This window comes from Amphibalanus amphitrite, unplaced genomic scaffold (genome assembly GCF_019059575.1).
Source record: "Amphibalanus amphitrite isolate SeventyFive unplaced genomic scaffold, NRLGWU_Aamphi_draft 001160F_arrow, whole genome shotgun sequence".
In the NCBI taxonomy this organism is placed as follows: Eukaryota; Metazoa; Arthropoda; class Thecostraca; order Balanomorpha; family Balanidae; genus Amphibalanus; species Amphibalanus amphitrite.
Genome location: NW_024882654.1, coordinates 7,092 through 149,804, shown reverse-complemented (window position 1 = coordinate 149,804; position 142,713 = coordinate 7,092). Strand labels below are relative to the sequence as shown.

The 142,713-nt window shown below is 48.5% G+C and overlaps 10 protein-coding genes across 12 annotated transcripts; 5 read left to right on the top strand and 5 right to left on the bottom strand.

Moving 5' to 3' along the window:
* Positions 1-12,310: 12,310 nt before the first annotated feature.
* On the bottom strand, positions 12,311-14,600 carry LOC122370688 (matrix metalloproteinase-17-like). Its single transcript, XM_043346511.1, has one exon. It carries the CDS (start codon positions 14,356-14,358, stop codon positions 13,282-13,284), a length of 1,077 nt encoding a protein of 358 aa, XP_043202446.1. The 5' UTR covers positions 14,359-14,600; the 3' UTR covers positions 12,311-13,281.
* Positions 14,601-14,712: 112 nt separating this feature from the next.
* LOC122370695 (uncharacterized protein K02A2.6-like) lies at positions 14,713-22,044 on the bottom strand. The gene is made up of 3 exons (XM_043346527.1): positions 21,574-22,044; positions 18,087-21,387; positions 14,713-14,741 (listed from the first exon to the last, which is right to left on the bottom strand). The coding sequence occupies exons 1-3, from the start codon at positions 22,042-22,044 to the stop codon at positions 14,713-14,715; spliced, it is 3,801 nt and encodes a 1,266-aa protein (XP_043202462.1).
* A 9,244-nt stretch (positions 22,045-31,288) lies between these two features.
* Positions 31,289-59,200, top strand: LOC122370687 (DBH-like monooxygenase protein 1 homolog). Its single transcript, XM_043346510.1, has 16 exons — positions 31,289-31,673; positions 34,023-34,180; positions 38,069-38,162; positions 52,293-52,442; positions 52,835-53,083; positions 53,493-53,626; positions 54,215-54,387; positions 54,538-54,704; positions 55,821-55,938; positions 56,228-56,352; positions 56,815-56,966; positions 57,149-57,221; positions 57,397-57,511; positions 57,669-57,820; positions 58,146-58,551; positions 58,765-59,200. The coding sequence occupies exons 1-15, from the start codon at positions 31,668-31,670 to the stop codon at positions 58,305-58,307; spliced, it is 2,028 nt and encodes a 675-aa protein (XP_043202445.1). The 5' UTR covers positions 31,289-31,667; the 3' UTR covers positions 58,308-58,551; positions 58,765-59,200.
* A 712-nt stretch (positions 59,201-59,912) lies between these two features.
* LOC122370686 (sepiapterin reductase-like) lies at positions 59,913-62,743 on the bottom strand. 2 transcript variants are annotated; one of them, XM_043346509.1, is made up of 3 exons: positions 62,714-62,743; positions 61,745-61,936; positions 59,913-61,506 (listed from the first exon to the last, which is right to left on the bottom strand). In XM_043346509.1, the coding sequence occupies exon 3, from the start codon at positions 61,234-61,236 to the stop codon at positions 60,445-60,447; it is 792 nt and encodes a 263-aa protein (XP_043202444.1). In that variant the 5' UTR covers positions 61,237-61,506; positions 61,745-61,936; positions 62,714-62,743; the 3' UTR covers positions 59,913-60,444. The 2 variants fall into 2 exon arrangements, with proteins under 2 accessions (XP_043202444.1, XP_043202443.1); XM_043346508.1 differs by having other exon boundaries at positions 62,665-62,728.
* A 445-nt stretch (positions 62,744-63,188) lies between these two features.
* Positions 63,189-77,829, top strand: LOC122370684. 2 transcript variants are annotated; one of them, XM_043346507.1, is made up of 11 exons: positions 63,189-63,413; positions 65,931-66,033; positions 69,149-69,244; positions 69,656-69,741; positions 73,145-73,225; positions 73,447-73,536; positions 73,750-73,848; positions 74,152-74,290; positions 74,599-74,907; positions 75,407-75,488; positions 75,812-77,829. In XM_043346507.1, the coding sequence occupies exons 2-11, from the start codon at positions 65,946-65,948 to the stop codon at positions 77,523-77,525; spliced, it is 2,784 nt and encodes a 927-aa protein (XP_043202442.1). In that variant the 5' UTR covers positions 63,189-63,413; positions 65,931-65,945; the 3' UTR covers positions 77,526-77,829. The 2 variants fall into 2 exon arrangements, with proteins under 2 accessions (XP_043202442.1, XP_043202440.1); XM_043346505.1 differs by having other exon boundaries at positions 63,204-63,413; positions 69,653-69,741.
* A 7,744-nt stretch (positions 77,830-85,573) lies between these two features.
* On the bottom strand, positions 85,574-86,440 carry LOC122370694 (carbonic anhydrase 2-like). The gene has a single exon (XM_043346526.1). It carries the CDS (start codon positions 86,438-86,440, stop codon positions 85,574-85,576), a length of 867 nt encoding a protein of 288 aa, XP_043202461.1.
* A 3,660-nt stretch (positions 86,441-90,100) lies between these two features.
* Positions 90,101-90,748, top strand: LOC122370693 (ubiquitin carboxyl-terminal hydrolase 8-like). The gene has a single exon (XM_043346525.1). The coding sequence runs from the start codon at positions 90,101-90,103 to the stop codon at positions 90,746-90,748; it is 648 nt and encodes a 215-aa protein (XP_043202460.1).
* A 6,925-nt stretch (positions 90,749-97,673) lies between these two features.
* On the top strand, positions 97,674-98,546 carry LOC122370691 (carbonic anhydrase-like). The gene has a single exon (XM_043346524.1). It carries the CDS (start codon positions 97,674-97,676, stop codon positions 98,544-98,546), a length of 873 nt encoding a protein of 290 aa, XP_043202459.1.
* Positions 98,547-128,541: 29,995 nt separating this feature from the next.
* Positions 128,542-130,006, bottom strand: LOC122370699 (carbonic anhydrase 2-like). Its single transcript, XM_043346536.1, has one exon. The coding sequence runs from the start codon at positions 129,882-129,884 to the stop codon at positions 129,015-129,017; it is 870 nt and encodes a 289-aa protein (XP_043202471.1). The 5' UTR covers positions 129,885-130,006; the 3' UTR covers positions 128,542-129,014.
* Positions 130,007-140,214: 10,208 nt separating this feature from the next.
* LOC122370682 (carbonic anhydrase 2-like) lies at positions 140,215-141,994 on the top strand. The gene has a single exon (XM_043346503.1). It carries the CDS (start codon positions 140,384-140,386, stop codon positions 141,254-141,256), a length of 873 nt encoding a protein of 290 aa, XP_043202438.1. The 5' UTR covers positions 140,215-140,383; the 3' UTR covers positions 141,257-141,994.
* The last annotated feature ends 719 nt before the right edge of the window (positions 141,995-142,713 follow it).

The following is a 142,713-nucleotide window of genomic DNA, read 5'->3' as shown; positions in this document are numbered from 1 at the left end:
TAAAGGACGGGGCGCGTCAAAAGTGCCCCAAGGCTTCGTCTGATCGCCAAAATAATGGTCGCAATCGATTCCTCGGGTCAATATCTAACCTCAGTCGAAGGTTCCAGACCTGTGGCTCCTATCCCTCATCCCTTAATCGTCCCTTAAAGGACGGGGCGCGTCAAAAGTGCCCCAAGGCTTCGTCTGATCGCCAAAATAATGGTCGCAATCGATTCCTTGGGTCAATATCTAACCTCAGTCTAAGGTTCAAGACCTGTGGCTCCTATCCCTCATCCCTTAATCGTCCCTTAAAGGACGGGGCGCGTCAAAAGTGCCCCAAGGCTTCGTCTGATCGCCAAAATAATGGTCGCAATCGATTCCTCGGGTCAATATCTAACCTCAGTCGAAGGTTCCAGACCTGTGGCTCCTATCCCTCATCCCTTAATCGTCCCTTAAAGGACGGGGCGCGTCAAAAGTGCCCCAAGGCTTCGTCTGATCGCCAAAATAATGGTCGCAATCGATTCCTCGGGTCAATATCTAACCTCAGTCGAAGGTTCCAGACCTGTGGCTCCTATCCCTCATCCCTTAATCGTCCCTTAAAGGATGGGGCGCGTCAAAAATGCCCAAAGGCTTCGTCTGATCGCCAAAATAATGGTCGCAATCGATTCCTCGGGTCAATATCTAACCTCAGTCGAAGGTTCCAGACCTGTGGCTCCTATCCCTCATCCCTTAATCGTCCCTTAAAGGACGGGGCGCGTCAAAAGTGCCCCAAGGCTTCGTCTGATCGCCAAAATAATGGTCGCAATCGATTCCTTGGGTCAATATCTAACCTCAGTCTAAGGTTCAAGACCTGTGGCTCCTATCCCTCATCCCTTAATCGTCCCTTAAAGGACGGGGCGCGTCAAAAGTGCCCCAAGGCTTCGTCTGATCGCCAAAATAATGGTCGCAATCGATTCCTCGGGTCAATATCTAACCTCAGTCGAAGGTTCCAGACCTGTGGCTCCTATCCCTCATCCCTTAATCGTCCCTTAAAGGACGGGGCGCGTCAAAAGTGCCCCAAGGCTTCGTCTGATCGCCAAAATAATGGTCGCAATCGATTCCTCGGGTCAATATCTAACCTCAGTCGAAGGTTCCAGACCTGTGGCTCCTATCCCTCATCCCTTAATCGTCCCTTAAAGGACGGGGCGCGTCAAAAGTGCCCCAAGGCTTCGTCTGATCGCCAAAATAATGGTCGCAATCGATTCCTTGGGTCAATATCTAACCTCAGTCTAAGGTTCAAGACCTGTGGCTCCTATCCCTCATCCCTTAATCGTCCCTTAAAGGACGGGGCGCGTCAAAAGTGCCCCAAGGCTTCGTCTGATCGCCAAAATAATGGTCGCAATCGATTCCTCGGGTCAATATCTAACCTCAGTCGAAGGTTCCAGACCTGTGGCTCCTATCCCTCATCCCTTAATCGTCCCTTAAAGGACGGGGCGCGTCAAAAGTGCCCCAAGGCTTCGTCTGATCGCCAAAATAATGGTCGCAATCGATTCCTCGGGTCAATATCTAACCTCAGTCGAAGGTTCCAGACCTGTGGCTCCTATCCCTCATCCCTTAATCGTCCCTTAAAGGACGGGGCGCGTCAAAAGTGCCCCAAGGCTTCGTCTGATCGCCAAAATAATGGTCGCAATCGATTCCTCGGGTCAATATCTAACCTCAGTCGAAGGTTCCAGACCTGTGGCTCCTATCCCTCATCCCTTAATCGTCCCTTAAAGGACGGGGCGCGTCAAAAATGCCCAAAGGCTTCGTCTGATCGCCAAAATAATGGTCGCAATCGATTCCTCGGGTCAATATCTAACCTCAGTCGAAGGTTCCAGACCTGTGGCTCCTATCCCTCATCCCTTAATCGTCCCTTAAAGGACGGGGCGCGTCAAAAGTGCCCCAAGGCTTCGTCTGATCGCCAAAATAATGGTCGCAATCGATTCCTTGGGTCAATATCTAACCTCAGTCTAAGGTTCAAGACCTGTGGCTCCTATCCCTCATCCCTTAATCGTCCCTTAAAGGACGGGGCGCGTCAAAAGTGCCCCAAGGCTTCGTCTGATCGCCAAAATAATGGTCGCAATCGATTCCTTGGGTCAATATCTAACCTCAGTCGAAGGTTCCAGACCTGTGGCTCCTATCCCTCATCCCTTAATCGTCCCTTAAAGGACGGGGCGCGTCAAAAATGCCCAAAGGCTTCGTCTGATCGCCAAAATAATGGTCGCAATCGATTCCTCGGGTCAATATCTAACCTCAGTCGAAGGTTTCAGACCTGTGGCTCCTATCCCTCATCCCTTAATCGTCCCTTAAAGGACGGGGCGCGTCAAAAGTGCCCCAAGGCTTCGTCTGATCGCCAAAATAATGGTCGCAATCGATTCCTCGGGTCAATATCTAAACTCAGTCGAAGGTTCCAGACCTGTGGCTCCTATCCCTCATCCCTTAATCGTCCCTTAAAGGACGGGGCGCGTCAAAAGTGCCCCAAGGCTTCGTCTGATCGCCAAAATAATGGTCGCAATCGATTCCTCGGGTCAATATCTAACCTCAGTCGAAGGTTCCAGACCTGTGGCTCCTATCCCTCATCCCTTAATCGTCCCTTAAAGGACGGGGCGCGTCAAAAGTGCCCCAAGGCTTCGTCTGATCGCCAAAATAATGGTCGCAATCGATTCCTCGGGTCAATATCTAACCTCAGTCGAAGGTTCCAGACCTGTGGCTCCTATCCCTCATCCCTTAATCGTCCCTTAAAGGACGGGGCGCGTCAAAAGTGCCCCAAGAATTCGTCTGATCGCCAAAATAATGGTCGCAATCGATTCCTTGGGTCAATATCTAACCTCAGTCAAAGGTTCAAGACCTGTGGCTCCTATCCCTGATCCCTTAATCGTCCCTTAAAGGACGGGGCGCGTCAAAAGTGCCCCAAGGCTTCGTCTGATCGCCAAAATAATGGTCGCAATCGATTCCTCGGGTCAATATCTAACCTCAGTCGAAGATTCCAGACCTGTGGCTCCTATCCCTCATCCCTTAATCGTCCCTTAAAGGACGGGGCGCGTCAAAAGTGCCCCAAGGCTTCGTCTGATCGCCAAAATAATGGTCGCAATCGATTCCTCGGGTCAATATCTAACCTCAGTCGAAGGTTCCAGACCTGTGGCTCCTATCCCTCATCCCTTAATCGTCCCTTAAAGGACGGGGCGCGTCAAAAATGCCCAAAGGCTTCGTCTGATCGCCAAAATAATGGTCGCAATCGATTCCTCGGGTCAATATCTAACCTCAGTCGAAGGTTCCAGACCTGTGGCTCCTATCCCTCATCCCTTAATCGTCCCTTAAAGGACGGGGCGCGTCAAAAGTGCCCCAAGGCTTCGTCTGATCGCCAAAATAATGGTCGCAATCGATTCCTTGGGTCAATATCTAACCTCAGTCTAAGGTTCAAGACCTGTGGCTCCTATCCCTCATCCCTTAATCGTCCCTTAAAGGACGGGGCGCGTCAAAAGTGCCCCAAGGCTTCGTCTGATCGCCAAAATAATGGTCGCAATCGATTCCTTGGGTCAATATCTAACCTCAGTCGAAGGTTCCAGACCTGTGGCTCCTATCCCTCATCCCTTAATCGTCCCTTAAAGGACGGGGCGCGTCAAAAATGCCCAAAGGCTTCGTCTGATCGCCAAAATAATGGTCGCAATCGATTCCTCGGGTCAATATCTAACCTCAGTCGAAGGTTTCAGACCTGTGGCTCCTATCCCTCATCCCTTAATCGTCCCTTAAAGGACGGGGCGCGTCAAAAGTGCCCCAAGGCTTCGTCTGATCGCCAAAATAATGGTCGCAATCGATTCCTCGGGTCAATATCTAAACTCAGTCGAAGGTTCCAGACCTGTGGCTCCTATCCCTCATCCCTTAATCGTCCCTTAAAGGACGGGGCGCGTCAAAAGTGCCCCAAGGCTTCGTCTGATCGCCAAAATAATGGTCGCAATCGATTCCTCGGGTCAATATCTAACCTCAGTCGAAGGTTCCAGACCTGTGGCTCCTATCCCTCATCCCTTAATCGTCCCTTAAAGGACGGGGCGCGTCAAAAGTGCCCCAAGGCTTCGTCTGATCGCCAAAATAATGGTCGCAATCGATTCCTCGGGTCAATATCTAACCTCAGTCGAAGGTTCCAGACCTGTGGCTCCTATCCCTCATCCCTTAATCGTCCCTTAAAGGACGGGGCGCGTCAAAAGTGCCCCAAGAATTCGTCTGATCGCCAAAATAATGGTCGCAATCGATTCCTTGGGTCAATATCTAACCTCAGTCAAAGGTTCAAGACCTGTGGCTCCTATCCCTGATCCCTTAATCGTCCCTTAAAGGACGGGGCGCGTCAAAAGTGCCCCAAGGCTTCGTCTGATCGCCAAAATAATGGTCGCAATCGATTCCTCGGGTCAATATCTAACCTCAGTCGAAGATTCCAGACCTGTGGCTCCTATCCCTCATCCCTTAATCGTCCCTTAAAGGACGGGGCGCGTCAAAAGTGCCCCAAGGCTTCGTCTGATCGCCAAAATAATGGTCGCAATCGATTCCTCGGGTCAATATCTAACCTCAGTCGAAGGTTCCAGACCTGTGGCTCCTATCCCTCATCCCTTAATCGTCCCTTAAAGGACGGGGCGCGTCAAAAATGCCCAAAGGCTTCGTCTGATCGCCAAAATAATGGTCGCAATCGATTCCTCGGGTCAATATCTAACCTCAGTCGAAGGTTCCAGACCTGTGGCTCCTATCCCTCATCCCTTAATCGTCCCTTAAAGGACGGGGCGCGTCAAAAGTGCCCCAAGGCTTCGTCTGATCGCCAAAATAATGGTCGCAATCGATTCCTTGGGTCAATATCTAACCTCAGTCTAAGGTTCCAGACCTGTGGCTCCTATCCCTCATCCCTTAATCGTCCCTTAAAGGACGGGGCGCGTCAAAAGTGCCCCAAGGCTTCGTCTGATCGCCAAAATAATGGTCGCAATCGATTGCTCGGGTCAATATCTAACCTCAGTCGAAGGTTCCAGACCTGTGGCTCCTATCTCTCATCCCTTAATCGTCCCTTAAAGGACGGGGCGCGTCAAAAGTGCCCCAAGGCTTCGTCTGATCGCCAAAATAATGGTCGCAATCGATTCCTTGGGTCAATATCTAACCTCAGTCTAAGGTTCAAGACCTGTGGCTCCTATCCCTCATCCCTTAATCGTCCCTTAAAGGACGGGGCGCGTCAAAAGTGCCCCAAGGCTTCGTCTGATCGCCAAAATAATGGTCGCAATCGATTCCTCGGGTCAATATCTAACCTCAGTCGAAGGTTCCAGACCTGTGGCTCCTATCCCTCATCCCTTAATCGTCCCTTAAAGGACGGGGCGCGTCAAAAGTGCCCTAAGGCTTCGTCTGATCGCCAAAATAATGGTCGCAATCGATTCCTTGGGTCAATATCTAACCTCAGTCTAAGGTTCAAGACCTGTGGCTCCTATCCCTCATCCCTTAATCGTCCCTTAAAGGACGGGGCGCGTCAAAAGTGCCCCAAGGCTTCGTCTGATCGCCAAAATAATGGTCGCAATCGATTCCTCGGGTCAATATCTAACCTCAGTCGAAGGTTCCAGACCTGTGGCTCCTATCCCTCATCCCTTAATCGTCCCTTAAAGGATGGGGCGCGTCAAAAATGCCCAAAGGCTTCGTCTGATCGCCAAAATAATGGTCGCAATCGATTCCTCGGGTCAATATCTAACCTCAGTCGAAGGTTCCAGACCTGTGGCTCCTATCCCTCATCCCTTAATCGTCCCTTAAAGGACGGGGCGCGTCAAAAGTGCCCCAAGGCTTCGTCTGATCGCCAAAATAATGGTCGCAATCGATTCCTTGGGTCAATATCTAACCTCAGTCTAAGGTTCAAGACCTGTGGCTCCTATCCCTCATCCCTTAATCGTCCCTTAAAGGACGGGGCGCGTCAAAAGTGCCCCAAGGCTTCGTCTGATCGCCAAAATAATGGTCGCAATCGATTCCTCGGGTCAATATCTAACCTCAGTCGAAGGTTCCAGACCTGTGGCTCCTATCCCTCATCCCTTAATCGTCCCTTAAAGGACGGGGCGCGTCAAAAGTGCCCCAAGGCTTCGTCTGATCGCCAAAATAATGGTCGCAATCGATTCCTCGGGTCAATATCTAACCTCAGTCGAAGGTTCCAGACCTGTGGCTCCTATCCCTCATCCCTTAATCGTCCCTTAAAGGACGGGGCGCGTCAAAAGTGCCCCAAGGCTTCGTCTGATCGCCAAAATAATGGTCGCAATCGATTCCTTGGGTCAATATCTAACCTCAGTCTAAGGTTCAAGACCTGTGGCTCCTATCCCTCATCCCTTAATCGTCCCTTAAAGGACGGGGCGCGTCAAAAGTGCCCCAAGGCTTCGTCTGATCGCCAAAATAATGGTCGCAATCGATTCCTCGGGTCAATATCTAACCTCAGTCGAAGGTTCCAGACCTGTGGCTCCTATCCCTCATCCCTTAATCGTCCCTTAAAGGACGGGGCGCGTCAAAAGTGCCCCAAGGCTTCGTCTGATCGCCAAAATAATGGTCGCAATCGATTCCTCGGGTCAATATCTAACCTCAGTCGAAGGTTCCAGACCTGTGGCTCCTATCCCTCATCCCTTAATCGTCCCTTAAAGGACGGGGCGCGTCAAAAGTGCCCCAAGGCTTCGTCTGATCGCCAAAATAATGGTCGCAATCGATTCCTCGGGTCAATATCTAACCTCAGTCGAAGGTTCCAGACCTGTGGCTCCTATCCCTCATCCCTTAATCGTCCCTTAAAGGACGGGGCGCGTCAAAAGTGCCCCAAGGCTTCGTCTGATCGCCAAAATAATGGTCGCAATCGATTTCTCGGGTCATTATCTAGCCTCAGTCGAAGGTTTCAGACCTGTGGCTCCTATCCCTCATCCCTTAATCGTCCCTTAAAGGACGGGGCGCGTCAAAAGTGCCCCAAGGCTTCGTCTGATCGCCAAAATAATGGTCGCAATCGATTCCTCGGGTCAATATCTAACCTCAGTCGAAGGTTCCAGACCTGTGGCTCCTATCCCTCATCCCTTAATCGTCCCTTAAAGGACGGGGCGCGTCAAAAGTGCCCCAAGGCTTCGTCTGATCGCCAAAATAATGGTCGCAATCGATTCCTCGGGTCAATATCTAACCTCAGTCGAAGGTTCCAGACCTGTGGCTCCTATCCCTCATCCCTTAATCGTCCCTTAAAGGACGGGGCGCGTCAAAAGTGCCCCAAGGCTTCGTCTGATCGCCAAAATAATGGTCGCAATCGATTCCTCGGGTCAATATCTAACCTCAGTCGAAGGTTCCAGACCTGTGGCTCCTATCCCTCGTCCCTTAATCGTCCCTTAAAGGACGGGGCGCGTCAAAAGTGCCCCAAGGCACTTTTGAGGGATAGGAGCCACAGGTCTGGAACCTTCGACTGAGGTTAGATATTGACCCGAGGAATCGATTGCGACCATTATATTGGCGATCAGACGAAGCCTTGGGGCACTTTTGACGCGCCCCGTCCTTTAACCCGCGCCCCGTAGGGCTACCGGCGGACCCTACCACCCGTAGGGGGGGGGGGGCCGTTTCGGCCCCCCCTAAGATCTCGGAAAGTTACCGGCCGATTTTCAAAATTCAAACGGCGTTCGATAGCCCCACCCGGGAACTACCTTGTGACCAAATTTCATTGACCTAGGTCAAACCGATGACGTCACAGGTCAGGTCAAAGGTCAGATTTTCACCGTTCACAGGCAATTCAAGAAATGTGCTGTGAAAGCGAGTAAATTGGTAATTTATTGAAAACCATCGATGGTACATTGTTCGTCAAACACATACTTTGCTATCTGAGGTCACTGATACCAGGTCAGGTCACAGCGAGGTCAGGTCACCGGGGGTCACAATATGAATGTGTCGTGTGATACATGTTTTATGGTCCATTTTACATGACAAATGCGATTATGTGGGTTAGGCAGCCTTTGGGGCCAGCCTAGGTCACGTTTTTGTGAAGGTCAGGTCAAGGTCAGGTCAAATTAGGTCAAATTTCAAAGTTGATATTTTTGCATAAAATGGGTATCGATTCGATGCAGCTCGTCACGGGGAGTCTAAAGGTCGTCTTCGTTTTGCTCTACGAGTTCTAGAATTGCCAAAAATTGAGTTTGAAAATTTGACGTCATCATTTTTGAACAGTTTTTTCGCTATAACTTGGCCAAAAAACGAGGTATCGATCTGAAATTTAGTATGTAGATAGAAGACGGTAGGCACTATCACATATATTCCGGTTTTTTCGAAACTCAAAAAACTTTGTGGATTTTTTGGCGAATATATCCAAAAAAATGCTTTTTTGATTTTTGGGGGTCAAAACTCAAAAATTTCAAAAATTCGAGATAGCAGTTTTGTAGCCCTGTCAATTCTACACCTTTTATGTCTTGATCATTTTTCTGTATCTTCAAAGCTGTAGTCCTGACAGGTCTTCTCGCGAAGGTCTTTTTTCGGTCGAAAATGACAGAACATGACGTCACTCTGACGTCATTTGTGGCCAACCTATCATAGCCTCTGGAAAAAATTTTAGTCACAATGTGTAAAATTGATGCCCGGAAGGGTCCTGAAAGTTTGGTGGCGATATCTCCAGCCGTTTAGGAGATATCGACCGAAAAGGACAGGGAGGGGCCGTTTCGGCCCCCCCCTACGGGGCGCGGGTTAAGGGACGATTAAGGGATGAGGGATAGGAGCCACAAGTCTGGAACCTTCGACTGAGGTTAGATATTGACCCGAGGAATCGATTGCGAATATTATTTTGGCGATCAGACGAAGCCTTGGGGCACTTTTGACGCGCCCCGTCCTTTAAGGGACGATTAAGGGATGAGGGATAGGAGCCACAGGTCTGGAACCTTCGACTGAGGTTAGATATTGACCCGAGGAATCGATTGCGACCATTATTTTGGCGATCAGACGAAGCCTTGGGGCACTTTTGACGCGCCCCGTCCTTTAAGGGACGATTAAGGGATGAGGGATAGGAGCCACAGGTCTGGAACCTTCGACTGAGGTTAGATATTGACCCGAGGAATCGATTGCGACCATTATTTTGGCGATCAGACGAAGCCTTGGGGCACTTTTGACGCGCCCCGTCCTTTAAGGGACGATTAAGGGATGAGGGATAGGAGCCACAGGTCTGGAACCTTCGACTGAGGTTAGATATTGACCCGAGGAATCGATTGCGACCCTTATTTTGGCGATCAGACGAAGCCTTGGGGCACTTTTGACGCGCCCCGTCCTTTAAGGGACGATTAAGGGATGAGGGATAGGAGCCACAAGTCTGGAACCTTCGACTGAGGTTAGATATTGACCCGAGGAATCGATTGCGACCCTTATTTTGGCGATCAGACTAAGCCTTGGGGCACTTTTGACGCGCCCCGTCCTTTAAGGGACGATTAAGGGATGAGGGATAGGAGCCACAGGTCTGGAACCTTCGACTGAGGTTAGATATTGACCCGAGAAATCTATTGCGACCATTATTTTGGCGATCAGACGAAGCCTTGGGGCACTTTTGACGCGCCCCGTCCTTTAAGGGACGATTAAGGGATGAGGGATAGGAGCCACAGGTCTGGAACCTTCGACTGAGGTTAGATATTGACCCGAGGAATCGATTGCGACCCTTATTTTGGCGATCAGACGAAGCCTTGGGGCACTTTTGACGCGCCCCGTCCTTTAAGGGACGATTAAGGGATGAGGAATAGGAGCCACAGGTCTGGAACCTTCGACTGAGGTTAGATATTGACCCGAGGAATCGATTGCGACCATTATTTTGGCGATCAGACGAAGCCTTGGGGCACTTTTGACGCGCCCCGTCCTTTAAGGGACGATTAAGGGATGAGGGATAGGAGCCACAGGTCTGGAACCTTCGACTGAGGTTAGATATTGACCCGCGGAATCGATTGCGACCCTTATTTTGGCGATCAGACGAAGCCTTGGGGCACTTTTGACGCGCCCCGTCCTTTAAGGGACGATTAAGGGATGAGGGATAGGAGCCACAGGTCTGGAACCTTCGACTGAGGTTAGATATTGACCCGAGGAATCGATTGCGACCATTATTTTGGCGATCAGACGAAGCCTTTGGGCATTTTTGACGCGCCCCGTCCTTTAAGGGACGATTAAGGGATGAGGGATAGGAGCCACAGGTCTGGAACCTTCGACTGAGGTTAGATATTGACCCGAGGAATCGATTGCGACCATTATTTTGGCGATCAGACGAAGCCTTGGGGCACTTTTGACGCGCCCCGTCCTTTAAGGGACGATTAAGGGATGAGGGATAGGAGCCACAGGTCTGGAACCTTCGACTGAGGTTAGATATTGACCCGAGGAATCGATTGCGACCATTATTTTGGCGATCAGACGAAGCCTTGGGGCACTTTTGACGCGCCCCGTCCTTTAAGGGACGATTAAGGGATGAGGGATAGGAGCCACAGGTCTGGAACCTTCGACTGAGGTTAGATATTGACCCGAGGAATCGATTGCGACCATTATTTTGGCGATCAGACGAAGCCTTGGGGCACTTTTGACGCGCCCCGTCCTTTAAGGGACGATTAAGGGATGAGGGATAGGAGCCACAGGTCTTGAACCTTAGACTGAGGTTAGATATTGACCCAAGGAATCGATTGCGACCATTATTTTGGCGATCAGACGAAGCCTTGGGGCACTTTTGACGCGCCCCGTCCTTTAAGGGACGATTAAGGGATGAGGGATAGGAGCCACAGGTCTGGAACCTTCGACTGAGGTTAGATATTGACCCGAGGAATCGATTGCGACCATTATTTTGGCGATCAGACGAAGCCTTGGGGCACTTTTGACGCGCCCCGTCCTTTAAGGGACGATTAAGGGATGAGGGATAGGAGCCACAGGTCTGGAACCTTCGACTGAGGTTAGATATTGACCCGAAGAATCGATTGCGACCCTTATTTTGGCGATCAGACGAAGCCTTGGGGCACTTTTGACGCGCCCCGTCCTTTAAGGGACGATTAAGGGATGAGGGATAGGAGCCACAAGTCTGGAACCTTCGACTGAGGTTAGATATTGACCCGAGGAATCGATTGCGACCCTTATTTTGGCGATCAGACTAAGCCTTGGGGCACTTTTGACGCGACCCGTCTTTAAGGGACGATTAAGGGATGAGGGATAGGAGCCACAGGTCTGGAACCTTCGACTGAGGTTAGATATTGACCCGAGGAATCGATTGCGACCATTATTTTGGCGATCAGACGAAGCCTTGGGGCACTTTTGACGCGCCCCGTCCTTTAAGGGACGATTAAGGGATGAGGGATAGGAGCCACAGGTCTGGAACCTTCGACTGAGGTTAGATATTGACCCGAGGAATCGATTGCGACCCTTATTTTGGCGATCAGACGAAGCCTTGGGGCACTTTTGACGCGCCCCGTCCTTTAAGGGACGATTAAGGGATGAGGGATAGGAGCCACAGGTCTGGAACCTTCGACTGAGGTTAGATATTGACCCGAGGAATCGATTGCGACCATTATTTTGGCGATCAGACGAAGCCTTGGGGCACTTTTGACGCGCCCCGTCCTTTAAGGGACGATTAAGGGATGAGGGATAGGAGCCACAGGTCTGGAACCTTCGACTGAGGTTAGATATTGACCCGAGGAATCGATTGCGACAATTATTTTGGCGATCAGACCAAGCCTTGGGGCACTTTTGACGCGCCCCGTCCTTTAAGGGACGATTAAGGGATGAGGGATAGGAGCCACAGGTCTGGAACCTTCGACTGAGGTTAGATATTGACCCGAGGAATCGATTGCGACCCTTATTTTGGCGATCAGACGAAGCCTTGGGGCACTTTTGACGCGCCCCGTCCTTTAAGGGACGATTAAGGGATGAGGGATAGGAGCCACAGGTCTGGAACCTTCGACTGAGGTTAGATATTGACCCGAGGAATCGATTGCGACCATTATTTTGGCGATCAGACGAGGCCTTGGGGCACTTTTGACGCGCCCCGTCCTTTAAGGGACGATTAAGGGATGAAGGAAGGGAGCTAGGGCAAAATAAACGTCATATACGTGTTCCCCGTCCCCCAATTGACCTGATGGCAGTTTTTGAAGCGATTCTGAATCCGACGCTGTATTCGTTGCTGTTGCTGACGCTAACTTCACGGACATCCTCTTAGCCTGCTTAAAATAAGCCGGTGGGTGGTGCTTATTTTTTTTACCATGGTACTTAAGTGCATTTAGCTGCTTGGTGATGCTAAACTTTTTTTTACAGTGTATACTATGCTGTGCCCCTTCTGTTTTGTAAATCTAGCATTTCTCTAGCAAAGACAGGCTGACTGGCTGCTACAGCACCTTATATATTAACTCCAGAATATTAAATTGGCATTCTAAATCCTATCGAATTTCCTCGAATCCAACAATTATTGCACGTTTATACTGATTATTTAGTGACATATTTGTGTTAGGTATGAAGTTATCGGTGGAGCTAACAAATAACTATGTGCATTTAGTGCCTAGGTAGGTATATGCATTTAGTTATTCGTTGGCTCCACCGATAACCTCATTGCACGTTTACTTAGAACAATATTGTTATGCAATCTCGCCCTAACCCTGCTCACCATTGCTATCCAGCAGGGTTGTGCTCGACTCAAAAACATTTGCCGACTCGACTCATCATTCAACTTCAGAAAGCCCTGACTCAACTCTGACTCAAACAAGGAGCTGATTTTTTCCCTTGACTCGACTCATGACTCAAGCGGCTCAATGAAAATATGAGTTGACTCAAACTTGACTCAAATTTTTTTTTTGTTGAGTCAAGTGTGTTGACTCACAATTGACTCAGATAAAAAAGTTGTTGAGCGGGGGGGGGGGGGGGGTGAAAAAAATCCGGCAGCAGGGCCAGGCCTAAGTTGTTAAGCGGGGGAGAATGAAAAGCTTATATAGATTGTTTCTAGAAAGATGAGTCAGCTGACTCATGTTCCTAAATGTTTTTGACTCAACTCAATGTCAAAAGTTATTTTACTGACTCAACTCTGACTCAACTCAACACCTTAATATTTTTGTCTGAATCAACTCTGACTCAACTCAACAACTCAACATTTTATCCGACTCGACTCAAACCTGACTCATCTGAGTCAGAGTTGAGTCAAATCTCTGACTCGACTCATGAGCCAAGCACAACCCTGCTATCCAGAATGTCAGGGAGTTGGCGCCGGGACGTGGATTCGGTGTGTTGGTGTCGGAACGCGGATTCGGGTTTCGGGGTTCGGCGGACTTGGTTCTCAATACACACGCGATTCAACAATTATTCAACGCGCGCCGTTGTCAGTGGACATCCCATCCACTTAACGGCTGATGACGACGGCACTGGACTTCGCACGCGCATCAGACGGTCGTCGAAGCGCCAGAAGTCACGTCCCTTGAAGAAGTACAGGAGACCACCGTATTGGAAGGCGGCATCGAGTTTGTACGGCACCCCGTGCCACACACTTATGTCCCTCGGATAGTCCAGCTCCACCTGGCCGACGGCCTCGTCGAAACGCCAGTACATGTCGTTGCGGAAGAGGTACGTCTTGCCGTTGTGTCCCCAGACCATGGCGGCGTCGAGGCCGTCGAGGCTTTCGGGAAGTCCGAGTGCAGTCAGTGGCTGCGGGTAGCCGACCTCTGGCGTGTTACTGTTGTACACCCAGAACTGCCGACCGATGAAGATGACGATCTTGTGGTCATGTGGTCGCTGGTAGATGGCGTCGATCTTGGTGAGATTCTCTGGCAGACCGTACCAGAACTTGGAGATCTTGACTGGCACTGGTTTGTGCGTGCCGTTGGTGCGCCAGAAGTACTGGCCTGAAAAGATGAACGTCTCGCCTCGGATAACACTTATTGCATCGTAGTGCGTGTCGCACGCGTCAGGAGGTGCGGCTGGCTTGTGGCGGCGCCGGTAGCTCTTGTCGCGACCGCGCGGCTGCACGTCGGGCAGGCCACAGCGTGGCTTTGCGAACTGTCTTCGCGTCAGCTCGTCTACCACACCAGTCGCGGGGATGTGGGCGTTGCGCTGGAATTGTCGGATGGCGTCCGTCAGCTGAGACTCGTTGCCAGTCTGACGATATGACTCAGGCAGGTAGCCGTAGTGTATCAGCTTGTTGATCGCGTCGTCGTCGATGAAAGGCGCACGCTTCGAGCGAGACAGCACTGATGGCCGCACGGTGACCTTTAGTGAGACGTCGCGAGGCAGTCGTACATCGGCCTTCGCTGCAGGCGGAGCACCGGTCGATGGAGTCGCCAAAAGTGCATAAGTGGTGAGCACTGCTAGCGCCAGAGTTCTTGCACTGTTGCGCGCGCTGGCGGCCAGCCGTCGTGGCTCTGCATGACCCTGAGTGGCCATGTTGGATCGTCACCGCTCTACGAGGCGACGCGGCGGCGGCAGACTGCGTCGACACCCGATGTCACACCGTGTTATGCGCGCTGCGGCACACGCACTTCACGCGTCGGCGCCGGTTCACGTGTGCGCACGACCTGCGGTTGCGATGGTAGCTGGCGGTTGACTGCGTCGTTAGCCGCAGGTGGCGACCATGTAGCTCTGCACGGGTGGGTGTCTCACCCCAGCCACCGCGGCACTGGACTGCCGCCCGCCGCCACCGCCACGGTTTGGACGTATCTTGGTTCGGACGGGAAAGCCCCGTTGGGGCAGTGGCGGCGTGAGCACCATAGAAATGGGAGGGTCGGCTGGCGGCGGCGCTCAGTCGGGCGCCGGGGCGTTGGCCAGCGCTGTCGGTGTCGACGGCCGTTAGTGGCGTGCTGGCGCCGTCGGGCCGCGCGCCCTCTACTTCCACAATCTCCTACTCAGCTGGTGTCTCGGTTGACTACCAGACATGTGGCTTGGTAGACTCGATAGATGTAACTCTCTTCAGTCTTGAACTTCCCAAGACTTTCTCTGAACTTTCATGCTACGAATACGATGCCTTTATAGAATGAGCAAGGGGTGTCTCTCTTGTTGCCATTTCCTAAAATTTTGCGCGCGTATTTATTCAGACATCAAAAGCTGTCGTAACGTTTGTTTTCATTGCGATTATGACCACAAATACATGTCTCTTCACCAAAGGAACCCAGCATAGCAGCGCCGGTGCTTATCACTATAGGTAGACACCCCGTCGCTTTACTGAGAAGTGCTTAGCGCCCGATCGGCTCCCTCTCGCTGTCCACCCGCTAGGCGCCACCACAGATGCCACTGCCGACTGCCGCGTCGTCTGCTCGTTTATTTGCAGTTGAAGGACACTTACACCCGGATGACCCGTGGCCCTGATTGCAGCGCCCGTGGCGTCGTTGTTCATGACGAGGTAGTGATCCAGCGTCCATTCTCTGATCGCACTGTTCGCCGCGGCGCGCCCGTGCAGGCCTGTGACCGCCACGGGGTGATCCGTACTGCCAACTCGCGTGGGACACATGGGTGCCCGCCAGTCTCCGTGGGACGCACGCGTGGGACGCCCTCACGGGGGCGGAAGTGTGGGATGCCCTGCACGCCCCCTTACGCACCAGCACAAAGTTGGACGGTGTACTACTCACTAGTCACTACTCAGTACGCACGCGGTGCTGCGGCAACAGCAGCGCGCGTGGCGGCCATCCCAATTTTGATATACCTACCTGTGATCAGTCACCAGGACACCCGGAACGGAACGGTGCGCAGCATAATGTAGGTACTTGTAAATGGACGTCATATTTGTAAGTTTAACGATTCAAGTCGGTACTAGAGTTATTCAGGATACATGAGAAGGAGATTCGTTGTTCTGTCATCGTAACCTCATGTATGGCCAGTAAGAGGGGGGAGGGGGTCGAACGGACCCACCCCCCGGTTTTTGGCGAATAACTCGTGCAAAAAGTGGCTGATCGCGACGCAACTTTCAGTACCCTCGAGTTGATCAATTTTACACCTGCCCTAAAAACTTCATGACCCTGAACCAAATGACCTTTGACCTGTGACCTATTTCCCGAGACCATGTTTTGCCGGAATCGCGATTCGGGGTATGTCGGCTCGGCATTAGCCGCGCGTTTGCAGTCTTTTCGTGGTTTCAAGCGTTCAAACATGTGATATGATGTTGGTCCATGCCTAAGGGTAGGTGTCAAGGTCACCTGATTGTCATGCCAGGTCATTAACCTTTGATGGCCTCGGTTCACTTTTTCGAGTTTTAGAGGAGACCCAGGAGGTCTATGGGCCGGTTTTGTGAAATGATAATTTTCTTCCAATGGGCAGTGGCTGGATCTGGTTTTTCACTCTGTGTACGTGATATCGCCTTTCGCCTGTAAAGTGTGCCTGATATTAGGCTCCTGGGATCAACTATTTTGTCTCGAGATAACTTTTAATAAATCATGCACTTTTTCGATCCATCAAAATAAACCGGGAGGTATGGGCCATGGCCCAGGAGGTATGGGCCATGGCCCAGGAGGTATGGGCCGGTGTCATGTTTCATATTCTTTTCTCGACATTTAGAACAATGCTCGTAGCTGGGATCTACATTGAGCTCTCTTAGATCCCAGGTACCGCATAAGCGACCAAAAACTTACTTTATGGAAGCCACTTGAGCACATATTTATTATGGTTAACTCAATCATGTTCCATGAAATAAGAAAAACAATATTTTTCTGTTAAAATGCAATCTGTAGTTAAATTTTCGACCATGCGCGACAAAAACAAAACTCATTGAAGAGAACATTCAACGAAAGCACCAATCTATTGATTTTGGATCACTGGAGGTCAGTGGCGGCGGATTCGATTTTGGCGTGGGGGGGGGGGCAAGATCCCAGTCGAGATGATTTCATAGGTGGATCCAGAAAGGCGTTTTCGACGCTCTAGGGGACATACCCCCCCCCCAAAAAAGTGTCCAAAATCCAAAAACTCCTCGCATTTCGATTCCTTACGGACCTACTGCTGAACAGTATAAAAAAAAAAATCCTGATAAAAATGTTATTATTAGGAAACATAAGGTACGTTTTGTCTATTTCGGGCGATGCAGGGGCCAGGGGGAGGGGGAGTAAATATTTGTTTTAAATGCCCGCTCCCTGGATCCGCCAGTGGACGATGTAACGCATTTCGTATTGCTGTATTAGAAAAAAGCTCCAATGGGAAAAATTGTGCCATAACTCGATCGCATATCAGATGTTGAAGAACGGTGCCAAACCTTTTGAAGTAGGCGAGCGCTACTCTTCAATGAGGTAACTCGTTACCATTTCCTCTGTTCATTTTACGTTGGATTTCCGTTTAACTTCCTTTAAAAAGTATTTCTGAGACAGATATCAACTGAAACTAGCTCACAGCGGGAGGAGACCGCTCAAACATTCAGAGACAGTCGGTCGCATCTAAACCTATTGGGACAGCGATCCGCCAGAAACCCTCCCTGTTGTGTCGTGAGCCGACTGGCGAGACTATGCGGTTCTAAGCAGGTTTATTCTTGGCTGCGCGATCCACGATCACACGTTTACACGGATCCTACCCGGACCGTGCCGGGGGCGGCGCGCGACTGCTGCACGGCCGCACCGTGCCCACTAGCGCAACGAGCTCAGCGCCACCTAGTCTACTGTACAAAGTTCAGAGGGCAAAGGGCTACGTCACCACACACTACCCCCCTCAACAGGAATGACAGTCGTGGCGAAGCAGACAACACAAAAACTGGCCGAAATAAGACTAAACATCCGTCTAAAACTATTTCAAAGCAAAACCAGACGCTTCAAACACGACTTTGTGTCGCCGTCACATTTCGGCTATGAGGCGACGTGGCTGCTTCCGCTGCCTGACGGAAACACGCTGAGCGATGTCCCCAGTTGCTGATCCAGCTCCTGTTCCTGTCGCCGATGAGGTCGCACCGCCACCTCTGCTGACCTGCGCCTCCTCGGCACCAGCGTCGTCGCCTGCAGCTACCTGCGCTTCCTCGGAGCTGCCACCGGTAGCGGTAGCAGGTGCTGTCACAGCATCATTGCCCGTCGCCTCTGGTCCGTCTGTGGCCGGTGACCTGACCGTCGTTTCCGACACGCCGGTCACACCTGACCCGACGATGACCCCCGGTCTGATGGTCACCGGTGGTTCGCCGATCCCTGTGGGGGCCACCGGAACCTGTCTAGTACGGTTCGGTGCTGCCACCGTCGGCTGCCGGCTGATTTCCTCCGCGCCATCGGACGCTGCAGCAGCCTGTTGGGTGCCCGCCAGACGCAGCTGGTCGGCGTGCCGCGACCAGATCGCGCTCCCCACGTCCACTTCGAACGACAGCGGGCCCGTCCGGGCGGTGATGACGCCCCGCCGCCACTTGGACGGTCCACCGTAGGCCCGTGTCCAGACGTGGTCTCCGATCGAGAACTGCCTGTTGTGACCTGGCCTACCGGCCTGCCACTGGCGAAGTTTTTCCTCGCGCTGCCGCACGTCCACATCCGGCTTTAGGAGGTCCAGGTTGGTTCGCACGTTCCGTCCCAGCATCATTTCCGCTGGAGACCTCCCCGTGGTCGCGTGTGGCGCCACCCGGTATGCCAGCAAGAACCGCTGTAGGCGCTGAGAAAGCGTTCCTCCGTCCTTGAGTGCAGCTTTCAAGCCATTCTTTACGGTTTGCACTGCGCGCTCCGCCGCCCCGTTGCTACTTGGATGCCACGGCGCTGTCCTGATGTGCCGAATCCCATTCGAGTTCAGGAACTGGGAGAACGCAGTGGCGGTCAGCTGGGGTCCATTGTCGCTGACCACCTGGACCGGCAATCCAAACCTGGCGAACATTTCGCGCAGAACACGCACAGTGCTTTCCGTGCTGGTCTCACGCATCGGCACTGCCTCCACCCAGCGCGAGTAGCTGTCATACACTATCAGAAAGAAAGAGCCCTGGAAAGGTCCAGCGAAGTCGATGTGAACCCTGAACCAGCAGCTGTCCGTCGGTTCCCAAGGGTGAAGTTCAGCACGCGGTGGTGCCCCGCGCTTTTCCATGCAAGCCGCGCAGTCACGCGCCAGGGCCTCCAGCTCGGCGTCCATGCCCGGCCACCATACGTATCGGCGCGCCACACCTTTCATTTTGGCGCTGCCCAGGTGACCTTGGTGCAGCTCTGCCAGCACCTGTTGCCGAAGGCAGTGGGGAACCACCGTCCTGCCACCCCAGAGCAGACATCCCAGGTCCGTGGAGAGCTCATCCCGCCTCTGACGGAACGGGGCCAGCTCCTGCTCCACCTGTCCGGGCCACCCACTGTGCACGTACGTCAGGACGCGCGACAGTACCCGATCGCGGCGTGTCGCCGCCGCGAGTTGTTTGGCCGTCAGAACTGGAGCTACACCGTCCATGAACAGCAGATACGAGCCGCCGCTGGTGTCGTCCTCAGCGTCCGCTGGCTCGACCTCTCCGCCTGGCACTGCCATACGAGACAGACTGTCCGCCAGGTGCATGTCTTCTGATGGACGTAGCGGGCGCCCCGGCACCGCCATGCGGGACAGGCTGTCAGCCAGATGCATGTTCTCCGAGGGTCTCAGCTCGACGTCGTACGTGAAGGCTGCGAGCTGCAGTGCGTACCTCTGTAGTCTCGCCGCAGCGAGGGTCGGCAGCTCGCGTTCGGGACAGAGGATACGCGACAGCGCTCTGTTATCCGTGACGAGAGTCCATCGTCGGCCATAGAGGAACTGCCCGAACCGTTTGACGGCGAATGACACTGCCAGAGCCTCCTTTTCCACCATCGGGTACTTCCTCTCGGTGCCGGTGAGTGTGCGGGAGGCGTACATTATTGGGCGCTCCAGTCCTTCGCCGTCGGGCTGTGTCAGTACTGCTCCCACTCCGACCTCGCTGCTGTCCGTTACCGGCTTGAGCGGCGCCTCCGGCTCGTACCGCTTGAGTACCGTGTCTCCTGCCAGGAGCTGTCTGACCTGAGTCAGCGCGTGTCGACATTCGCTGCTCCATTCCCACGGCACCCCTTTCTGCAGCAGGCGGTAGAGCGGCGCCAGCAGCGTCGACAGGTTGGGTAGCAGCCGCTGATAGTAGGTGATACTACCCAGGATGCTGCGCAGCGCCTTGACGTCCTTGGGGTCCGGCATGTCCAGCACGGCTTGGACCTTGTCCTTCACCGGCCGCAGTCCGTTCGCCGATATACACCAGCCGAGATACTGCACTTCATCGAGTCCCAGGCGGCACTTTTCTCGCTTCAGTTTGACCCCGTGCTGCTCCAGGCGAGCCAGCACCCGGTCGAGCCGCTGCGCCAGCTCCACCCGGTCAGCGCCTACGATGAGCAAATCGTCCTGGTACGCCACGCAGCCGTCAATTCCATCCAGGATATGATCAATCGCTGATTGGAAAATTGAGCTGCACGCCGAGATCCCGAACGGCAGAGCGAGCATTCGGTACCTTCCTCGGTGTGTGACCACAGTCGTCATGTCACGCGACTCCTCTCCGAGCTCCAGCTGTAGGAACGCGTCCTTAAGATCGAGTTTACAGAACTGCTGTCCTCTGACGTTCGCGAAGATGTCCTCCGGCGTTGGCGTCGGGTGCGTGGCCATCTGCAGTTGCGGATTTACCGTCAGGCGGTAGTCTCCGCACAAACGTATGCCTCCATCAGCCCGCGGGACTGTCACCAGCGGAGTGCCCCATCCCAGGGCGTCGTTCGGTCCGATTTTCTCCGCTATACCGGCTTCCACCCACCGGTCCAGCTCCCGCTCCACGGCTGGTTTGAGCGCGTAGGGAGGCAGACGTACCGGCCTCGACACAGGCTGCGCGTCGGGTTTGAGGACCAGGTGCGCCTTGGTCCCTTTGATCCGCCCCGGGCGGCCATCGAACACCGGCGCGTGCCGATCACAGACCGCTTGCAGATCTGCGGCCACGCCGCCCGGTCCGACGGTCAGTACTGCAGCCTCGCCACTCGCGCTGATGTTCAGGGCCGACATCCAGTCGCGGCCCAGCAGCCGTCTCTCGCCGGGCAGGTCGACCACCACCAGTCGCAAACGGTGATCACGCCCCCGGAACCTCACCGACACCTGACCTTCACCGATCAGAGGGATGACGTGACCGGTGAATGAGGTGAGGTGCAGTGGGCTGGGCCTCAGCTGCAGACCGGGGATGAGCGTGTCACGCCCCACCGCCGTTACGGGGCTGCCGCTGTCCACCAGCATGTTGATTTTTACCCCGTTGACCGGCACGGTGACTGTAACTGCCTGCGTCAGGTTCACCGAGTTGATGCTCCCGAAGCCGAAGTCGATGCCCCACATGTCTGTATCGTCCTTCTGAGGGCACTGGTGCCGCAGGTGTCCGACCTTGTTACACTTGAAGCACCGCCGCGTCTCTGGACGCCTGCCGTCGGCGCCGCCTCCGTCAGCCGTTCCGCCGTCGCGCTCCCGGCCGCGCGGCCGCCGCGGCTGCTGCTGCTGGGCAGGGCGCCCCCTGCCTGTTGCCGGCCGATGCTGCTGCTGCTGCTGGTCCTGTCGCGCAGGACAGTCGCGGCGCAGGTGACCCAGCGTTCCGCAGTGATAACAGCGGACCGCTCGCCGTCCGCGCGGCGCCGCCGCCCGGCCACTGTCCGGCCGCCCGCCGGCCACCGCGTCCACGGAGTGCGGCTCTGGCGGATAGGGCGGCTGGTCGCCCACGGCGGCTGGCCTCTCCGTTACGCGCGTGGCAGCCAGCTGGGCGCCGAGCTGCTGGAGGTCGCGGTGGGCACGGCCCGCCTGCCGGACCTCCTCCAGTGTGAGTTTGTCCCCCTTAGAGGCCGCCAACTGGACAAGCTTCTCTTGGAGACCCGCTCGGCAGCCCAGCACGCACTGATCCCTCAGTTCTGTGTCCGTTTCCGTGGCGGGGTAGCTGCACAGCGCGATTTGGGCACGGAGGCGCCCCAGAAAGTGCTCTAGGTCCTCCGATGCCTCCATCCGCATCTGGTGGAACGCGGAACGCTCTGCCACGGTGTTCCTTACTGGGGACAGGTACGCTGTCAGCTTCTTTTTCAGTTTGTCGTAGTCGTCGGCCTCCGCCGTCGCGTCGGTCTCCTCCGGCAGGGTGTCCACGATGTCGGCGACGTCTGGCCCGATCAGATGCAGGAGGACGGCACTCTTGCGGTTTGAATCCTGAATGCCGACGGCGGCCATGTACCTGTCCACCTCCCTCAGCCACCTCCCAAAATCCCCGCCCGGGGAATAGCGCGCTACAGGCGGGAAGGCCATCCCTTGGGCCTCCATGACAATTGCCTGCACACCACACTCACAGCAGCCACAGGTCGGTCACGCGCACAGGCTATCACCTCACTGGCGCCGACCGCCACACCACCGCTCACTCGTACGGACTGCCCGGCCGCTCGCTGGCCACACGGCAGCCAGTCACGCGGAAGAAGTTACTTGCTGCATCCAGGGGCAGTGAAGTCAATCTACCAACACCCTCGCGTGGGTGGGGATCGACGACACCTGACCGGCCCCAATGTGGTGTCTTGCCGCATCCAAAGAGGGCGTTCCACCCTCCGCACACCGGTCACGGCCCGCCGGCCGCTCCGTTAACAGCACGAGCCGCAGCACTCCCACGCACTTCCGCACCACTCCGCCGGCGTCCGGCGACTGGCGGCCCCGCGCCCCGCCGCCGTCGGCTGCCCCCTTGCGGCAGCCCGCCGAAACTCGCGTGACGTCACACTCACCGCCGCGCCGCCGCACGCGTGGCGGGATGCAAAGATGGCCGCCGCGCCGTCCCGCCGCGCGAGCGAAAATATCCAACAAAATCACGCCGGCGCCCTATGGCCACACTGGTGCGAGCAATTCGGTACACGCAGGACACGAAACTGTTCGGAACTTCAACTTGCCAATACCGCCACGCCACTCCGCTCCAGGCCAAATCAGGCCTCCCACGCACCGGATCGCGATCCCCAGCGTGTCTCGGAGTGCGTCCGCTGCTCGCCAGTCCGAAATCTCAGTCCTTGTCGCCAAGTGTTGTGTCGTGAGCCGACTGGCGAGACTATGCGGTTCTAAGCAGGTTTATTCTTGGCTGCGCGATCCACGATCACACGTTTACACGGATCCTACCCGGACCGTGCCGGGGGCGGCGCGCGACTGCTGCACGGCCGCACCGTGCCCACTAGCGCAACGAGCTCAGCGCCACCTAGTCTACTGTACAAAGTTCAGAGGGCAAAGGGCTACGTCACCACACTCCCCAAGGCAGTAGTTCGCCAACGAAGCTCACCGAGACGAGCTGTCTCGATGGGTTTATACAGTAAGCCTACAGCAAGGCTTAACTAAGGCCCAAACGCTCGTCAATGAGCTGGGAACAGAGGGCTGAGGTGAGGGAGCGCGGCGGCGGGCTGGGGTGAAGGAACGGTGGACTGGAACGAGAATCCAGAAGCTCTGGGTGGGGCGTTTCTTTATTAGGGCTTTAGGGTGCGCTGGCTGCGGTAAGGTCCAAATTATCACACCAAATTTTGCCATGACATCTACCGGTTCAGGCACTCGAGAATCAGCGGCCAGTGATATCTGCAAAGACGAAGCATTTCCAACCCAGCTTCAGCCTGGTGTCAGGGCGCCTCAGGTGGCTTTAATTACAGTTGCACATATCAAACGACCTCAGTGCAGCAAGTCTGTGGCCGAAACCATTCGGAACAGACTTCAACGAAAAGTGAGACAAGATTAGTGCTATCGTTAAGTGCCATTATAGACTTGGGCCCCGTTGGCTTGACCCACTGGAAGGTGGTAGTTATCGGACGCTGCGGGGCATACTCATTTTTTTTTTCCAAAATGCCTTAGATTTTGCTTTCGTGTTCATGGGCGGGGGAACGGGGAGGGCACCGGGGCACCGTGCACGCTCCTTTTGATTTTGGCATTTTAACGTTAGCCCTATGGGCGTTGCATGGAAAGAATGGGACCAAAAGTCGGCAGTGCCCCCCCCCCCCCCTCCTTAATTGAAGGTGTTCCGCCGCTACTGTTCGTGTTTGATGCTCTTTATTCTATAGCCAGCCTTACGACAGAGGGGGGCCCACTAATGATTAGCGCCCTAGCCCTCAAAAGTTTCCAACATTAATTTTTACTTTTTTATGGTGAAAACTGAAATAAAGCGGATATTGAACTGTGAACATCCAGTTTTTACACTGGCCCCACACAAGCCTCCGAATGCCCAAAGCAGATCTCTGATGACTGGCCGGGCGTCATACCATACCGTGCATTGGTCAATGTGATCAATGTGTACGACCTCGGCGTTTACCATTTTATGCGCTGGAAACTTTTGCGCTCGAAAAAAAATCAGGGGAGTGGCTTATTATCAGCGCTCATCAGTCCTAACTACCCGCAAGCGAATGGCTAGCCCTTCCGTCTCCGCTCGCTTGCGATTTGGCATTTATGTAGGTACAAAATAGCGGCAAACGACCACTGAAGGTATGAGTTGCGTCTCTCGCACTTAAAATATATATAAATCGAATCTGAAAAGACAAAAAATGATATAAAGCGGAAATGGTTAGCATTTACACATATTCAAAAGGCACCTGTAGGAGCGCAAAGCTGCAATATGGTTATGAAAATTACCACATGCAATAGAAAATATGCAAAAGGTTATGAAAATTTTCCTCATGTTTAGGGCACAAATTATGGAGGGGTAAGAATATACGTTTGCCCCTCCTCCAAAAGTTTCTTAGGGGACGGTGCCTCCTCTGCCACCCCGTATCCGTCGCCCCTGTAAGCGGTCACTGAAGGCCTGGGCTGCCGCTGCGTCACGTTGACGCTTATAATGCCTCCAAAACTAGGTTGAAGAGAGGAAAACTTCAGTTGAACGCGAACGTGTGCCATTTAACCCTATTAGTGGCAGGGGGGGGGGGTGTTTTTATCCACCCCTCAGGTTTTTCGGGAATATCTCCGAAACCGCTGAAGATACGATGCTGAAATTTTCTGACTTTTCCTAAAACTAAATTGGGCACATTCCCTGAAAATTTCAAGTTCATAACTTTACCAGGGGCGGCTCCAGAGCACTGGGAATTGGGGGGTCCTATTCGTGAAGCGAGTCATTTGGGCGAAGATCACGATGCTGCACCAGTTTTACGAACAGTGAATGAAAGGTATCATGTGATAACATATACAAAGTTATTGTGCATCCTCTTTTGACACGTTTTTGCTATAATAGGCGGATCCAGGCGTCCAAAAAGGGGGGTTATTTTTTACCTCCCAACATAGGTGCCCTGACACCGCCTATGCATGACCAATACAATTTTAGTCGTTCTCTCATAATAAAATTGTAACATAACAAGACCATTGCCAAGAAACAGTACCAACAAAAACCTTATTAACTATACTTTTTGTGTACCCCCAATCTCAATGATCTGTATCCGCCTATGATTTTTGAAAATGCATATTTTTAGGATCCATGTGAATTCCTGGTTCATTCTCTATCGATCGGCAAAAGTTGCGTTAAGATTGGCTCAGAAACCTGGCCGTGATAAACAGTCTAAAATGTATCTGCAATTTGCCCGTTTTTACCCCCCTCTACCCCCCTATTGACATTTTTCAATTTTATTTTTTTTTAGAAATGTAGATCTCGTTGAGCGAAATCGAATGCCGTTTGAATTTTGAAAATCGGCCCGTTAGATCTCGAGATATCAAGGGGGGTCGTAAACAGCCCCCCTGCCACTAATAGGGGGTAGCCAGGAGCCTGCCACTAATAGGGTTAACCCGCGCGGGGCTGGGGGGGGGGGTAAATTTTACCCTCCCTCGCGAATTTTTGCAATATCTCAAACTTTCAGTACCTTTTCTTACATCAATTTGACACGTTCCCTGAAAATTTGAGCGAAATCTGTCGTAAAATTTTTGCGAAATTGACGTTTTAGTGACGTCATGTTCGCCATTTTCGCCTCAAAAACGGCAAAAGTTCAAACGCCGCTAGCATCTTCATTTTTAAAGGAATCAAGACGTAACAAAAAAGGATATACGTAATTCTACTTTGTCTATCAAATGGCCATCTCGGTTTTTTGAAAATTTTGGATTTTGGCCCAAATTTTAAAAAACTGACTTTTTTGTGAAAATATTTATAAAATCCAAAATTTTGAGTGCATTGAAAAAAACCGGAATATATGTCAGAGAAGTGGTCTATATGCACCTACATACCAAGTTTTAGAAGAATCGGTTCAAAAATGTGGGAGTTATTCAAAATTGTATGACGTCACAACACACAAAATTTTTGAAAAATGACTTTTTTGGAAGTTCTAGACCTCGTACGGAAACAAAAATGGCACCATTCGATTCGCCGTGAAAAACTGCATCAGATAGTCACCTTTTTAGGCCTTAACAACGAACTTCAAAAGTTGACCTCACTTGACCTGACCTTGACCTGACCTCGACCTGAAATTCATCCAGAGGTGGTCCATATCACTTATTGAGTGTGCCTATGGAATTCTATGAGTAAAATGACCCATAAAACATGTGTCGCACATGCCCTTTTCAATATTTTGTTTTTGGTGACCTGACCTGACCTGACCTGACCTTGACTTTGACCTCTGAATGATATTGTATGCAACGAATATTGTCTTGGTAGCCTAAGAACACGTTTTGGGCGATCAGTCTCAGTCCATGACTCCATTCTTCGGCAACTACGGTGCAAGGCCGATACTGTAGGAACTTGCAATTTGTACCCTTGACCTGACCTTGACCTTGACCTCAAACTTAAGATTAAAACCCGGCACCGCCTGGGCTATTTCCGCACCCACATCAGCCTGGGGGGTCGGATCCGACCCCCCCCCCCCTGTTATCTCGAGAACCAGTGGTCGTATCGAGCCCCGCGAGGCGGCGTTTTCAAATTGTCTATCCAGTCTTAATTTGCATGCTTTAACCTTTAACCCGCGCGGGGCTGGGGGGGGGGGTAACCTCGCGAATTTTTGCAATATCTTAAAAACGGCGGCGCGCAGCGCCGCCAAACTTTCAGTACCTTTTTTTACATCAATTTGACACGTTCCCTGAAAATTTGAGTGAAATCCGTCGGAATTTTTTTGAGAAATTGACGTTTTAGTGACGTCATGTTCGCCATTTTCGCCTCAAAAACGGCAAATTTTCAAACGCCGCTAACATCTTCATTTTTAAAGTAATCAAGACGTATCAAAAAAGGTTATATGTAATTCTACTTTGTCTATCAAATGACTATCTCGGTTTCGGAAAATTTTGGATTTTGGCCCAATTTTTTTCTTCAAAAACTGACTTCTTTGGGAAAATAATTATAAAATCCAAAATTTTGTGTGTATCGAAAAAAAACGGAATATATGTCAGAGAAGTGGTCTATGTGCACCTACATACCAATTTTTAGAAGAATCGGTTCAAAAATGTGGGAGTTATTAAAGATTTGATGACGTCACGACACACACAAAATTTCGAAAAATGATTTTATTGGAAGTTCTAGACCTCGTACGGTAACAAAAATAGCACCATTCGATTCGCCGTGAGAAACTGCATCAGATAGACACCTTTTTAGGCCTTAACAACCAACTTCAAAATTTGACCTCACTTGACCTGACCTTGACCTGACCTCGACCTGAAATTCGTCCAGAGGTGGTCCATATCACTTATTGAGTGTGCCTATTGAATTCTATGAGTAAAATGACCCATAAAACATGTGTCGCACATGCCCTTTTCTATATTTTGTTTTTGGTGACCTGACCTGACCTGACCTGACCTTGACCTTGACCTCTGAATGATATTGTATGCAACGAATATTGTCTTGGTAGCCTAAGAACACGTTTTGGGCAATCAGTCTCAGTCCATGACTCCATTCTTCGGCAACTACGATGCAAGGCCGATACTGTAGAAACTTGCAATTTGTACCCTTGACCTGACCTTGACCTTGACCTCAAACTTTAAATTAAGTACATGTTTTTAGTTGTTCGTGATATGAGATCTTTCGATTGGCGTTTGAATTTTCCAAATCGGACCATTAGTTCGGGAGATAACAGGGGGGGGGGGTAAAATTTACCCCCCCCCCCAGCCCCGCGCGTTCGGCTGGAGACCCCAGCCCCGCGCGGGTTAAGCGATGGTCTGACATAATAAAACGAGCCTGGCAGTGGCGGCGGAAGCGGGGGGGCAGCGGGGGCACGGCGCCCCCCCCCATCTTCCAGGGTGGGGGGGCAAACATATCTTTTTGCCCCCCCCCCAAAATTGTTATCGACGAAGTACCACAATACTTCCATACTACCTACGTCAGGAACATATGCCAGTTTGGCTGAGTACCTTTTTATTAAGTTGATATAGCGAGTAACTTGGATTGATAATAGCCGTTTTCACGACGGGCTATCCGGCGAGCTAGTCCGTGACGGACTATTTCCACCAAACGCCCTCCACACATAATGCTCAGAAATCAAGCAGAGCTATCTACGAGCTACCGGTAACCGAAGTCTGGAAGAGTAGGACGGAACGCGAGTGGCCCGGCAGGCGGCACGGACGTCACGAAAGTGCGTCTGAGCGTGCCACAGGCCTTTCCCCGCGACTCTGCCAGACGCCAGCCGGCATAGGCGCGTGAGCCGGGGGGCAGCATGGGGGCAGCCTGCCCCCACAACTCTGGGGCCGTGGGGTTCTCTGCCCCCGCAAAGTTTCAAAGGGCCAGGAACCGTCGGGGCAGCTTGTCCTCCCCATATTAGCGGCCGAGGGCCTCAAAGAAAAGCTGAATGGAAGACAATACCTATTTAAGTAAAAAAATCCCCCTCTGTACGGGGACCCGCAGTTGCTATTGTACACGAACCCCAACTCTAGCCGTCTGTCCTGTCCAGTAACAACCGATAACATTGATATCGACTGCCGGTCCCTGCACAAGAGCAGCTGAGGTTTTCTGTGCGTGCCCTCTGACAGCTTATCGTTGTTCCCTGTGAGGGTGCTGGGACAATTTACTCAGGGTCGCTGTACAGTAGCAACTGCGGGTCCCCGTACCTGACTTGACAGCTCATGTGTGGAAGCTTTAAACGTTTATTCCAGGTTACCAAAAAGGTAGTTTCTTGACTCAGATGAGACTAATTATCTCACTTATTTGCAAATGTTTTATTTTTTATTTTTGTTGTAAAGGCCAAGAGGTGAAAAATAAGTGGCCTAAAACCGGTGAGAAAACTAGATTTGGGGGTACCCTAGGTTCCGGGAAGGATCAGGTGTGCCCCCCCATCCCAAAATACCTTCCGCCGCCACTGGAGCCTGGTTCATATTGATCACGAATTTACTTTATGTAACACATTTTACTCGAAGGGGGCAAAAACGCTTTATCACCGCTCATTGCCAAAGAGGACAAAGGAATATTTTGGAAATCACGTGGGCTGCATAACGAAATGACTGCTACCAGTTTAGTGGTCAAATGTGTAAAAATATGCAACACTTCTTCAAAACTGCGATGGCCCATACCCCCCTGGTCTCCCCTTTATGTTCTAGGCTAGTTTTTAAAGCTCGGAATTCGAATTTTGCAACCAAATTTGACCAGTTAGGTACAACAGAGTTTTGGTGCCTTCGATCAAAACTATACCGTGATGATATTCGAGATCAGCACCTCGAAAAAAACCCATAGCAGCCACACTTGACGACGTTTTAACTCGCGACCTGGTGGGGGGGGGGCTATTTTTTGCCCCCCCCCCCCCTCCAGACTTTTCTATATATCTCCAGAACCGCTGCGCCGATCGTCACCAAACTTTCAGTACCCTCCCGAACATCAATTTTACATATTGTGACCAAAAATTTTTCCAAAAGCTATGATAGGTTGGCCGGAAATGACGTCAGAGTGACGTCATGTTCTGCCGTTTTCGACCCAAAAAAGGGTTTCGCGGGAAGAGCTGTCAGGCCTATAGCTTTGCAAATACAGAAAAATGATAAAGACATAAAAGCTGTAGATTGGACAGGGCTGCAAAACTGTTATCTCGGATTTTTGAAATTTTTGGATTTTGACCCCTCAAAATTAAAAAATAAATTTTTTGGATATAAATAATCGAAAAATCCAAAAAGTTTTTTGAATTTCGCAAAAACCGGAATATTTGTGAAAGTCCTTACCGCCTTCCATCCACATACCAATTTGAGATTCATACCTCTTTTTTGGCGAAGTTATAGCGAAAAAACTGTTCAAAATTGATGACGTCAAATTTTCAAACTCAATTTTTAGCAATTCTAGACCCCGTAGCGCAAAACAAAGACCACCATTAGACTCCCCGTGACGAGCTGCATCGAATCAATACCCATTTTATGCAAAACTATCAACTTTAAAATTTGACCTTTTTTGGCCTGACCTTGACCTGACCTTGACCTGAACTTCACCAGAAAGTGACCTAACCCGTACCTGATAGTCTTATAACCAACACCATTGAGTTGGAAATGAAAAGTTGGCCATAAAACATGTATCACACAACCTTAGTAAAGTTGGGCTCATGTGACCTGACCTGTGACTTGGTGACCTGACCTGTGACCTGACCTGGTATTGCCAGTGACCTCTAATAGCAACATATCTACTAGGCAACTGACGCCCTACCGCTGATTCTCGACAAAATGCGTTTTCCTCGGTGTTATAGCGCATTCCCTAGAAGACCCGTGAACGGTGAAGCATTTCATCTTTGACCTGACCTATGACGTCATCGGTGACCCCGAGGTCAATGAAATTTGGTTTCCTTCGACAAATTTGACAGGCCTTTCGAACGCCGTTTGAATTTTGCGGATCCGTCCAGTAGTTTCGGAGATACGAGGGGGGCAAAAAATAGCCCCCCCCACCAGGTCGCGTTATAAACAGACCCCACCAGGGCGCGGGTTAACAGGTCCCGATTTTCCCGACTTGTAGGTCATTGACCTGAACTGGAAGGTCAACCAATGACCTAGGAGTTTGAACCTTAAATTTGGTTATTATTGACTTCCTCTCGTCACGGGCAACTCGCTCGTTTTTTTCCGCGAAGCTCTAGCTTGATCAGGGGCCAGTCGGCAAGGGAGATACAACGGACCCCCCCCCCCCCCCCTATACGTTCGCGGCTGGCAAAACACTAATACGGGCGAGGGTTATTAATAAATATGACACTTGTTTAGTAGAACGAGAGCCGAACGTTCCTTCCGTGGCGGGTCAAGCGGGCCGAGAGTGCCGGATCTGCGGGTCGAAAAGGGTCATTTCACACTTTTGTGTGGCTGACTCTGGTCCATTTTGAGACTGAGCTGTGATTGCGTCTTATGTCGGCTGTGGGAGACACATATTCATGTTTGAGATTTTTTCGCTACATACTATTTTTTTGGTGTTCAGCTTTCACTGGGATGCGAAAAAGACATGCCTATGACTTCAAGAATGCCCGCGATGCAGCCCATTGAATAAAATATAATAGCGTTTTCACAAAAACACAATTTTTGAAAAACGCCATCGATCGATTTTGATAAAATTACACTTTTGGAATCAGCTCACAGTCATCTTCGAATGGTACAGTTCGTTTCTTTTGAGCATGAAATGACCTTCCGACGGTCCGTCCCGTCTCGCCTGGCGCGGATGGAGCTGGTCGAACGTCGCGGAGCCTCTCGGGTGTCCTCCGCTCGGTATCAGTGTGGCCCATCACGCGCTGGCTGCGCCGCCCGCTGCGGCTGTCGCCTGGAGCCGAGACGCGCCGGGCGGCGGACAGCCGCGGCGCCATTCAGCTCGCTCCAGTCACTCCAGTCAGTCACTCCAGTCACTCCCTCGGCCCGGCCGGGAGAGGAAGCCCGCCACCGCCAGCGGCTCCCCGACTGACGAGCACGCGACGACCTCCCTCGAGTGCCGACACCGTTAGGGGCGCGACCGACGCTCAGCGATGAAGGTTAGTAATTGGTTACTTTGCACAGGATTATGCAGGTGATGAAGGTGTCGACTGAAGGTGGACTTTAATTTGAGTAATGACAGAGATGTCTTAGCTGGGCGACCACCGAAGTGCGTTTCGTTGATAAAGTAACGCAGGGGAGTCGAGTACGTAGCACGTTAGAGGTTCTCTGGGAGTGGGCACGGTCATAGGAGTGGGCATGTAGGAAGTAGTCAGTCTAGTTAGCATGGAGGCGCGATGGGCGAGGTAAAAGTGAGATGCTGTTAGGGATCGAATGACCACGCGAGGTCGATGCACCAGGAGAAGATATCCCGTCACTCTGTCTCGATGTTTGTTTCGTAATGCATACTTAGCTATTGCGCAACTATTTAGCTGCTGTGCGAGAAGAGCTAGCTGCCAACGGGGACAGTCATACTCGTACAGTGACTATAGAAAATTCAGACGGCTGCCTCTGCAGGTAGCGACCGATGCAGGATGAAAACCCATTGACACTGTATGTAGGTAATCCTGAGACGCCTAAGATATCGCTTATCTCCACATCTTTAAAAGATAGAGAAATCCCAATTTTTCAGAAGATACGGTTTCCTGTCTTTTTTTTACCGTTTAACTTCCTCAGACTAGTGCCTTCCGAGATAATTTTCGTACCTCGAATACGTTTTTTTAAGGTAGGCATTTCTGATTCACCCACGTCGGTGAGGTAGAGAAAATCCGTTTTCACGACGGCCATCTGGTACACATTTGGTGCACATCTGGTGCAGATTAGGTGCAGATTTGGTCAAATTAGGTTCAGTGTGTCTCTTAGTAGCTATCAGCTAGGGTTGCACTAATTGCTTACAGTAGCGGCGGAACGCCTTCAGTTAGGGGGGGGGGGGGGCACTGCCGACTTTTGGTCCCATTTTTTCCATGCAACACCAACAGGGCTTATGTTAACCCGCGCACCGACGGGGGTCTGCGCCAACTTAGTACCGACGGGGGGGGGGGGGGGGGCGGATGACCGCCCCCCCCTGAGATCTCGAGAACGAAGCAAGATAGCGACAAGCGGTAAACGGCATCGGATACGCACGGACAAGGTCTACAATTTTTACTAAGGTCATTTTCAGGTCAGGTCAAAGATGACGTCACAGGGGTCGAAAAAGTCAAAATGGCGGCGCTAGATATGGAGAGGGTTTTTCTTGAATAACTTTCGAAGTAGTCAAGATAGGAACAAACTAAGGGCATCATCGTGATCCTCTCGTCAATCCGCATCGAATGATATATATGTTGACCTCGAAAGGTCAAGGTCAAAGGTTGACCTCAGGTCACGTGACCTCGAGGTCATCATGTATATCATTCGATGCGTCTTGACGAGCTGAACACAATGAGACCATCCGCACGGCTGTATCTTGTTCCTGTAAGGAGTTATTGGCAAAAAACCTTTGGTGACCTTTGATGACGTCACATGACCTTACAGCTGCCCAACAGCAAAACAGACCTCAAGGTAGTGAAGGTTGGTCGTATGTGAAGTCATGTATGGTATATGGGGCCATTCCGACCCGTTTTAGTGGTAAAAACAGGGAGTTGATTTTTCCCCCATTGACTTATAATGGGGAGGTCGCGAAATTGACCTGACCTTAGGTCACCGACATCAAAATTCCGAGATATACAAATTGTAGCTACTAATGACCTAATAACATCCTGCGACTTTCAAAGGCCTCCGACATCTACTGTAGCTCTGGCACGGTGACAAAGTTGCAAAAAAGTGACTTGAGGTTGGGTCATTCAAAGTGACCTGGTGACCTGACCTTAAAAGTTAGGAGGTTCAAACTTGCACACCATGTGTAAAATTGATGAGAGAATAGTCATACCAAATTTCGCGGCGCTACGCGCCGCGGTTTTCCCGCTATCCGCGAAAAACCTCAGGGGGGGGGGGCGGATATCCGCCCCCCCCGTCGGTGCGCGGGTTAAAATGCCAAAATCGAAGGGGACACGGTGCCCCGGTGCTCTCCCCGTTCCGCCGCCTATGATTGCTTATATGCCTGCTTTGTCATATTATCAGAGAGTATCATCGATTAAAACACTGAAATAAATTCATAAAATAAAGCTATTTGCTGTAACAGAGATTAGGTGCAGATTTGGTCAAATTAGGTGCACTCGCCGGATAACCCGTCGTGAAAACGGCTACGGGCTAATATCGAATAACTACAAGGCAAATGCTGTTGAATGACATTGTGAGACACGATATTATCTTATTACGAGATAGCTATTTTTGTTTCATGATGGCTGTGACTGCATAGTGCATACCTACCCTGTCTGCTCCGGGTATAACTCCGGCTCCGTTTACCGAGCTCCGCCGTTTCCCCGTGCCTGCAGTCTGTTCCGGCCCTCTGCTGGGTCCTGCTGGCTGGCCTGTGTTCAGCGAACGCGGTTCAACTCCATCACTCCATCATCCTCGACCCCGATGTCGTCGTTCACTGGACACCGGACAACGACACCAATACTATCACCATTCAGTTGGAGGCCCGAACCAGGTGAGAATGAACACCACCACCATTCGACTGGAGGGCGCCCGAACCAGGTGAGAGAGAGAGAGAGAGAGAGAGAGAGAGAGAGAGAGAGAGAGAGAGAGAGAGAGAGAGAGAGAGAGAGAGAGAAAGAGAGAGAGAGAGAGAGAGAGAGAGAGAGAGAGAGAGAGAGAGAGAGAGAGAGAGAGAGAGAGAGGAGGGAGGGAGAGGAGCATGGCAGCAACACCATCACCGTTCACCGGTACTCATGTAATAAAGAGTAGAGTAGAGACCCCGATCACAGGCGGAGCCATGCATGACAAGAGCATAACATCATGTGTCTAACATCCTCGTGAATCGATGTTCGATATGCATACGCATTACCTGCATTCAGTGGGGCGCCGCGTCAGGGACGCGATTATAAAACCAACACCAGTGTCGGACTACCATATGGAGGTAGCTTCGAACCCGATGATACCTCGATCGCAGATCTCCGTTGGCCTCGCTAGGGCCACCTCTCGTGCGTCGGAAATGAAGCCACCGCGTCATGCCGTGGTGACGCTCAGGGTCTCGCAGTCGATTCGTCGTACCGTAGCATGCTGAGTCACTAATCGTGACGTCGTGTTTGACAAAACAGTCCCGTCATGCTGACGCTCGCCGCGCTACCTGAAAGTCAATCCATTATGCACCGTGACGCTGGGTCAGGTGAGCTCCCGTAGCTAGATGGATTTATCGACACTTATCCTATGCCTGTCACAGGCGTCCAGGGGCGGTCGCAGACTTGGAGTTTGGGGGGGGCCAACTTGGCAAAGGGGCCCCTGCGCTGACCCGGGGGGCCCAGTGCTAGCTTAAAGGGGCCCACGGGCGTAGTGCACGGGTGCAGAAATCCAGGCCATGGCCGGTGAAGCGGGGGGGGGGGGTAGGGAGCGGCACTCGAGCGGAGGCTCGTTGCGAGCTTTGAGGATGTTCCATGTCGAAAAGGTACCGATAAGTGCATTTTAAAGCATTGATAATGCCAATAACTCACGCAAATGTGAATGGACTACCGAAAAAGTAAAGACGGCTAACTTTGCCATTTTCTGAGATCATCGTGCTAAAACTTTTGACAGTGGGTCATCGGTATCTGTTCACTGTTCAATCACACGTGTTCCGTTTCATTTTTGTTTCTTAGGTACTTGAGCACAAATGTAAGTTTTGAAGACCATTACAGTAGCAAATGCTTCGAAAGATGGATAGTGGGCAAAATATCCTAAATTTGTCGTGCTGCATGGAAAGTAGTGTTGCTGAGAAAAGGGGGTTTGTTCCAGATTGTTGTGGATGCAGAATACATTGTCTGCACCCTATGCAGAATTATTGTTGGTGCAACTGCGCCCACTGCACCCATGGTTCCTACACTTACTTCGGCCCATCGATAGCGCTTCAGCGATACCTATCGCCTAGAGGCTGCAATGGGGCCCTTATAGTACGGTGTCAGACCCCCAGAGGCCGGCGTTGGATCCAAGGGTCAGCGAAGGGCCTCAAAGGCCCCAGGTAGGGCCCCAGAGGCTGATGTGGGCCTTCAGAGGCAAGTGCGTGACGTCCAAAGGTAAGGCTTGAGCCCCCAGAGAACATAATAGGGCCATCAGTGGCCGGTGTAGAGACCTCATAGGCCAGTTTTGGGCCCCCTCAGAGGCTAGTGTGGGGCCTCAGGTGTCGGTATGAGGCACTTAAAGACCGTTACGGGTCCTCAGAAACCGGCATCAATCCTTCAGAAGCCAGTACGGGGCCCTCAGAGGCACATAAGGGTCAGTTTGGGTCCCAGAGACAGAAATGGGACCATCAGAGGCCGGTGTGGGACCTTTAGAGGCTGGTTTGGGCTCTTAGGGGCCAGTTAGGCCCTTAGAGACCAGTACAGGGCCTCCAAAGGGCAGTTTGAGACCATCAGAGACCGAATTGGGCACTCAGAGGCTAATCTAATGTGGGTCTTTACAGGCCAGCATGGAGCCCTCAGAGGTTAGCGTGGGCCATAAAAGACCGACATGGGCCGGCGTTGGACCCCAGAGGCCAGTAGAGGGCCCTCGAAGGCCAAGATGGGCCCTCAGAGGCCGATGCGGGCCCTTAGAGGCCGGCATCAGGTCTTCAGAAGCTCGTGCGGGGCCCTCAGAGGCTAAGGTGGGTCCTTACAGGACAGTACGGGCCCTCAGAAGTCAGTGTGGGGCCCTAAAAGATCGGCATGGGCCGGCGTTGGACTCCAGAGGCCAACAGAAGGCCCTCAAAGGCCAATATGGGCCCTCAGAAGCCGATGCTGACCCTTAGAGGCCGGCATCGGGTCTTCAGATTCCAGTGCGGGGGGCCCTCAGAGGCTAATGTGGGCCTTTACAGGCCAGCATGGGGCCCTCAAAGGTCAGAATGGGACCCTAAAAGACTGGCATTGGCCGGCGTTGGACCCCAGAGGCCAGCAGAGGGCCCTCAAAGGCCAAGATGGGCCCTCAGAGTCCGATGCGAACCCTTAGAGGCCGGCATCGGGTCTTCAGAATCCAGTGCGGGGCCCATAGAGGCTAATGTGTGTCCTTACAGGCCAGCATGGGGGCCTCAGGTCAATGTGGGGCCCTAAAAGACCGGTATGGGCCGGCGTTGGACCCCAGAGGCCAGCGGAGGGCCCTCAAAGGCCAAGATGGGCCCTCAGACGCCGATGCGGGCCCTGACCGGCCGGCATTGGGTCTTCAGAATCCAGTGCGGGGGGGCCCTTAGAGGCTAATGTGGGTACTTACAGACCAGCATGGGGCCCTTAGAGGTCAGTGTGGGGCCCTAAAAGGCCGGCATGGGCCGGCGTTGGACCCCAGAGACCAGCGGAGGGCCCTCAACGGCCAAGATGGGCCCCAGAGGCCTATGCGGGCTCTCAGAGGCCGACATCGGGTCTTCAGAATCCAGTGCGGGGCCCTCAGAGACACTTAAAGGTTAGTCTTGGGCCTCGAGAGACAGAAATGAGACCACCAGAGGCCGGTTGGGCCCCTGAGGCCGGTTTAGGGGCCCTCAAAGGCAAGTGGAGGGCCCTCAGAGGTCAATGTGGGTCCTCAGCGGTCAATGTGGACGCTTGACCGCCACTGAAGGGCCCTCAGAGGTCAGTGTAGGACCCTCAAAGACTGGTATGGGAGCTGTTCATGGCTGGCGTGGGTTTCTCGAGCCTCGTGACAATCGAATACGGGCCAGGGCCCCTTACGGCCATGGGGGCCCATCGGTTGTTTGGGGGGGCCAAATGATATGATGGCCCCCCCTGATTTGCCTTTGGGGGGGGGCCATGGCCCTGATGGCCCCCCCCTGCGACCGCCACTGCAGGCGTCATGTTTTAACGTTCTTCTCTTCTTGGAGATGGTCGTGCTCGATCTTTATGCTAATTCCAGACCAGCTTCTTTGATGTCCTAGGCTTAAAAGATCTCGCTAGATAGAATCCGTCGTTCAAATTTCAAATATACATAGGTATACATATGGTATACATAATTCAGTTGAGGTTAAATTTCCCGCGCAATTCGTGTGATATAAAATGATGCAAAAGCATAATCTTTTTGAGAATTTTGATCGTTAAATAAACCGTCCTGTCGGAATTAAAGTTGCTTGTTTTTTACACAATAGATCCTCGATCGATGTCTGATTCGTCTTTGCTTAACATTTAAGGCCAAGCAAAGTTTATCCGGATTGATTGGGCCGTTTAATGTATCCACCCACTTCGTACCTGAAAAGTCACTTTCGCTACATATAAAGTTAAACGTTATGCTATTCCATAAATTAAAAGCGAAGCCGTCCTCGCATTCTTTTTCAACAAAAACTGATAAAACAAGTCCAGAAACTGAATCATTTTCCTCAAATCAAAACCACTAGAAATAACCAGAGGGCAACCAAGCTGTTTATAGATCTGATACCGCATCCGTGTGTCGACAGGGGCTGGGCGGCCGTCGGCTTCTCACCGGCCGGTGGTATGACCGGAGCGGACATCGTCCTGGCCTGGGTGGCCGACGGACGCGCCCATCTGCAGGTGAGCAGCTTAGTGAGCTCAGTAAGCGGCTCAGTGAGCTCAGTGAGTACATATATTGAGCGAGCACCGCCGGACTTCGGTGATCGGCTCACTAGCTAATGTGAGTAGCTATATTGTTGTACTCGTAATTGTGAGTTGCGATGAACGCTTCATTGGATAAATATCCGACCGCGCCAATAGGTATTGTGATCGTCATATGTATTTTCTACTTTTAGCCACTGGCTTATAAGCCATCATTGGTGTAGTTATTTATGATAAATTGCTAAATATATTTCAAAGAATGTCATTTGATATTTAGTAACCGCGTGAGTCCTAGAATCGAAACAGTAAGATAATCAGAACCACCTATGTGTAGTATAGCTAAATATTCATAACTGGCGTGCTTTTCTAGCATTCAAGCATGGGGATTGGACAAGATTATCCTGTACGCCGTATAAAATTGAATATTGTCAGTGACGTTGTCAATAAAATATTTGTTTAGGTACATAGGGTATGTAGGTAGGGGAAGCCGGGGGAAGCCCGGGCGCGGGGGAAGCCCGGCCACCCCGTTTCCGGCTAAATTATTCACAATAAAATGCTCAACTGTTTGTCCTTACAGCGTGGCAGCTAAGGTGACGCCAGCAAAAAAGTTAAGGCTGACAAAAATTGCATATTGTTAAAGTTATAGCGCAAAAATGATATTTTGAGGGTTTTTAGCTGAAAAGTGAGATATGTTGCACTGTTAATGTTATACCATACAGTACTAATATTTATACGAATGTTATGTAAGGACCGTTTAAGTGTTTGTAGTGAGGGGTGACAAGGCAGGCTGGCTTAAGTATGACATTTTTTCGCAGGGGCGTAGGCAGGGGGCGGGGCCACTGGGCCATGCCCCCCCCCCCCCCCCTTGGGCGCCGAAGGCGCCCTTTGCGATTGGAGGGCGCCGAAGGCGCCCTCCAATCGCAAATGCAATTGTGATATAATCGAATCGAAAAACAATCGCGACTGGAGGGCGCCCTCCAATCGCGAATGTGTTTACAGGGAAAATACGGATGGAGGGCGCCCTCGGAGGACGCCCATTCCAAATACGCCCTCCAAATACGGTTGGAGGGCTCCCTCGGGCGCCCTCCAACCACATTTGTAGGCTGTAGCTCTCTAAGCGTAACGGTGGTCGCCTATGTAAGCCGCTGTCCTGTAAATAAGCGCCCTCTCACCCGAAGGCGCCCTCCTGTAGGTCGCCACCCTGCTACACATTGCCGCCCTTCTGCTGATCGGCGTCCTCATAATTATTGGCGCTCTCCTACCTATTGAGCCCTCATGTGAAATTTTGAAGGCCGCCTTTCTCCCTTTTGGCACCCTCTTGTTCAGTGCCGCCCTCCTACCTATTGGTTCCCTAGTCCTTCCTGTTGAATGTTAATCGGGGCCCTTCTCCTATTGGCGCCCTCGTGTAGATCGCCGCCCTCCTAACCACTGGCACCCTCCTGTTGATCACCGCCCTCCTATCCACTGGCACCTTCCTGTTGACCAGCGCCCTCCGCACAGACGCCCTCCTGTTCGTGTCATCCTCTTGAGCAAAGGCGCCCTCCTCACCATTGCCACCCCCATTTTAATCGTCACCCTTCCGCTCATTGGCGACTTCCAGTTGATGACCGCCCTCCCACCTATTGGCGACCTCTTGTTGATCGCCACCCTCCTATTGGTGCTCTCCTGTTCCTCGCCACCCTCTTACCTGGTGGCGCCCTCCTGTTGATTGTTGATCGGCGCCCTCCTACCTATTGGTGCCCTCCTGTTGATCGCTGCCCTTCTATCCATTGGCGCCCTCCTGCTGCTCGCCAACTTCCTACCTATCGGTGCCCTACTGTCGAAACTCGGGATGTTGATCGGGGCTCTTCTACCTATTAGTGCCCTCCTGTGGATCGCAGCCCTTCTACCTATTGGCAACATCCGTTGATCGCTGCCCTCCTATCATTTATTTACTCCTTTGGCATGTTTTTCAACTTAGTCGTTCTATTGCACATAGTTGATGTCTTGCCTGTGAAAACTGCCACAAATGAACGTGCATTCAGCACAATGAATGAAGTATCTATACCTACCAAAACTATCTACGCTCTACGATGCATAAAACACGTCTTTGGTCTTAACGGATTGATCCTACTTTACGTGCATCATGGCATCTATATGGATTACGATTAAGTATTGTCAACAGGTTCGGGCGCAACAGCAGGCATCTGAAGTTTCGGTGATTGAAACTGGTTATGTGGGTACTTTGTATGCATCTGTGAGAAGGCTATGAAGGCTGGTCTGAGGTAATTTGGATGATGTTTACGCATCTCGCGCTCCGGTATCAATCCGATACGGTGATCTGGTGCGTAGATATGCCACCGCCAATAAACTTTTATACATCGACACCCATGAGCCAAGCTTTCTGTACAGTTTGTGTGGCAGCGGCCCGACCAAACCTTAGGTATTTTTTACACCTTCAAATTTGGTAAAAGAGCGAGAGGAGCTTTGAACAGTGATCGTATAAAAGGCGTGCCTAAAAAGCGGAGGAAAAGGTTGTTTTCAAAAATTTCGCGCGCCTTCGGCGCAGCATTTCAAGAACACTTGACCTTTTGTGACCTGGAGTATAAAGAATACACACGATGCAAAATCAATGCAGCACGACCTATACGAGGTTACGCAAAAAAAAAAAAAAACTGGTGGCATGGTAAAAAACGCCTCCCAACCCCCCAACCCCCACTGAGCGATTTTTTATCTCGCGACCGTATGGCGCCCTCCTTGGGTGAGGTGGCGCCCTCCAAACCCTTGGCCCCCCCCTTCGCGATTTTCTAAATACGCCGCTGTTTTTTCGAATATCGCTGTTCTAAAATAAAAATTAGCACATTGGGGTAGCCCCGGGCGAGTGGCCAAGCTTACCCCCAACCGAGAGCGATGCCACTAAACCACTGTTTTCCATGAGATAATAGGTACTGAGCAGGTTTGGTTTACACCTAGATCAAAGCTAAATTTCGAAAATAAACATGCTATCATAGACAAAGCCAGTCATGTCACTTAAGGTCAACTAGGGTCAAACTACGTTTTTGCAGATAACGCGACAGACAATGAAGCTAGAGCTTCAAAAATGGTGTCGTTGTGTTCTTCTTCATCAGCCGTGTCGAATGATATGCAATATGATGCATTAAGGTAAAAAGACAAATAAATTTTAAGGAATTTTGAAATACACATTTTTTTGTCAATTTTGCATCACGATTTTCATCGACCTGTACTGTTTATGTAGTAGACGCTAGCTTAAATACCAGTAGTGACATAAACTCTAAGATGTCCAGAGCTAATCAGTACCTTAATATTTCACTTTCCATTAATATTTGGAAAACACATAATGGTTTCATCAACTCGTTGTAAAGCGCTGGGGGGGGGGGGGGTGGCCGGCGTTACCCCTATGCCGGGCTTACCCCAGAAAAATCAACACTTTTTTAAAACTCGATTTTCTCAACCTTATACTTATTCCACGAAACCGAATTTTTGGGAAAACACGGCCAATGAACTTAGCTAGCTAGCAGGATATCAACATTTTATACAGCACTTATGGTATGTAATAAAAATGAAAAAGAGCTTACTATGCCGGGCTTCCCCCCGGCTTCCCCTACACAGTCCTCTGCACACTGCGTGGTAGGTAAGGTATTCCTTTTTCGACAAAGCCGAGAATAACTCGAATACTATGCTATCTGGCACTCGGAAATTGTAACAGCAAGACGCGCGAGACTCCACACCTTATATTGGGGTTATCATGGTATACATTTTTCATCCAGTTTGGCAACAAAACACAAAAATTTATATTTGCCCCCCAAAAAACTTTTGCATTTCGCTGCCACACAAGGCGTATACTTTATTCAGTGATAGACCCAATCGAAGGAGTGGAGCATGGCGCATCTATGTGCAATGAGTTCCGACCGACTGATAACATGTCCTAGAGTTATTATCGGTTTTGTCGAAAAAGGAATACCTTCCACGTGCAGTGCGCAGAGGGCTGTACATTAACACAATTATGAATTATTCATTGTAAGCTCAATTTTGACGCTGGTTTGGGCAGCTGCTGCATACATTACATTGGGTTCAATTAGAATACGATTGGACTTTTCGATGTAGGTATAAATATGGCTTCCATGATGTTTACTGCCGAGATTTAGCAGCGACAAAGCGAATGCCGTATTGATATGATAACATGCAAGGGCTGCAAGACGCAGTAAACATTAGCCACAGACACTGGGTCAATTCTAGTTTGATGCAAACGTATTTATAGCGTCCTTGCAAGTGCGATACGCGAAATGAATTCTTTCGTAATTACCCGCATAATACATACCTACATTTGTTGCATTAGAAGCACAATGCATTTTTGTATCACAACTAAGGGTTATTTCGTGCATTATTTTGCAAGGCGGAACGATGTTCACTGTAGACGTCGGTACTAGCAGAATATCTCCCCTTGCTCGTCATCGTGCTCGCACCCGATCGACGGTCTCTCACGGCCGCGATGATTCAGAGGTCATGCCAAGGTCACTGAGCTGTCCTTTTGAACCTCAGTGGTGTGAACACACGGGGACGAGGGAAGCGTGGCCCGGACCGGCGACCTTTAATCTCCCCGGCATTCGCCCTTTATCCGACGTAAAATAGCTGACCGAAGCTCATGAATTTCAATAGAAGCCTTGTGCGTGCCATTCTTCCGGATTCTTTTCATCCCCGGGTCCGTCCAAGTCCCCCGAGCCCACGAGCCAAGTCTGATGACGATCACAAGCTTAGTGAAGGACCGCGCCCTTGGTGATGGGCTTTTACCGATCTCACGGGAGAATGAACGCCCATGGATTATCTACAGGTCTATCTAAAAATCGAAATGGTTGATTTAACTCCAGGCCTGTCCTTTCTATTAGTTTAGGGATATCTTGGCTCCTCACGTTTACCAACATGTGGCCCGATTCCTTTTGCCTTTCGTGCCACGTTCATGCTTGTACATACAATGTACATGGTACATTGGTCATTGTACGTACACGGTGACATTTTGCTTACAAATCGTACGTTTCTTCTGTGCGCCAGCATCTGACATTCGCTATTCTGACACCCGTCAGTCGTTTCCGAGTCGGGCTGATAAGTAACTCCGATACTGTAAAAACCTGTGGAAAAAGCCGTGGAAGACGTCCAGCATGATATCTCGTGTCTGGTTTCCGCTCTGTTTTTTTTTTTGTCCAAGGCGGAAACAGTGAATTCTGCCGAGTCATAGCAGCAGTGTTGGCTGTTTAATCTGTGTTTATGAGAGTGCAGCCGATATGTTTTGGTTTCACATATACTTTCAACGCCTGGACCAGAACCCGCGCCTGGCAGCGCATTAATGACTGACCACAGATAACAGTAGTACTGGATTGGAAACAGAATATTGGCAGTTGCAGTAAGAGGCCGAATGTTTTTATGCGACGGCGCCAAAATGGGATTCTCGCGTGCTGCTGGGTGTATAATTTGTGTGTTGTGTATTGCAAGAAATCGTTATTTTTGTGTTTAGTCGTTTACATTTAAAATCGAAGCTACCAATGCTACTTTCATTTGCTTAAAAATTAAAGCATTTCACTTTTAATTTGATTATTTAGAGGGCACAATGCGTGGTGTTTTCTTTTGAAAACAAAGTGTGGTGCAAAGCCTTACATACGTATAGGTACATACATCAACAATGGAGGAGGGGAATGAGCGGTAAAAAAAAAAACTGCCGTTCTGGCTACAACCCAACGAACCAAGAGGAACAAAAGATTAAAACAGGAGATGTCTCACATGCCACCTATTCGCTTTTCTCACCGAAACATCTCTACGCGCTCAGTGGGTTGGCGCCATGGGTCACCGTGACCGGGCTGAGTGAAATCAGGACCATTCCGCTGCATGTGTGAGTTGCATTTCAGAAAGGAAGATTTCGAAGATGATCGGTCATTTCGCACCGGCATGCAGGGACAGCGCCGTCGGCTCAAGAGCGGCGCAGTCCTGTCAGTATTGACCAGCGTGGATTACGCAATGCCCCCTGTGCACGAGCGGCACGCGAAACTAGCCATGGCATCCGCACGCCACTCACACCAGAAGCAGGTTATGAAGGACCAGACTGATGCGTTCTTCACGAATGACAATGTCAGCTATCAGGTGGCAACTACAACTGGTCGAGTGTCCGACAGTTCCTGGAGAATGAGGCGGTACTCCGAAGTTGAACTAAGGACTTCAGATGGTGGTCACTGGTCACGTTTCAGCCCCGCCGACGCCTCCGCCCGAATGGCACCATCAGCATCACAGCAGGAGTGACAGCAGGATGGTGCTCTTGTCATCCAGGAGCCAGTGGCCGCAGTGGCGAAATCCACTGAAATGGAGGACCTGGATGACAGCGCCAAGGCCTCCCTGGGACACAGCTCTGGCGCCTTGGCACGCTCGGCCACCAGGCGTAACAAGTACGGTGCCTCCGCCAGCGTGCTGATCTATCATGGGGCTACGCCGCTGGAGGTACGACTGGAGAAAGACGAGGAAGACATCGACCTCACCGTGAGGATCTGCCATATTTGGAGGCAACTGCCGAAGACGGAAGCTAACAGGAACCAGCTGCTGGTCTGCGATCAACCAAGAAGTGACGAAGATAGTCGTAAACCGGGATGTCGAACTGACCGGAAATCGTTTGCAATGATAGCCACGACGTCCTTAGGAGCCTCCTTCCAGAGATGTATGCGACGGTTTTCAATCTATTTGCTGGGAAGTGTGGAAACATGGTAACTGATAAGTGAGGCAGACACTCAAGACAGTGCTGTCCATCGAAAGTCAGGAAGCAGACACCCCAGCGGCAATCGGGTTGCACCCCAGGTGCAACCCGATCGAGGAGCGACAAGAGGCCAAAGCTCAGCAGGGTCAAGAAGATGTAAGGCGGGGAAGTAAGGTCGCTGATGAAATTGGGAGGGCAGGCGAAGCGAAGTGACACTTGAAGGGGTGTTTTGTGACGTTAGTTTGAATTGTGACGTTTGGATGGTTCGTTGTGACAGGACTGGTGTCGATTAGCATGTAAATAAAGAGATCAAACTCCCATGTACAAGTACTTTTTGCGGATGAGAGTGGGAAATCATTATAATCAAATCAGTGGCATACGTTCCCTCACCACGGTGAGGAAAGTGTAACCAGCAACGTTTAGTAAAATAAGTTGCCATTATGCAAAAATGCAGCAATAAACACGAGCACGGCTAGATTGCTTCTTTATAAGTTTCATTCACATAAACCAATTTTTTTTTTGCCTGTGTGAGAAGATATCGAAGTCTGGGCACGAAATATTCGGTTCTGTTTTCGGCCTCTTACTGCAGCCACCGGAATCCTGTTTCCAATCCAGTACTACTGTTATCTGTGGACTGACCTAACCACATTTCACCACATATTGTGGATAATGAGCCTGTAACCCCCTGACAGTTCTGGGCGTCTAATTTTCTCACTCATTGGTAGAGGATCGAGCTATCCCAGGTCAGTAGCGAGAAGTGATAGTGGCGTTACGGCCGCGTTCGACAGCTTAAAATTGTTGGGAACGACGAAAATGCTTCAGCCTATTTATTGGTTCAGTTCCATATACACTATACAGCTTTTGGGGTCAATAAAGGTAAGAATTCCAAATAACAATGTTTCGAGTTTCGACATCGCTTTTATGCACTTTCAGCTACGCGGGCGGGCGCGGCGAAATACCGTACCTACATTGTACCAGGGATATAATAAAATCGTTTCCACTGTAGTTTATAAATTTACTAAAACGCTTCGAAATTTACGATAAGAAGAGCAACTTAATAGTCCAGCAATCTGCAAATTTCGTTGCCTGCTGAGATCGGGCGGTGTTACCCAACGGTCGGTGTTACCCCGAAAAATGTAGACATTTACTAAATGTGGAATAATGCAATTATGAGCGACACTACAAGAAAACAATTGGTTGATATGTATGTAAAATTGATACGACAATCCAATAAAACTGAGAGATTGATCATTTGGCCAAAAACTACGTGACTAGACCCTAAAAGGTTAAGGGGGTCGGTGTTCTCCCGTCTTCCCCTATACGGGATACCTATCCGGCGAGGCCCTTTCGCGCGCCAGCGACTTTAACCTTCGCCCTGGTGGGGGGGGGGCCATTTTGGCCCCCCCCTGTGGTTTTTCAGCGATAACTCAGAAACCACTTGAGTTAGCGCCCTGAAACTTTGTATAGCTGTTTATTCAACATTTTTACATCATGTCCTTTTTTGGGGGGTTCTGGTCAGGTCAGGTCAGGTCACAAGGTCACCAAAACTGACACCACCTCTAAAAAAGTTCAAAGCTCTCTCAAAGGCACAGCTTTTATCCGATCGATGTAAAATTTACAGTACTTGAAGATGTCACCCAGCTCTACAAAATGGCTATCTCGGATTTTTTATAAATGTGACCTAAGGTCAGGTCAGGTCATCGCTGCTCCCCATTATAAGTCAATGGGAGAATCGAAAAGTAGTTGTTTTTCAGCTAAATCGGGCGTGATTGTTCCTATATTTCGTTATTGAAGTGTCTTGGGTCAGCAAATCACAGCCCATGTGAAACCATTTGCTTGTGACCTCGCTGAGGTCACGCTAGGTCATCTCCCTGGTCACCAGAGGTCACCAGCGGTTTTTCTGCACTTACTTGTTATTGAATAGAGATAGAGACTCCGTTCGACGTTTATCGTGTTTGTCTCGTCAATGCGGATCGAATGATATGCAGCATGACCTATTTCGGTAAGGTCATGACCTTGACCTGAGGTCAAATTTTCAAAATGACCTTTCGAGGTCAAACTATATATCATTCGACGCGTCTCGACGAGCCAAGCACGATGGTGCATGAATCGTTTCTCTATTTTCTCGTGAATGCATGCTATAGTTAAAAACATTTTCAACGAAATTTGCCAAGTTGACCTTGCATGACCTCTGTAGGCCAAACCGTTGAGCTGAGGTCAAATCTGACGAACCTTGGCGAAAGAGCTTGAAAAGAGCTATCGATTGCTTTTTTCCGCGGCTCTCTAGCTCTTCTAGTTTCCGAGCTACAGCGGAATATGTCCGGCAACACCGAAAACACTGAAATTTGACCTATGATGACCTCTAGCGACCTCAATATTGACCTTAGCGAAAAAATGACCGAAATACTTTCGAACGTACTTGTCATGGGCTTTCGTTTGCTTTTTTCCGCGTCTTCCTAGCCCTCTTCGTTTTCGAGTTAGACGGGGGGGGTCATTTTGGCCCCCCCCCACCAGGGCGAAGGTGGCTCAGACCCACACCAGGGCGCGGGTTAACACAGCAGAAGTAACGAACAACCTAGTGTATCAAGGCACTGCTGTCTAGGGTTTCTGTAGACCTCGTGCGGCCAGCCGCAATTCCGGTCAACTTCGCCTATAAGGTCAGCTGCTGCTTCCAAGAAACCCTAGCAATATAAGTAGTAGGTAGGGGAGAGTGGGGCACATTCGTGCAAAAAATGGATAAATCCATATATCTGTTCTTTGGTTAGTGCAACGGCAAAATTGTTGATTGTAGTATGGAAAGGAACTATTGCACATATTTTTCCTCTTTAAAACTTATCCTCTAAAGTTACCGCTTCTATTAGAAAAAATGACTTTTAATAACTCTTAACGTTTGCACGAAACTGCCCCAGGTATGGGGCACATTCGTGCATGGGGTGGGGCACTTCCGTGCACCCTGCAAAATTCAGGCGCGGATCCAGGGGGGGCGACGGGGGCGGCCGCCCCCCCCCCGCCATCCGAAAAAGGCGCCCATATCCCGCGGCAGAGAGGGCGCCCCGAGCAGAAGAGCGGCGACACAGCAAAGGTTCAGCAGAAATAGGGTGCCTCCAGCAGAAGTTGGGCTCACCAAGCAGGAGAGTGACGCCCATGATTGCCTATTCCCAGCAGATGAGAGTCGCCCCAGCAGCAGATGGGCGCCCCCAGCAGAAGAGGGCGTCTCGTTACAAGAATATAAAATACCTTCTGTTCAAGAGGGGCACCCCTGGCAGCGGAAGGGCGCCCTTAGCAGGAGACGTGTCCCCCTGAAGAGGAGCGACGCCCCAGCAAAAGGAGAGAGGCGCCCCCATTCCGAGATAGGGGCGCCCTGACAGCAGCTGGGCGCCCCAGCAAAAAAGGAGCCCCATAATAAGAAAATGGGTGCCACTGGCAGAAGAGGGGCGCCCCAGCAGAAGAGAGAGGGGTCTCCAGCAGGAGACGGGCGCCCCAAGCAGAAGAGAGGCGCCACAGCAAAAGGTAATCAGAAATAGGGAGCCTCCAGCAGAGGTTGGGCCCGCCAAACAGGATATGGGCGCCCCATTGACAATATCCGGCAGAAGACAGACGCCCCAGCAGCAGATGGGCGCCCTCGGTAGAAGAGGGGCGCCCCATTACAAAAAGAAAAGGAGTATATTCTACCAAGAGGGGCGCCCCTGACGACAGCGGAAGGGCAACCCCAGCAGAGGGGCGGTGCCCCAGTAAAAGGAGAGGTGTGTCCCGTTCCGAGCAGCAGAGGGTCGCCTCGCCCCAGAAAAAAAAACTGGAGCCCCATAAGAAGAAAAGGGGTGCCTCTGGCAGAAGAGAGACGTTCCCCGCAGTGGAAGGGCGCCCCCACAAGAGTGGCGTCTCCAGCAAAAGAGAAGTGCCCCTGCAAGAGAGGGCCACCCCACCAAAAGTTGGGCAGAAGTGGGGCGCCTCCAGCAGAATTTGAGGTCGCCCAGCAGGAGAGGGCCGCCCTATTCACAGTAGAAAAAAGACTCCTCAGCAGCAAAGGGGCGCCCTAACAGAAAAGGTGCACTCAGCACTCGTAGTAGAAGTGTGACTCATCAGGAAGAAGAGGGGCACTTCTAGCAGAAGATGGGCGTCCCAGATAAGTGGACCGCCTACAGCAAATTGGTCGTTCTTAGAAGGAAGAAATGAGGCGACTTAAGCAAACTGGGTCTCTCCATAATGGATTAGGCGATCCAAGCAGAGGTTGGGCGCCCCCGGGAAGTGAGGCATACCAGCATAAGTTAGACGCTTCCAGAAAAAGGAGGGGGCATCACCGGGAGAAGAAGGACTGCACCAGTAAATGGGGGCCACCTTTTTGCTAATATCTTTTGCTAGGGTAGCGGTGCCCATCTACGACTTTTAACCCGTGCCGTGCTGGTGGTCTGAGTTTTCCTTGTCCTGCTGGGGAGGGAGGGGGGGCAAACTCCCTCGTCTAACTCGGCTCCTGGGCCGCGTAGTGACACGCGATAAGCGGCATTCGAAAGATCGTCAAAAAACAGGACGAAAACAAAATGGTCATTTTTTAGGTCAGGTCGAATGTCAGGTTACCAGAGGTCATCAAAGGTAAAATGTTGCCTGTTTCAACATTTTTCCGTTTTCGAAGCAGCGGCACATAACTCGGAAACCAATAGAGCTATAGCGCCGCAGAAAAGCGCATTCGATAGCCCTTTTAAAGGTGTTTCTGCAAGCTGCGCTCAGATTTGACCTCAGGTCAACGGTTTAGCCTTCAGAGGGCAAAAGACTCTAAAAATAGCCTTTTTACGAACAATGTTTTCCTGCAATAGCTTTTGACTCAAGAGAGTCTCGACATTACGTTTGTCAGCATTGCGTTTCTGTCGTCGAGACACGTCGAACAAACTAAAGGTTGACTTTATGAAAGGTAATTTTGAGAATTTGACCTCAGGTTAAGGTCATGATTGACCGGGAAAGGTCATGCTGCATAGCAGTCGATGCGTATCGTCGAGCTGAACACAGCTGAGGTGTTTTTATCGCTCTAGCTTGAATCTATCAAAAGTTATTTAAAAAAAAAAACTGCTGCGGACCTTTCATGACATGGGATGACCTCTAGGACATAATGAGTGGTCACACTAGGTGCAATGTTCTTATTCAGTGTGTTAATTGTATATGTATCCCAATGCTTGATATTGTCTAGAATGGCGCTTGTCCAAAAGAGATGCCTTTCAGTTTTCTCCCAAAGACTTAATTATACCTACCTACCTAATGGAGACGTCGCACAACTGACCTGACCTTAGGTCACAGATATCGAAATTCCGAGATATACATTTCATGAATAGTGTTGCTTTCATCAATCGCTGAAAGGTTCAAAGCAATCGTTCAGTCGGTATAGCAATGGTAAGCATTTGAACTTTTTCTTAGGCTAGGTCACTTGGCATAACCTGGTGACCTGACCTTCCATCACCCGCGTCAGACATTTTTACAACATGTGCAAAAAAGATGCATGATAAGGTATGCTGAAAATGGCGGCGCTGCGCGCAGCCGTTTTTCAGATATATGCGAAAAACCTGAGGGGGAGCGTGATAACGCCCCCTAGCACGGCGCGGGCTTTTAGCTCCCGATTTTGACGGTTTGGCGCCCCCTTTGTATTGAGCGCCCCCGGATTGCCAGGTCGCCCCTATTTCGAATTGCCGCCCCCCCCCCCCTCCCGAAAATTCCTGGATCCGCCCCTGGCAAAATTAAATGAATTACCGGGCATTGCCAGAAATTTACCAAAAGAAATGGGCAGGGGATCATTTTACTTGATTCCTTTCCACAGGAATGCATTGCACAACGTATGTAGAAAGAATTGGCTGACCAACAAGAATGTGCCAACCGCCGGCCATCGACCCGCCTCCGTGACCTCTCCAAGGGTCACGTGAATTACTTGTCACGACGTCGCAAGCAGCCGAGACTGAGTCAGGCGAGCGTCGCTACTACAGATAAAGTCATAAATCGCAAAAACGAAAAAAATATGCAGGAATGTGCCCCTAGGCAGTGCGTGCAAGAACCTGCCCCACAACACTATTTGTAATATAATTCAAAATTTCTTATTGAAAAAATGACAGTTTTTCAACAAACAAGTTTGCAGCAGTTCCGTGAATAGAGTGAGCTTCTTCGGACCCAATTTTGAAAAGTTAAACCACATTTCCGAGTCAGGATCACGAAAATGGATGATATGAGAAAAGTTTGGAAAGCCCACGAATATGACAAATTTGCGTTTTTATCAAGCATGACATCAGGCACAGTGTTGTCTCCTACAGTGAACGAAGGGCGGCAATGATAGACATATTTTCATATTTACCTTTAGCTCGTGCAGTCACTCGTGTTCCCATAAATTGCTGAAAACGAATGTGCCCCATGCACGAATGTGCCCCACTCTCCCCTACATACTGTACTACCGTCCTATCTTCTACATATTTGCTGGGGTCTCCTTATCGGTCAAATTTGACCCGAGGTCAGGGCAGTGAGTTGGATGAATGATCATGCCGCATTTTAATCGACCTTCTCGACAGAAAAGAGGATAATTAAGAAACGTTAGCGTTTATATCGTATACAAATAAAAATATTAGCTGGAGACATCACATGACCTTCTGATGATGTCATTTGACCTTAAGCGTAGGGACTCGGGAGGTCACAGGGAGTAGGGTCAAGGGTGCATGACTCTCACGATTACCGCAGACCAGAAGGAGGATAATGAGCCCTTCTAATATTGGGCGCACTTGGACTGTTCGACGGAAAACTTAAATTCAATAAATAAAACTGTAAATTGTAATGTTGTTTAGTCCTCTATAGCGAGGACCATATTGAATATAATTAAATAAAGGAAGTTGACCTTTTCCTCGATATTAAAAATGCAAAAACCAAATAGTAGGTATATTTTGAAAAAAAACGGTGAGCTTTCGATCACTGACCTTTATCAGTTCAACGTGATAACAATGTTCAATGGCGATCCCCTTTGAACATTGCTATCACGTTGGTTTGATAAAGGCCAGTGGCCGAAAGCCCACCGTTTTTTTCAAAACATGCTATTCGGTTTGTACATTTTTAAAGTCGAGGGAAAGGCCAACTTCATTTATCTATTATTACCTAATTATAAAACTATAGGCTCGTTACATTGCTCACAGATAAGCAGGCCACAGGATACAATAATTGCAACTGACAGTCAAAAATACGCAATTAATTATCAACTAATAACCGATGAAGTCTGGCGAAATCCTAGGTGAACGTATTAGCGACCTGGTGTTTATAGTCCGAGTGTAACTCGAGCGTAGTAACTACTGATACAGTGTGGCCAGACGCGCCAGATGCACCCCCACCCGGCGTGCCAGTCAGCTGACCTCCATGACACGTCTGTCACACAGGACATGCACGCCGTGTCAAACAGCGCTCCGATCCTTGACAAGAGCAATAACGTGAAGCTTCTGGACGGCTACGAGAACTCGACGCACACGGTGGTGACGTTCCAGCGGCCCCTGCGCTCGTGCGATAAGGAACACGACCTTGACCTGGGGGTGAGTGGCGGGTGGTGACTTTACGGCAGCTCGGCACCCACCGGATGTGACTGGATATTTGTAATATATCCTTCGCGACGTCTCGGATCATATCAAAACTCGCGTAGGGAACTGAGATGAACGGTGAGGCGTGAGCTGTGAAGTAGGTGATGCGTTGTAATGACTAAAAGATGTCTTGTTCAACGCCCAGCAAATTCGAATTGGTCACAATAAACATAAATGACCTGATAACAAAGTAAAACGCATGTTTTTGTCCTTATTCATTTTTAAAGTTAATGTAGAAAATAGTACGGTAAAAAGACGTGAAACGTTTCTTTTCAGTCTGCGTGCACCTTTCTGTTTCTCAGCTTGTGACTCACGGCCGGTAATCTCCCGACTCCCGCTGTTTTCAGGTGGACACAACTCGTTTAATCTGGGCGCTGCACCCGTCCGACCCGGGCGCTGGCGGGCCGACCTACCACGGCTCGCGGCGCGGTGTGCGCAGCGTCAGTCTGGACGGCTCTGGCACCTTCGAGTTTCCCACCGACTCGGAGTCGTTTGTGATCCGCAACACGGACACAGAGGTGCTCGAGGAGAGCACGCACTACCACTGCGAGATCCACAAGATGCCCGACCTCGGCGGAAAGGTCCACTACACGGGGGTGAGTCGTGGAGGTGTAGAACTTGGCACGACGGGTCCTGCACGCTCCGAGGGCAGCACCTGTCTATAGAGACCCTTTGGGGTGGCACATCACAGCGATTCCCTGCTTTAGGTACTAATACCACTGCAGGTACGATTATATAACGAACCCTTCACTACCTCAACGTCTCTGTCTTTGAATCTGTTTAACAGCGTACAAGTGGAAAATAGTCTCCTGCACATTCCTCACTCGCATAAATGCAGTGACACACCGGGGCCCATTGTGTGCGAGTGTCACATCTCAGACAATGCGTACCGTGCGGAGCATACCAAGCAGGGACGACTTGGCCGGTCTCCGGCCCTGTGGCATCAGACCCGGACCCGGCCGCTGGCACCCGCAGGCCTGCTGACCAGATCCCCTGCGTTTACAGTACCGTGTTCGTCTGGACCCGGCCACCGCCAGATATGTGCACCACATTGTGATGTACTCCTGCGCACTGCCGCCCAGCGCTCATGGCGTCTTCGAGAACTACGTCCGGAGCCACCCCGGCTCAAAGTGCTACAGGTTCGTACGGAGTCGCCTCGAGTCGATGCTCAGCGAGAACACATCTATGAATAAAACAACACGTTGTTAGAATAAGCGCTTTTAATTACCTTCTAACGGAAATCAGAAGGAATAGTAACCTTTTGCTCATAACTAAGGTAGTCTAAAAAAATCCAAAATATATTTTCGGTGCTGGACCTTCTTTAGTGGAGTCATTAGGGAATCATGATTCGACTGAAGAAGGTCCAGCACCGAAAATATATTTTGGATTTGTTTTTAGCTTACTTTAATTATGATGGTTACTATTCCATCTGATTTCCATTATAATTATAATCATGCTAAAAAAACGTTTCACATCATTCAATCTTTAATTACATTCGCGCATGTATTCAGTCGATAGTCGATATTTGTTTCACAAACGACGGGAGACTTCGTTCTTTGACTCCGTGACCGTTTCTACATATTCGAATTCGACCATACATGGTAGGCCTGGCGCCAGCCGAACTCCCCTGCCTGCACCACCTCGCCATTTTACCTTGACCGTGTCCCTAAGTAAGAGCATGCCTGGTCCCACCACCTCACCGTTTTACCCCGACCACGTCCTTGCAGTAAGAACATGCCGCCCAGCTGGACACTGTGCCAGTCGGTGTTTATTGTGTGGGCGGTCGGTGCCGAGGGCGACATGCTTCCCGACGACGTCGGCATGCCACTGGGAACCGAGTTTGGCGGATCGACCTACTTCATGCTGGAGACGCACTACGACAACCCGCAGGTGCACAAAGGTCGGTCTAGAACGTAAAAAGAGGGTACTTTTCACGGGTTTTGTGTAGAGTTTAGGGGACTTAGATATGATGATGCATACGAGTTCAATATAATTGTGGGTATGTAACTGTAAAGTCTTACACGTTTACACGGCTGAGCCTTTATCGCAGGTGTGAGGGACAGCAGCGGCCTGGAGGTGTTCTACACGCGCGCGCTGCGTCCAGTGGAGGCCGCCGTCGTGACCGCCGGCCACATGGTCTCCTCTACTCAGATCATCCCTCCGGGAATCTCAGACTTCGTCAGCGGCAGTGTGTGCCCGCAGGACTGCACGGAAAAGGTGAGCACGCGTCAAATCAATGAGCAGTGAGCACTCTGTAGTCTTTTATGACGTCTTCTACGTTTCTGTAGAACAGCTTATGGACGACAATAAACAGTCGGCCAGGACAGTTGCCTGAGACCCAGACGCCCCTTGAACTCGATAGTCTACGATCAACAATGTGCCCACCGAGATATCCCAGACCCACTGTGTGTCACTGCGCAGTTACAGTTTTGTTCCGATCTACCCACAGAGTAGTCCAAGAGGTCAGATCGAGACATGCTGTATTAAACTGATGCTCCTATCCATAGTCCTGCCCTAGGAGGGCGTTCCAGATCCACTCTTTGACACTGTGATCCTATCCAGTCCACAGTACCTACCGGAAGAGGGAGTCCTCTCCAGATCCACTATCTGACACTTTGATCGCATCCACAGTACCTGCCCGAGGATGGATTCCTCTCCAGATTCACTCTCTGACACTGTGATCCTATCCACAGTCCTGCCCGAGGATGGATTCCACTCCAGATCCACTCTCTGACACTATGATCCCATCCACAGTACCTACCGGAAGAGGAAGTCCTCTCCAGATCCACTCTCTGACACTGTGATGCCCCTATCCACAGTACCTGCCCGAGGAGGGATTCCACTCCAGATCCACTCTCTGACACTGTGATGCCCCTATCCACAGTACCTGCCGGAGGATGGATTCCTCTCCAGGTCCACTCTCTGACACTGTGATGCCCCTATCCACAGTACCTGCCCGAGGAGGGATTCCACTCCAGATCCACTCTCTGACACTGTGATGCCCCTATCCACAGTACCTACCGGAAGAGGAAGTCCTCTCCAGATCCACTCTCGGACACTTTGATCGCATCCACAGTACCTGCCCGAGGAGGGAGTCCTCTCCAGATCCACTCTCTGACACTGTGATGCCCCTATCCACAGTACCTGCCCGAGGAGGGATTCCACTCCAGATCCACTCTCTGACACTGTGATGCCCCTATCCACAGTACCTACCGGAAGAGGAAGTCCTCTCCAGATCCACTCTCGGACACTTTGATCGCATCCACAGTACCTGCCCGAGGAGGGAGTCCTCTCCAGATCCACTCTCTGACACTGTGATGCCCCTATCCACAGTACCTGCCCGAGGAGGGAGTGCAGATTCACTCAGTGATGCTGCACGGCCACCTGGCTGCCAGGGCGATCCGCGTGCGACACGTCCGCAAAGGAAGGGAGCTGCCGCCGCTCATCGTCGGTGAGCTCCACGACGGGCGCCGCGCAGGATTGCCAGGCAGATCAGATTTGTTCCAACACTCGACTTAACCCCTTCTGACGCTTGTTAGAGTTGCTTAGCCCCTAGCAGGCATGTAGAAGTGTGGAATGTGATTCCAATACCACAATATGTGAAACTGAAAAGTTTTCGTAGAAAGCAAACCCCATTTCAAAATCAGGATCGCCAGCTATGATCCACAGTCCACATCTAACGCAAGTCTCGCAGCTGCTGGTGCCGAGCCTCACTCACTGCATGTATACCATCTTTTCAGACCGGTTCTACGACTTCAACTACCAGCAGAGTCGCCGCGTGGACCAGTCGGTGCGAGTCCTCCCCGGCGACGCGCTGCTGGTCGAGTGCGACTACGAGACCAAGGACCGTGACAAAGTCACCATGGTCAGTGCGTGCTCAGTGCTCACGGAGCGTGCTCAGTGCTCACGGAGAACATTGCACTAGCGTTGAGCAAAGCTGAATGGTGCGATCGATTCTAGTAGATTCTAGTAGATTCTAGTAGAGTGGTGGCAATCTTTCGATTCACTAATGCTCGAGTCGTGAAGTTTCTTCGGACGACCGTCAGCATTTATACCTGGTTGACCCAAATCATCTGATAACTTGCACAACTTTTGTGTGGACCCGTCTGTGTGGATATCCGGGATACCGTCCAGTTCACTGAATCAGTCGTCGATGGCACTCGACCAGCTTCTGTCCCAACTCATCCCACCAGATGTCGCGCCAGTATCTGTCTCCGTAAGCATAAGAATGGAGATACCGCGCTAATATCTGCCGCTCTAACCTCTGTTTCCTGCGGATGGGGAATGGAATGTCGCTCTAACATCAATGATCTGTGTGTGCCAACAGGGCGGGTTCAGCACGAAGAACGAGATGTGCCTGGCGTTCATCACCTACTTCCCACGCACCCCACTGGCCAACTGCGGCAGCAAACCACACGTCGGCGACTTCCTGCAGGCGATGGAGGTGCCCCTTGTCCAGCTCGGCAACTACACTCTGCCGTGAGTCAGCACCCACCGAATGGACCCCGTGGGCCGTGCCCGTGTGCGTGTGTGTCTGTGTGAAGTGTGCGCAATACACATGCCACCTGCTGAAAGCAGTTGAGCTCCTAGATCTCATCGCTGCGTCTACAATGTCCACTGTGTGCAGAGCTTTCCACCAAACCGTCATTTCTTTTCCGCAGCCCCATCACCGGTGCCGAATATTGGACCGATGCAGGCTTCAAACTGCAGGCGCACATCATTGAAGCAGTTCTGGTAAGAACTATGAGCATCAATGGTAAATGTGTGGATTTCGTGTACTCATCCCATCGATTGCGTCGTCAGTCAGCTCTAAGTTTTCAGAACGCATCCTGTGGAATCTTCCTCATTGCCAAAAAGTAATTATCCAGCCAGAGCACAATCATATAGTTTCGACCACCTTGCGTTTCAGAACGGCTCCATCACCGAAGAAGGCGACAGGGAAAATAACAAAAGGCGTGGTGGTGGTCGTGACGACTGGTTCAACAAGGCCGAACTCAGCGCCCTCAGGGTGTACAAGGACCAAGGTGAGACGGCCCTCACGCTCTGTCTGAGGTGAGACAGGCGCCTCATGGATTGTTCAGGGATGTTGTCATATGATAGGGATGTCCTTTTCGTCAAGGCCGAACTAGCAGTGTTTATCGTTTATCCGACCGTGTCAATCATCCGACGATTCTACCGCAGACACTGCTACGGTCACGCTCTACGAGTACCTGACGCAGCTGGACTGGAGCCAAGAGTCCATCCAACATCTGCAGAGGTTGTCCAACGGCGGCCGCGTCTACCACCGGTGTGCCACCGACGCGCGCCACCAGACCAAGAACTACAAGGATATCGTGAGTACTGAGTGCCGGGCGATGGCATTTAGAGCACCGAGGGGCGGTGGTTGATAAGCAGTGACGCACCGGCGATCGATCATCGGTCTGGAAAATATCATGTGCAATTGTGTGGAATGTAATGGACCTTTACTGCTCTCAGCATCTGGAGAAGTTCAGGGTCCTTATTGCTTAAAATTAGAAAAAGGATTGACGCAAAGCGTATTTCTTTTTTAGCTTTATCGTTATCACCGTCTGGCGTCTGTCCTGTGTATATCCCCTTTACTACATGAGCTCTACATGAGCTACATGAGCTAACCAAACTGTTTCCCGCATCTGATTTCAGTTCTCCGGACCTCACGCATATCCCGAGTTCGAGCCGTGGACCGATAGCGGAAACACTGAGTGCCTCCAGTCCGGGTACTCTGGTGCCGTTCGCGGAAGTCTGGATGGTGCCATGGCCGTGCTCTTGGCGTCTGTTATTGGACTGTTGCTGCGGGCAGTCTGACCTCCGACCCGAGAGGTCTGACACACAGGGATGATGCGGCAGACGGGAGAGTCCGACCAGCCCTGGCAAGCGATACAATCATTGACTGTGGCCTTCATTGCGTGGCCTTTATTCGCATTTTGATCTGACCTTGTCGATACACACATAGACGTATTGTAATTTCGTTAGGTATGTCGGTATTTGGAATAACTTAACGGAGGAGGCATCATCATATTTACTCGTAACACCCAGCATAGCATTGATGGTACACTCGGGGGCAGATTGATGTTCCACCACTCCCTTCCCATCGGGCTCCCATGGCTCAGCACTGGCTGCTGCCAGTGGCAGCACTGGCAGCACTGGTACTGGCAGGCAGTGCTGAGCAGTGCTGAGGGCAGGCAACACTGACAGCAGCCAGTGCTGAGCCACGGGATCGCCCGATGGGTAGGGAGTGGTGGAACATCAATCTGCCCCGAGTGTACATGTCTGAGGGGTGTTGTATGATACATTCCTGTCTTGATGCACATTGCACATTGACACTGTACAGTGTATGGTGTAAGGTGTGCAGACTGCAGAAATGCCTGATTATTTTACTAAGAGCTGCCTTGAAGGTCGCGCCATTTACAAATATATTTACGTTACACTTATGCAATAAATGAAACACCCATGCAGTAATACGGACCTAATCGAATCGATTCTCGCTCAGCCCTTTCTTTTGCATTCCGTCTGTTTGCGATCTGTCCAACTGTTTCCTGAGCGTAAGAAGAGAATGAACTTTTCAACTGTGCTAGATGTAAGCGATGAGCGATGTACTTAACTACTTAATACTTCTACGTTGTACGGTAGATCTATCTAGGTAGGCACGTTCATGTGCCTTCGCCATTTCTGAATAAAGTGTAACGAACATGGAGAAACATCTTGTTACTTGCTGAACCATCAGCCTCAGAAAACACCCACCCAATTTACAGTGCGATGCGTAGGTATTCGGCAACGACCCCCCCCCCCTCTCTCTCTCTCTCTCTCTCTCTCTCCTCTCTCTCCCTCAAACCCTCTGTCCTAAGCCAATGAGCGTCGATGGCAAAATGCAGTTTGGGCGGTCTAAGACCCCAAGATCATTATCACTATCCTGATCCTGACAAGTCCTGATTCTGAGCTTAAGCGTATATCAATCGTATACTGGCTACGTTTCCATGGCACGATTTTGAAAAATGGATTTGCTCCATCATAGCATTTAGGCATAATGTAAAAATGTAAATATAGGAATAGGGATTAGGTGCTAGCTAAAACCATATATACGCTCATTTTTTGCATAAGGTAAATAGTTTCCGAGAAAAACGAACGTGAAATTTCGCTAAATCGATTTAGACGTGTCATGGAAACGTAGTGATTGATATCCGGCGGGAAAGGAACATGATCACTATACGGCCCCGTATTGCGACAAGAGGCAAATGACCTTAATCTTTTAGGCTGTCACAAAACAAGTGAATGCACGAAGAAGTTCACGATTTTCCGTAACGAGCTCTTCACTATGACCTGGCTGTCCGCATGCAATATTTTTTAAAAGAAGCGTGCAGAGTTGAAAAAAACTTATTCAGTATACCCTGCGTAACCCTTCAAACGATTTCGAACAATTGTTGACTTTATTGTCTTTGCCAAGCTACAATACGATACTGCGATACAATTCATAGATAATATATATAAAATATAGTAACTAAACCGCGTTGACTTGCAAATGCACCTCCCTACACCTTTCACGCATGATTATAACAAAAAGGTATAGAGATAGACAGAATCAGCTACGTTTCGTATCATTTGGGAACTCATTTCCGGAAATAAATGTTTGGCGATAATGCGAGGTGCTAAGTACCATTAAACATAACGTGACGTTACCTTTGCGAGATCGCACATTCGGTACCAGGCGACAAAGTGGTCCCAAACACCGGTGCATGAAAAAAAGATGGCACAACGTATATAAAAAACCACAACCACTAGCACTGCCCAAGGCTGGTCCCATCCCGTCAACCAATACTGTGCGGCTCTAAGATCAACTGCTTGAGATAGACCAGATTTCACGTCCTACGAGACTATATCCCGACTTGAACCCAAATCATACACCCTACTATCAACCATGGTAGGCCAGCCCTACCTGATCGTTGTCTCATTCGTCCTTGTCGAAGTAGTCGACATGGCTTCCCGATTCGAATTTGTCGCTCTCTAGCGCATTGATCAGTCGCTCTACAGTTGTGGCGCACGTGAGAAACCCGCCGTCGACCCCCTCGCGGAACATCTTCTGGATGTCGGGGTCAGCCGTCGTGTCGGCCACTGTGCGCGCCATATCAGTCACCAGCGGACCGGGCGCGTAGTTGAGCACGCGCAGCTCCGGGTGTTCGGCCGCCAGCACGCGGAAGAACATGTCTCGAGCCGCCTTCCCGGCACAGTACAGACTCATCGACTTGAACGGCTGCAGCGCGCACAGAGATGAGATGTTGATGACGGTGACGTGCGCCGCGCGCTGACCCACCTGTCGCAGGAACACGCCGTTGAGCGCCACCACCGCCGCCACGTTCAGTCGGAAGTACGAGTCGGCACTGGCCACGCTGTCGTGTTGCAGCGCCGTGCGAGACACGTCTCCCACGCTGCCCGAGTTGTGAATGATCATGGCCGCTTCTACCGACGGGTTGCTTTCCAGGCCGGCGCCGACGATGCGCTCCAGGTCATGGTCGTCGGCCACGGCCAGGTCGCAGGCCAGCGGCACGACCCGCACGTCGGGCGGCGCCGTGAGCGCGATCATCTCGGCGGTGCGCATCAGGTCGGCCTCGTTACGGGCGGTGAGCACCACCACGGAGCCGGAGGCGAGCCGGGCGGTCAGTTTGACGGCCAGCTCGCGGCCGAGGCCGCGGCTGGCGCCGGTCACCAGCAGCAGGGTGCGGCGCTGCAGGGTGGGTGCCATCGCGCCGCTACTGGTCGGCGGCCTGACGCTGCAGCTGGTCCTCTTTCAGTAGCTGCAGCAGTTCGTCGCTGCTGAGTGGCACGGTGTGCGGCAGAAGGCGGCGCTGCAGGTAGCCGGCGCTCACCGGCTCAGACGGCACGGGGTCCTCGGCGCTTCTCTCCGCCGGATCGGAGCTCAGCAGCCGCGCCAGCTGGTCCTCGCGACCGCTACGGAGCGCAGACACCAGCTGCTGTGAAGACGGGGCCTGCTGCAGACGACCAAGCCTCCCGTCTGCCGGAAAAAGTCAATAATTAGTGGTTTGTGTGGACACTGATGCCAATATTGATTAAGAGGTGATATAATGAGTAGGAACGTCAAAGGAATAGGAATTAGGAACAGTGTGGTCAATGACTTAGCTGACAGTGATCACAATCAGGGTAGGTAATCTGAAACAGCTTGGACAAAGGAGCAGATTATAAAACAGAGAAATTGAGCCAAAATAATATGATACATCCTCCTGTATACTCACATAGCTTATTAAGATATGCATCTGTATCTGCAAGCTTCTTGTGAGGATCTGCTGCTTCCTCTCCAGCATTATCCAGTGCTTTAAACTCCACAAAACTGTCATCAAATTTGTTTTCAGACACTGATTTTGTTCCTTCCACTGATTCAGGGCATTCTATCTGCGGTTGCCATGGATCCATCTTGCAGTAACTTCCTGCATTTTAAAAGTTAACAATAGAGGCATATTTCGTCTGGATTTACAGTCAAAAGAGTGTGCATTTTCTATAAAAACCTGACTTTTGAGTTGAAAATGACTCTTTACTTTAAAACCAGTTAAGCCAAAGAATAAAAAAGTGATAGTATTAACAGTGATAAATGAAATAAAATTATTAAAGTAACATTCAGATGTAGCCTGTAGGTAATATATAAACATGAAAGAAAGGGCAAAAATACAATTAAGTAGGGAAGGAATGCGAAATTTCCACACACTGAGTCACAACAGATGCTGCACCAAAATTTCGGCACAATCCGCCTATCACGGCAACGGTAGCCATGTCATGACAGCAGCAACATTTTGTTTTCCAGCTGGCAGTGAAAGGCAATTTTTATATCCCAAATACAGATTTCTTGACTATGGCAGTAATTCTAGAATTTAAGCAGTGCAGTCTGTTTCAGCCTTTCAAGTTTCAGCAATCAGCCCACCCCAACCCATTGCGATTTGTCACTTAACATTGTGGCAAAAAGTCTCTGTCTGGTACCTAACTGAGACCACCCTTCCGGAATATGGAAGCGGAATATCAGTTGGGCAAACAAGGCTGTTCTGGAATACAAATGGAGGCATCAAAAAATTGATTCTTCATGACCATATTTGGGCATAAATGTAGACCATTTCCTAACCACCAAGCATCTAAAAATAAGCCAGTGTTTCAAGAAGGAACATGCCTAATGTTGAACAGAAATGTTCTGAATAAAATAACTCTAAATGACACACCTACACCTTCTCCTCTTCTCACCCTTTACAAAACTTCTGCGCTGTTTCTGCCTCAAATGTCCTTTTCAAGGTCCTTGAAATTAATATCGGCTATTTTGATGCAAATATATCAAAATAATCTGATGCCACCATTTATTGTCATATCCAAATGAAGCTAATCAAGTTCAGTTGTCTAATAGCATGTTTTAGATATGAAGTAACTTTTTTGAATATTATTAGTTGTTATAATAGAGTGCATAGACAAGTATAGAGTGAATGTTTCATTTTCTTTGATCAAAGAACTGCGGCGACAATATTTTAATGAATTAAAATGTGATATGGTTCATGAAATGTAATCATTAAAAAAACAAATAGAAATTGAAAGTATACCTCTAATTTTTCATGGTTAACTACCATCATACTAGTCTTTGTTCAGAAACTGAAACTGCGTGTCATCATTTCATGGCGGCGTTGTAGTGCTGAAAAGCGTTATTTGTAAAATGGCGCAATTGATTACAGTTGTGGCGCGCACCGATTCTGAATGATAGATTTGAACTTCAATTTTCATTTGAAATTCAATTTTCTATAGATGGCCTTGGATTTGAAAAAGTAAAATTGTGACTAGTGCGAAGAGTTAGTGGGTGTTTGGTGTATGCCTGTCTTTTTTAGGTTTTCATAATTCTACTGCATTTAACTTATCTGAATGGTTGATGCACAAAAGGTAGGTTATTGGGTAGGTACATTAAGAGTATTTCTGAAGTTAAAGGCCTGAATCAGAATGGCCAAGGGACAAGGGTGAGCTTTCATATTTTTATTTTTACCAGTCCTGCAATGTGCATCTCAATCCATTATTTTATAACTCCTGCTCGAACCCTGCTGATAATAGAGCCTGGCTCATTTTGCGCTACTGTATATCAACCAGTCTGCAAAACGTGGCAGCCAGCTCGACGAGGTGTTTGGGGCAGCCGGAATCCTGCCCCAAATGGGGCAGTTAGCCTCCCGGGCAGTCGAATTTCTGCCCCAAATGGGGCATCTAATTGGGGCAGGTTAGATTATGCCCTAAATGTACTGTATATAGCATAAAAACTTCATATCAATACATCACCCGCGCAAATTTAAGTCGGTCGCGGTAATGAGACTCGAACAATTTTTAAACGAAAGGATCTGATCATTGGTCAAGGTTATATTATATAGAGAGGCTAGTGTTCCGGTTAAAATGTGGTGATGACGCAGTTGGGGTGCAAAACTGCCTCATGTTGCCATGGCAACGTCGAATCAATCGGCAGCGAGGGGCGCATTTCGTTTTTGCAACCGAAGAGAGGCGCTTCTCGGACAATACCCCAATGCATCATTGAAAAACTGATATTACACCTCGTCTCGGCGATGATCAGCTAATTGGTGGCTTAGTTTTAAGTGTGCAGAGTACGCTCGTCTCTTAATCTGTAGGTCGCGGGTTCGCAGCCGGTCAGTTAAGCGTTTTAGCACGCGTTCGTTTCTAAGTGGAAATGTGGATATCATTTGGCCGGACGGGGACGGCAATCATCGTGAGGGCTATACAGCACATTTACGAGTGTTCGATTAGGTCAGGTTTGGTCTGGTTCGGTTTGGTTTGATTTGGTTTGGTGAGGCTAGAAAGGAGTATCTCCGGGTAGCGCCTTTCCTTGGTTGCTAATACGAAACACGGCGCGTAAAACATTCATAGCCCCGATGAAGGGAAAACTCGAATATGGTAACAGTTACAAATGACAATTTCTGCGCTTCAGCGACGTTTGTGGCGCAGCTCACTTTTTCTCGCGCGTTTCAACAATACTCTGCTTCTTTATTATTTTCCACCGGTAGCGTGCACCCCGCCCCGGTCCGCCCCGACTGCAAACGGTCTGCCCCGGAATTGCCGAACTCTGCCCCGATTTCTCAAAAGCTGCCCCGATATCTGCCCCCGCCCCACTGTGTCTGCCCCGACGAGATCTCGTCGAACCCTGCCACGTTTTGCAGACTGGTAATATCAATAGACGTCATGCCATATCAATATCTTGACAACAAGATACAGATGAAATCGAGAATGAAAGTAGTGTATGTATAATGTAATGTTACGCTGGTTTTAGTGGCATCATGTTTCTGTCGAGACGCGGCAAATGAACTATAAGTTGACCTGAAAGGGTAGACTTAAAATGACTTAGGGTCAAGGTCATAGAAAAGGTCATGTTTTACCTATATAATTCATTTTGTATCATTTATCTGAACACATTCATAAGTTGACCTGAAAGGGTAGACTTAAAATGACTTAGGGTCAAGGTCATAGAAAAGGTCATGTTTTACCTATATAATTCATTTTGTATCATTTATCTGAACACATTCATAGTGTTTTCAGTGCTCTAGCTAGCATGTGTCTATCTAAAGGTATTGTAAAAAATTGTTAGAGAGGGTTTATGACCTGAGATGACCTCAAGGGCATAAAAGGGGTCACAGCACAGGTGCAATTTTCCAATTCACTGTGTCATGTCCACCTGTGTCTTGATGTTTGAGGGTGCTTGCTTATGTCCAAAAGGAAAACATTTCAATTTTCTCTCATTGACATAGGCATAATGGAGACTGGAGCAGGGGTGGAGAAATACGCCGAGTTGGGGTTGCACGGACGCAGCAAATCCACCGCCGCCCTGGCAGTGACCTTGACCTCCGCCGTCTGGTGCGGCTCCAAAGCCAAGCCGGCACAGCCGGCGTGGAATTGGGAAGACTCGTGCTACCCCAACTCGGCACATTTGTCCACCCCTGGACTGGAGAGGTCACAAAATTGACCTGACCTTAGATTACCGATATCAAAATTCTAAGGTATACAATTTGTTGGTACTGATTCCCTCATACAATCACCAAATGCCTGAGTTTCAAACTTCTGGGATGTAAGCTGCAAGAATGACTGAATCATTAAGCTTTCTTGGAGGCACGGTAACTTAACTTGACCTATTGACTTGGCCAATGTGGCCATATGTGACCTGGGCTCAAAAATTTGATGTATGTCACATGATATGATGCAAAATTCATGAATCATATAACCTATACGAAGTTTTGCAATGCTGCGCACTGCGGTTTTCTTTACAAGCATAAAAATTGGCAGGTGTGGCCAAAAAATGTCCCACCCCCCACCCGGGCAAACGGAACATTTATTGTGCATTTTTGGTTGACATGCATGTCTCATGGATACTGTTTGTTATTTGTCTGTAATTTGACGGAGCGTTTCTTACAGCGAACGTGAAGCGAGATGAGTGGCGTCATGGACTCTACGCCGGCCGAGGACGACGGCAACGTCCGGAAGTCGTCTCGTCTACAAGCCAAGCCGAGACAGAATGGTCAGTGACTCCCGCGTTACCGGCCATAAATGCGAAAATGGCGTCGATGATAGGCGTTTGGTTGAAAAGGCGCAAACACAATGCATATAACGTCATGTATTCACGGACAAAAGCATCCAGTGGCCGGGCGGGGACACAAGCGCCGCCCGTGCGGCCATGGGTGGAACTATGCATTTATCGGTGGATTTACCGGGCGCCCTTGAAAGGTAGTGTGCCAGCTTTCCTGGACCATATAGAGTTGATGCCCCGGATAAGGAGAACCGGATTTTTAGAACTTATCCATACCTTCAAAACTCATGGAAACGTCTTAAATTCTTCAAATTTTGAGTACCCCAGTGCGAAATTCGCCCCGACGGGTTGTCGGTCGTACCCCAACCACATTTCACACCACTATGAACAATAAATGCACACACTAAAATCGCTATTACCGATAGGCTCATTAGGGTTGTTCAAAAAAACCGAATTTTGGAAAAGTATACGGGCTCATGGCTCATGTGGTGCGGTATTCTTTTCTGAGTCCAATGAAGCCCTTTTTTCTGAAAAGTATTAACTGTTAGGGGCTCCTCAAACGGCTTAAAGAGGACCATGTTACGCCCGCCGACCGGCCGGTATCAATAAGGGCGAGAATTCGACGCCGCGCACAGGCGGCAGCGCCTTATCGGCACCGCGCGGCACGACACCTGCCGGGCGGCCGGCCGGGCGGTGGGAAGTTATCAGTGGGTGGTCTTTATCACGCGATCGGGGTGAGCTATCCCATGTTTTCGGGGCGGAAAACTTCAGTGCAGCATCGATGCGTCTGCCACGGTGGTTTGTGTCGATGGTACAGAAAATAACTCAAGCAGAGCTCAGAAAAGACTGAATGATTCTGGGTAGTTGCCTCGAAACAATCCGTTTCAATAATACAGCTGCCTTCTTAACGTACTGTATCACTTGTTAATTCTTCAAAAAGCAAGCTCTGAGCAATAACAGACTTCTTTGCATTGCTGTTGACAATTCAAGCTGCTTTTGGACGGTGGCTCGCAGCCCCAATATGCTGCCGCGTAACTCTATTCCAACGACGAAACGGCAACTTAGCGAGAATTGAAAATCTAACGAAGTAGGTACAACAGGAGCTGGCAAGGCTCCTGCATTGGTCTATCCGTCATGAGTGACACACCGGGGTAATGTGTCACGTCAGGGCAGAGCTGTGTTCTATGCCGGGTCTGGATTCGGGTCTCGATCGGCATCGGTGGGCACGGCCGCCCTGGCCGGACTACCGGCGTCGCTTATACTCGAAGGATTGGATAAACGGCGCTTGATTTATATGAGTAGGTACTCCGGCTAATATCTCTATTCATGTCTCACTTCGTCACACTGTCAGGGTGGCCACCCTGTCATTCCCAGACATGTTATGTTTTCTTTCGACCTGCTAATCTAAGTTAAACCCTGGCGTCGATTCTGTTGCCCCAGCATCTGATATAAACGTATCTGAATAATGACATTGGTGACGCCTGTGCTCGTCAAAGCCACCTCCAAACTTGGGCCGATGACTGTCGGGTCTCCTCTAAATTATGTCCTTGTGCATACTGCATTGTCAGCCCCTGCTGTACGCATATCGTGAATTTTCGATTCTCGCGAAGTTGCCGTTTCGCCGTTGGAATAAAGTTGCGCGGCAGCATATTGGGGGTGCGAGCTACCGTCCAAAACTAGCGTAAATTGTCAACAGCAATGCAAAGAGGTGTGTTATTGCTCAGAGTTTGCTTTTTGAAGAATTAACAAGTGATACGGTACGTTAAGAAGGCAGCTGTATTCTTAAAAAGGATTGCTTCGAGGCAACTACCCAGAATCACTCACTCTTTTCTAGCTCTGTTTGACTTATTTGCTGTACCATCGACACAGACCACCCGGTGGCAGACGCACCGATGCTGCACTGAAACTTTCCGCCCCGAAAACATGGGATAGCGCACCCCGATCGCGTGATAAAGACCACGCACTTAAAACTTCCCACCGCCCGGCCGGCCGCCCGGCAGATGTCGTGCCGCGCGGTGCCGATAAGGCGCTGCCGCCGGCGGGCGGCGTCGAATTCTCGCCCTTATTGACACCGGCCGGTCGGCGGGCGTAACATGGTCCTCTTTAAGCCGTTTGAGGAGCCCCTAACAGTTAATACTTTTCAGAAAAAAGGGCATGAATGGACTCAGAAAAGAATACCGCACCACATGAGCCATGAGCCCGTATACTTTTCCAAAATTCGGTTTTTTTGAACAACCCTAAGGCTCATCCAATCAAGTTTCGATAAACCCGTACATCATCATCTCCTGCGGTTTCGAACATGCCTGTTAGGTGGCTTCTGCTCATACTTTGTGGTGCGGTGGTGGTGCGTCGGGCCGCGCGCTCTGACTGCGGCAAAAAAAGCGTCAGCTGATCATTGTAATTTCTGCCACTTTCGTGTGGTGAGATGGGTTCATAAGTTAAGAGACGGCTGTTTCATATCAACTATTTTTCATAAAATCATATTTCAAACCATCAATTAATGTTCGACAGCCAAATTAAAGAAACAATACCAATACAGGCTTACAGTTTAAGTTCGACATTGTGTTGTCTACGATTAAACAGCTGATAACTCATTCCCGTACGTCGTAACTCTATAATGACATTTGCTTATTGTCACATGTGCGCCGCATTCGCGATTGCTGCCGACGCCTGTTTGCAGGTCAGCCCACTACAGTTGTTATACATACCGGAAAACCGATTAACTTTTAGGCGAAAAAAGCACTATTTCGGGCCCATTTTTGAATATTTTTGCGATATTAGGTAAAAACAGAAGCTTCTTATCCTAGGAAAAATAAAATGGGAAATCATTGGAAGGTGGGAAATCATCTAAACACCACCATCACTTATCATAGGAAGAACGATGCCAAAAGGAAAGGTAGTAGCGAAGCAGCCGACCAGTATTGCTGTCACACGCCATTGCATGACGTTCCCTTGTAATATCTAGTATAGTTCGATCCAACTATCAAGATTACTTTTTGACTGTCACCTAGGCTAGTTTTTTTCAATAGCAAAAGCAAAGTTTGACATTTTACGTCTCTAAGCGTCACTCTTGGTTATTTGATATCATTGGGTATGCCGTTTTCAGTGGCGAAGCTGCTCTCGGAGCCGATACCCAAGCCAAAGGTCACACCGGATGACAGACGGCGGCTGCTCAAACTGCAGGCTAAAGCGGCAAAGTCGGGTAAGTGCGACGTTATCAAGCATCCTCTTAGTGTTGTATGCAAAGCATAGGAAGTAAACATTCATGCGGCTCGCGACTCTACCCTCTATTTGCTAGTAAAGGTACTGTCAAATGCTAGTATTTCCTGTCAAATTAACCAAACGAATATTGCTTTTTTAGATGATGGCATATACTCTAGTCTAGTATTTTCCCAGGAGGGCATATGCTGCCGTATAATTGTCAGTCGGCTGAATTTTCTCACATGATTTTTTTCAGAGCTCACGTTAAATCCGTTCACGACTCAGTTTAGGTATGCTTGCTCCATGTTTATCCTGCCTCACTAGCAGCTCGGCAGATTGCTCGTCTATTTTCGGTATCTGCTGTTGACCGTCATTGACGAGTATACGTCCGCGTCTGCCCCTGTCTCAGCAGATAAGGGTGCCGGCGGCGGCCCTCCATGGACCCGTCCCACGGCTACTCTCCTGGTGGGGTCAGAGGACAAGCAGAGAGAGATCAAGGTAGGTTGCAGGGTGCGCCGGGTATTGCTCGCCCCATGGTCTGTTTGGAAACATCCCTGTTATCACATCGCTTGTTGGGCCTTTCATCTTATCGCATCGATTGTTGGGCCTTTTAGTAGGAAGACTGACTAGGAAAGGGATCGTGGCTGAATAATGATATTTCTATATCTATACATATATACATCTATAAGTATATTATAGTTACAGCAACTGAGTCAGCGCATTGCTGATGTTGGACCCAGACATGTGCTTGGATCCGGAAAAATGGATCTGAGATCCGATCCCATGGATCCCGATCCGAGATCCATTCAGATCATAGATCCAACCCCTCAATTTTGTCGAGAGATCTACTGGGATCATAGATCTGACCCTTCAATTTTGTCGCTAGATCCACTCGGATCATAGATCCGGCTCCCCAGTTTTGTCGTGAGATCCATTGGGATCATAGCTCATAGGTGCTCAAAATGTTAACAACTTTCTTTCATAAGAAGTTATGAATACCAAAGTATGGTTAGAAACAATCTTATATGTACAAAGGCCTTATTAGTAAAGGCATCCAGTTACATTATACAGAATACAAATTAAAGGAGGCTCATGACGGTCACAACTTGAGAGAATTGAGTGACATGAAGATTGTTACCAACAGAAAAGTTTGCATTAACAATTAACATAGAGGTAAGTCAAAGTAATGACTAATGAACAATACATTTCTAGGTACCTACCACATCACAATTCATGTTAGAATCTACATAATGATATTGATAAGACAATCTTGCATTAGACAACCATGGCTTTCCAGTTTCCAGCTAACACAATTGATTGATAAACAATAAAAGATGATACTGACACATGTGGCTTGGTTGGGTAAAGATATTTCAATCTATTGAAAGAAATATTTGATAAAATAAACTGAGATATAAACAAAAGTATAAAAATATTCTGCGGAAGCGATGGGAAGCGAAATATCAATTGTAAGGGCCTTGGATATTTACCGTAAAATGATTATTCAGTATCTAAATAGAACTCGTGACGTCATTTCAAATAACAAATGAGCTAAGCGTTCTACCTTCGAGTATAATGAAAATAAATCAAAAATCAAACTGGAAATTCAAAAGGCTGGATTTTTTTTTTCAAAAGAATGTTCATTTTTTTCTACCTCACATAATTTTACGATACGATTGTTTGTGAATATCATCTTTGTAGCGTTGAATTTAATGACGTAAACGTAAGCTAAAACGGTATTATATGGTCCTGAGCCGGGTCGCGCCTTGCATCTTTATTTTATTCACTTTTCAAAAGCATCACAATATCTTACGTCATTAGGTTGAAAGGCCTATTACGGGGAATCTTTTGGAATCATTACCATTACGGTTTTAGTCAAATTAAGATTTTTCATTGGTCAAACGATAATGACGTAATAAAAAATATTACCAAAACGTGAGCTGTGAATTTCGTTTGTCTTTTTTTTGGGAGGCTCTCTCAAGAGCGCTGTTCGGCAGCCGGCTATTTTGTGTGCAGGGTATGACGCATTCCGCGAGCCGACGTCACGGGCGATGACGTCGGCTCGCGCGCGAGCCGAGCGCCAACGACAAACTAACGGGAACCCTCGGACACCCTCGGGGCATAAATCGCGGAGTAGCATATTGAGCGAGTCTTATAAGGGAAATTCATATATTTCCGTCTCTAAAATGATAATCAGGGTGTCTCTTACCTTTTTACGTATGATTTAGGCTTACCTAACACTTCAGTTGCCAAATATCTGCAATTTATTCAAACGAAGGTATTTTCAGTAAATATCAATGCTATAGACCGAAATCTTTTGAATAAAAACTCCAACCAACAGCAATAAAGATAACTAATTTTATTCCAACCATTTCCTCCAAATAAACAACATAAAAACTCACTTTTACACACACCATTCATAATAAAGCATACTAACACGCCGCTTTTGACGATTGCGGCGTCGAGTGGCGCGCTGCTAGCGCTCTTTTTCGATCGCAGAGACCCTGCACGCGCGCGAGCACACTACGTCACGTCCGGGGGCACAGGTATATGAAAAATCGCAGTGACGTAACACTTTTCTCGCTTCTCATTGGTCAATAGCCCGTTGCCGGGGTAACGTGCACGTATGTGAGCGCGGGCAAGAGTACTAGCCGGCCGCCGATCAGGGCCCAGGGCTCTCTCATAACGAAAGCACAGCATGGCACCACACATGGCACGATGCCAAAAGTAGGTAATCTGCAGAAGTTGATGCCATTTTTGAACTTGTAATTTTATTAGGAAAGTATTAGAGGTTGTTTGCTATTCTTACTAAATCGAAATTGTGTTGCACATACTAATAGCTCATACGAACATTCTGGATTGGGATTTCATACCTGGCAGAAGTGGATTGCTGGATTATTTTTAACAAAACTGACCTATTTGGCTTCCAGATTTGATTTCCTAACATCTGTCCATAGGCGGCGGAACAGGGGGGGGGGGGGGGGTGGCACCAGGGTACAGTGCCCCCCATAGATTTAGGCATTTTAACATTAGCCCTATGGCGTTGCATGGAAAGAATGGGACCAAAATGAAAATCTGCAGTGCCCTGCTGCCACTGCATCTGTCTGTACTGTTTGTCCATTGAATTAAAGTGGCTGTAGCTTGTTGATAAAATTGTCATCAGTGCTGTCATGAAAAAGTTACAATTGGTCACAAAAAGTAGCAATGTGCATGTTCTTGGTTTATTTTAAATGTAGTACAAATGTTGTTGATTTAAATTCAAATTTAATGCTGATACCTAATGATTACAACTGGTCTTAACCATGTCCACAAGTGACAATTCTCAATTGTATTGCACTGTAAGGTGTACAATTATGTAGGATAAGGGTTTCATTGGCTACATGTTGTCGTGAGATCCATACAGATCATAGGTCCTCCACAAATTTTTGCCCGCTGGATCCACAGAGATCATAGATCCGACCCCTAAATTTTGTCGAGAGATCCATTCGGATCATAGATCCAACCCCTGAATTTTGTCGAGAGATCCACTCGGATCATAGATCCAACCCCTCTATTTTGTCGAGAGATCCACTGAGATCATAGATCCAGCTCTCGGATCCATGCACATGTCTGCGCTGGATCCACAGAGATCATAGATCCGACCCCTAAATTTTGTCGAGAGATCTATTCGGATCATAGATCCAACCCCTGAATTTTGTCGAGAGATCCACTCGGATCATAGATCCAACCCCTCTATTTTGTCGAGAGATCCACTGAGATCATAATTCATAGATCCAGCTCTCGGATCCATGCACATGTCTGGTTGCACCCTTGCGTTTCATGCGTTATATTGACACTGAACGCCGCCCATCGGTATTGTACGCCTTACCTGAATGACATGTTCACCGCTTTTCTGCTTCAGGTGTTCCCCTGCCGGGTATGCGACTTCTTGGGGCGCACTGCTAACGTCACTAAACTGCACGAACACAAAAACCATCCTCGGGTAAGTTTATCAAATTCACCTCACTACGTAGGCCCATATCATTTCGTGTTTACTTTTATTAATAATTTACGATTATAAATTATAAACTTAAGGATTTCAAGAGAATTTCAACGGCCTTCATCAAGCACACAACTTTGGCTAATAATCAAATCGTTTATTTGTGGTTACATTTGTTTTGCTGCATTTGACAAGATGCGCACTGTTTCCTTTTTTTACCGTAGAGGAAGCGCTGCAAGATCTGCAACAAATATTTGCACTCCCCTACTGAGCTGGAGGAACACTGCCTCGCTGAACATCAGACATCGGCTCAGGTGAGAAGATCCCACATTATGCTGTTTTGTTTCATAAGACAACATGTTTATTGTAAATTGGTATTTCGTTTTCCTTAATGGCTTGACATTTGACACCTATATTGGCAATGCTCTGATGAACCAATCGTTATTTTAAGATGTTAATTACAGCCGGGGGTGTTATATCATTGATCCGAAATACGCCTAGACTTTGACCACACCTCTGACTTGTAGGCGATCAAGTGCGCGTCGTGTGAGTACGTGGCGCGTGATCAGGACGACCTGGCTGCTCACACCGAGTATGAACACTACACCGGCGCCAAAAGGAACGAGGTAGGTCCCCCGGCGGCCTGTCTGCCTCCCTCCGCAGCCGCCCGAGCTTATTTCTAAGAGGAATACTAACGTGTCAGATACAATGCGAATTGGAAAGCATGCTCTTAACAATCGCAAAGCAAAGTTCGACTGCAATCTATGTAAATGCTCCTCATTTTTTATACGCGCCACCCCTGTATGCGACTCTTCTTACCCCTGCGTGCCTACCCTTACCCCTTCCCCTGTGTATGATGCCTCTCTAACGCCTCATCTCTTTGTATATGACAACCCAGTGACGCCCCATCCCCTGACCTCGCCCCGCAGCACTGTCGCGAGATGGTGAACGGCGTCCAGTGCACGGCCCGCTTCGTGCGGATCAGTGACCTGAGGAGACACCTGGCCTCGGAACACGGCCTGGTGGCTGCGCTCGACACCGTTCAGGAGGAATTCGACACCTGGGACGGTGAGTAGATGTGCCTTCTCATGGCTGTGCCTAGAAAGCCGTTGTTGGTTGCTGCCAATATAGGGTGGATGGCTTTGTAATTCGAATTTTCGAGAAATGTTAATTCTTCAGAAAGATTATGATGAGCCTTTTGTGTACGATGCTTTCTCAGTTGTCTCCGACATAATTTAGCCCAGGTTTCATTTGGCATTCTTTATTTGTCATCGGTAGTTGCGATTGTTACCAAACTGGTGGCACCCTTTGATAAGCCGTACGTATAGCGAGATGCTATCTCCGAGCGCTGTCTCTATTCACCCGCTCTCCTTTAGAGTTTATGCGCTGGAAGGCCCAGTTCGAGCTGGACACCCACTCTGTCTATAAGATCGGCTACGGCCGCCGGCACGGCCACCGTCGCTACATGTGCGTCCGCTCGGGCCGCTATAAACCGGTGCCAGACGAGCTCCGCCAGCGCCGGCCGCGCCGACACCGCACCATCAAAATGGGCTTCAACTGCACGGCCACCATGATGTGCAAGTTCCCTGAGACTGGGGGCGTGCGCGTGGTGGTGCACCCGTTCCACTACGGACACGCCATCGGCGACGTGGAACTGCCGGGACTGAAACCCGAGAACGCACCCGGTGAGTGACTGTGGCTATATATGGGCGGTGGTAGACGGGAGAGGGCATGGGGTTCGTACCACTGAAAAGGCTCGTATTATCGTGTTTGATGTCGAAGTGTGTAGTGCACATGCTCTTCTTCTGGCCGATTAGGATAACTAGCTAAATGCACTACGAGCTGGAGTGCTAAATGCCCTAGCGAACTAACTTAGCTAAATGCATTACGAGCTCGTAAACTGATCGCTCTTGGCGTCATCGGAGCAGTGCTACAATATCGTTACAGAGCAAACATCTCAATTAGAATGAATTTGCCCGCCTCATTAGCTCAATGCTGAGTGTCCGTCTTACAAGAAGATCGTTTGTGGGATCTCGATGTGAACACTTAAAACGCTTTCTATTTTCGTCCGTTGGGAATTGTCTGCCGACAAAGAAAGTGGTCGCGTTATAGACTACAGGGTAGATGAAACAGATGCATGTATCGAGCGGACTTGGTATTTCAATGTGCTTATTTCTGTTTCAGACAACTGGATTCGCCCCGATCCCCGGAGGAAGAGAAAGAACAGGCCGTTTAAAATCAGCCATGTGGATGAAGTACCTGCCATGTGAGTTTTTCAGTCGTGCGCGCTGACGGCCATTAGTCTTTGGCATGCATTAGTTGGTCATTGGTCATTCGGACATGCATTTGCTAACTTAAAACTTTCATATTCACCCGGCAACGCAATGACGTTGACAGAAACGAGGCACATTTGACTTAAGATTGTCAGGTAAAATGAATCATTCATGTTATCTATGAAATTGCTAATCCAGCATCGCTTAGAAACATGGAGAAAGGAGATAGATAAGCACACGGGCAGGGCGTGATACGAATTACGACTCTGTCCAAATCATTCCTCTTTACATTGGGACCTGCCTCTCCCCTGTGCAGGCCTGAGCCCACGGACGGTGACGAACCGCCCCCGGTTCCCACCGAGACCAACAGCGGAGACGGGATGCAGAACGGCGACTCGGGGACGGGACTCCCTGTGGCTTCCGTCACTGCTGAGAAGGCTGACTCCGACGCCGTACCACCTGAGGGTTCGGCCGCCGAGGGCGATCCGTCTGTGGTTGCAGAGTCCGGCGGAGGTGACGGCCCCAGCACGGATGTCGTGCCGGGCCCTGGCGGCGACACCGGCGGCCCAGGAGAGGGCGCTGGTGATAACGGCGATGGACCGAATAAGACGGACGCGAAGCCGGGGGAAGCGCCGGATCCAGCCCGTTTGGAAACGCTGCGGCGAAGGCCGGGCCCTAAGTCCAAGTGTCCGCCTCTGTCGCCGCCCCCGCCTCCAGAACCAGAGCCGGAGCCGGAGCCGGAGCCGAAGCCGAAACCTCGCCGGGGATTGTTCGGCCGCCCGCTGCCGCCTCCGCCGCGTCCCGGCCACGGCAAACGCTACAAGAAGCTGCTACGGCGAGCCAAGCTGATGAAGGGTCTTCGTAAGCGGCTGGACATGCAGCTGACGCGTCTGGCGGAGGCTCGTCTGCAGCAGTTTCCCAAGCTGGCACCGGCGCCGGGGGGTGGTGTGGACGCGCCTCTAGTCGGCATGCCGCTGGAAGACGTACCTGAGGTGGATGACAATCCGCCGCCGCTGGCGGTGCTCCGCGCCGACCCGACCGACGTCGACCAGCTGCCGGACGGCGTGTTCCCGGAGCTCGAGCTACTGACAGCACCCACCGACCTTGATGATGCCACTGACACCATCTTCAGCCTCAAGATGGAGGTGTTGTCGCTGCGCGCACGGCTGATGCGCCGGGCCGCCGTCGAGACTGGTCTGCGCGCTGATGCTTTAGAGGCGGCCGCGCGGCACGCGGACAATGAGCGGGAGTTACGTGAGGAGCTGGAGCGCACTCGCGCCGGGCAGGACAGCGAGCTGCAGCGGCTGCGTGGTGCGCTCCATTCTGTGTTCACGTCGGCCCAGCTGGCCGCACTGGAGAACCCCGACGAGCCCGTTCCCTGGGGCACACAGGACTACGAGCAGGCCATGGCGCTACGCTGGCTGTGCAACCAAGAGGCGTTCAACTTTGTGCGCCGCGGACTGAAGGTGCCCCTGCCGACGATGGCCGACGTGCGTGCGGTGGTGGCCACTGGCCGGCCGCGCCCCGTGGCTGACACGTTTTTCGAGCTGGTGCGCACCAAGGCGCTGGAGGGGGACATCGTCGAGGATGCCGGGGACGTGGAGGCGGAGCCCGGCTCGGAGCTGCGCCTGGTGCTGGAGGGTCCCGAGGAGCAGACGGTGGAGGTGGTTGACAGCGCTGCGGGCGAGGGCGAGGAGGCGCCCGTCGAGCGGCCGCCTAAGCCTCGGGTCATCGCCGAACGGAAGCCGACCACAGTGCGCGCGGTCCGGCTCCGCCCTGTCGGCAGCGACGGGCAAGCCACGGTGTCGACGGTGTCTGTGCGTCAGTTTCACGGTGACGCCGACGACTCCGAGCCGACGGACATAATGATTCAGTTAATTGAGGAAGACTCTGGGGAGCCGGCGACCGTCGAGCGGGTGGATGGAGAGGTCGCCGGGTTTATCGGACCGCACAGTTCGGGCAGTGCAGGGGACATCGCCATTGGAGAGTCGCCTTCAGGGGAACCGTCCACCAAACGTGCACGCTACTGATTCTGAGCGGGATTGGAAACTGGCTCATATTTTTCATCAAGATATATAAACATCTAGAATCGCTTCATTCATTGCCTGGACAGTCACAGTTCATACATTAGTTGTACATATATGCAATCTGGATATGTCATCAGAATTCATTCTACAATCGGCATTGTTTATAGGGACATGTACAAATAAGTGCCGTGACATTGTTGTTTATGAGCGCCTGCGTGTTGAGTGATTTCTTTCTTGTTTTTTTTTTTTTCGAGCTACCGGGCTTACTGCTTTTGTGCTCTTTTATAATAAAAGTCAGCACCCGAGATATACCTAATGTATGACATCATCGTGCTGGACTCAGCCCATTGTATTGTTGTGTAGGAAGCATTGTTCGGTGGGTAACTAACGAACTCTGTGGCCGTGGTTTGGTGTCAACATTACCGCTTTAAGGTCTATTCGCGTCCGAGTGTAGCAGGGAAATGCCTATCCTCAGTGAAGACACTTATGAAACGCGGCTCATTCAGATAATTTAGGTCGTGCTTGTTCCAATATGCAGATGAGTAACGTTTTCTTTTCTCGCCATAATGGGGATCTCTGGTTGTAATAGCGGAGGTTCCTGAGCTTCAATACCCTATAATGTGTACGATGGGCGTTAAATAGGCAGTTTTCATTACTGCTTCACCGACTGAAGTGGAGTGGTGACGTGGTATCAGTGACCTTATTTAGTAACATTAGGCAGCCGCAGCAACGCCCTATGGATGATTTTCGATAACAGGCGATATTATAACGCATTCCTTAGAAGTCCGTAAACGTTGAACAATGCGACCTTTGGCCTGACCTGTGACGTCATCGTTGCACCTAGGTCAATGAAACTTGGTGACATGGTAGTTACCCGGTAATTTTGAAAATCGGTCGGTAAATTTCCAATATCTTTGGTGGTTGTGGGGGGACGACCCCTCCCCAGTGGGTGGCAGTGTCCGTCAATAGCCCAAAGGGGTGCGGGTTAACTCGCGCCCTGCTGAGGAGAGCTTGAACCCCTTGCAAGTTTTAGAACACCTCACCATACATTTTTCTGCGCATGTAAAAGTTTCAGGTGACAGGCCTGTTGGCGACGCTTTCGTTCGAATCTCCTTTCATGGTGTGGACTGTATTTAATCGCGCATCGCACAGCATTTGGTTGTTTGGTGACCGAGATCCAGGAGGAAAATGGTTTAATTGGAAAATTGGGAAAATAAATGTTATAACCTATCACGTTAGCCTAGTTAAGATACAACTAAATATTGGATACAGGATAGAGCGCCGGATGCCGACGACTGAGGAAACTCCTTCTCAGGAAGTATATTTGGACCTAATAAAGAGCGCCGGATACCGACGGCAAAGGAACCCCCTTCTCTGGGCGTATGTTAGGGCCTAAATAAGAGAGCGCCGGATACCGACGACAAAGGAACCCCCTTCTCTGGGCGTATGTTAGGGCCTAAAATATGAGAGCGCCGGATACCGACGTCAAAGGAACCCCCTTCTCTGGGCGTATGTTAGGGCCTAAATAAGAGAGCGCCGGATACCGACGACAAAGGAACCCCCTTCTCTGGGCGTTTTAGGAATGTTTTAGGATAAAAAAGGATAGTCAGTAGACTTGGTCACCGGAACCGATACGCCTGCCGCATCTCCGTCGAATATCTCATCTGTGTGTAGACCGCGCACTGTTTCACTTCTCACTCGGGCTTCTCACACACTTTGTCTTCTAGTTCACTATATTTGGCGGATAAGGCAGCGAAACGTACCGGGAAGAGAGCCAGGGGCAGCGCAGTGTCCCCGTCGAAGTCGAAAGGTGAAGTGAGGGCCGGGGGTGTTTACAACTAGTTTATATACAGCGACAGGGGGTGAAAACAAGACGCGTTGAGGACGGTCAGAGCACACAGAAAAGGCTAAAAATGGCCCGGGCGTCCAGCGGCCACCCGGAAGACACACACGCCCGGCGCGCACGTGCGTGCCCCACACAATGGCCCGGACCTGGGCCGGTCCTACGCAAACAGGGAGCCGCCCTGCCGCGCCGGCCGGCCAGCCGGGTCAGAGGGGACGCCAGCGTCCCGCGACCGCGGACGGCGCTCGGCTCGGCGGCGCGGCGGCGGTTCGGCTCGGCAGCGCCGAGTCTCTCGCCCGTACCGCCTTGCATAGGTGCAATTTGTCGGCAACAAGGCCCAAGTCTCTCAAGGTCAGGTCACCAAGAATCGTCGAGTGACTTTGCCTCAGACAACGTTGTAATGCAGGGCCTCGGCTAAGGAATTTTGACTGGTGGGCCACTTGGGTAGCGACATGGACTGACCTTCATAGCCATAGCCCTCCCCCCTCCAATTTTCGATTTCTCCCCAGATTTCGGCCACTTTATTCTGCAAAAAACCTCAGGATGGCATTTAAAAAATGTAAAAAAACTGGCTCGACCCCCCCCCCCCCCCCCCGACTGTTCAGAGAGAGCCGAGAGGAGAGAGCAGGGACCCACAACCCTCTCAGTGGTGATACTCCGGCGGTGCACATAAAATCGCATAAGTATGCACAAAATATTGACGCATATTATAAAACTCTGGACGATAAATTACGGCCGGTCGGATGTTAAAAATCAGCGAGCCCTGAGTGGATCGCTCGCCGACTAGTCGGAGATTCGGAAGCGGTCGGACGGGATCGGGCGTTGTCGGGTGGATCGGGAGGAATTGTGAACAGCACGAGTGCAACTTTATATATAAAGTGGGTTGTAGCAGGAACCCCAAAAGGGGGTTGTAGCAGCAACCCCAACATCTCTGAAAATGATCATTAAGCCTATTGCGTGTCGCATGGAAAAGAATTCACTCAAAAGCCCTAGCGCACTGCGCAGTGCGCAACCCTAATATTTTCTTTAAAAAAAGTTATGTACATTTGTGGTGAACAGTGTCCCAAACTTCAGATTTCTCTTGGGTGTCTGTGTGGAAAATTCTAGCCACCCAAAATGTGAGAGTGGAAAATTATCCATTCTTATTCTTGAGTGTCATCTTCAGCCCAAATGAGAAATTTTTGGAACGCTGACTGTGAACGGTTTAAATATCGCTTGCAGACTTCAATCTGCTGGAAGTCACCGACACTACCTCTAGTTTGACTCTGGCTTATATCGTGTCTATCGGCGAGCCGTCTGAGATCGCTCGCAGGCTTATCCCCGACCGTCTGAACTGGTCTGTTCTTTATTCGTAGTTTTTCTTGTAACCGACTGGTCTGCGGCAGATGCTTATGTGACTGCAACCACTCGATCGAGCGGAAAGCTTGCAAGAACTCACTCGCAGACCTCGATCGCCTGGAAGCCGCTATCTGTCATTGACAGAGGCAGACGTCTTTCACGATTATTGCATAAAATTTAAAGCTTCGGTCACACTTCACCGGATTGGACCAACGGACGAGAAACGGACGAGAACTGTCCATGGGTGGAGCTTCTCCAGGGAAGTTGGTGGGGCAAAAAGTCGTCAAACCCACAATGTCCGATTATAAAGTTGAATAAAATGCCACATTGAATCAATTCCTATCATTACAGACATATCATTTTGCATCAACCAGACGTTCCAAAGCTATTCAATGCGAAAAAAAGATTAATTTGCAAAGCAACAAAGTCTTAGAAATCAGCTAAAGTTGGTGGGGCAAAACACTTATTGGTGGGGCAAAATACCAAGTTGGTGGGGCAGCCGCCCCATCAACTGTATAGGAAGCTCCGCCCCTGGAGCTGTCAGCGTCCGGTGATGTCCGTTTGTTTCCGTTGGACGTCCGTTTGTTATCCGTTAATATCCGTTCCATGTCCGGTGGTGTCCGGTTGAGCACACCGGACATACAGCAAAGACGTAGGTGGTGGATTTTTTTAAAGTTGCGGGTCCACTCCACTATAGTCCACTTTTTACCCCAAGAGGATATTGCAAACAATAGGTTGATTTTTTTCACAATATGTTTCACCGATGGGTACTTTACAGCCTGAAAATGTACGATAGGATAAGATCTGCTAATTCAATTTGAAATGTGAAAAATGTGAAAACTTAGATTTTTCGGAAATTTACTGGTGGGCCAAATCTTTGAAGCTGGTGGGCCATTTCGGGTCACTGGTGGGCCATTTGGCCCACCAGTTAACATGTTAGCCGAGGCCCTGTTGTAATGCTTGCTTGCCGTAGCCACACCGACTGACGGATCGTTTTTAAACTGTCAGAGGTTTGATGAGGGTACTATTATGTGTTTTATGTAAGGTATACGACTACCTATACCTTGTATGAACTTGGTACTAGCGTATAACAACCGATTTCTGAAGAAAAAAATTGTCGAAATAGTTGAAATTGGATCTTGACCTGGGCTGACCTGATCTTTGACCTGACCTAATAGGTAAAAAATAATAACGAAGTAACTTCGTTACATTTTTACGCTCTTTCGAAATTCGAATGCCGCCTACGGCATTGTGCTGCATGGCCCAGGAGCCGAGTTAGAAGGGTGAGGGCCGAGGGGGTGTTCAAACAGTGTTACTGGGGTGTATCCAGTATAGCCTGGATATTCATGAGCCCCAGCGGGGCATGGGTTAACCTTCACCCCAGCGGGGGGGGGGGGGGCATATCTAACCACCCTGTCGCGTTTTTTGCGTGTGAATAAAAAACCGCGGCGCTACGCTGCTTGGAGTAGCTTTCTCTACATCAATTTTGGATCCAATGTGTGAAAATTTTTGACCCCAAGTCATGTCAGGTCAGGTCACCAGGTCAAGTTAACTGAACAAGCCTAAAAAAGTTTGCAATCATGTCCAGCCTGCTGTGTTTGTCAGAGAGGTTTTAAACTTGGTGGATTGCATGATGTTATGGGCGCCTATAATTTGTATCTCTCGGATTTTTTTTTATATCCGTGACCTAATGTCAGGCCAGTGCCGTGACCTTTCCATTATAAGTCAATGGAGAAAAACGAAAATGCCTCTAGACCCGTGTGTACGCATAAGAACAGTCCAACTATTTCAGAATCACAATGATTTGGACCACCCGTGACGATCAAGGTGTCTCATTTTTTGCTGATAGCCTCTAGATAGGTCATCCGAGGTCATTTGAGGCTACAAACATATTTTTGCCAATAACTCTCGATTGGAAAGAGATAGAACGCTGGGGATGGACTCTTGTGTTTGTCTTGCCGAGATGCATCGACTGATATGCAACATGACCTTTTCCGGTCAGGTCATGACCTTGACCTGAGGTCAAATTTTCAAGTTGACCTTTCAAGGTCAAATTCATTCGACGCGTCTCGGCGAGAGAAACACGATTCTGGCAATAGAAATGTCGTGTTTTTTTTAGTCAAAAGTTATTGTCGAAAAACACTTTTCGTAAAAACAGCTATTTTGGGAGTTTTTGCCCTCTGGAGGCTAAACCGTTGACCTGAGGTCATTTTTTATAATGACCTTATCAAAAGAAGAGTTCAAAAGCCATCGATTGCTTTTCCATGCGTTTTTCTAGCTATCATAGTTCCTGAGATAATGGCATGTTTTCTGAAAAATATAATGACAATTCGAAAATTTTGACCTTTGATGACCTCTGGTGACCCCAATATTGCTCTAAGATTAAAAATGACTGAAATACTTTCAAACGTACGCATCATCGACTGCTTTTTACCGCGTCTTTCTAGCCCTCTTAGTTTTTGAGTTAGAGGTGGGTGGTAACATATGCCCCCTCCCCCCCCCCCCCCCCACTAGGGCGAAGATGGCTGAGACCGCCACTGAGGCGCGGGTTAAACAAGTTAATTGGGTCGGAGAGCGCTTTCATTACGAGCGAGCGTGAAGCGAGCCTTTTCAATATACCTTCTGCGTCTGTCTACTGCGGGAAAATATTAGTAGGCATTTGGCCTGGCCCGACGAAATCTGCTAGTTCTTTGACTGCTTAAAGCTGGAACGTCTGTAGAACCCGCTATGCGTCACCATCTACAAAACATTTTATGACCCTAGGATTGAAAGTTCATTATATAGGCTCATCCATTTGAATATAATTCCATAGTTAGCATTGCCATTTAAAATTAGGTAGGGTTTACGGTACCACGCTGAGATAATGGATGACCTATATCAAACTATTAAAACCCGCGCTGTGCTGGGGAAAGGGGGGCATTTTTTGCCCCCACCCGGGTTTTTCGCGAATATCTCAAACACCGGGGCGCTGCGCGCCGCTGTTTTTGGTACACCTGTTCATACATCATTTCCCCACATGTTGTGAAAGTTTCAGACCCGGGACCTTCAAGGTCAGATCACCAGGTCACGTCAAGTGACCTTATATCAGAAAAAGGTCAAAGGCTCGCTTTAGCTACACCGACTGAACGATCACTTTGAAACTTTCAGCGATTGATATGAGTACCAGTATGTATAAAATGTATATCTCGGATTTTTTAATATATGTGACCTAAGGTCAGGTCAGTTTTGCAACCTCTCTATTAACAAGTCAATGGGACAAAATTGAAATGCGCCTCTTTTGGACGAATGTGGTTCAAATCGCTCTCACACATCAGTTCATACGTAAACATGACACACTGAATCGGAAAAATGCACCTGTGACCCCTGTGTATGCCCCTGAGGTCCTCTCAGGTCATGAACGGTCACGAGTAGTTTTTTTTTTTGCTATAACTTTTGATAGAGACGTGCTAGAGCGGTGAAACGCGTCAAATGTGTTCACCTTGACGATACGGATCGACTGATATGCAACATGACCCCTTCTGGTCAGGTCATGACCTTGATCTGAGGTCAAATTTTCAAAATGACCCTTCAAGGTCAGCAAATAATTCGACGCGTCTTGACGAGAGGAACACGATGCTGCTAAAAGTGATGTCGTGGCTCTCTTGAGTCAAAAGGTATGGCCGAAAAACATTTTTCGTGAAAACGGCTATTTTTAGTTGTTGCCCTCTAGAGGCTAAACCAATGACCTGAGGTCAAATCTGAGAACGTTACACAGAAAGGTCTGTAAAAAGGCTATCGAATGCGCTTTTCCGAGGCGCTGTTGCTCAATTGGTTCCCGAGTTAGCTGTTGGCAGTTTCCAAAATTATTGAAATGGACTTAATTTGACCTTTGATGACCTCTGGTGATCTGACCTTAAAATGACCGGAGTGTTTTCTTCCTTATTTTTGACGCTCCTTCGATTGCCGCTCTGCGTGTCGCTGCGTGGCCCAGGAGCCGAGTTAGACGGGGGGGGGAAGCGTGAAAACGCCCCCCTTCCCCCAGCACCCGGCGGAAAGTTCAGGCCACCAGCGCGGCGCGGGATAATCAAAATATTCGTCCGACTATGGCTGATAATAACACTCTTTGCTGATACTTTGCTTTAAATTGCTATTATTTTCCTGTAAGATTAATTGCCGTCTTTCGAGCCTGAGAGCTATAACGCACGGCGAACAAAGCACATCGATGCTGTTGTCGTCAACCGTTTTCGTGTAATTGTGTTTGTATTTATAAACTATTGCACAACTTATTTTCGGGCAAGGGAAGTGTGTTCAAGCCATAATGCTATGGTGCCATAATGCTAATGAATCCACCAAATTATCAGCTGTTTTCAACTTAATTTGTTTTGCTCGCTCCGAGAGATGTGTCTGTCTGTTGGCAGATAAATGGAATAGTTTTTAAACTCATCGGAAACATTCATGAATCTATTCAATCGCAGGTAACTTCTATGCATAATTCAAAAACTACCCAACCAGCAGTGTCACCTTCATCAAACAATGTTGACATTAGCAGTGGCATCATCGACACTAATACTATTTGTACACAATAACATGAACAGGATGTGGCGCGCTCCACAGCGGTCGCCGATATATTCACAACACTACAATGCCAGCCCGTGAGCTATGTATTTCTATACACACACGCTGACCCGCACTGCACCTGTGTACGCCAGCATACACAGGCAGTGAGACGAGCCATCATGCAGATCCCTCGGCGGATTTGACCAGCAAATCGAACGAGCGAATGAGAATACTTCAGTCCCGACGCCTGCCGAAAGCGTCTCAGGCACTTGGTCCAGCCATTGCACATAACACAGCTCACAAAAGTCCGTTCGCCGCTGAATGACTTGCGGCCTTATCCGATGCTGATGTGCTTGGTGATGGTGCGTCCGTTTCGGCCCTGCGTTGGCCTGCAGTTGTTGACCAGAGGCCGGGTGCCGTCGGCGTCCTCGAAGATCTCTGTCCTCAGCCGCTCGAGGAAGGTGCTGCTCACATCCACCGGCTTGGCCGCCACCATCCAGGTGACGACCGGGTTGCACGGCGGCGTGGTCAGGCTGCCGTGGTAGCTGTAGAAGTTGCCGACCGCGTGCTGCAGCAGCGTCTTGAAGTAGGTGAGGTCGGCCGACATGGTCAGTCGGTTACCGGGCAGGTCGATGGTGTCCAGCTTGTTCTCCAGACCTAGCGTCGGGAACGCGAGGCCGCCTGGCTGCTGCGCGCCGCGCAGCATCACTCCGATCACCAGCAGACCGTCAAAGTGGCGCACCGCCTCCTTGAAGCCGCCGTAGCGGCTGTTGAAGAACACAAAGTGAGCCTCCGCTTCGGTGTACTTGTGTCCGACGCAGTGCTCCGAACCGCTGTGCTGACCTCCAGGACCCCAGTGGAAATGCATCTGCGCGAACGTGTAGACGCCGTTCATGGGCTTGGTGTTTGAAATGAGCTGCAGCAGCGGCTCATTCCTGTCCTTCGGCATCAACTTCAGCTTGATCTCATGTCCGGTATTCATAGCTTCAATTTTTCCGTCCTTCAGCCCCTGAGCAAATCGAAGCTTGGGCGTCCGACTGAATGCAACCCGGCCAGCAGTGAGCTCCACCGGGGACTGCATCGGGCCACCGCACATGGGGAACGAGGTGGCCCACGTGTTCGGGTCGCTGTAGTCGAACGAGCTGTTGGGCGCCTTGGTCGAATACTTGAGGAAGATCATGACTAGCCACCAGGGCATCATGATTGGTGCTGTGCCGCTGGCGCGGTAGCCGGTTACCACAGTTGGTCCGCTGGTGACGGGAGTTGGCGGCCTGCCGCACTGGACCCGTGCCGAGCCGCTCGGCCCTTTATGGACCCGTCGACGGCCGGTCGGCTGAGCGGCGCCGACGGCACCGGCGGTCGGTCGGACGGCCTCACGCCATGCGCCGACGACCGCACGCTGTCGTGGTCGCGCCGCTGCGAACCGCGACCGGTCCGGAGGTCGTATTTGGTTCGCGATGACAATCGCGCGGCACGGATGGCACGCTGCTGGCGGCTGTCACGTGTCCGGCTCCGTGAGAACGCGCCCGGCTAGCCCCCGAAACGGTGCAATGCCAGGTATTTCCATGGCCGCCCAGTATTTGGCGACTTTCTTTGGTAGACCACGTGCACTGCTGTGGGTCCACGAAATCAAAGCGCTGAACATTAATAAATTTCATATTTGTAGGTACCTATATGCATTCCTACATGCCGGGGTATGTCTTAAGCACAGCACGAGCCGGTCAGTAAAACTATGACCAAGAAACTGTCGGTGTCAAAATGCCATGTTATTTGATAGGCCGGGCAGGAAACAAAAGTTTACTGCCCGAGTTTACTGCCCAGGGCAATGACCTCTAAACTACAGTTTATCGCATTAGCTCAGAGGTATAATTGACAGGGAATGTATAATTGACATCATTATTGCATGATATTTGCCGCGTAGAATTAGAAAACTAACATTTTTTTGTAAGAAATATCTGCTCTGCTTATCAAGGGTTTTGAAATATTTTGTAGGTATTGGTTACAAAGCCGAAATTATGGTAAGATGTGCGCCTATTAATCGAAATCCGTTTTCGCTTGTCTTATCTTCGTTTGATATGTCTACTGATACCTTGGGCCTAAGTTATTGCGTTATTATTTGACAGTTGTAGTCCTTTCCTCGAAACAAACATGTAAACTATGGAAAATATAATGTATTTCACGAAATTTTAGCCATAGGGCATCAACAAAGTACGATTACATAAATAAAGAAAAGATTCTTGCAATAGCACTGGAAAATTCACATTTAATCACTAGGAACATTATACCACCTTCTTGTTCTTATGTCATGGCAAATTATTCATACATAAATATAATGTTCCTTGGATATCCAATTGTTGTGCCATTCTGAGGTAACATTTTCAGAGACGATTCCGTTTGAAGTAAGGTATTTTGATGCATTTTCTTCTATGCATTTCCTTCAAAGCTTTATCCACAGCAGTAGCGCAATCACTGTTAGAAATTATGGACAAAACAATTGTATAAAAGTGTCACCAAAACCTGTCGAAACTACTTAGCAGGTATGCGGCATGTAGGAAAAATCTTACTGACCTCAGCCGTACGAAATTATTTGGAAACTCGGCTTGCAAAATTTGACTCCGGCCCTCGTGCTCCGCACTCTGGCCTCCGTCAATTTTGCAAACCTCGTTTCCAAATAATTTCGTCGGCCCGGTCAGTAATATATAATCATGTATGCCTACATTGCCACATAGCGACAGCGGTAATCGATAAAGCACCTACTTATGTCATGTTTTTGTCAGGTAAAAGATTGAGCTGTTAGAGTTAATCCATATTCAATTTTCCGCCATTTCGTTGACGATCTTGAATGTATTTGATTCGCTCATATCTCACGCACTAATTGTGCTAAAAATCTAGGGGAAAACATTGGATGTATCCTGCAACTTAAAGTTACTTCGTTCGTGCCCGCAGATTTTCCCTAAGGGTAACGATTTGGTTTGGCCTTGAGTGGGCAAAACAAGCGCAAACAAAGGCTCATTTGTGTATGCTGTAATATTTTAAGTGAAAGCGGTACTATAGGTACCTATTTAAAGCAGCAGTTCGTCTCACTCGTCAAGATTTGACATTAAATGGCTCAGTTGAGGATTTGATCTAAGGCAATGTCATTTCCTCATTGGAAGGGGTTATGCTGCATTGCATTTATTCTGTACCACTTGTCTATATTATAATTTATATTAAAAGTTATTGCATAGACGCTGGTTATCTAAATCCACGATTTTACATGACCATAGCGCCTTAGCGATACAGAGGACCTCAGAGGGCCAGCTTTACTTATTCAGGCCGAAAAATTATTAACCCCCCCCCCCCGTGGTTTTTCCTGAATAGCAAGAAAAATGCGGCGGCGCCAAATTTTCAGTGCCTTTCCGGGCATCAATTTGACACCTTCACACCAAATTTCAAGTCTTAGGTCACCTTAGGTCAGGAGTTATTGAGGTCAAACTAAGGTCATGTTCGAGCAAAAAAGAGCAAAAAACATGAAATCTTGAAACGCTCACAAAAGCTACAGTTACCAAGCAATTTCAAAGTTCTTTATATGGTCATGTAGACAAAAAACAGCGCTACAAAACTGCTATCTAGGATTTTCAAAATTTAGGGATTTTGAGCCCCAAAAATTAAAAAAAATAAGATTTTTTTAGAAAAACTAAAAAATCCCAAAATGTTTCCGAATTTAGAAAAAAACGGAATATATGTGATATTCCCTGCGCTCTTCTATATACATACCAAATTCTAGATCGATACCTCCTTTTTTGGCCAAGTTATAGCGAAAAAACTGTTCAAAATTGATGACGTCATATTTTAAACTCAATTTTTAGCAATTCTAGATCACGTAGCGCAAAACAAAAACCACCATTGAACTCCCTGTGACGAGCTGCATCGAATCGATACCCATTTTATGCAAAAATAACAACTTTGAAATTTGACCTTATTTGACCTGACCTTGATCTAACCTTGACCTGACCTTCACCGGAACAATATAAACTAACCCCGAAGGCTGCCTGACCCACATAATCGTATTTGGCATATCAAATGGACCATAAAACATGCATCACATGATATTTTCATATTGTGACCCTCAGTGACCTGACCTCTGTGACCTGACCTGGTATCAGTGACCTCAAATAGCAAAATATGTGTTTGACGAACATTTCCCCATCGATGATTTTCAATGAAATGCATTTTACTCGATTTTACAACGCATTTCTTGAAATGTGTGTAAACGGTGAAAATTCGATATTTGACCTGACCTGTGACGTCATCGGTTTGACCTAGGTCAACGAAATTGAGTCTTAAGGTAGTTCCCTGATGGGGCTATCCAACACCGTTTGCCGCTTGTCGCTATGTTGCGTGGTTCTCGAGATCTTGGGGGGGGGGGGGCAAATTGGCCCCCCTGGCAGGGCACGTTGCTCCGCAGACCCCAGCGGGGCCCGGGTTAAGTAATGCCCAATTTAACCCCGTAGTTCTGCACTAACCAGTGTTCGTGCCGGTCTACATGGCAAGGTGGTGCAGGCCACGTGATCATTACGTGCAGCTTTAGCGCCGCTGTGAGCCGCCAAAACCGCAACTAACTCGACAGTGTGGAATCGTTAACATGCCATCCACCACTGCACGTTCTACTGGCAGAATCCTTGGTTCAAAACAGTCACACAAACAACAGACCCGCATTAACCGGCGCCTTGGCGGGGGAGGGGGAGGGAGGGAGGTCGATTCGAATTCACCTATCAGTTCTCCCAAATATGTCGAAAGGTCGCAGCGGTACACCACCGATAGGCGATCCCTACATATTTTACGAACTTTTCGCAGAAAAAAAAAATGCTCCTGGTCATGAATGGTCGGGGACCAGTACAAGTCCACGCTGCGCTGCGTCAGCTGCGGGAACCAGTCAGCGAAGTTTGAGGCATTTTCACACCTCTCCGTGCCGATGCCTGCCAGGGCCAGTCAGTGCTCGCTCCACGAGTGCATCCAGCTTTTTGTGGAGGGCGACACAATCAGCGGCTGGACTTGCCCGGAGTGTCAAAGCAGCGACGGGGCCACCAAGCGGCTTGACATCTGGCGTCTTCCACCAGTACTGACCATCCACATACAGCGCTTCTACAACGACGGCGCGTGGAAGAAGAATCAGTCCAGCGTCCTGTTTCCGCTAAAAAACCTGGACATGTCACCGCATTTGGCTACCAAGGATGCGCACCAACAGCACCACAGGTATCACCTGTACGGTGTGGTGAACCATTACGGTTCCATGGACAGTGGCCACTACACAGCCTTCTGCCGCGCACCCAACACGGACAGATGGCACAAGTACGACGACCATCAGGTGCACGAACTGAGCGGGGGGAGCGTGCGAAGCTCGGCCGGATACTTGCTGTTTTACTCGGAGTCGGCCATCGACCAGCGGCTGTACGCTCTGCCACTTCCGCCCGTAGCCGAGCGAACGTTCAGTTCGTCCTCCATTCTTGAGGACACTGTGAGTTTGTAACGTGACTGCAATGATTGTGTTATGAAAATATATGAATATGTTGGAATAAAATGAATGGTCAAGCCACCCAGAGACACGAAGTGACTTTTTTAAGGAAGGTACCTACTTAACTAATCATTGTTAACATACCGAGTGAAAAATGACTTAAACAATAAATTATTTATACCGATCATATGTAGATTCCAAATACCACAATGCATGCATCTAAAAAAACGACGGTGGAAAAAAAGACGACGGACTAAAATTCAGATCCAGGTCCCTTAACCCTCGCCGGCACAGGCCATTTTGCGTCCTTCGACGGCACAAGGGGGGGGGGGGGGGTACGACCCCCCTCGCGTTTGGCCCCTGATCGAGCTAGAGCTTCGCGGAAAAAACGAGCGTGTTGCCCGTCACGAGAGGAAGCCGATGATACCCAATTTTAAGGTCCTAGGTCATCGGGTGACCTTCCAGGTCAGGTCAATGACCCGAAAACCGGGAAAATCGGGACCTGTTAGAAAGTCGTAAAGTGTGGCTGCTATGTGGTTTTCCGGGGTGCTGATCACGAATATCGTGTTAGTTTTGATCAGAGATGATGTTTTTAAGCATTTAGACCAGGTCGGGTCAGGTCAGGTCAGGTCAACCGGTAGGGGTTGTGACGGGTATTCGTAATACGTGTCAACCGCCTCTGGCAGCTTCGTAACAAGTTACGAAGGCACCAAAACTACTTCGTAAATGTTCAAATGGTTGCTAAATTCGATTTCAGCTCCAAAAACTAGCCTAGAAACATGTAAAACTCGAAAAAATGAATCAAGGTCACCCGAGGTCACCAAAGGTCAATGACCTGACCTGACCTTCAGGTGACCTTGACACCCACCCTAATGTATGGGAGCAACATCAAATCACATGTTTGAACGTTTGAAACCACGAAAAGCTTCCAAACGCGCAGCTAATGCGAGCCGACATACGCCGAATCGCGATTTCGGCCAAACATGGTCACGGACAGTGGCGGCGGATTCGATTTTGGCGTGGGGGGCAAGATCCCAGTCGAGATGATGTCATAGGCGGATCCAGAAAGGCGTTTTCGACGCTGTAGGGGACATATCCCCCCTAAAAAAGTGTCAAAAATCCAAAAACTCCTCGGATTTCGATTCCTTACGGACCTACTGCTGAACAGTATAAAGCAAAAAAAAAAAAAAATCCTGATAAAAGTGTTATTATTAGGAAACATAAGGTACGTTTTGTCTATTTCGGGCGATGCAGGGGCCAGGGGGAGGGGGAGTACCTAAATATTTGCTTTAAATGCCCGCTCCCTGTATCCGCCAGTGGACGATGTAACGCTTTTCGTATTGCTGTATTAGAAAAAAAGCTCAAATGGGAAAAAAATTGTGCCATAACCCGATCGCATATCAAATGTTGAAGAACAGTGCCAACCCTTTTGAAGTAGGCGAGCGCTATTCTTCAATGAGGTAACTCGTTACCATTTCCTCTGTTCATTTTACGTTCGATTTCCGTTTAACCTTCCTTTAAAAAGTATTTCTGAGACAGATATCAACAGAAACTAGCTCACAGCGGGAGTCGCATCTAAGCCTATTGGGACAGCGATCCGCCAGAAACCCTCCCCAATGGCAGTAGTTCGCCAACTAAGCTCACCGAGACTCTCGATGGGTTTATGCAGTAAGCCTACAGCAAGGCCCAAACGCTTGTCAAGCTGGGAACGTAGGGCTGAGGTGAGGGAGCGCCGCGGCGGGCTGGGTTGAAGGAACGGTGGCCTGGAACGAGAATCCAGAAGCTCTGGGTGGGCGTTTCTTTATTAGGGCTTTAGGGTACGCTGACTGCGGTAAGGTTCAAATTATCACACCAAATTTTGCCACGACATCTGCCGTTTCAGGCACTCGAGAATCACCGGCCAGTGATATCTGCAAAGACGAAGCATTTCCAACCCAGCTTCAGCCTGGTGGCAGGGCGCCTCAGGTGGCTTTAATTACAGTTGCACATACCAAACGACCTCAGTGCAGCCAGTCTGTGGCCGAAACCATTCGGAACAGACTTCAACGAAAAGTGAGACAAGGTTAGTGCTATCGTTAAAGGGACCCTCTCACCTTAACATTAGATTTCAGTTGAGATAGCCAAAATGGGGTCCCTGGCTCACAATTACCGGTTTCGGCACTCACAACATCGAGAAATGCCTTAAATCGGAAATATTGAATTTCAAAATTGCAGCATTTTGATTCAGAGGGGCTAATGCATAGGAATACCCCTCTGAATGTGTGACGTCAGCGCCGATATCTAACGATTTTTAAATGTTTGACTAAAACGTTTTGTAGCACGCGGTGGTATATGCTGCGTTGCGCGCAACAAATGCCGCACTCTTAAATAAAGTCGCTAGGAACAGCGGAGATCCCAAAAAGTAAACAAAAGTAAAAGTCTAATATCTTGAAAACCGGTGAATATTTTTCGATGAAATTTGGTAGATATTCGTTTTCGCTCTTTCTGAATCGAGCGACATCACTTTCATGCCAATTCATAAACTTTTTTGAAGATGGGAGGGTCCCTTTAAGTGCCACTATAGACTTGGACCCCGTTGGCTTGACCCACTGGAAGGTGGTAGTTATCGGACGCTGCGGGGCATACTCATTTTTCCAAAATGCCTTAGATTTTGCTTTCGTGTTCATAGGCGGCGGAACGGGGAGGGCACCGGGGCACCGTGCCCCCTTTGATTTTGGCATTTTAACGTTAGCGCTATGGGCGTTTTGCATGCAAAGAATGGGACCAAAAGTCGGCAGTGCCCCCCCCCCCCCTTAATTGAAGGTGTTCCGCCGCTACTGTTCGTGTTTGATGCTCGTTATTCTATAGTCAGCCTTTAGACAGAGGGGGGCCCACTAATGATCAGTGCCCTAACCCTCAAAAGTTTCCAACATTAATTTTTACTTTTTTAATAGTGAAATTGAAATAAAGCGGATACTGAACTGTAAACATCCAGTTTTTACACTGGCCCCACACAAGCCTCCGAATGCCCAAAGCAGATCTCTGATGACTGGCCTTTGGGTGTCATACCATACCGTGCATTGGTCAATGTGGTCAGTGTGTACGACCTCGGCGTATACCATTTTATGCGCTGGAAACTGTTGCGCTCGAAAAAATATCAGGGGAGTGGCTTATTATGAGCGCTCATTAGTCCTAACTACCCGCAATCGAATGGCTAGCCCTTCCGTCTCCGCTCGCTTGCGATTTGGCATTTATGTAGGTACAAAATAGCGGCAAACGACCACTGAAGTTATGAGTTGCGTCTCTTGCACACTTTAAATATCTCTAAATCGAATCTGAAAAGACAAAAAAATGATATAAAGCGGAAATGTTTAGCATTTACACATATTCAAACGGCACCGTTGGACAAACTGTAGGAGCGCATAGCTGCAATATCAGGTTATGGAAATTTTCCTCATGTTTAGGGCACAAATTATGGAGGGGCAAGAATATACGTTTGCCCCTCCTCCAAAAGTTTCTTAGGGGACGATGCCTCCTCTGCCACCCCGTATCCGTCGCCCCTGTAAGCGGTCACTGAAGGCCTGGGTTGCCGCTGCGTCACGTTGACGCTTATAATGCCTCCAAAACTAGGTTGAAGAGAGGAAAACTTCAATCGAACGCGAACGCTTGCCATTTAAGAAAGGCAACGTATGATAAAGTATATGGGCATCTGGTTACATCTTCAGATGATCGAACAGCATAATCAGGTATATGGTTTATTGTCTAAGCTTTGTCACAAATTATGGGGGGGGGGCAAAAAGATACTTTTGCCCCCCACGAATTTGCCAGGGGGGCAGCTGCCCCCTGCCCCCCGAATCCGCCGCCCCTGGTCACGGAAAAGAGGTCACAGGTCAAAGGTCATTGGGGTCAGGGTCATGAAATTTTCAGGGAACGTGTAAAATTGATCAGTGCGAGGGTACTGAAAGTTTCGTCGCGATCGGCCGCTTTTTACGCGAGTTATTCGCGAAAAACCTTAGGGGGGGTTGCATCAACCCCTCCCCTGTGCCGGCGAGGGTTAAGATCATGTCACCAGGCCATGTCAAGGGACTTAAACTAAAAAAAAACTAATGCTCGTCAGAGCTACGCTGACAAGCCAACTGCTTTGAAGGTTTTGGCGATCAATAATTACATTATATTCAAAACGTATAACTCGGATTTTCGATATCGGTGACCTAATGTCAGGTAAATTTTGTGACCCATGAAACTTGAGTAACGTATCAACATGAAACTTACAGTAACCTCAGCGGCATCAATTTGACACCTTGTGTTCAAATTCCAGCTTTCTAGCTATCACAGGTCGGCCGGAAACGACGTCAGAGTGACCGATTTTAATACAAAATGTTTAACTACGGTAATCGCTGTCAAAAGCTCAGTTTTAAGCTACATCCTATTTTCATTGCATGAGTGGACTGAGAATACACGTGGCCGCTATCTCGTATTTTCAAAATTTTGAAAATTTTGGAAAATATACATAGGGTAGGGTGGGGCAAAGTGCCCACCCTAACTTTCCAGCCCCAGTATCTCTTTATCTTACAAATTTGAAAGACAACTAGGTAGCTAATCTGGTAGCTCATTACCTTGGCTTTCTTCGAATAACACATCAGAAACAAGTGGCATGCATAGTTTTTGAGATATGCCATCCGAATTGAGAGGACTACAAATCGGGCGTTTTACCCCACCCATGGGGCATAACGCCCATATGAGTGGGGCATAACGCCCAGTCCTGAACGTTTCATTACACGCTCGGTACTCTGACAAAAGAATGCAGTATTTATCCATTCTCATTTCGTTTGACTTAAAATCGATAGATTACACCACTAAACACATCTTGAACACTACCACCCCACTCTCATTCAGTCAACGGGCTGTCACCGCCTTGGAGAGCGGAGATAAGTTCGTGCGAATAAGTTGTTCCAGGCGATACTAACCAGTATATTGCATATTTCATAAGAATCCTGAGCATTAGAAACGTATCCCGACACTCACTTTCAGCCAAAAATGTTCGCAAATACCCGTACTGTATAACTCCCATTAGGGGTAAAACGCCCATGATGGTCGTTTTGCCCCACATCAAAGTGGGCGTATTACCCCAACAGCACATTCAAAACGAAGTCCACCAAAATTAAGCGTGTGACGATTGTGTTGCAAACCAGTAAGTGCTCAAAACATAGCTTAAATCCGCAGGTTCTGCAAAGATAAATTTCATTGCCTACTTTAATCTCTATCAGACAAAGTTTTAGTAGTATGAAAACATGTAATTTCTAAAAATTGTCTGAAATAAACTAATCTTTATCTTATGTCCAGAACAACCCACTTGTAGAACCGAAAAAGGGGCAAAAGTAGATTCCTGCTCGTTCTTGAAAATGGCTATCGAGAATTCTTCGGAAAGTCGAGCCCTTCATAAAAAGAGGGGTGGGCGTTTGACCCGCCCTGGGCGCTTTGCCCCACTCTATCCTATTTAAGCCGTGTGGGCGTGTTGCTAGACCGTCCGTCGCCTGGTAGCGAGCCGTCTGCCTCCCCGCCTCAGCCGCCACCAATAACCACCGATGTGGGGCGGGCGTGTATTGCAGTACGCGTCATCGGCCCAGTAGTTTCTGAGATAGGAGGGGGGCTCTGCACATAGAGACCGCCCCTCCCAGTCACTGGCGTTACGAAAAATACCACATGGTCATGCGCGAGTTAACGTAATCTTTTAGATTATTAGACACATCTGGGTAAAAGAAATGCAATCCTGATAAGAGCTATGTCATGCTAACTCTGCATTTCCTTGTCAATATCTCGCAAAATAAGTACAGTGACCCAGCCGTAAGTGACTTGGGGTCAACACCTTATATAACATGAGATGCAAAGTTCACGCATTGCAGCGTATCATTAAATATTACTGAAAGATGATTTAGATGAAAGAATAACATAAAGAAAATGTTTGTGAACAATTTGGACAGATGTACGAGCATAACGAAGCGCCGGTATGGTGCATGTACTGCAAATTTTACCGCACTGATTTCTAGCTATAGTGTACCTTACTGTTATTTCATGGGGTCTAATTGGTAAATAATGGCTGCCGCTGTTTCCATTAATGGACAGTTTTTCATCTTCTTTGTTCATTAGTTAAATAATAGAATGTAGTTTGTCACCTTCGTAGCTGTTAATTTATTTTCTTGATTCCTATTTCTACACGCGAACGTTCAAAAGCACAGGTCCAAAATAGTTCAGTATTAAACTTTATAGCTATAAAAGGAGAGCAGATTTCTTCAAGCTTTGTTCGGCAGCTCTTGACAACCTTACAGAAACGTAACGAATCTTGTTTTTGTTCGCCCAACATTGCGGAAAAGTAGATCGATGTCCGGAATGCCCCAGCCACATCAAAGGTAAAATGATGTGATATCCGTATAAGGTTAGCACGAACATGTATTTACATGTTTTTACACTACAAAAACTCGGCACGAGGCGGTACTAAGCACGTGAGAGATGTGAAAAAGTGGACATGAAAAGCAGTGAAACTACCTGTTTATTGGAATGATGTTAAATAGGCCTATAGGTAAATTCTTACCGTGCTTATGTAACATCATCGCAGCGCTTGCGTGTCAAAGGTCACAGCACCATAATTTGGTGGCGCGTGAGGAATGCTAATCCGCGAATATAACCACAAGTCAGCCTTTACTCTTGCGCGGCATAGCCAGGTGGTGGGCGGGATAGCCGGCACAGAACGACCGTTGACCCTGGTGACTAGCGGTTTCCTGAGCACTGCGCGCTCGGCGCCGCGGCGCGATGCGGCTCGATAAATGGGTGCGCCGTCCGTGGCTCTGTTCCAGTGCGGCAGGCCGCCACCCGCCGGCCGGACGCGTGGCCCGAGCAACCGGACCGGACCGGCGTGCCAGCAGCGCGCAGACAGCACGCACGGTCCGCCGACACGCATCCAGCCATGTTGGCGATGCCCTGGTGGCTGATCATGATCTTCCTCAAGTACACCAACAAGGCTCCGACCGGCTCATTTGACTACGGTGATACTGACAGGTGGGCCAGCTCCTACCCACTCTGTGGTGGGCCGATGCAGTCCCCTGTGGAACTCACTGCTACCAGGACTACCATCAGTCGGACGCCCAAGCTGCGATTTGCCCGGGGGCTGAAAGACGGGGAGGTTGAGGTCACCAATACTGGCCGAGAGATCAAATTGAAGCTGCTTCCAAAGAACCGAACCGAGCCGCTTCTGGAGCTAGTCTCTTACAGCTCACCGATGAACGGTGCCTACACGTTTGCACAGATGCACTTCCACTGGGGTCCTGGAGCTCAGCACCATGGTTCAGAGCACTGTGTAAACGACCAGTACACCGACACCGAGGCTCACTTTGTGTTTTTCAACAGCCGCTACGGCGGCTTCAAGGAGGCGGTGCGCCACTTTGACGGTCTGCTGGTGATCGGAGTGATGCTGCGCGGCGCGCAGCAGCCAGGCGGCCTCGCGTTCCCGACGCTGGGTCTGGAGAACAAGCTGCACGCCATCGATCTGCCCGGCAATCGACTGACGCGGCGGACCGACCTCACCTACTTCAAAACGCTGTTGCAGCACGCGGTCGGCAACTTCTACAGCTACCACGGCAGCCTGACCACGCCGCCGTGCAACCCGGTCGTCACCTGGATGGTGGCGGCCAAGCCGGTGGATGTGAGCAGCACCTTCCTCGAGCGGCTGAGGACAGAAATCTTCGAGGACGCCGACGGCACCCGGCCTCTGGTCAACAACTGCAGGCCAACGCAGGGCCGAAGCGGACGCACCATCACCAAGCACATCAGCATCGGATAAGGAAGGCCGCAAGTCATTCAGCGGCGAACGGACTTTTGTGAGCTGTGTTATATGCAATGGCTGGACCATTGTTTGTTGAAGTAGTAGAATACTGTGATTTGTAGGACCTTGCATTGAACAATGTCATTCCCTGATTCGCTGGTCAAATAGGTGAATGATTTTGCATTGTTTTATTTTATACCATCGTGCATTTTGTACTTGCTAGATAGTCAGAAGCTTTATGTAGTTACCCAGCCATATCAGGATATTATTTCAAGTGTTACCATAATGTGTCGTGAGCCGTGTTTGGTGGGTAGTCACACTGAAGGTCGATGCTGACGCGGAGCCATAACTGCTCACCTCCGTAATGATCAATCACCGGCTCCACATGTCGCCCCCTGCATCAATCATGAAGTGTTGTATGTGTCTGCTGGGAAAGTGCTCAGTAAATGCAGTACCACTGTAAAAACGATGCCTAGCATGGACAGCTTTTTTGAAGAGCGAAAACGATCCAGGAAAACGAGGGCATCGCAGCGTCCTTGATTGGGTGAAAGTTTCGGTGCACCAAGGACAGAGCGGGCCTGTCCACGATTACACCGCATTATGGCAACCAAACACCGACCAATATTGAAACGTACGACAAACACTCAAACACAATCCGCCTGCACAATACAACATCCACACAGCGCATCGACGCAGTCACGTCACAGGCGAGCCCAAGGCTATAGAACTCCGAGCCGTTGCGCGTCTCCGATATGTTGTGTTAGGACCGGGTCCCACGGCTCGTCTAGCCGGTGAGACGTCGCGGGACCTTGGGTCGGCCAGGTGCGCACTGCAGACCGCTGACCCTACACAATGTGACCGCAGTCAGCTGAGGCGCCTGATGGCACGACCGATGGCTGCAGCTATCCGTCACAGGTGCAACTTCGAGCTGCTGTTCTATCCGCTGCCGTGCAATGATTGCAAGGAGCGAGCACCGTGTGGTTGCGGGGTGTGTTACGTTGCCTGCTTCCTCGTAATTCTCCTGTTGAATGCCGGATAAACAGCTACTCAGTTTGTCAGGCTGAGGCTGACTGAAGTATTTGTCATGACACACCCAATTTCTCGTAATTGACGACCAAAATATCGTTTTCTTTTTGAATTAGCTGGTGAGATATTCTTGTCACCGGCTGTAGAATGATTCTACGCAAATTCAAGATATTTGCCCGAAATTTGGGGACCTAACAACTACATACTTAGGTCATAACTACATACTTAGGTAATACCTACATACCTACATATGAGGTAAGCTCAAAATTATGTGAATACCTGCAAGTATGTCATAATACTACAATTAAAAATAACAGGCAATGTCCAGCACATGGCGTGGATTCACTTCATTCCTGGCATTTGGGCAGTGCCACACATTTCGGCGAAGGACAAAGGCTAGATAAAAATGGCAAACAAGGCTGAAACATGTCTCAGCAGCGTACGATAGTCATATTCAGAAGTTTTGCTTGTAAATGTGCGCATAGCACTCATTGTGGAAGCTTTGCTACATGCGTCTTATGTAACCACCGAAATCTGTGAGAATAGGCACAGAAGCTAGAGAGGTGTTTATAAACTAACTTCAAGATCGCTATTGAGGTGACGGTAACTACAGGTGGTTTGAAATAGATAGACACCATTCGTATTGTGGGCGCCAGCATTTACAATTTAATGAGCCACGGGTCTCATTTTTAGACCCAAATGATGTCAGCGTGGTCGTTGACGTCTGCCACCCGCGTCATCACGCCTCTCGTGATACAGAATAGGATAACAATTCAAACAAAGAGCTTAGCGCCGTGTGCGTGAGGGCACGGCGAACCATATCGGTCGAAATGGTGTCCCGTCAGCAGGGGGGGGGGGAGGGGCGGATCTGACAGCCTGCCGACAGGCACGCACAGCCGTGGGCGGTGGGTGCGCTGCGCCGATCGGCCGACGCACCGACGCAACATTCCTCCGCCAGGCACACAGCGCGCCACAAGGTCGACGCCGCCGCACAAAGCCATAACGTTCTTGGATACGGTCGCATTATTGATGAAGCAAGGTCGTGCCGCAGTTTTATACACCGAATAAGGAAAACATCCTTGAAGCCGTGCGTGCGAGCAGCACTAAATAAAACTGCACACCCAGGAAGATACAGAATTCTGAGAATGCATTTTGGATGGCGGACACGGGGTCTTTGTTGATTCTTTGTGAAAACCTGGTCACATTGTGTCGCCCGGGACAGACAATGATGTCGCCAACACTAAAAGGCCACCCAGTGATCCGGTAGCTCTGTTAGACATGGCCAGCAGTAGCCTTCCTGTAATAGTTTACCTCGAACCCAGCAGTTTTACAAACCCAGTTACGGTTAGGATTAAACGTGACCTCAAATCCAATGTGCTGGATCTGATGATCTATGCGCATATGTGAAAATTTGTAATCTTATCTCAATCTTAAATATACTGAGCGATGTAAGCCTGACGATTATGCCTTTTTCACTCGTCTCGCGTCTTTTAGGGGTTTTGCCTCTGGGCGGCACTTCTCACGCCTGGTTTCCTCATGCTTCTTCATGTCTTCACTAATTGGATAACGGCCTAGCAATGCACATGCGGATATGATAGCGAGTATGTCTTGTAAATTTTACACACGATACAACTTAAAGACCTTAGTGGCAACGTGTTCACGTACTACGTTTTTGATAACATATTTGAGTTCATGAAAACGTAACAGGATACCTGAACAATGCAGAATGCACAATGCATATGATGGTTAGATGACGGCGATTGGTATGTTTACTCGTTGAGTTTTGTAGTGTATAGATATGGGTGGTTAAGGAGCAATGTTTGCTTTAAATTGATAGAACGAGACACCCAGTCTCTGACCTGATGTTTGACACATGCAACATGTTCTGCCTAGTCACTCGCCGGTGCATGGGTCGTCTTCGCACTAGATTAGGTACTCGAGGGGTACTAATAATGCCAGAAGGGAGGGAGGGGGGGGGGGCATATCAACGGACCCTATAGGTCTACCTGTTCGCATGACACCAGGACAACTATTAACTAATGGCTATTCTGGTGTCTTCGAGATTGTGTGCATGATATGCATCTTGGCGCCAGCATGGCCTAAATCCAACAGGAAGTTTAGCAAATTTCTACTGTAGTGAGGAGGACAATTCTGCATCCTCCTCTCCAACGGTGCTCATGGGAAGTACCATCACCTCCAACAGCTGCACAATGACCTTCCGCTGCAATAGTATTGTGCCTGTGAAACAGGAAAAGCGCCAAATAACGGTAGCTGTATGCACTGTCTTCTCTCGCCATCAGAAACCTGAAGACCCGCGTCCCTGATCTGTAGAACATGAAACACCAGCACCTGAGGTGCATGCTTGACACTCCGCGTAAAAATGATGGCGTCGAGAGAAGGATACATGCATGCTATCGTATGCATACGCAAAATCACTCGGGATGTGTACTTAAAAGTTAGTTCATTACTTGAAAAAAACAAATGTTTCATTACAGTCTTCAGACTGGCCTTCTATATAGAAACTGAGGTAGCGAAGCAAGACGCTTTCCAATACTCTTTTTTTAATGTGAGCTAAGGTCGCACGGTTGAAAACGGTAATAGTGCAGGGCCTAGTTTATCCAATGGTAATATATAATACTGAACGAGGCCGGTGTAAATAAATTTTCAAGACCGAGGTCCTTACTGAATTTTTGAACGAGGCCGAAGGCCGAGTTTAAAAATCAGTAAGGACCACTGAAGGACCACTGACCACTGACCACTGATCAGTAAGGACCACTGACCACTGAGGTCTTGAAAATTTATCACCGGCCGAGTTTGGTATGTATTTTACTGTATGCCAACGATAAAATAATTGTCTAGACCGAAGCTCTTAGCCGTTTTTTGAACGAGGCCATCCCAAAATGTTGACTTGGTAATGCATTTTTGACCGTGGTCACTTTGCTTACACCAGTTATTACTTGGTTATTACCACACCCCTCAGGCTAATGTATTTGAATAGACCAGGCATACAGTAAAATTGCAGCTGTCTGTTGGATGATAGTTATTTATATATTGTTGCCTTCATGTTTTTATAATAAAGCTGCCCACCGATCGCTATTTTCCTGCAACCGTTTCACCAAGCGTCTGTGAAAACATGGTTCACTTATTTGATCCTTTTATTCAAAGACTGTCACTTGGCAGTCGAGCGTCAAGCCAATGTGCTACTAACCTCTGCTAGTTTTGTTTACTAAACAGAGTTTTCATACAGGCATTTGCGTAATCAAATGGATTAATTGTATGTGATAATGGTACGATAAGTAAGCTTTGCAAAAATGTTCGAATATTCCTTTGACAAAGTTTGCTAAATTGCTTGGGTCACGCTATGTAGGTAAGCAATCTCACAGCGTTCTCATGAAGCGAATGTAACGGATCAACAGGAAATTCGGACACAACCAGACAGCCCTCTTCTGTTCAGCTGTTTCCGACAGAGGATTTATGAGTTTTCCGTTACATTTTCCTATGTTCGATCGACAGTTATGCCGTAGCTGAACGAGCATTAATGTATCAGCGATCAAGAAAACATCCGAAATCGCATGCCACAGCTGATTAGAATGATATACTAACTCACCAACTGTATTCTTGTTAATTGCAACATTACAATGGAGCTTCACTGCATGTTAAAGTTAAACTGTTGCAATTCATAATTCATTTTGCTCCTTAGAAACAATCAAGCTTGCATTATACGCTATTGCCAATTTCAAGGTACAATACTTTCTCCCGGTATTTTTGTACATGGATCTTCGCTTGAAAAATAGAGTAGGTAACCTTAACTGAATGTCATGCGTGATTTTTAGTGATCACGTTTACATAACGTGCGAAAATCTGCACCTACAATAAAGCGAGCAATAAATGCGCGTAAATTGCACGTTTCAATTGATAAATAATTTGGGTTTTCCTGTGATTGAAGGAAATGAAACCATGCACCGGTGTTCATGACTGATAGCACTAATCTCGCTTCGCCTCAGGAAACCTCAGCCATGAGCGAAATCCGCGATCGATAATGTGAGATAGTAATCGACTGCATGTGCTTCCGCAAAAAAAAAAAAAAAACGTGTGGGAGAAGCAGGGATGCGGAGCCGTGAAAATTTCAGACGGCTCTGGCTCCGGGTCCGGCTCCGGAGAAAAAAATCGGCTCCAGCTCCGGCTCCGGCTCCGGGTAAGATGTCATGGCGGCTCCGGCTCCGGCTCCGGCTCCGACTCAGTACATCCCCTATGCGCAGGGATGCGGAGCCGTGGACATTCAGCTCCGGTTCCGGTTCCGGCTTCGGAGAAAAAATCGGCTTCGGCTCCGGCTCCGGGCAAAATGTGCCGGCTCCGGCGGCTCCGGCTCCAGCTCCTGCTCCGGCTCCACACCCCTGGGGAGAAGCCTTTCTTTTGCAAAACAATACGAGTACTTAGCTCTTTCTTTCTAAAATTGAAGCTTTCAAACTAAGAAGGGTGGTGTTTCCATATCCATAGCACTGTAAGTGCGAGCGATTGAGCAGAAACCAGGGATGCGGAGCCGGAGCCGGAGCCGGAGCCGGAGCCACCGGAGCCGGCATATTTTGCCCGGAGCCGGAGCCGGAGCCGGAGCTGTGAAACAATATAGCCCGGAGCCGGAGCCGGAGTCGGAGCCGCCAAAAAGGGGGGCGACTCCGGCTCCTTTTCTTAAGAGGAAACAATTATTTACCTAGTTCGGTTTGACAGTAGGTACAAGGCGTAAAACAATGTGGTATTCAAAATAGCCTTGTTATACAAATACAGAAGCAACGTGTACCAATCCCATCGCCTTTTTTCTTCCACCCGTATTTAATTGATCGCATGGGGGATGTACTGAGTAGAAGCCGGAGCCGGAGCCGGAGCCGCCGGAGCCGGAGCCGCCGGAGCCGGATCATTTTACTCGGAGCCGGAGCCGGAGCCGGAGCCGCCATGACATTTCACCCGGAGCCGGAGCCGGAGCCGGAGCCGATTTTTTCTCCGGAGCCGGAGCCGGAGCCGGAGCCGTCTGAAATTTCCACGGCTCCGCATCCCTGGCAGAAACAGCTTGCTCTGATGCTCTGAGTGTCCGTCTCACGATGAGGGTACTCTCCTCTCAGAAGCCTGCAGACTAGACTGTGCCGCCGTGATCGAGTGTCGTGCGGTACAGTCTACCCATTCAGGCGCTTCGCCCGCGCCGGCCGTCTCATCTCGCGCCGCTCAGCCGCCAGATGGCAGGTCGAGCGCTAGCTCTGCCGGAGCTCAGCACGGTCGGGCCGTCGAGTCGCTAGGACAGTGAGCCGTACGCCGAACACAGACAGAGGCAGCAGACGGCTGCGTTCGAGTAACTTGTTTTTTTTGTGGGTACTACTGGCCGTAGAGGGGAGGGGGGGGGGGGCACAGGTGCCATCCTCCCTTTTCAGTCGGACCCAATTTTTGACAACACGTATGGTAATTAGTAGCATTTGGAAACATTAGCACAATAACTCAAGTCTCAATCTTAGACATTTTAGCATCAAGAGCATCTCAACAAACAGCAAAAGGGAATGCGGCTCTACACATCTCGTTCCTCTGTGATGACCCTTGATCCATGCCAACTATTTGCAGCTTTCGAGTCGCTCTTTATCTTCACTTTGGTGTACGTGTAAAGGCTTTCTTTCACCATTCCGTCATTGCCAGCCGCAGGACAGTCAAATTCTTCTCCGCCATGCCTCGAACCACTGGATCCGGGCTGGACGGTCACCTTTATCCGATATGCGCCTCTGCAGGGGCAGGCTCATGTGCGATTGGGGCTTGGGGCGACCGTTAGCGGGGCCGGGTGGGCTGTCCATGTGACGGACTCAGTCGCAACGGCGCTCCAGGGTGGCCGCCCAGACCAATGTCACACCCTACTTCCTATATCTTCCCACCGGCTCTGCAGAAAAGGTATGGCAAGACCAAAACGGCCTAACCCTTCAAAATAAAAGAAAGGACTCAGTTGTCTTTAGAACAGTGGGGTACAAAACTCATCACTATTCATAACTGCGTTTTAATTCACTAGATGCGCAGTGTGGGTTTCGTGATTTGATGCAGCACACTTCCGTCACGTGCGTTGTTTGAGGTTGTGTTCGAACTGACTGACAGCTTCTTACATAATATCAATTATCATGCATATCAACTCAGGATTCATCCGTGCAATGTAGGTCGAGTTCAGTCGTGCAATGAGCTGAGAACTTTGGCTTGCTTTCCACTCTTTACCATACAACTGACTTTATTTGTGTGGCGTGATCAATAGCTATTGATCAATATCAATAGCCTCAGGGATGATGTGCGATAAGTGTACTATACGACTTTAACTACAGCGAGTAACGACCTAAAGATTCGGCAGCTGCCAAGCCCCACTGAGCTTTGCGTCACGATGCCTTGTCCCACATTGAGCACACCCATACTGACACCTCCCTGACGGCTCGACGGCTGGTATGTGGCCGTTGTCGGCTGTTTGCTGCCCCAAATACGGTCAGACAGGACCAGGTCGACAGGCGCGCTGTCAAACCTCGCTGGCCATGGGGACGATTTTTGTGTGTCTGTATGACCGGTCTGTGTATGCGGCAGTTTCGGTGGACGGCTGTCTAACAGTGGAAATCAATCGGCTACGGTGGGCGCACAGAATTAGTGAATGCGTAACGGAGCTCGAATGTTCTCGATGCCGAGCCTGTGCTCCGCCCGAGGAGCAGGCAACAAGTTCCCACCGTTTGCAGTTTTAGGTACGGTTTCTTGATTGCGCATTTTTCCTGGTTGAAGCGTGTTTCACATGATTGCTATCGTGACTTATGACATAATTAACATGTGACAGTCGCGTGTCGCGTGTCTAGAGCACAATTGTTTTCACCCCCTTGGCCTCATTATTCAAGTATTTTACTAAATATGCCGGATCTAATTCCTTACCGACAAGTTTAATTACGTATAATAACATTGAATTATTCGAAGCAACATCCCTGTTCTGCTCACACAACTCAGAATTGGACAGAACACTACCTTATATGGAACACAAGTAAAAACTGCCAGCATTCACATGCATACAAAAGGTCTTCACCTTAAAAAATGCCCTTCACGGTCTTTGCCTTCACCTAAACGGTATACTGTTCCCAGCGGTTATTTGTGATTTGTTAACTATTGCTTACTTAAGGCAGGCTCCAATTGTTCTTGCTTAGTAGCGTGCTACGGGAATACAACGAAACTAGTTTTCATATTAGACGCTCAGAATATATGTGATTTGAGCGGACCCAAGGACAGTTCAACCATTTAGAAGTGAAGTTGTATGGCAACATCGGTAATGCTTCGTTTGTATTTGAGCGCGATACGTATATTTGCCTCCCCTGAGTTGTGTTCTGAAATCAGAAATACCTATGCGGATCTTGGTTGGTCGTGGGAAGATAAAGTGACGGAAAGCACCGTCATTAGATTAGCACACTAGAAATAGATGCGAGGGACAGCCTTCTAGTTGTTTTGGCTTAGATTCAGGCACAGCCGTAGTTTCGTTGATGGAGTGCCGTGTCTTTAAATCGGCACTGAGCTCACACAGGATCTTTGTTCAGGAAAGTCTAGGAGACTCACAGACCATAATTCTAAGACATCCAGTGATACGTCTTTGCAGCTAATACCTTCAGCGGGAACTTCGCGAAATTCAGTCTTCACTCGACCATCTGCCGGCCGATCGGCGCGAGATGAAGCTGCCGGCCCGGACGGAGCGCCTGAATGGGTAGACTGTACTGCATGACACCCGATCACGGCGGCACAGTCTACTCTGCAGGACAGCTGAGAGGAGAGGCGCTCGAATGTGTAGGCGAGATAGCCAAATGGCGGGGTGTGTAGAAAACATAAGCGTTGAGCAAAGCGACTCTAATTTGTTTTAGATTTGATGACAGTTGCCCGTGAGGCTACCCAGCATGCAATGAGACAGCTCCAGCGCCCTCTGCGCGTCCGTTGTCCTGCTGAGCTCCGCGTGGCCTAGATGGCGCTCTAGGATTCACACGAGGACTGTCATTTGGGCCCTACTGCTCCTGCCACCTACTGAGGCGGAATCAATGTCAAATGCCATGACCACGGTGTTTCTTTAGGTCTCAGTAAACAGTGAATAACGCATTGGTGCAGCCTCCGTATGACATGACCCTTCCATGGCATGGCGTGACATGACACTCCCATGCAAAATATCCCATCGTTTGTGTTTCGAAGGATTTACATCTAAGGTACGATCAGTTGTTACTGCTTGTCCGCATTGCAGCACAACAGCGTTCTTGTCACTGTCCCTAATTGCTATCATTTCAATTCTAGCTGCGTGGAAAAGATGGCGAAATTTACGCTGTTGTGAAACTCCAAAGTCCAAACCACAAGTATTTATAAGATCTTCTTAATTATCGTTTGTTTTCTACTCACAAGCATGAGGTACGCCATCTTGTTTGCAATGTAAACACCGACCTCGGTCCTTAGCGTGCATGAGAGCTAAAAACGTTTGTTGTCACCATTTAATACTCAGAACAAACGTCTCAAATAGAGCATCCTTAGTGCCCTTTGTCCGCACTTTTTCTTGTCGGGGTGAGTGTCACGTAGAGAAGGAAACGATCCAGCAATTCTCAACAATAGATACGACTGTTGTAAGCACTGTGTACAACTCTAACGGTTCTTTAGTGACGTCAGCTACCTAAGAGGTTTCATGAGGAGTTCAGACTCAGAACAGTGTATTCACATATGTAGGCCCATAACAGGGACTGGAAGAGGAAGAGAAGTTTTATACATGGACCAGTCGTATATGTACATTTCCTTTACTCTTCATTATGTTTTATACTAATTTTCTATATGCCCTACTTTTTAGCGATCTTAAGACGATCTCCGTTTTTGCAGGACTGAATAATATTGAAAGTGTGCCGATTCCTTTGTGAGCTGTTCCATGCATGTACAGGTTTAGACCGAAAAATATAAGCTCGGACAAGAAAAACACATAAAAATAGCGTTGCATCCAAGTGATAAGCCCAATTGGAAACTCTTGAAAGCATTCGCTAGAATGCTTGACGTTAAATTGATGACAAGCATACATATGATAGCATGAACAGTATATGCCTCTGATCAGGTTCCGGTGGTTATCTTGTGGCTCCTATCTGCATTTGTATTGCCGATCTTCTGCCTTTTCATACAACAGTTTCAGCAATAAGGTGGCGAAGTACAAAAATGAGCAGTATTATTGAAAAGCAAATTGAATTGAATAGCAATAATTGAATAGCGAATTGAATTGCATAGCATAAGAAATAAACGTATGCTCACTATCTTCAAAGGTCTAAACGATAGCCTGCCCTAAAGCAAATGGATATATTTCGGAAACGTTAATACCCCAAATCGAAAATTTTCGAAAGTTCTAGAACTGAAAAAAAACGTTTCCAAATATATCATTTGTTTTTAGGCAATAGTTTGATTTTTGCAGATAGTGAGTCTTTGGTTATTTAATTTTGCTTGCATGTTTAGCGCATACGAGTATAACTGATGCAAATAAAGAAAAAAATCTGTAATAATTTAATGTTGAGCAAATAACTTTGGAAATGAGTAAAACACCGATTATTGGGTACAGCTATTTGACAGTTATAGTGAGTTCATAAGCTTGATTGGTGAACAGTGAGGATGACCATAATAGCACAACAATTATCAATTTAGCAGCATTATCCTTTGGAGTTTTCTTGAATTCTAGTTCATTTTGTCCTCATGTTTTCCGTGTCCAGTTAATTGTCAAGGTAAATGCCAACAATACATTTTGGATATCCCACCAAAAGGGAGTGTTGAAGTCTGCCTTATCAAGTGTATGGTTAAACCCATTTTGGATTAGTGCACTTTCAATGCCATCAAAACCAGCTATATCCAGTTCGCAGGGTTAGTGGATGGGCACATGTTATCATGGCTTTATTCCGACAGCTAGTTAACTTTTACTGCCGTGACAAGGGTGGTCGGAAAAAACTGTGGCATCCTAACGTGCAATTGCACGACATCAAATCACTAGAGCCGAGTTTACCATTGGCAGTCTGCCAAAATGTCTAAAAATGCATCTTTTCGGCGGTGTTCACGACTGAAGAGTGTCGTCGGTGGAGTTCTTTCCCAGGACAAATATGGGACTAGCAAGGACACCAACGAGGAAGTTTTACCCGTGTTCTGACGGGCCCCCCGCCCTATCGGACCATGAACGCCAAAACAATCCGTCAGGGTTCGTCGGGGCAGCAATGCTTGCAAAAACGGCCGGGGGAGTAAAACTGGTCGACTTCAGACCGCTAGAGTATCGATCGGCTATCGATTTTGGAGCCCCGTATCGACTGCACAGGTAAATTCCCACGTGAGGGCGTTTCAGCCAGCATCGAATGTCGGAAGGGCGGTCTGGAGGTGAATTAGGAGGGCGATCAAGCGAGCAGATCTACCTTCAAAGGCTTGGCTCAGGATCGCATTGGAAACATTTTACTTTTGCTGCTTCTAGAAATGTGAAAACGGAAAAAATTGATATTTTTATGTAGTCTGAACCTGAGCTATAGCTAAAGCTGAACTGAAACAAACAGTATCAACTAAAAGTAGCAGAGACGTGTAGCCATGAACTGATGGCTCAGGTGGTCATCGATAAGTTTCTTAACTGGTTTCCCTTACGAGCAATTAGCAAATGTTTTTATTTCATTTTTGCAGGTCGGGTCTTGTCTGAAGATATCGACTCAACGGCAGGTCTTGCCTGTTTTTTTTTTTTTTTAATGCCAGTTTCCTCTTCTCATTGAGATGTGAAGCTAATAGAAATAATACGCATAGTGCGAATTTCCTAAGCGAACAATTATTTACGTTGAACATGGTTACAGCATGTCATTGGTATTGGGGACTGCTGGCTTTTATCTCCAGGCGCCTTGCACATTGCACCATCAACCGTAACTTCACGGGTTGTTTTCTACCAATAACATGATGCCGATAGAACAAAGTGCTCATCCCGCAGAGCTGCTAGAAGACCGCATTGATTGTTCGTCCACGAAAACCTGGTAAATATTTCGAAGATGAGCTGGCCTGGTGCTTACATGAGCTCTGGTATGTAATAGACGTGGCTCATCCTCCTTTTTAAGAAGTCTTATACCAATTATGCGGTGACTAGTTAATCGACATATCAACTGATTCGGGTGCATGAAACGCACGCAATCGTCAACGATCCTTTTTATCAGTAAGCTTTAATTTTTATCGAGTACACCACCATTTACGGTGTTCTCAGATCGCTGACCGCACGCGGACCGCAGACGGGTCATTGACCTGGCCTTGACTGCAGGCGGTCCGCCAACCAGCAGTGAAGTGCCCAGCCGCTGACGGCTGGCCAGCTGCCGCCGCAGCAGCTGGCTTATGTCACGCCACCTCCGTGTGTGAGGTAAGCTCGCCTACGGCACCGCCAAGGACGCCTGGCCGTCTTATCAGCACGATACGCGGTGGGAACGCTCCCTTTTGTTTGCGCTTGCCCACTCTATTCCTGAGAAATGCATCCTTTCATCGCGTGCAGTTCATGCTTAACGCCCGATTGAGCTTATCGTCTGTCATCTGTGGCGAGGGATCACGCTGCTTAAATGATGCACAAGGAAGTCAGAGCCAAACTTTCTCCCCCCGCTTCAGGTTCACGTCCCCTGGCTGAGACTGACTGGCAGTGCGAACGTAACACGGTCAGTGACGTAGTCTGACAGGCTGGCATCGCAAGTAATATTGTATTGGTGAAGCTTTCAGCCTGTTGCATATTACAAGTCCTCTGCTTCATTTTCTTTTACCAGTACTTTCTTTTAAAATTTATTCAATTGGGTACACCTCCTTAATAAAAAGTAACGGTGTTGGAATGTGTTCGGAAGCCCTTCAATGAGGAGCAGCATCGATCACCAACTCGCTTTGCTACTCTAAAAACAAAAAGAGAGTGACACTAGCTATTGTGTTGTCAATTCCTATGTTCGTCATCTTGTTTTCACAAAACTCTGTGTCAATCGCTAATGGACAAAATGTCGGAAAGACCGGAAGCGGCCAGTCGTTCTGCCGGAGGAAAGAGATTATATAAAACAAACTGTTTGTTCTGACGGGGTCTACTATAACTTGGTCGTGACGGTGCTGGGCTGAGCACTTCTCCCATCACTTTTGAGTGGAGAATCAAAGCAAAATATGCTGTATACGAAGCAATGGTGTACTACCTTGTCCCATTAAAACCTCAGTTTTGCAACTGAAACTTAGTGATTTATAAAAATGAGCCAGCATTACAAAACACAAAAACAGCCAGTACAGATATATCTATCGCAAACAGTAAATCAAGGAACTTATGATGCCTTCTTGTTATGTATCAGATTGGTAAGTTGGTGTGGCGCCAGTCAGTCCTAAAAAATAACCTTTCACAATGGAAGCTCATAGCGGCATAAGGACCAGGAAAACAAGTTTGGCCGTCACCGGCGGACTGATAACTAAACATAGACCTTTTTTAAGCTATAAGGCGATGAACACACTTTTGCTGTACGGTCCTCCGAGGAAATATGACATTGATGCATAGACTGATAATGATATTGGTATGGGTTTATAGCCGTTAAATCCTGGCATTCTTGGCTTGAGAATTAAGTGTAGCAGCGTGAGAGGATTTTTCGTATCAACTAGACCGTTATCCATGATCAGGCAGCCATGAGTGTTCCCGCCCACGGCGCCAGCCAAGGAAGCTCACTCACTTTTACGCAAAACCACTCCCTGCTGGAGAGAAAGGACAAACAGAAACACTTCAAGTTATGATTTATTTTAGCTAGTCCTCCGGAAAACTAAAGGTCATTGGCAGGAAAATAATCATATGCGACCGTGCTCCATTCGTGACCCATGATGTAACTTTTAGTATAAAACTTACTGCGAGAATGTGATATCGGAGACAGGAAGCGAGTCATCACTGAAAATCAGGCGTGCTTAGGAACACCAGCGTGCCTAGCATCGTATCCCAACTCTTGGTCTCTCACAATTTAGGTCGAATTCTGTTAGAAGGCATGTCATAATGCCATGAGGAGAAAATGGTGCAATCGCATCTAAGTAACTTTAATCAGCGCATGATTCGTGTTCACATTTATACTTTACTTCTGTAATCAAATATATCACTTGCATGTAATAATTAGGTATTAAGATAATCAATTATGCTTGCAGTTATGCTTGCAATATCTGTTAACCTAAGACATGCTTCAGAGACTGACCTTCGTTTGCATAATGGGTCGTTTTTTGCGTCGACTAACGAGTGAAGTGAACGCAAAAAAGCTTGAGCTTGGCGACCTGCATTGTGTGGTGGGACATAAATGTAAACAAGAGTTGCGGCAAAATGATCGACATGATTGTCGTGCAAGACATGGACATATAAGAAAGGGAAGGTTAAAAAATGGATAGTCGTAATAACGCCAAGGCGTCACAAATGAAGACAACGCATTATTGGTACCGAGAATCCCGCACGTTGTTTTGTTTTGCTGCTATTGCGACTTGCTGTTTGCATTCATTAAGTGAATGGAAATGTAGGACCGCCATGGAAGTGTTGCAAGACGCCCACTCTCTGCGACACCTGTGGTGCGCAACTGGACGCCGTTTGCCCGTGTGGCCTACAAGCCATCTTTACCGCCGCGCCGGGCTTACGGTCCGGCCGAGCGGTCCTGGCCGCGCCGCGATGCGTTTCCCTCCTTGTCGGTGATTTTTGCCTGAATATCGAAGGCCAGCTAACAGAGCGGCGGCCATCGCTTGGCGAGCGCGGCTCAGGCGGCCGATAGTGCACCGACCGGGCTGGAAAAACCGACTGCTGTTCGTCGAAGGACCATTTTCCCATGACCCCGGCCGGGCAGCAGTCGGCAGAGCGCCCGGCCATTGTCTGCTGGCGATACTGATGGTCCTTGGTCGGCGCAGTCACGATTTGAGAGCCTGTGGCGATGGACGGGAAGGGGAAGAGCCTCGGAAAAGGCACTGCTACTCACAATTACGCTGCATATTCTACGTCTTGACCACGCTGGTGAAAAAGCGCACAATCTCGACTTCAAATCATTGTGCTTGTGACCTTTACATCACAATACACTTATTGGAATGTTTACCTTGTATGATGCAGCTAAATGTACGCCAGCATGGGAGTGGCTCTTTCATTTTTTGCTTTATTCCATCCACGAATGTGGTGCGTTGAGTTTATGTGCCTAGCATCTTACTATAATTGTCCCAAGCTTAAAGTAGCGTCGTAAGATAAAAAACGTAAGAAAATCATAAAACACCTTGAGAGCAAAGACTTTGTACTAGTGCGTATGTAGGTACCACTACATAGTATTTCAAAATATTTTCGTTTTATCATTAGCAGCAATACGATCGCTACAATAGTAAAAATAGGCCTATAAGAATTGCAAGGTGTAATGACTACTAAATACGACACGTTATAAAATTGTTCATCTGTGTGCATCTTCCTTCAAATTGTACGCAAGATCAAACATTTTAAAAACTAAATATTTTTGACTGACTCCCTCATGTAAGCGTGTATGTATGCATGTGCCTATCTTGTGTTGAACGTGATGGTTGATGGTACCGAAATGACCCTGACACGCCAATTCACAGGTGCAAAATATACCACATACCATGTGCTTTATGAACCTGTTAGCTTGATATTTGTTACTTACATGTTTTTTATTCAATTTGAAAAATAATTTGTTTCACGGGTCAAGACAAAAACCTTAAACGCATGAAGGCTCAAACGAACAAAGTCGCTAGCACTGCTCGGTGCTCACTGCTCTACTCTCACTCATATTGCAACATTAATCAACTTCATTCACAGCATATTTACACATTTCCTTTCTGTAAAAGTCACATTTATTGTAGCTTGTGGTTTCCACGGAGGTTAACAGAGCAGAAGGACAATGAAAATATAGATTTAAATCATTATCGATAGAACATTATTTAGCCTATGCATTTTAATGCTATACCTATGTCCTTGACAAAGCTCAGGAATGCACTTATTATGCAAGGCAATAGGAAAGCCGAAAAAGTACAATCCCTTTTCGAAAAGATGGCAAGGAAAATGCTTAAAAACGCCATGTTCCAGCTTAATGTCTTTTAAATGGAAATCGGCGTACTTCAAATTAATCACATTTGCTACAGCCGATAGCCATTGTGGTCTTTTGTCCCACGTCCAGGGCCCCTCTGAGAGGGGAGCGGCCGATTTGCGTGCGGCCGCGCCTGCTGCAGCGACCTTGTCGTGCGGTTCGCTCGCCACTCACATTCACTCGCCGATACTCACGGTGCAGAGCGGCGGTCGGCGCCCCGCGAGCCCGCTCCAAGGCCGCTGATTCGCCGCCCAGGTATGCCGATCGCTGCGGCATATCACGGCGCCACTGCGGCAAACGACGGCGCCCTGAAGGCCTTCAGCGAATAATGGCATCAGGCCCCTTCTTTCTGCCCTTATGGGGCATGTCAACATGCGTGTTTGGGAGCATTCAAGGTTTTCGAGTCGATTTTTGAGTCCCAGGGTTCGCCAGTCAGCACGCGAGGCAATGCATCATCTTTTCCATGTGGTTAACGACTGTCAACACGGCCTTGTGTTATTTTTGAATAAGTGTTTGAGCGCGGAAAAGATGCAATCAGTAGCACTGTGCACTGGACGTCTATACGCTCGAGGAAGCTTTAGTAGTGTGTGACAGAAAACTCTAGCAATCGCGACGACCAGCCCTTCACCTTTTGTATTCATGGAAGAAATACGTTCTTAATTTCAGCCGCCCCGACGAAGCCCCCTTTCCTGTCATTACTTGGTATAATGTAATTTGACAAGCAGGACAATATAAATGCGTACATCATGTGAGGTTTCATTTGTTTCTACTAACTTACGTACTTTTTCGCATAATTCATGGCATGCTTGGGTACTTGCTTAATGCGTCGTTGGTCAATTTTACCTAAAATAAAAGTTTTAAAATGCTACACATGCTACAGCAATGTTAATGTTTATGGATAATTCAGCTGCCCGATCATATTGACTATTGTAGTGTTGTTTTTACCACGCTCAGAGTGGTCCTGAAAAAGATGACGTTTTGACGCATAGGCGCGGGAACCAGGGGGGGGGGGACAATGGGGCAGCCTGCCCCCCCTCTCCAACTCTGGGGCCGTGGGGGCGGTGCCCCCACAACTTTGAGACGGAATGCCGCACTTGTTTTGCAAATGTTTTCCTTTTTTGTTGAAAAAGCTAAGGGATGAAAAATAAGTGGCCTAAAACCGGTGAGAAAACTAGATTTGGGGGTACCTAGGTTGATCTCCATTATGGTGTGCCACCCCCGTCTGAAAATAGTTCCCGCGCCCTTGTTTTGACGCCTTGAGCATCTGCAACTGTTTTATTTGAGAGGTGGCGTTTGTCGAGGGTAGCACCACGCGGTGGTGGGTGGTGGACGATGGGAACAGCCGGAGGTAACAGATTTTATTGTTTACCATAGCAAAGAAATCATTAATTAAAACTTCGAAATTTATTTTTCAAGATTGGCGTGCAACGGTCTGGAAGAACTCAAGCAATAAATACATAGATCGAATACAGGGGTCTATGATCGAATGCGTATGCATCCACCAATGTTTTATCAGGACTTTCAATAGATGCTCAACACAACCAGCATGCCGATACTGATCGCCTTGTATATCCGCTGACCCCTCGCGTGGCACCATCCTTCCCGTGAGCGCCACATCCATAGCTATTAGGTCATCCGGCTCTGGGGCTCGTCCCCGGACACTGCAACGGCAAAGGGTCCGTTCGTATCGGTTCGCATCGGGTCTCCCCCCCCCCCCCGCACTGGCGTCGGGAACGTCTTCACTTTCTACGCCGAGTATTGTTATGACGGCAGGGACGGCTGACTGTCCATGGGAAACAATGGCCTCTGTGGTTAGACCAGACACTATGGGCAGGTGTGGGCGGTATGAGTGGGCACCATGCACGCAAGTGTTGCATGATCGTCAGACGTCGCCGACTGGGCTTTCTAAGGTCCGTTTTGGCATTGTTTTAAATATGGGAAATATTGTTTCTGAATAGGTTCACTGTTTTACCATAAAATCCCCGAGAGTGAAGCTTTTAAGAGGGAGGATCATATGCCTGGGCTTTACCCATATGCTGTTTTTGCAAGAAGGCTTCTGAGACAGGACTGACGACCCGCACTCGGTTGTACTTACTAGACACTCGACCGCAAATTGATCGGTCAGCAAGCAATGCAACTTTTGCGAGAACTTAAACTACAGCTGAACGGGACCGAGAGACATACTCATAATATTTTCCTTGAAAGTGCATAATGGCGTTTAAGCGACATAGAACCGTACCGCATTCAATAACGCTGTTAAAACCTTAAAAAAACTCGCGTTGAAAATGACCATTCATGACAATATACATTCCTGCCCGGGGCGAGGATTATTCTATAAATTTCATCGAGGTATTTAGACAAATGTTCATTGAATTGCTCATCATGTTGTTTCAGGGCTAAAAAAAGTGTTTCGGTGGTTGTCGTCCGAAGGAACACGGGCTTATTTGGTTGTCGACTAAAGATGTCTAAGCCGCGGCCCGCTGAGGGTCCTTGATTTCCACGCCCTGCTGGGGGGAGGAGGTCCAACACCCCGCTCTTTTAACTCTGATCCTGGAACAAGTAGTGACAAGCAGTAAACGGCATTCGAAAGAACGCCCAAAATAAGGACGAAAATATGTCATTCATTTTCTAGGTCAAGTCAAAGGTCAGGTCACCAGAGTCCAGATGCCATTAAATGAAAAATATTGCCTATTTCAACTTTTTTTCGAAACACCGGCACACAACTCGGGAATCAATTAGGTATAGAGCTACGGCGCCGCGGAAAAGATTTTATAGCTCTTTTGACCCTTTCCGTGACCCTTTCACGGTGCCCCTGGTCGACTTCCACTCACCTTTGAACAAAACGTGCTCAAGTTAGCACATGCACTTTGGTCGTGCAGACGCCACGGACCCTGCGTGCGAATACATTCTTATTCCTCTCCTTGAAAGCGCAGGGCTCTCAGCTGTGAGGCTCAAATGTCCGACGATCCTTATTCCTCGACCTCGGAAGTCCCGAGACACCGTATCCTCGTGGGCATGACATGGCGTGCCCTCCCCGCATCAAAATATTATCGGCACTGACGCGGTCCCACTGTGGCCCTACCCTCAGGCGCCGCCGCATATTTACGTCTGGACAACGAGTTGCGTTGGAAAGGCCGGAAATAGTGGCGATTTCAGGACCGCAAGAATGGACCGTCATTGGAATGATTCTTTTTTAAACCGTGCACTGTTTTCGGCCGGAATTTAATAGTTACTACAAAATATTTTGTTATTACGTTTCCACTAAGAATGAATGCCATCAGGGCTAAATTTTTACTACTTTTGCATTTTGTCAAGAAGCATATAGTGCTGTTATATTGCAGTTTTAGCGCGTTTGTTACAAAATATGAAGCAAATAAGCGTCAGTGTAATTCATCAGTGCCAGAAGTTAACTTGAGGGAAGCTATGCTAATTGCTCTTGTCCACCCACTAGAAGTTATTTAATATTTTGCTTTGTGTATTCCAAAAGGAGAGGGAACTATTTTATTTGTGCCTTTATGTCAGAATTGAAGGTGGATCATTAAATTTTCAAGGCAGTTTACGAACAAGAATTTGGTCTTTCTCGTATATAAGCAGTGGAGTGGCTAAGAAGAAAAGGTTGATCAATCCTGAAGTTCAGTCATCGTACCTCAACTTGGCAGCAAGATCCCCAAGGACAGAGGATATATTCTATACCTGTCCTGTAAATCAAAGCATTGTGTGCCTGCAAAGGCTTAAGTTCTTTGTTGTGTGTTCGGAGTGAGGCTATATGGCTGTTTTTGTTGTATGTTTATGTGGAGATTGAATATAACTGTGACCCTGTGCTTGTTTGTATACTTACTATGGTCAAACAGGGAACAGCACATTCACATAACATACTCACCTAGCACCCAACTCATAGCTGTACCCTGCAGGATCTGTACTTGTTCATGTCTCAAGCATTAACAAAGCACTAAAGTAGCTTAGTAATCATTTCCCACATTTTCCGAGCATCTAACATGACATACAGTAGTGAGCAGTGCAGAGCCTAGCTTCAGAGAAGAAACACTTTAAATGCACAGACTCACACCAGCCACCCAATGAGCCAGTTCCTCAGTTGACTGTTTCCCTGCAGGATGCAGCTTGGCAAGGTGAGCTAACTATTGGAAAGTTGAAGGTTAGCAGGTAAGATTGAGTTAGGGTGAGTAGGTAGTAGCCTACCTATAACTGGGTGCTACTGCTATGCAGGTCTTGGGTAGGCTGCAAATATGTGTGCTGATTGAGGTTAGGTCAGCTGTCAGGTTATTCAGGTATGCTCATTGCTCAGGTCACATTTTTATGGACACTTGGCAAATTAAAAAACTAACATAACCTAATCTAAGCTAACCCGACTAAACCTACACAACTGCTGACTATAGGAACTAAGCACCTACCTACTTGTGCCTACATCTCATACCATGTCAAAGTAGAGTTCCTTGGTGGAAGATTACCCGCAGTACTTTTTATCCCAGTCCTGTGAAGAAAACTAATACTTCTAAGCTCTGAGTCACTGCTGGCCATCCACAGGAAGAAACGCTGAGACTGGGAGCTTTGCCATTGTATATTGGACCAACAATCACTATCACGAATGACTATTATATTATATTATTATAATATATGATCACATCGTTGCATGGATTGTCACATTGCCAATTTTATAACAATCCTTTTTTCAAGAAATACAGTAATGATTAACATCAAAATCAACATAAAGTGGATTAGCGATCCAAGGTTTCTCCTCCAGTAGCAATGGAATGATCGCATGTTTCATTTGCCACTTGCCAGACACTGAGTACCTGATGCACATTACAGTCCGCATAGCATCTACATAAGCATAGTAAAGCTGCCAAAGTCCATTCATTCTAGATTTTCAACTTGATAGCACTAATTTATCTTGCTGTTGTAAGTTATCATTCAATATTCATACCAATACATCAATATGCGCAGTGCGCTCATCAGTCAACATTTTCTGGCATGATCCTGCTCAGCGCGCTCTTTAGTATTGCTCCAAGATCTGCAATATTATAGCTTGTTTTCGGCCAATAAGCTCTTTAAATTTTACTTTTTCTTGCTGATGTACACTGTAAAAAAATCTTACAAGCCCCTTGTAGGAAAACCGCTGGCGCAAAAATGAGCATGCAGCGACGTGTAAAAATCGCCTCATATTTAGCTAGTAAGAGGGTACAAGCTTGTTTCGGTAGTAAATGACAAGCCCACGCTTCATAAACCGAGCACCCCCGTGTCAGCCCCTCGTTTCGTTATTCGGTACCTCGTTTGAAAACGAGGGCAAAACCAGCAGATCGGTACGCCGATTAGGCTCCTTAGCAGGACTCGCCTGGTAACCCAACCAGCTAGCGCCTGCTATTGCTGCCCAGTAGTAATACTAGCTCAATTGCGTCACCCCCCCCCCCCCCCCTCCTTCTCCCCAGCCGCCCCTCCGACTGGTGGACGACCGACAGCGTGCCAGCCACGTTACAAAAAAACATACACAAAAATAACGTTTATTACTTATTAGCATACGATACAAAATATCTAGATATATACATATTACAATATCATAGCGGAGTGGTGGAAAAGCTGATTCGAGTCACCACCAATAACATTCACAAAATAATACGGTTGCATGAGACACGATCGGGCACTTCCACGGGCTTTGACGCAACGGCACTTACAACAGGCGAGTGAGCAAGTTGATCCTGCCATGTCAGGTACATTGTGCACTGTGCAGTCCATCAAATATTTGCCATACTTTGCAGATTCAAGCAAGTTTTTTTCTGGGCGAGGCTTACCAACAGAAATATCGCTGGCTTCCGGTATACCTTCATGCCTCAGTCTCCCACAACTTTAAGCAACTCTGCAAACAGAAAAGAAAATTAACTGCTGATTTTAAAATATCAGTGAGGATGGCTTTATTATCTACATCAACTGACTTTTGTATCAGATAAATCAATGTGAGGCAATATGTGTAGCTTACACATTTGGAAAAAAGGCTAGACAGCAACTGAAAGAAAGTCCGTCTTCCAGCAGTCGGAATTCAAACGAAACAGTGGCCCACAACGGTCAAGAGGTGAATTCTATGACGCAACATGTGTTCAGAATATTACAAAATAAATAAAATGTCCCCCATTGCTACGTAAATATCATACAATATAACGTACCTTCGAAATATCCCAGCCCGAGAACTTCACAACGCACCGTGCCACAACACAACCGCACCAACCGCCGGCAGCCGCAGAACTGAACAATGGCGGCCGGAAATGACGGCCCCGCGCCGGAAGTGAAGGACGCGTTTTAGAAGCAGTCTCAGACTCGTCGCTGCTCACCGTACCAGGGATTTATGAGGCACTACCGAATCAAAGTCGTTTCGCCTCATTCGGCAACACGAAAACCCTACCAGGACCAGTCCGATGATGAGTTTCCGACTAGGTGGCGTGTGCGCAGGATTATATTTAAAGCACGTGCAGGGCGGTGCCTCATTAGCCGACATAATAATAATATGACACGATAATGAAACACGCATGTAACTAGCATGCAACAAGCTTCTGGCGGATTTAATTATGAGACTATGCGTAGTTTTCCGACACAGCGCGAAATCTGTTGATAAGCAGGAAGGGGTGTTAGGGAAGCATTTAAGTTATTAGGTTACCGTTTGTAACCAATTGTTTCACGAGGCCACTCTTTAACTAACAACCCTCAGGCTGATAATGTCCCTATATATAACAGCAAGGTACAATGGACGACCGTGTAACCCACTCCTTGTCATAGAATTGGCTCGTGACATTTTTTTACAGTGTATGAGCCCGTTTAACTTGCGTTTATCAACCAAAATTTCATAACTTCAAATTCAACTTGATGATATTGCTCAGGAGTCAGGACCTCTGTCAGCCTCCTGGATACTTCGGATTGTATTCAGTCACATGCTTCTTACCTATGATATAAGTCAACCTTAAGGGATTCAAAACATCCAACAAAACGACGTACAAGAGTACGGAAACCACCAGATAAACTTAAAAAGCGCCTTGGAACAGAGCCAAGTCAAGGTAGCCAAGTGTGCTCCATTTGTTTGTTTACAATGATTGTAGTGCTGATGTATTTTTAGGACTCTGAAGGTCGGCTTATAGAAAATGAAACGTTTTTACAGAAGTTGTAAGGCAATTAATATTTATCTGAAAGAACTAAAATATTCAAAAGCCAAACACTATGAAATACATGAATCGGAACGAAAAAGTAACCCAAAAATCCAGCCTAATCACCGGCTCCTAAAACTGCAACAAAGTCAGCACTTTTCCCCGCAACTCGTTGTCCAGACGTAAATATGCGGCGCCGCCGGGGGTGCGTATGACGTCACAAAAGGAGCCCCGGCGGATTGGAGGGGACGCTAACTGACCGCCGGCCGGGGGCGGCGCTGAAGGGTGCGGGCAGGGGCCGGCCGAGTCCTGGAAGGTACTAGATTTGCCAGACACGTGTTGCCAGCGGACAACCACGGCGACCACTTGGTATGTCATTGGTCGCCTTTATAAGGGTCGCCGGTCGGCCGTCCGAACGATGGTCGAACGACGCAGTATATACTAAATAGCTACGGGGATTTGGAATATGTCTGTAGCTACCAGGAAATTTTCCACTGAGATGCCGCCGCGTAGGGTGATAACGGACTCGAGAACTGCGAGTCGATTTGATGGGGGAGGGGCAGAGAATGGTTTGCGTGGACAGAGGCGATTGGGTTGGGTGGGCAGAGACGAATGGATTGCGCGCTTCAAACCGCACTAGGCGGGAGGTCTGAATCAGTTCAGGCGCTGCGCGTGGTCGCCATAAGATCGTCTTCTCGGTTGTCGTCGACAACGACAAAACGATACAATTTTTCACCCCTGTGTTGTTTTTCACAACTGCATTCAGTTGTGGAAGACAGCTTTCACTGCACTCAATTTACGGCATACACGCGGCTAGTGAGACATTTTCGTTTGCGGCTGGTTTCCTTTCATCTGTATTCAGTACTCACCTTTTAAAAACAAACTGTTCGGTGGAATGAGCTAAGATGGTTCCATGATGTGCTGTTTTACGCGCTTTAGCTGAAAGGAACGTCGACGATGGTGCAACCTACAGTCGTCATGAAAGTGTAGTGTGCAATGTGCATGTGCTGTTCGACCTCTGTCTTCGGGAAAAACGTCCCACTGAAGCAACGCACACAAAAGACAGCCATGCGCAGTCTCCACAGCTGACGAAAAGAAGCAGCGTCCTTGTCTGTAGCATGAGGCGAGCACTGAGTTTCTGCAAAATGGGTGCAAAATATGTGAAAAGTGTGTGGGAATGGTGTCAGTCAGTGTCGGTTCCTCCCTGCAGAAGCAGCTGCAAAAGTAGGGATGTGGCGTCGATGTGCTGATGGCAGGAATTTGGTGAGGGTGCTCAGGAGACCTCCAGCTCCGCTCGACAGCCCTGAGGACACCCACCAAGAAGCACACATTCCCTTCCCTGGAACTTGCTATATTTTATGCAGTGAGGTAAGGGGCATTTAGCGTGAATTTGGCTTATCGTGTTAGTTCAGCGACAAAACTTCATTATCGCGAATACCTTTTGAGTCCAAGAACAAGTTTAACAGTGACATGCAAGACAATATGTGAACACTGAGTGCCACGTACGTGATTAGATGGCGAGCATTAGGAAAACATGTAATGTATGCATCGACATGAACAAAAGGTGTTTGATAGGCGCTGCATTTCGAACAAAACTTGGTACAGGTGACAAGTTCGGGATCAAGAAGGCACGCCATAGTGATAAGTCATTATGATTGGCATGTAAAAATACTTCGGAATGTGCCAAATTTGGTGTAGTTTATCAAAAATGCTTCAAACTACTTGATTGCATAAGTAATGCCAAAAATGATCAAAATCACTGGCAATAATTAGAGAGTGTCTGGTCAAAGTTTCCTTGAAAGTAAGACCCAACTGTCATGTGACAAGTGACAGCTTGCATAAAGCATTCATAATTTGCATGGGAGAACCACTTGCTACCAGAATTGACTCTAAAAGCTTAAGCCATAAAGCCATAATAAGCCGTAATGGTATTGGTAAAAGCTTATGAAAGCCATTCTGCAGAATGCCTAAACTGTCAGGGATCCTATAGAAAATTATATAGGCTGTATTCTATAGTATCCCCTTTTCCAAACGTTGTCTGTAACGTACAAACTTGTAAGGAAGTGTATATTTTTTCCTCTTTCCGTTCATGTGTGTCGCCGACCTAGTGGCTCCGTTTTTTTACGGCACGCCGACGCGCCATTTTGCATAGTTTCACGCAATCGGAATTTGTTGGTGCATTGTTGTCGTGTGAAGATTTTCGTCAAACGACAAACTTAGAACTCTAAACGATGTATACCCTACATACATTACACAGATCACTCACTTGATGGCGATGCTCGTGGTCGTGATACCGCCGCCACTCGTGCTTCTCTGCTGGTTTTCTCGCTGGCCATTGGCCTCTTGTGGATTCAGCTGCGTCCACGTCCACGTGGAGACTGCGTGAACGAAACCAGAATGTAGGAGCGATATCCCTGTGCACGCTCGTATATCTCGTGATTTTTTTACGGCCACAACTGCCCTTCCTATTCAGAACCGGAGTCGGAGTTGGAGTCGGAGTCGGAACAGCGCTACTACTACTCCGAAACCCTGAAAGGAGCTGGATAAAAATAATGAAATGATAATATTAAATGCGAGAAAAATAAATGTTGTCTAACACACTTTGTTCTTAATAGCGTTTTTCATGACGGGCTATCTGCGAATGCACATAATTTGACCAAATCTGCACCAAAACTCTTTTACAGCAACTATCTTCATTTCATGAATTTATTTCAGTGTTTTAATAGAAAATAATGCATGATAATTTCAGAAAAGGTCTCAAACATCTGTGCAGCCCAGACTGACAACTTTTAAGAAATGCAATGAACCTAATTTGACCGAATCTGCACCAAATCTGCACCTAATCTGCATCAAATATGTACCAGATGGCTGTCGTGAAAACGGCAATTGAAAACAGACGGATTTTGGTCGCATTGCTGCCAAATGATTACCGTTGTTGCCAAATCGTACGTAATACACCAATGACCCAAAGTTAGGTCACACGTAGTATTTTTGATAGGTACTGAATTCAGCCGTATGCTACCACAATTTGTTCCGGGAATTTCGTTAGGAGCGAATTAAGATGGCCACTGAACATAATGTCATTCGTTTGCTCACCATGATTTCAAAATAACAGCAATTTTCACTTTTAATTTATTTTATGTTGAGAGCTGTAATGTGTTAATGCAAAAAGTATTTAAAAAATAGTAACTATATCATCGCAATTAATAATAAAAAGCTTGAAGACGATAACGGGATCCAAACCATTTTTCCCTCGTGTGCCCGTAACCAAACTGGAGAGGAGAAGGCTGGGCGAGCCCAACTATGCCCTGACCCTCGTGACGTTTTTTTTCTTTGCACCGCATATCTGTCGGGCTTTCCAGAAGGTTCTGTTCAAAGCTGCCGTCATAGACACTGTGGGCAAACAACCGACGACTGATATTTGATGACGCAATGAACACAACAACAAGACTGGGCTGCTTCTGATAACCAGTTGCCCAAAATGGCATTGCTGTATGTATATTCATGTGCACTGTGCACGCTAGAGTTTTCACAGATCTATCGTCGCTTGTTTGCCCTTTTGGTTTGTCCTTTTTCACCTTCCCATGAGCGTGAAGGGTAAATGTATGCAAACAGAGTTTGATGCAGGCGTGATTAGAGGTCTAAATTCGTGGGAAATACCTAAGCATATGCGGATGCCATGTTTTATGACTGCATTACCTGACGAGGGAAGTACTGTGCCTATCAGAGAAATCGTAGAAGTTGTGTGTCAAAAGTTGAGACCAGTCATTCCTCTTTCGCTTCATCACTGTGTACAATCACACTTCATAACGACTCATTATGCTTCATCAATGCTTCGTACATATAATTCCAATAACTGAGTACGCTAACACATCAGGTGTTTTTGTGGGAAGTCGATGATGCTGGTTCGACAGCCCATGACTCATCGGTCTGATGCGCACCAACATTTGAAGCAGCTACTCCCCGCTGCCCAGTATCTGCAAATCACCGTGTGCAATGGACTATGCCCGGTGCACGGCAGCTCTAAAAATGTCATTCTCATGTAGGGGAAACTGCAATGGAGAGTCACGCAGGTGAATCATTTCACCGCAAGGAATCTAGATCACCTTTGGTAGAATGTCGGTACGCAGCTGCGCCGCTTTATCCTTATGCTGGCGATGCGTTGACGGTCCGACTAGCGGTAACCGGCGGGGAGAATTTCCCAGGCTCGCACTAGAGTAGCGCCGCGGGGGCACTGTCGGGTGCTGTCGGGGAAATTACCCGATCTCACGGAGCGTGCGCAGCCGCTTCTGGTAACACTTTCACATTTGCGCGTATATACGCAATATTGCGATAATTACAAGTGATAATGATTAACATATTCAGAATTTCACAGGAAAAGCTAGGAAGATTGGAAATCCTAGCGTCATATTACCGTATTGCAATAAGTGAACGCACTTATTTCATGCGTTAACCTGAATGTGCTCACTTTTAGGGGTTTAAGGGCAACCATTGCACTAATAGAACGTGAATAGACGTCTTTTGCTGAGTGGAAAGTTCAAAACGGCGAAATAGGTGGGTAAGTATCATGAAATTTGTAACCTCTGAAGAAAATACAGATGCTCATGAACGCATCACGGTCGGTTCATGCAATATAGGAATAGTTATATCGTAATGTTCCATATGGTGTGTGCATTATTTCATTTTCTATTTTTTTTTTGTGTGCAGGAGCCGTGCAATATACGAAATACATGCAAGATGTATCATATTCGTTGAATTTAGCCAAACTTTTTGGAAGCAAGCATGCTATTCTGCATGGCGTGAGATACGTCATTCGGGAACACCAAAACGTGTTAGATTCACTCGTGCATAAAAGGAGTTGCTATTTTGCATGATGTAAGCTTTGATGAAGAGTAGAGGTATTCACTTTCCAGTAAAGCATTAGGCGCATTTTAAATGTTTATCTAAAAGGTGACGCCCAACTAGGTGGTGATGTCCTTACGCTCACTCCAGCAGCCCAAAAACGAATCATTTTATGCTTTGACGTCACGAAAAAATGAGCTGCCTTGACAGACCTGTTGATGTCAACACGCATGTCGCATATCTAACAACGCTGTAGGTAAGGAAACAACGCTGGGTAGGAAAAGTCCTTTTTTGGAACATCGATGGCTGGGAATTCTAACGCTGTTATCTCAGACTGTTAGCATAATTATATAAGCCTAGTGTCATGCACAAGCTTAAATAAAAAATAGGCTTGTAGGTATACAAGTGGTCCTTTCTAACCATCAGCACGTCTAGCTGTAGTGCTAATAAAAATCGTGTTATATGTTTTGCGTGATTATAAAATCAATGATTGTCATATAAAGCCGGGAAAGCATGCGGGTGCCACTCAGTCGCAACTGAGGTGAACCTAATGTGAAGTACAGCTCTTGAGTTCAGACCATCCCATTTCCAGTACAAGCACTCATATTTTCTAAAACACTCATATCATCCACTCATTAATACTAATCGTGTTGAGCACGCATCATTTCTTAGTCATCAGCGTCATTTAAATATGAGCGTTGGTATATGATTCTGTTGCTGACGCTTAACATCGCTTTAAGAAAAAGTTAGTTATACCTGTGAAAACAGAATGAATCTGAATAGTCGTAATATATTGCACATTTTATACAGCATGCGTCAAGGGGCCATTCGTTGTTCGTCTTGCGGCCGATTTCATAAAAGGTTGGTAGCTACGTCTGACGCAGTTTCCCACCCATTTGGTTGCAATTCAACCCCAAGCGGTTTCAAAGAGAGTTAAAGGACACAATCATTTGGTGTTATAAACTATATGTAACCGAAGGTTTGTTGTCAATAGTTAAAACACTATTCTTTAGAATTGTGTTTTTCTATTGAAAAACAAATCTGAGTTCCCTGACAATTTGGCAAAATTTAAACTTTCGGAGATAGTAAAATACAACGAAAAAGAAATGAAGCATATAGCGGCGCATAATACGCCCTCCTAGCGTTATGGAAACACCCACTCCAAGAAGGCGTAGTTTCTTAGGTCGTAAAATACAAGTTTTATGTAATCGGCCAGAATGGGTCGGACGACATTGACCTCTCAACACACCTCTGGAAGCATTTCTATCTTTAATACTTTGACATGAGCACTGGGACAGGGATATGCTCGCACATAGATCACTACACATGACGTGTAGTGATTACTGGTTTTATGGGATAGCATGCTATGTTTCTGGCCAATAAATGTTTGAAACAATATCACCTATAGGCCGATAATTCCAAAAATACCACTTTCGTCCGACGCTTTCGACGTCACTTTCGACGTCCGTCAATGACACTTTCATCTGACATTTGCGGCAGCCATTCAATGCCTTTTTATTGTAGAAGAAGACACAATTTCAAAAACAAAAGAGTAATGCACTTCTTACGTTTTCAGAAATTTATGGTGCATATTGAACACTCACACGAGTTGCATAAGTTCAATAGAAAACATTGATTTCATCTATACAGATGTTTTGTTTTTAGCTTAGTGCTTATTCTTTTGAAATTTGAAGCATCTAACTATACCTTGCGAGTGAGTGACTTCATTGTTCTGTGATAGACTGTCTGCTTTGCCATGTGTTGATCTCGGATTTCTCGCGAGTACAACGGAATTGGGGAAGTTATTGGGACCTTATAATCTTTCCATATTGCGAGATGATGATATAAAACGGAGTATGATGTGCTCGGTAAATAAATAGTTTTTAACTGGTACAGTTCGTTGCTGATACCATTCTGAGAGAAACGAAGTGATATTGGTTTCAGTTTATTTACAATCGTTTAAACACTGGTAGGTACCTGATATTAAGCAACAATACAATTCAAAAGAACTACAATACACACTATAAGAGCACATGGCCACTTCACATATTGCTCGATTAGCCTCATCGAATATGTGACAAGTTTAGAACAAACATTGGACTGTGACGCTGACACAGTATGACACATATGGCACAGATATTCACTGATGAGGTTTTGATATGGTAACTCTGCTCTTCTGCACACACAGTTCGCAAATAAATACATACTCTACACGCACGTGCACTTAATTGTGTGCCATGGAGCCGCAAGCACGTCCAAACAATTTGACAGAGCCAGCTGTGTCAAAAATCACGCCGCATTCGGTGTCACGCACGCATGCTCTCCACAGTCCCAGCTCTCACATGCACCGCCGCCCCAAAGCTCTCATCTCACTGGCACCTCTCACGGGCAGCAATCAGCATCAGCTATTCGAAGCTGATGAACTGGGTGACCACGCGTTTGTGTCGGGGCTGCAGCGGACGGCAGTTGTTGACCAACAAGTCCATGCCGTCGTCATCCTCATAGACGTTTGTGGTCAGCGTCTCCAGAAACTTGTAGCTGACGAACATGGGCTTGCTGGCCACCATCCAGGTGACGACCGGGTTGCAGGGCGGCGTGGTCAGGCTGCCGTGGTAGCTGAGGTACGTCTTCACGGCACGCCGGAGCACGTCCTGGAAGGGCCGCAGGTCAGCGCGCGCACGCAGCTTCTTGCCAGGACTGGAGACGGCCTTCATCTGCTTCTCGATGCCCAGAGTTGGGAACAGGCCCTTGGACTCGTCTTCGGTGCCCTTGAGCAGCACGCCGATGACTAGGAGGCCGTCGAAGCGGCGCGCCGCCTCCTTGAAGCTGTTGTAGCGGCTGTTGTAGAAGACGAAGTGAGCCTCGGCGTCCGTGAATTTGTCACCGATGGCGTGCTCTGAGCCGTGGTTGAGACGCACATCGCCCCAGTGGAAGTGCATCTGCGCGAACTCGTAGATACCCAGCGTCTCTCCGTCGAAGGAGAAGAGGTTGAGTAGCGACTCGTCCGGGTTGGGAGGCAGCAGCTTCAGCTTTATTTCGCGGCCGGTGTTCTCAGCTTCGATCATGCCGTTCTCCAGGTGGTCGGCGAACTGCAGCGCCGGCGCCTTGATGATCTTGAGTCGGTTGGGGGTCAGCGCGATCGGCGACTGCATGGGTCCGCCGCACATTGGGAACGTCTCCTGCCAGGTCTCCGGAGCGGTGTAGTTGTACGCTGTTGGCGGAACGCTCCTGGTGTTGCGCAGGTACAACAGCAGAGTCCACCACGGAAGCACCATGTCGGCGGCTGGGGTGCGTGACCTGTTCGACAGGCAACGGAGTCGGCTGACACCTGCAGACGTCCCTCGCGCTCCACGCACACCCCAGCTGCGGCCACCCGGCGACCTGCGCGTCAAGGCACTGTGCCGGCCGGCGCGGCGAGCATCCCTTTATGGACTGCCCAAAGGTCTGCCCACCGGTCACGTGATCGCCCGTCTCCTCACCGCCAGCGACCTGGGCGGACACGCCTCGAAAAAGTGCACGGGCACTTTTCCTGCTGCCGCAGCCCGCCCGAAAGTGCAGAAAACCCGCAGCTGTCAGCGTGGGATTATCCACGCCAGTCACGAGGTCGTGGATTTTATCTTTCTGACATGACTCTATGCCCCAAGAAGGGAAAGTGGTCAAATGTTTTGCCTCGATTGCGCTGTAAAAGTACGGTGAACTTGATATACTACACCTGATGCTGTGAATAACAAACTTCCAAATCGCGTTCATTGTTACAAAGTGCGAAGAATCAGCCCATCGCTCGGTGTTCCCTGCTCGCTCAACAGGTCCTTCTTTTTCAAAGTTATATACCAAGTACATGACTAAAAGACACCGTAAACCAAACTAGTGCGCCCGTGCCGCCCTATTACCGCGTATCGCCAGATTTTGTGGGATAATCAAAAGGCCGACATTCCCACTACAATACAGCATTGTTGTTGCAAAAATATGTGCATTTATGACTCATGTGGCGCTCCGATAGTCATTAATCTCCACTGCGATACAAAGCCAATGACTTCAATCGACTCAATAGCGTTGGTTTTGAACATCAATCGTGTGCCGTTTTGTGCAAAACGCTACTGAATCGCTCATGCCCCACACACTGTCAAAAAAGCACTTGCATACATTAGTAAACTACTTCTTTGGGTATAGTTTTTACTTGATATCGTTGTATTCTAGAAAACCAGTCTTTACCATTACCCGACCGTTTTTATGGTGCCTAATTACATGATTAAAATCACTCGTCAGTAAGCATGGAACCGAACAGGAAAGTCGCGACCAGGTGCATAATCTTTAGGGCACAATCTAGCCAAATCGTCGGGCGCTTGCTGCCCTCACAATTAAACACTGCTGAAGTTTTCACTGGAAGCTTACTTGTGGCCTCTTGCGCCTTTTTCTTTCACTTAAGATTGTAAACTGAGTTCACAAGAGTAATTATGAATGCTTTTAATTTGCAAGTGGCATGCCGAAAATATTTAGGCAAATAAACAGATACCTACGATGAATCCATAGGCGTCGCCAAAGATTTGCGTTTGGGGCGAAGGACAAAATCAAATTTGATGTTAAATCATGCCTTTCTAGGAAAAGTCAGTACCAACACGTTTTATATGCCAGTCGACGCGCTATAGCGCGAGGAATGCAGTGGTGGCAAAGCTTTTTTCTTCTAGCTATGAAATGTACAAACAATATTCTTTAGAGCGGACGGCTTCGGCAAAATCAATGATTTACCCACTAACCGGCACGCCAGTTGTAGCAGGGCAGAGACTTTTGATGGGGAAGGCACAGTGGGTCTGTAGGACCCCTCCCCCTAAGACGGGCCCCCGAGCGGATGCTCCCGATCTTCATTCAGAAGAAGTTAAAAATGACCAAGGCAATCGATTGGTCCTTCGAAAAATTTATATTATTGCATGCACGGTTTCCGTGGTGGGTTTTTCGGTGCCTTCGACTCGACTCCGACCCCGGCTTCCAAAATCGACTCCGACTCAAGGTCAGAGTTGTCGACTCCAACCGATTCCAACCCCGACCCCGCAACCCTGCTCGGAGACACACGTGGGCCCTGAGATGCCAGTTTTGGGTCTGAGGAACCCTGTGCGGCCTTAACAGCTCGGCTGGGCTAAGATCAGCAAAGGTTTTTAAAAATCTTCGAAGATCCGTGTCTAAACAGCCACCTAGCGATGGAGACACTATAGGCATGTTAACGGCCAGAGGAGCGGCAAAGGGAGGGGGGAGACCGGAGTGGAGTTCACAAGTGCCGGCCAGAGGGCCCTTAGAGGTGGTTTGGGTCCCTCAGAAGCTAGCATGGGATCTCTTCTTACTGATAACAGTTCAGTGGGGCTTTAGGAGCCTACGCGCGGTCCTAATAACTCTACGGCACTTTAACGGTACCTAATTTAACGATGTGTCGCAGACATTTAGCAAGAGTTTGAAAAAGCGACCCAACCCCTTAATTTTTGAGCTAGGCCTTGACACTTCGATTACAAATTTTGTTTCAGCGTATTAGGGTGGTGAAAACAGAGTGCACAATTCAGATAACCAACGTCCAACTAAGACATAGATTAAATCGAAGTAAGTATTGACATGTCCGAGCCTGGAGTCGACGTCAATAACAATAGACAATAGACAGTTTATTCAGGACATTCCACTGGAACATGTGGCTATTACTGCCCGTCGTCAGTAAAACAGGTGATGATAAAATACAATAAAAGATGAAAGGGGAACACATACAGAGAGACACTCATGATGACTAGTTGCTAGTGTTCTGCTCCTCGAGCAGATGCCTGCGTAGGCGTTGTCCGAACGCCCCCGGGGGCAGTCGGGGCAAGTCCGATGGCAGTGAGTTGAGGGCAGCCGGCGCTCGGCAGGTGAACCGGCGTTTGCCCATCTCTGTACGGGATCGCGGCACGTGCAGGAGTGTGTCCTGCCGCGTGCTGACAGCAGCGTCCCGGCCGCGCGCCTCCGCCACGGTGGCCAGACTACCCGCTAGCAACTCCGGCTCGGCGTGACACCGCACTTTGTGCAGCAGGCACAGGGAGTGGTAGGTGACGAGGTTCTCCGCGCTGAGCCAGCGCAACTGGCACATCAAATCGGAAACATGATCGTACTTTTTGCGGCCGAAAATGACTTTTGCTGCGTAGTTTAAGATTTTTTGGATCCGAGAGAGATTGTGTCTGGTGCCAGCACCATACATTGCGATGCAGTATCGAACTTGTGATATGACCAGTGCGCTGACCAGCACGGAGATCACAGTGGGCGGTAGGTGCCCCCGGAGATGCGAGAGACCACCCAAAACTCCAAAGCAGCGTTTCGTGAGCGTTGTAATATGATCACCCCAGGTCAGGTGACGATCAAATATGATGCCGAGATTTTTTGCTGAGGAAACTGGGGACAACTCGTGATCACGGTATTTTACTTTAAGTTCAGGCAATGTGCGAAGATTTTGGGGGCTGCCCAACAGCATCAGCTGAGTCTTAGCGGCGTTGACTTTTAAGCCGTTGGCCCGGAACCAACGGTCAAGAGAGGCCAATGTGTCCTCCATACGAGTGACGAGTGATTGAAATTGAGATTTCTTGCCGCTTACTAGAATTTGTGTGTCGTCTGCATATTGTACTACTACTGCGCCTTCGGCAAACTGACTAAGGTCGTTGGCGAAGACGCAGTAGAGGAGGGGGCCTAAGGCTCAACCCTGAAAAACTCCGATGCTGTTGGGTAGCGGGCGGGACTTTTTGATTCCACCGTGATTGTCAGTGAAGCTGACGCTCTGAGTGTGGTTTTGAAGATATGCGGAAAACCATGAAGTGTCAATTCCGTGCGCCTGTAATTTTGAAAGGAGCTTCGAGTGGTCAATCACATCAAAACATTTGCTCAAATCCAGCAGGCAGAGAAGGGAAACCTCTCCATGGTCAGATGCGGATAGGATATGGTCGGAAATGGATGCGAGCGCGGTTTCCGTGGAATGGTGAGGTCGGAAACCGTGCTGGTTAGGAGATAGGAGATGGTTTTCGGACAGGTAGGAATAGAGCTGTTGGTGGACAGCTCGCTCTAGGATTTTGGTGATGACAGGTACGATGGATATGGGACGGAAGTTGGACGGGCTAGACAAATCACCGGATTTTAAGATGGGATGAACAAGGGAATGTTTCCAGGAGTGCGGGACGTCGGATTGGGTAATGCTGGAGTTGAGCGAATGTAGGAGCACCTCACCGATCGACTCAAAACACGTCCTGAAGATTTTAGCGATTCTCACTCCCACTCTGCTCGAACTCTCGACTCCAACCGATTCTGACTTCACAGCTATTCTCGGAAACTATCCCCTCCCATTTTTGCCGACCCTTAAATGTTATCGGATCTGCATCGATCTCAGGGGGTGCCCGGCCGGAGTTGGGGGCAAGCTGCCCCGCCTGCTCCTCCCCCCCCCCTCCTCGGGCTACTGTTATGGATGAACCCATGGGGAGCAAATTTATTATGTCCCGGCTGGACCATTACCCGTACAAAAGTTTCACATGTCCCCTTTATCGATTCATTACTGTTGTAGTGCTCCTTGGTGAAGTAGTCACGTAAATGTCGGCATTCTTTTTGCTGTTTAGTAACTATGCTCATAAGCATTTCGCGTAAAGCAAAGAAAACGGCCATATTAAAAGTTCCATTCCTTTTTTCCATCCATTTTTGCCTTCATATGATGTCATATGACTCTGAAAGCTCTTGAAATGGGTAAAACACTTCGATGCCACACGGCCTTGAGGTAAATACGTGGCTAAGCCAGCCGAGCATTAACATCACTTTTATGCAACAAGTGTAATGTCTTGTGAGATAACGTCAACACGTACGAGTAAACATGATGTGTTGGGACTTAACCGTAAACAGTATGCAATAAATGGCTTGAAAGTACGGTGTAAGCATGACGTATGCTGGCACACCTGACAGACTTCGTCCTTCATAAGCAGCACGGTGCACGTACCCTCTATTATTTTTACACGGTTAAATGTCAAGCCATTTGCACCTCATGAGCTCATTTCCAGGGAAATCCGTTCCCATTATTTCACTTGGCCTTTCCTATTGGGTTGGTCTGTAAACGCCCAAATATTCATGTTTCGGCCATTTGCATGTATTTTGACGTCATTATGTCTGCTCACGGCCGTCTTATAGGGAGCGGTAATGGTAGCACGAGGTGATTTGACATTCGACTCGAAACAGGACAAAGATCATAGATGCTGCATGTGTTAATGTCGATGATTATGCTGCATGTTTTTGCCACTTAAAAAACTGCTTATCATCTTATTTGAAGAAGAGCATGCGAGCAATGACAGCGGAGAGAGAACGTACCAGCCGCCGATGCTTTGCACTGTGCAGTGTGCATGCTTTATTTTATACCATCAGGCAGGGTGGCGCTATCGAGAACTCACCTTCTAAATTTGGTGTCTCGTTATCGCTATCTCTGCATCAGCTAATTCCACTCCCTTCTTTTCCCTGTTAGTTTTCACGCCAGATCCACCGTCTGACCACTGATTGCATCGTCGGTGCCTGATAATGTACAGGACTTTTTTATTTCATGACACGTTTCTGGAATGAGCTCACCTCAGAACTTTGCTATGCAGCTGTGTCTAAACGTTCTAGGCAGCCACGACGGATGCAATATCATCAACGTCTCTGAAATGTGATCCTTGATTAACTTGAAATAATCGTACCTGCCTACATATATTCGAGCGTACAAGTGTTTATATAACCTACAATATCTATTCGCTCACAGTCAAGGTGGAAGGTTGCCGTTTTTGAGATTTTCTTATATATCAAATATATACGTTATACGTTATATCAAAGCGCATAGCTGGATATAACGTTTGTTGACACTGTCCTCAAAAAGACAACTTCGGTTTTTTCCAATTGAAAAGCAGAATTCTAACGAATAGCGTTTTCGTCTGCTGAACACAAACCTTCGGCTAAGATCTTCTGCATCAGTTTCTTGACACTTTTCTTGAAATCTGTATAAGGGCTTACACAGAGTATACAACCTGATACAAGTGTAAAACATCTTAAACACATTGTTGGGCTTTTCAATGTAGTTACTTCAAGTTATAATTCTCAAGTTATAATTCTTGAATGACAAGGGCCTCTGAGCAATGAACACACAAAATATCAGCATGCACCGATCGCTTTCTCAGAAAGAGCCGAAATCGATGCTGTAATCAGTGGTTACTCCGTAAGTTGCATTGTGACGTGTAGCCTGTGACAAATCACTTTTTCAGTCCTTATTACATCACCCGCTACATCTTCGTGTACACAATTGATTATCTATCGCTAAAAAATGTCGGACTTAGCGTCGTAATTCTCAGATCACGACAACTACATCTTCAAACCGGTTTTTCAGTTCCGCAAAGCATATACCTAGCGATAGGCAGCCTAAGACAGACTGGTTTGATATCAATGCACCCGAGTCTGCGGTCCCTATTGTTTGAGAGGGGCTCGCCCTCCATTCATCGATAGGCCACTGTTTCCCTCTCACGGCCTCGTCTTCCTGTTGTTGCTGTGTTCGCGTTCGGTTCGGTGTCTCATGTTCAGCGCTGCTAGACATATAGGCCGTGTGCTGCTATGGTTTGAAGCTACATGTCACACGTGCGCCCTGTTTAAGGGCACGCAGTCTCTTCGGATGCAGGTGTCTCATCCTGGCCTGACAGGCGTCTTAGAGAGTCACCTTGCTCAAAGTCATAAACTATAGCCAGCTGTCAGCTCTGTTGGGAATCTGGAGACGAAACCAGTCCTCCATCGTATGTTAGGTAAGTATCGATTTCTCAGGCTACGAGCCCAGAGGACGGGACGCTGCGGAGTCACTTGAGCCGAGCGGTACTTACCTATACGTCCACTGTACGTGACCTTGGTCACCGACCCAGGCAACAGGTCCTCTGACAGCCTGTTTCCGGCGACACCGTCATAACTGGACCCGAGACCATCAATTGTTACCTGTGAATGCTGTATCGGCGGATTTTATTCACCGGTCAAATGTTTATCCGCTTATTATTACACTATGGCGTACGCGATTTATCAAGGAAGAAGACCTTTATGAAGCAAAAACATTGGCTCTAAATGACTTTGTTAAACGCTGTGTAGGAAATGAGCCTCCGCTAGTCTAAAAAGCGTTGAAAAACTGTGCGAAGGCCACGAGACAATGTGCTATCTATTTACATATACCATTTTATAGATATACATTTGCTGCTCCATAGACATCATAATTCATATGGACAAAACACAATACAGAGTACAGATAAAACACAAAATACAAAAATGCAAAATGCAAAAAATAAAATACAGAATTAGTGCAGACTAAAAATGCGTGTCATATGTTCAGTAGTTAACTGCTAAGTTTTAGACCACCAGATTTGAATGAACGTTGTTAGTATGTTTACTTCGACAGGACAACTTTAAAAGAATGTAAAAAAATAAGACAATAAAGTCATTGCATGCCGCTTGGATCCTGTATTGAAGCGATTCCTTTCTTTGTGCCATCTACTGTTAACGCCAGACCCCTTGAGACCCTAATTTTTCGCGATTATTTTTTAACGCGTGGAAGAATTTCAACCAAACTCAGGATATGGCCGTTTCAAGACCTGCCGAAACTTTTACAATTTAGATATTTTGTCGCCATTTCAATAAATCAGGCACTTCTAATTGACTCGTAATGTTAAATTTCGAGCAAGATTTTCACCCGGTGTGCAGAGGCTATCACCAGTCAGTCTGTGATACGTTATGACGTCACAGCTAAGCCCCGCCTCTGTGGTCTTGGCCTGCGGCGGTTTCGGGCCGGCGCGCGGTCACTCGCGCTGTGGCGGGGAGCGGGGACGGTCGAGCGGTGCCGAAAGCCGGCGGAGTTGTGCGTAACGTCTTGTCTGACAGTGCCCAAAGAGCGACATGATGACTGAGGAGCCATAAATGCTCAATGCGCATTGCTTGTACAATGCTGATAGGTTCGCTGACGGCTGATATTTGTTTTATTTTTCATAAGCTGCAAATGACGGGCAGATGGCATATACCTCACATAAGGTTAGGAAATATTCACCTGTATTTAAAGCCTATGGCGTTGCAGATAATGTGATAATGGGATGTCGGATGTCATCAAGTAGTTGCTGATTTGTACATCGCTATGCAACCATCGAACAACGCAATAATTAATTAATTGCCTTCGCTTCACATCTTAAGGCTCGCTCGTATTTCAAACATACCTAAGTATCCTACATCGAACATCGTATTTGTTAGGAATCTTTAACGTTTGTTCGAAGCATGTGTGAGTAGTAGGTTGAGGAGTGATGGCCCTCTTGGACCTTGGTCCTATGTATACGAGAGTCAACAAGAACCTAACAATTACTTGACCGTCTGCTGCAATTGATACATAGCACGTGAAGCGTCAGCGAAATTCATAGTCCTTTACAGATGGCAGGGGTGTCGTTTGTACAGAGGTCGCTGATGGGCACGGGTCAATGCCGCAGTCGTGGGCGGAGCCTAATGTCATATGACGTATGAAAGCCTCTATCCAGGATGGAAAAACAGTTAACATTACGAGTCAATGACAAGTGCCACAAATATTTAAGGGACAACAAAACGTATTTGAAGAAAAAGTTTCGGCAGGTCTTGAAACAGCTATTTCCTAAATATGGTTGAAATTCTTCCACGCATTAAAAAATAATCGCGAAAAATTAGGGTCTCAAGGGGTCTGGCGTTAACAGTACATTCTGCATATCCTAAGAAACACGTAACAGCTATTCCAATGAGCCGTTAAATGCAGTGCTCACGATCCCCACAACAGTGTACCATCACCTAGCGTGCCAGAAGCTCCCGTGCCGAGGCAATTGCAGGCAGCCTTGAGCGTCTGCCGCCACGCCATCTCCCTCCCCGTCTGCCATGCAAATATGGATTGCGGCCTACGTGAACCGCACTTTTAATTCCCATGTGGTCAGGTAAAAGGGAAGGACAATAAAGAATATCTTGATTGTCGGAATTCAAAAGGAATTGATTCCTGGCAAACTCGGTAAACAGTTGTGAGCTGGCGGCCACAAGAACGTTAAAGCCGAAAGGTATTATTTGAAATTGTAGGCACAGCACGAAAATGTGAAACCGTATGCTTGCATTTTCTTATTCCATCAAGCACGCAACAGAGAAATAACTTCACAGGCTCATTATCTATATGTTGAAGATTGCTTTAGACAACATGCCGTGCGAACAGAGAAAACCCTAAAGTTTGACCCTCATCGCGAACCAGTAGGTTTCTGCTACCCCGGCCCAGGGCGGGGAGGGAGGGGGTTATTGGGTACTGGGTAGGTATACAACCCCCCTGTCGTCCCGACCCAAATTGCGCTAAGGCATCGCAGAAGAAAAAAAAACAATCGCGAGCAATATAACGAAATACAGTGACTGGCAGAAAAAAAAAACTTTAAGGTCTCAGTGAACCAGTGACCTCTAACATCAGGCAAAAAAAAAACACTACCGGGGCCCAGTTTTTGTTCATAATGCCGCCAAAAATATTCGCAGATATGCGATTTTTGAGCATAGCGTTCGTGATGCTCAGCCACTTCGAACGGAATACTTTTTGCTTGAGAAACGTCAACATAAGTTTTTGTTTAAAATCAAGGCCCGGTCAACGTCGGTCACGTCAAGAAGGTCGTCGGAGAGCTTATGTAGCATATCATTGAACTCAGCAGCTGCCAGCTCACTAATTACCAAATAGGGTGACCAGCAGCGCACACCTAAACCGGTGAAACTTGAAATAATACGTCATCGCCCTTCCTTTTGGCCAATGACCGCTCGCGTGCTTGACTGGACAATAGGTATAGCGTCATTCTGCACCAGGAGTTGCGAAACTGCGTGGAGCGATAAGAAGTGCGTCACTGCTTTGCAAAGGTGATGTAGTAAAAAGATAGTGAGATTCTATCTGTGAGTTACATTTATGTCAAATTATGTGGGTGACGGATGATTGTAAAAGCGCAAATGGTCAAGCTACTCGCACTTGTTCCTTTGATATCGCCCAAGCTTCACACCTTTGTATCATCGCACATCACAATCAGATAAACCCATTTGCACGTCTATGTAGTGTTCATGTCTAGAGACGGTAGGCATCTACTACTCTGAACGTCTAAGCATCTTCGCTTTAAGCTTTCCCTGTGTAGGTACTCGTACTTGACTTCACCTTTTTCATTAAGCCAAATATCTTATGGTGACATTTGACGTCTAGCCAATGATTAAAACTCACCTGAACCCTTATCGCGGCATTGAAAGGTCATCATGGTGATGCCCCAGCGCGCCGCTCTCATAAGTAAACACTCGCAGCGGCTGAAATTATCCTTAACCTCATACTTATGCCTTTTGTTTTTTCTCGTAACGGGTAACGGCGCGCCCGATTAGTTTTGCAGTCGGCTGGAGAAGACCATATTTGGCCGGGGTTCCCGAGATGCTCGCCGGGCGGGCCGCGTTCCCAGGCGGTGTGCTCCTGCTGCCCGCTGACGTCCTCCTGGCCAGCGCCGATGGTTCCCGCGGCGGCCGCTCGGCGGGCCGTTAGCAGGAGGAAAACTGCCCACTGCTGCGCTGGCTGTCCACTGGTGGCCGGCCGCCACCGCGACATGACGCTCACGTGACGTCGCGTGACGGACGACCTGGCCCAGGTGACGGCCGGTGCATAAAGGGCCGCGCCGCCGTCCAGTCGGCAGTGCGGCAGCTGGCTCTGCGCGGTACGGTGCGCGGTGCTCGGGTCGTGTCCAGCGCGATCTTCGCGGCCGGCGAGATGGGACTCCCCTGGTGGCTTCTGCTGGTCTACCTGCGACACTCGGTCAAGGTGGGACCGAGCGCCTTCAACTACAATGAGACGACCCACTGGAAAGATCACTTCCCGATGTGCGGCGGACCGATGCAGTCGCCCGTTTCCCTGACGGCCACCCGCCTGGCGCTTAGCAGAACTCCCACTCTCAAGTTTGCCGATGGACTGGAGGACGGCGAGGTTGAATTTGTCAACACCGGTCGAGAGATCAAGCTGAAGCTGATGCCGAAGAACAGAAAGCTTCCGCTTCTCCATCTCATCTCGTACAGCAAGCCGACGCTCGGAATTTACACGTTCGCTCAGATGCACTTCCACTGGGGGGCCACCCCGGAGGCTCATGGCTCTGAGCACTCCATTGGAGACAAGTACACCGACGCCGAAGCTCACTTTGTCTTCTTCAACACTCGCTACGGCTCGTTCAAGGACGCCGTGCGCCATTTCGACGGTCTGCTGGTGCTGGGCGTGATGCTGGAAGGCTCCGAGAACAAAAACCAGTTCTTCTTCCCGACTCTGGGCATGGAGAAGGGCGTGCAGCATCTGGCGGTGCCGGGAGGCAAGTTCCGTGAAAAGCTGGATCTCAGCCCTGTTCAGGATCTGCTGAAGAGGGCCGTGCGGAGGTTCTACAGCTACCACGGCAGCCTGACCACGCCTCCGTGCAACCCGGTGGTGTCCTGGATGGTGTCGGCCAACCCGATGGCCATTAGCGGCGACTTCCTGCGCGCGCTGCGCGGCCGGGTGTTCGAGGACGACGATGGAAACCAGCTGCTAGTCAACAACCGTCGGCCCGTGCAGCCGACGCACGGCCGTGTCATCACGCAGCACATCAGCATCGGCGTGTAGTCTCGGTCCTGGCGGGCTGAGAGCGGCGCAGAGACGAGGAGATCGCAGCCCCGGGCTGGGAGAGTCGCAGAGTCGGCCGGGCGGGGCCGAGCGCGCCCTGCGGAGTCCACCGGCACCGGTGCTGAGCTGCAGAGGGTTGGCTCGGCCGTACCGCCCGGCTCAAATCCAAGAGGCAAACCTATCGTGCTGGCATGGTTCGTTTGCAGTCGTGTTGTTTCCGATGTGTGGCGGAGTTGATAAGGAGAGGAGGAGGAGGAGTGATGTATCGAGGGTATTTTTGTGGTGCGCATTGCATGTGTCTTCGCTAAGTCAAGTGATATTTAGTGTGACATATTTGTGTTCCAAGGACAATTTAGAGTGTGTTGTTTGATTGCCATGTTTCACTTGTGCGATAGTCATTATCATATCATCTTTTTGAGTGTTCATATCAGAGTTAACTATTGACGTGTTGCAAATACATATCAAAGTTTGCACTTCTATTGTGTAACTCAGAAACGCCGTGCAATTGATGAAACCCTCAGCCGCCTGACACCCCGAGACCACCTTTTGATGCACACGTTCCAGCAGCCTGCTCACTTGGAAGCAGAACAATCTGGGATTCAAGCTAATATGTTCAGGATTGTCCTTGGAACGTCAATGATGCAAGCATGTTACACTAATGGTCACTTGACATATGCTGCTGCTAACAAACGCGTCAAAATTGGTGGGGATTAATATAAAAAGCAATTTATTCAAAAATCCTAGTTTGGCCTTCACCAAATAACAACATCAATAGAGCTTATGAAATCATATAAACATAGTTCTTAAAGTTACATCACAAAGTAAGTTTTATTACGTAAAAGCATGAAGCACTTTCTATTGCCTTGTACATAAATGTGGCGAACACGAGCTACATGTGTTTTATTAATTATCTATTAATATTTTCTTTCCCATTTAATTGTCTGCCTATATGGTAATGAGGACGCAAAAAAGTTATATTGCCTGCACGCAATTACTATGAGTATTTAAGGTAAATATGTCAAAAAAGCTGTCAATTTTTACTAAAATAACAGAGCTGCGGCCTTTCATTTACACAAGCAAACATTTGAGGGGGACCCAATGCGAAAAAAAATAATTATGCATGGTTACATGCATTAGGAATGTATGTGACCTTCCGAACACTTGCGGCAATATGGACAAGTAGAAACATAGCCGGTGCTTTCATCAAGAACATGGTGGGTCTATGGAATCCATTAGTTTTTCTTATCGATTTCAGGTGAAAGCAGCGAAAAATAATTGTAGATACCTAGAACTACAAGCTGAAGAAAGTATGCGTATTGCGTAATGTTAGCTCGGCACATGTGTTTTTATCTTCACTGGTCTGGTGACATAAACTGACCTATGGAAAGAAGAGGATGGAGAGCCATGCCATCCCATATAGGTCAACGATAAAGTCATATTTTAAGCCTGTCCGATGG

Coding starts and splice junctions, on each gene's coding strand:
- LOC122370687 (XM_043346510.1), top strand. Junction 54,705..55,820: donor CGCAGGACTGCACGGAAAAG/GTGAGCACGCGT, acceptor CCCTATCCACAG/TACCTGCCCGAGGAGGGAGT. Junction 57,222..57,396: donor ACATCATTGAAGCAGTTCTG/GTAAGAACTATG, acceptor CTTGCGTTTCAG/AACGGCTCCATCACCGAAGA.
- LOC122370686 (XM_043346509.1), bottom strand. CDS start 61,236: ATGGCACCCACCCTGCAGCGCCGCACCCTGCTGCTGGTGACCGGCGCC.
- LOC122370684 (XM_043346505.1), top strand. CDS start 65,946: ATGAGTGGCGTCATGGACTCTACGCCGGCCGAGGACGACGGCAACGTC. Junction 69,245..69,652: donor GGCTAAAGCGGCAAAGTCGG/GTAAGTGCGACG, acceptor CCCCTGTCTCAG/CAGATAAGGGTGCCGGCGGC. Junction 74,908..75,406: donor GAAACCCGAGAACGCACCCG/GTGAGTGACTGT, acceptor TTTCTGTTTCAG/ACAACTGGATTCGCCCCGAT.
- LOC122370688 (XM_043346511.1), bottom strand. CDS start 14,358: ATGGCCACTCAGGGTCATGCAGAGCCACGACGGCTGGCCGCCAGCGCG.
- LOC122370694 (XM_043346526.1), bottom strand. CDS start 86,440: ATGATGCCCTGGTGGCTAGTCATGATCTTCCTCAAGTATTCGACCAAG.
- LOC122370699 (XM_043346536.1), bottom strand. CDS start 129,884: ATGGTGCTTCCGTGGTGGACTCTGCTGTTGTACCTGCGCAACACCAGG.
- LOC122370693 (XM_043346525.1), top strand. CDS start 90,101: ATGGTCGGGGACCAGTACAAGTCCACGCTGCGCTGCGTCAGCTGCGGG.
- LOC122370682 (XM_043346503.1), top strand. CDS start 140,384: ATGGGACTCCCCTGGTGGCTTCTGCTGGTCTACCTGCGACACTCGGTC.
- LOC122370691 (XM_043346524.1), top strand. CDS start 97,674: ATGTTGGCGATGCCCTGGTGGCTGATCATGATCTTCCTCAAGTACACC.
- LOC122370695 (XM_043346527.1), bottom strand. CDS start 22,044: ATGGCCGCCGTCGGCATTCAGGATTCAAACCGCAAGAGTGCCGTCCTC. Junction 21,388..21,573: donor CCCAGCTGGCTGCCACGCGC/GTAACGGAGAGG, acceptor CCTGCGCGACAG/GACCAGCAGCAGCAGCAGCA. Junction 14,742..18,086: donor GACGGTGGCAGCACCGAACC/GTACTAGACAGG, acceptor CGACACCGACAG/CGCTGGCCAACGCCCCGGCG.